A 109,376-nucleotide genomic window follows, 5' to 3' on the forward strand; every position below is an offset into this window, starting at 1 on the left:
ATCCTGGACTGAATGGTTCACAGATGAGTTTCCCACTTTGCAACCAATTAACATCCTTAAGCAGTTAATGAAAAGCAAGTTAAAGATCTTAACCTGCCACCACCCCAATTATCTGCATTTCTATGCATCGAGAAAAGTGACTGCCAGGATTACCTATCTTCCATGTTGGAAGGAGTTCCTCAATTCGACCCAATTTGAGGAAGAAATAGGGGCCAGTGGAATGGCCATTCAAAACCACTGCGCTGCTCTTGCCTAGAACTTCCCTGATCTTTCAACTTGCCTACCCTGTGAATACCTCTTCCTTGGGGAAAAAAACATGCACGAGTGAAGTCCTTCATGGCTGCACAGCCAGTGCCCCTGGCAATGCTCTTTAGCTCTCAGTGTGCCAGTCACTGATTGAGTGGTAATCTTAGGAAAGGGTGGGACCTCGGTGGCATGGAACCTAACTGGACAAGAATCTTTCAGGATAACGTTTAAGTATCTTCTTGATGCCTCATCTGGCAGGCTTTCTTACTGATGGGGTTGAAGAGTTAACCACTGAAGTCGTCTACTCCAGGCCTGAGTGTACAAAACGCTGAACTCCAGCCACAGAATGCATATATGCTCATAGAGTGACATCTTTTAATTGGAGAAAGTGACAGAAATTATCTGTGTAAGAAACCATAGACAATCATCCTCATCTTGGCCATCAAAATCAAACATCAAACATCAGACATGATAATCATTGAATTTTTTACTAGAGTATTTCTTTAATCCCATAATTGACATTACAAACAGAAGTACTATGTTACATTCAATGAAGTTGGTATTTTATCTAAAATTGGAAACTTGCTTGACTCCATATTGTACACACAATACTTTCATTTTCTGAGGACTAGGCATTTGCAGCTGTTTTTTTCTTATATACAAGCTCAACATAAAATGGCAATTGTTCATTAGTATTTATTTTGCCGGCAGTTGGTAAAGATAAAACAATTTGTTCATGTGACAGAAGCCTTGTGCACCCTTATAGGGTGATGAAGTTGTGCTCATTTATATTTGAACAATTGCCTTAAAGCTTTTTGCTTTCTAATTATCTCAGATGTAATGAGAAACAGATTTCAGTTGTTGCTGTATTAGCTTGAACTGGTCCTTGAACTTCTTATTTTCCAAAATGTCAAAGTTTCAGAATTATCTGCAGATACTGAAAGCCCACAAATGACCAGAATATATAGTAAGCTTCTAAATGAAATCACATCATAAAATCAGATGTCGACTGAAAATATCTCATGTACATGCCATCAAAGGTACTGGGCATGAATTTGAAATCATTTGTGTGCATGGGCAAGAATTTAATTTGTAATCTGTTTTCTCACAATGAGGATATTTGGACTACGCTTTTATGCTCGTGGTAGAAACAGTCAAGAATAACATTTGAAAAAAATATTGAAAAGCTAATGACAATGCTAGCTAATCTCGATGCATAATGATGATATCTGAGTTTCCTTTATGACAACAAGGTAACAATAGAGTGGAATCAATGAAAAAAGTGATATCAATAGAATTCAGAAATTTTCTTTGTTGAATATGAAATGCACGCCTCTTGGATCAGCAGATGAATGCTCAATACTCATCTTATTTAATGTTTTAGCCAGAGCCTCTGGTCCACAGAGGAAGACTCCCACATTAACACTGAAAAATAAAACATTTATTTCAATAATGACTCCTTACTTTTTAAAAAATATAGTCACACCTGTTTTTGACATGTGTTTACTATTTAGTTAGAAGGATAAAATTCAGGATTCTCTTAAGAGCATTATGAAATTGGCTAATAGAAAACAAAATGTGTCCGCAGAATATTTGTGGGCCCTGTTCTGCATTGGAAATGCAGGAAATGTAATAACCACTTTGTGCAGCAATGTTCCACAAACAAACACAACGTTGGATGACCATCGGTATTCCATAAGGGAAAATGTTGGACAGAACTCTCAGGGAAATGTCTCACCTCCATTCAAATCATTAGCAATGAATATAGGCAGATACCATTTCACTTCACTGTTTTATCTGAAAAATGGCATTTATTGTCCCTCATTTTGTATCAAAATTGTCAACTAAATTTGATCTTTACTATTGGGTTGGAACCAAAATATTCTGACCATGAGCCAATAGTTGATACTCAACAATACAATAATACATTTTTTTAAGATTCTTAAACTAGTAATCCTAGATGAAGCTAGTTAATAAAATTGAGGTTCATAGAATTAGAGGATCCTATATGATAGTTCAGAGGTTTTAAATTCCCAGGCTGAGAAATGGAAAAACAGAAGTAAATGTTCAAGAGTTAACTAATCACCTTGGACAATTTCCTGGTGAATTAAACATCTATTCAATAGATAGTGTGAAGTATATCTGTGAAATGCATTTTTGGTTGTGCTAAACGGAGCAAGGAAGTGTGTTGATTTGTGGCCTACGGTATAAGTTGTCCATAAAGAGGGTGCTTAGCCAATGATGCTCATCAGAATTTGCATCTTCCTGTCTTGTTTCAGATATCCAGGATCTGCAGTATTTTGCATTTATTTGAAAGAAAAGCGTTCCCATTTACTGATGGTACAAAGACTAAGAGACACAGATTTAAGTTCTTTGAGCAAGATATAGAGGATGAATGTAAATAACTGGGGACTCACCGCCAAGATGATGATGGAAAAGGAAGCCATGATTTTAAAAAAAATACCTGTGTGGTCACCCTAAGGAAGTAAGCCTGCTGCGCTTTGGGACAGCGCTGGGATGTAGAACCGACATGTTGGGGTAAATGGGAATCATTAGTTCTGTCAGTGACTATGTGACTAAAAGTAATTTATTTTTCATGAAGCAGAACTTCTTTATTTTGATCACATTTGTTTACATAAAGAACATGTCAGTGCGCATTACTGTAAATTAGTTTCAGATTGTGACTATAATTGAAGCAGTACAGTAAGGAAAATTTAGAATTTCTTTCAACGATCTGTGAATCTGAAATCATTTTGAAGCAGGTCCAAAAAAGGCTATTAAGAGTTTACATCATTTGTAAAGCGATTAATTGTTTTCTTTAGTAAGTATTAGTGATCTCTGTGACTTGCTGACACCTAACCCCGAAGCAGTATCATCAAGAAGGATGAAGACAAAGGGAGAAAGCAGGTCCACAGACAGAAGAGTTGGAAGGTGGATTTAAAGATATAGGCACAAAAATATTGTAGACACAGAAAGACGAACACAACATTCATCTGAGGAAGGGCCAATAAATCTCTCCCAATGAAAAATGTGTTTTTCAGTTTGGCAGTAAGAAAAAAATAGAATTCTGGAAGCTCTTGGGGAAGTAAAATATGATAACCTAAAAGAGGCTGTGTCTCAAAAGTTGGTGTAAAAAGTTAATCTGTGTGAAAGAGCTGCGGGTTTGTACCAGAGGACCGGACTGTGTACTGGGTAATGTTTGTTGATTAGTTAAAAAGTAATTTTTGAAAGCTACATCTTCAGAACTGCAAATCTTGAAGAAGAGAGATTTCATCCAAGTGCATCCTGCTATTCATAAACATACTCATGGGATTTGCGGGTGGGAGCTGTTGCTGGATAGGACTCCTGACCTAGCCTGCATGAATAAAGAACAGGTTGTAAAACTGTATGGCTGTGAATGCCACATAGGCCGAAGAGGGGAGGGCTGCTTGTTGTGGAACGAATACAGCTTTCATTTCAGCTCCTTTATGTGAAATTTACCTTTTTACTTGTATAATTTGCCTGTTAATTCTTGGTGTGTTTTTGTTGTGTTGCTGCAGCAATTGTAAACAGTGAAATCTTGTTGGTGCCTTCATCATTTAGCAGTTTGGTAAATTTAATTATTTGGTTACAGTTTGTAACAAGATTTACAGCTGTTTTGTGACCGCCTTTCATTTTCATTTGAACAGCAATGTGTTTATAAGTGAACAGTCTGCGTGAAATGTTATTTTCCAGACACTAGCTAAGAAAAATTATGTAGTTAAAGGAAAGTTCAGTTGGGAGTATTGCATTTTCTAATGTAGGTGGTTGGTTACCTCATTTGGTTAGACAGCTGGTTCACAAAGCAGACTAACCAATTCCTGCTACTGGCTAAGGCTACCATGAAAGATTTTCCTTCTCAACCTCTCCCTTCACCTAAGGCATGGTGACCCTTGGGCTAAACAACCACCAGTCAACTCCCTCTAATGAGAGAGCAGCTCTGAGACTGTGGTGACTTTACCTTGTACTTTGTAGTTTCTAATTTGTATAGAGGCTTCTCTATGGCCGCATCAGATTCTTTTGGCAGATGAATAGGTCTAGAAATTGATTAGGGCAACCTTTCTAATAGTTTTTGCACATACTATGAGGCAGCTCTGCACAGAAGAGACCCAGAGGGAGGGAAATGATTTAAATGGCGGAGTGGACTTGATAGGCCGAATGGCCTTACTTCCACTTCTATGTCTTATGTTCTTATGGAAACAACCACAGTTCCACAGGAGTGCAATGCTGCTGTTTTTATCATGGGTGCCTGGTGTCGAGAGATTCTCTTCACACCATATTGTTAGCATGCCCTGTGTTTATCAGGGTGTCTGTTAAACAACTGATGCAGTCCCTTAGGAAAAGTAAGGGGCTAGCACCTGATTCAGGGTTATTTGCAAAATCCATTTGTGACTGACTGGAGAATGCAGATTTGTTATTTTCTCTTTCATCCACAAGTTTCAGGCAATTTTAAGAAAAAAAAGACACTTTGAATAGTGGCAATATTCTGAATGTACAGCCATGCATGAACAGAATTTGAAATGAAGTCATTAAATATATAACAATCCTGATGTCTATCAGTCATTTCTTTAAACTTGTAAGCAAGTAGAAGTTATATTTACTTTAGTGGGAATGTTTTGTCTAAGACCCATTTTTGTCTATCTCATGCATTTTATTACTTTTAGCTGTTTTTTCAGTTTGTATTTCCCATGGAATGAAATGAAAATTATGACTGTTCTCCCTTTCTGCTACTCGTGAACTCCATCACAGAATGCAAGTCATTCTGAGATTGCTGTCTCACAATGAGAAAAAGTTTTAAAATATTTTAACTAGCATTTATACCAATGTAATGCCACAGACTGATAAACTCTAGAAACCATAGCAGCAATGAAAGTTATAAATGTGTCATTCATTGAATTTTCAGAATTCTGTTTTACTTTTAGCATTTTCAAGGTAGTTTTGTGCTGGAAAAGTGAAAAAAAAAGCCAACATTTCAGGTTCCACTGCTCTGTTCACAAGACCTACCTTGGATGATTGGTCGCAATGTTTCTAAATTCATTCTCCCAGTTGGGTCTCCCATATAAAGTCTTTTGTTTGAGTCCTGTGATGACATCTGTTTGGGCTTCATGGTGCATGGCGAAGTGAGTGGCCTAACAGGGGTGAAAATAAAATTTATTATCTGCATTAACATCTATCTCTGGCTTGAGGGGCGACACTATGTTCTAAAAATATATAAGCGACTAGAACTAATTTACCAAGGCAAGTAGGATAAAACAAATAGATAATACAACAAGGCAAAAGATGTATTGACATCATCATGCAAGAGCTAAACTAGTGAAACAATCCCCCTAATGTGATTAAAATAATAGACAAGTCCGACACAAAATGTTCACCATTCAAATATTAATTTTACCAACACTTATCCTGTTGTCTAATGGAAATTGACAATACTTCAAGGTGGACTCCTTTATATACAAGCCTGGATTAAGAGTAGGTACTTTTAATCAACCTGTTCAGGCACATCTCTGGAACAGGTAGGCCTTGAACCCAGGCCTTCTGTTTCAGAGGTACTGACATCATTACTGTGCCACATGACCCCTTGAAACAGTGTAGGCCATTCACTCCTCGTTTCTGCGGTGCCAATTATTAAGATCTGATTGTGTCCTCGACTTTCCTGCCTATATCCGATATCCAATGACTACTTTATCGGTCAAGAATCTATATCTCAGTCTCCCGGGAAGTGAATTTCACAGACTAACAACTCTTTTAGGGATACAAAAAAACTCCTCATTTCTTTCTTAAATGGAGATCACTTAATTTTAAACTACTCCCTATTTCTATACTCTCCCATAAGTGGAAACACTATTTCATCATTTAAACCTCACTGTGTGTTCTTCGATAAGAGCACAAAAATTCATTCTAGTAATGAAACACATGACTTTCAAGGAAAACTTTGCTTGATCGATATCTCTGACTACCTGACCTCTGCTGTCTATCGTCGAATAATTATTTACACACAAGAATAACAGGTTGAAAGTTTTCACAGTTTCTACAATTGCTACTTAAAGGGTTTGAATGACTGACATTTTAGTTGACCCATCTCAAGAGGAAATTGATCTGGATGAGAGAGCTGTATATATATTTAAAAGTAACGAGTTTAGAGTGCTATCAGGGTTGGGCTGGAGAATGGAACTAAGTGAGCTGCCCACTTGGGAGGCAGTACAGACACAATGGTCAAATAGCCGCCCTCTGTACTGTAAAATTCTATGATTCTATAATTTATCAGGATGTTTTAAGGGGTGAGGAAATTGCATAGGGAATTCAAGGGCACATTGAAATGATGTCTTGTTGGGAGGGTTATGGAGATAAAGGTATGGTAATGGAAATAAATCAGATGTGCCTTTTAAGGCATTAATGCACAAATAACTGGTCATTTGGCCACCTCCTGTGCTGTACGATTCTATGATTCAGTGTTTCATCGTGTAATGTGCCCAGTTATTTGCTATTTATATATTTGTCATGGTTAAAAATGTACTAGATATCATCAACAAAAAAAATCCTGGAAGGTGGCTGACTAGGTCAATAGAAACTTTCAATTTGAAATTGATAGTCAAATAGAGCTATTCTTAGTGAAAAACTGAATTTGTCCACATTGTCAGAATCACTAATCAATTTGCCACAGTTTTATATTCATCCTTAGACAAATACTAATGTTACATGGGAATATACAAGCAATTGTAGGCCATTCAACCCATCAAATATGCTCTACTGTTCAAACGTATCATGGCTGATCACCTACTCCATCATTTTGCTGCTAACCCCACATTTCTTGATATAAGTCACATCCAGAAACCTGTTAATTTCTGTCTTGAACATGCTCAATGATTGGGCTTCCACAATAATCTGGGATAGAGAATTCCAAAGGTTCGCAACCCTCTGAGTGAAGAGATTCCTCCTCAATTCATTCTTAAATGGTCTATCTAATTTTGAAGCTTTTAATCACCTAGTTTTCAGCTCACCAACCAGGGAAAACATTTTATCCACATTTGGCCTCTCTTGCATGATAAGAATTTTGTTAAGTTTCGATGAGATCGCTTCCCATTTTTTGAAATTCTAGAGAATACCAGCCTAACACCAGGAATATCATGTACAGTTTTGAGGTGTAGACACGCTCAATGAGCTGGTGGAGTTGGTTGCAAACGTATTGTCACCCTGCTAGGTAACATCTTCAGTGCACTTCCGGTGAAGCTTCGGTGTTCCGTCCTGCTTGTTATTTATATGCCTCAGTTTGCCGGGGTGATTGGCATTATTTCCGGCTTTGTTCTCAGTGGTTTGTACACAGGATCTAATTCAATGTGTTTGTTGATTGAGTTCTGTTTGGAATACCAGGTCTCCAGGAATACCAGGCCTCCAGGAATTCCCTGGCGAATCTCTGTTTGGCTTGCGTGATTATTGATGTGTTGCCACAGTTGAATTCGTGTCCCTCGTTATCCGTGTGTAGTGAGACATTCATCAAAAGCTGTTGGAGGGTGGTTGTCAGTTTGTGGGTTACTCTGATACCTAGGGGTCTGCGTAGTTTTGAGGTCATGTCTGACATGTCCTTGATGTATGGTAGGGTGATTAGTTAGTCTGGTTGCTCAATCCGCAGTTACCTCCAAGACTGACCACCACAGGAAGACGCAACACAACCAGACTCAATAATCACCCTACTGTACATCAAGGACATGTCAGACACGACCTCAAAACTACGCAGACCCCTAAATATCAGAGTAACCCACAAACTGACAACCACCTTCCAACAGCTTTTGATGAATGCCTCACTACACACAGATAACGAGGGACACGAATTCGACTGGGACATCACATCGACAATCACGCAAGCCAAACAGAGACTCACCAGGGAATTCCTGGAGACCTGCTATTCCAAACAGAACTCAATCAACAAACACATTGAATTAGATCCTGTGTACAAACCACTGAGAAACAAAGCCGGAAATAATGCCAATCACCCCGGCAAACCGAGGCACGTAAATAATAAGCAGGACGGAACACCGAAGCTTCACCGGAGGTGCACTGAAGATGTTACCTAGCAGGGTGACAATACGTTTGCAACCAACTCCACCAGCTCATTGAGCATGTCCACACCTCAAAACTGTACATGATATTCCAGGTGCTATCTCACCAAGGTTCTAAACAACTGCAGCAGGCCAAAAAGGTTGAACAATAAATAATGATTATAATGAATGGCAGAGCAGGCTTGCAGACCTGAATAGTCTACTTCTGCTCCTTTTTTTATGTCTATGTTTCTGATAGTTTGCAGAACATGCACCCTAATTTTTAGTAATTTAGGAACAACGATACCTTGATCCCTTTGGACATCAGTACTTTCCAACATTTTTCAATAAAAAAATACTCTGCCATTCTGATTTTTTCTTATAAAATGAATAACTTTACATTTATTAACTTTATATTCCATCTGCCATGTCCTTATCCATTCACAAATGAACAGTTACTCACTTTTACTTTTCAATACTCTTTCTGACTGTTATCTTTGTAATAATGAATTTACCAAAGTACATACAAGGTGTAAACAAATATACTTTTAGCACATACCTTAATTTTTTACACCAAATCTTCTGTGCACCCAAAAAGCTGGCAAATATTATGCTTTCACTTACTTCATACACTAATGCACTCGCCAAATTATTTCCCACAATTAAAATTCACTGACTAACTGAAAGAGAGATATGTGCTCATATGATGAATTGTCCAGAGATTTATTTAGTGGTGCTACAAGGGAGGCAATGTTATTTGATATACCGGTATGACAATTTATGCCTGGCTGGAGGTCATTAGCAGAAATCCTAGCTGTACTTGCTTCTGCAAAGATCCAGAATGCTCGGGCATATTGAAACCTGTCCTGCTGCCATGAAATGGGATAATTTATTTGTTCTGAGGAAGAGTCACTGGACCCGGAACATCAACTCTGTTTTTTACTTCACAGATACTGCCAGACCCGCTGAGCTTTTCCAGCAACTCTTTTTGTTCCTGATTTACAGCATTGGCAGTTCTTTTGGTTTTTATCCAGGATCTTCTCACTTTGTGCAGCTATCATTATGAAGCCCAATGAACCATTCAGGGTCTTCCTGGCATAGTTATGTATTCGAACTGCAGTTTGAGTATTAGAAGACTTAGGAAGAAATGAGCAAATGTCTAGATCTGTCCTTTTTATAAGCAGATCTCTATGAGAAAGATTTCTGGGTAAGTTTGGCTACAATAGTAATAAATCTTTACCTGATTTTCATCCCATCCAGTGAGATAAATGTTGTAGCTCAGGAAATCCGCATTACCTCTTTCAAGCATTTGTGATTCAAGCGACTGCAGGAGGTCAGCAAACCACTCAAAGGCACTGGTTTCACGGCATAGCCAATAGAAGTAGATCTACGGAGGAACATAGATCATTTCACTCCAACTCCTTTTACCATTTCAACTCCCTATTCACAAATCCCATTTCTAACCTGTCCTTCCATTTATCACTGGAGCACAAACTATCATTTTCAAATTATTGAGAAGACCCAGATGTAGGTTTCTACATCACTGAACTGTTGAATGCTTAAAAAAAACTTCTCATGCTTTAATGATCCCCTGCTCACTTGTAAAGTGTGACTGTCACTTGGAGAAAAGGCTAGCTCTTACTTTACCTGGAATGGACATTCTTTCCTAATTAGTATAATACACACTTACATTGACCAAACATTTCCTGTTACCACTGTACATTTATTTTGTGGTGGTTTTATGTACCTAAAACTGAACACGTACTCCAGGTTGTGAAATAAGTGTGTGCGCTGAAAAGAAAAACATACAGCTGAAGCTTTTTTGTCTTGTCCTTTGCAAGACTAGCTAAATTTCAAATGATCACAGCAATTTCTACTATTGGACACAAGGCTGCTGATAGATTGGCAATTTGATTGGTTGAAACATGACTATGAAGGATGCACTAGGGAGCAACAGAAGCCCTAGACTTGGGGCGGCGCGGTGGTTTAGTGGTTAGCACAGCTGCCTCACAATACCAGGAACCCGGGTTTGATTCCAGCCTTGGGCGACTGCCTGTGTGGAGTTTGCACTTTGTCTGCATGTGTTTCCTCCAGATGCTCTGGTTTCCTCCCACAGTCCAAAGATGTGCAGGTTAGCTGGGCTGGCCTTGCTAAATTGCCCCGTAGTGTGCAGCCTAGGTGGGTTCGCCATGGGAGGTGCAGCGTTACAGGAATAGGGTAGGGAGTTGGGTGATCTTTCAAGTGTCGGTGTTGATCGTATGGGTCAAATTGCCTGCTCCCACTCTGTATGTATTCTATTCTACCTGCCATACTTCCAGGTAATTGAGTAAAGGGACCAGGTATTAACATATTTTAGTTATTGCTAAGAATGGATCTTTGCAAATTAAAATATGTCACTTCTAGCAAAGCGTAAAGAAGCATGATATGGGATTGACTAATAATCTTAAATTTATTGTTAACGTTGCTATTAGCACACTCAAGACTGCTCAACAGCAAGTGTTACCCAAGTACAGAATTACAGCTAAGAATGAACATTTAGTTTTGGAATTTGCAAGCATGGAGCATTTGAGCATGATCTGTTCTTTGCTGTTACTGACAGCTTTATGCTTTTTCTGAATCACAGTAAGCTTAGGGAACTTGCAGTTTCCAATTGCCTTCTCCATGGCAATGAGACAGCCAATCAGTCATCTCAACCAGAATGTGTGCAGTCCTTTAGCAAAATGACAGAAAATGGTCTTAACAAGTATGCTTTCAATTATTTTTATAGGTCCCAGAGAAGCAGGAGTCGTTCCCTAAACTTTCCTTCCCTCCACGATAACAACCCTCGCCTCCCCCTACCCACCCGGCATAATTTGTTAGTGGGAATTCTGGGCTGATTCCTAGGCTTTAAGCTGGCAAAATGTATCAACCCACCAGCATTTTCTGTTTTTATACCTATTGGCACTCTAAAATTGGCATAGGATTAAAAATATCATTGACAGATCAGTTTTTAACCTATCCCAATCCATCAACTCAATTCAAGTATATAACCTGCTCAATTTCTGACCATCCATACTTCGAAATGTGTGGCCTGATTTTCCTTTCAATTCTGCTTGGATGGTAGTCAGGCAGTAGGCATCCTGAGATGATTTTTAACATGCCTATCTTTCTGGGTTATAATATTTTTCCCAGAGTCAGGGGTAGAGACTCTCCCCTTTTTCACTCAACGCTATGTTGGGGATTAAACACTTGAGGTGCTTACAAGCAGAACACTGGACATTACTGCTCTCACTGAAGAGACCTTCATCTGTGCTACCTTCATTCCAGCTAGACTTTCAGATCACAGGTTGATTACTGAGTCCATAGTCTATCTTTTTCACTAATGGCTTATCACTCTTCTTAGGAAATCAAGCGGCTGTGGCAGTGTTGTCCTACAATGAGGGCCATGCTGCTACCAAAAACATGATCAACAAACTCATGATCTAATGACTAATGAGGCGCTCAAATCTTGTGGACTTCTGGACTGTTCAGGAGGAGTTATAGAGTCAGGACTGAGTCATTGTCTGACTTCTTGTCATTTGCTTTTTGAAGTTTAATATCTGATAATGAAGTGCCAATCCTAACATACCTGGGCAAGAAGACATACAAGAGGAGCAGAATGAAGCGGAGAAAGATCAAGAGTAGAATCAACCCTAATTACCCAAATCACTTGGAGAAGTTTACTATTCCTCCTATTCTCACAAACAGTATACGCCATTTGTCCCACAAGCCATATAAAATAGTCCTTGCTATCACCATTCAACTTCCTTCCTTCCATCTAACCGTATGAGTCATGCCCTCACTCCACCATTAAAGATCAATGCCTACGCCAAATATAGATCAAGAAGCTTAGTCCAGAAACTCTAATGATTGTGGATTGAAATGTAAGAAGCAGTATGAAACAGCTTTGTACAGGTCCTTAGTCCCAGTCTGTACTGGTTTGTGTCTCCAAGTGCTCCTATTATTTCCTCAGTTACTCCAGAAGAACTGCTGAACCATTGAAAACACTTCAGGGAGCTGTTGTGGGTAATCAGGATGGTTGTCAGCCTTAAGGGTTTGGTTAAAAACTGTAGCATCCTGGCATGACCCCAAACACTCTGGCTCAACTGGCTGCATGGCACTAATGATAAAATGGGCAGAACAGGTGGCAGGGAATGAACATAATGCCAACCTGAAGGATGATAGGTATGAGCAGCATATCGCCTGTTTGCCTGTATTATACAATCACATTTCTAGGCCCAATAATTCTAGAGGATCTTTGCTGTACAATATTCCTTTATTTCTGTTGTTGTAATTTACTGTGTCTTGAGACACTTTTTAATTTTAATTTAAGTTATAAACCTTGGAATCAAAACCAAGTATCAGTTCCATCTCGCTAATCAATTCATGCAAACAAAGTGAATCTCTTTCACTAAATGTGTTTCTGGTGCCATTACCTTTTTCAGTTTCAGATTGGGATCCGAGTGAGTGTATTTGTACCAGACCGATTTGAGGATAGATGCAAAAGGAGTAACTCCAATCCCTGCCCCAACAAGGACAGCAGTTTCGTATAAAAACACATCCTCACTGGCTGTACCAAAAGGACCGTCAACTGTAATACTGAAACAAAAAGTTAACGTTAAAAAGTAATCGTGCGTGTAATTGTAATCTCTTTGATACTGAAGTATCCCAACTACTAACAGGGTCTCCCAAAGGAAGAAAGCATAGGTTAGTGCTGAGAACGTTTTGATTGATCAGCATCTTTGATAAAATGCAGGAAAGAGAGATTTCAGAGAATGCATTGGTCAATGCATCGAACAGAATAGGTTCAGGGTCATGAATGTTGCTGAAAAAAAAAACGTCTTGTCAAAGCATTTCATTTTACACTCATCGGGCAAATTTGTAATAAATACCAAAATAAACAGAAAACAACACACTTGATATTGACACAAAGAAATGAAAGAGCCATGGATGCGGGCAATCAGAAACGAAAACAGATTTTGCTGAAAAATCTCGGCAGGTCTGGAAGGATCAGTGTCGAGACATCAACGTTAACATTTCAGGTCCAGTGACCCGTCTTCAGAATGGGCTGCCAGTCTTGCTGAGTTTTTCCGAATTTGTATACTTTATGCTGAAATGGGGGATCAAAGCCATCCTGCAGGATAATGGCTTCCCTGAACAGGCCATTTCTTGGTATGAATTATGCAAGATCATGAAGGGGCCTAAACCCATTGCTTTTGGTCATGAAAAATACCCAGTCTGAAACACAAGGTAGCTCACATGTTTGTGTTAATAAAATGTGAGGCTGGATGAACACAGCAGGCCCAGCATGTTTGTGTAACTGCTAGCTACTTCATACTGTTACTTTGCAGAAACAATATAAGTGGTATTCACCATGAACAGGATACTGCTGTCAAAACAAAAAGGACATTTGTCTTTCATACAATTTGATGATATGGAATATGCATTTCAGTGCTGGTGTTATGCTAGGCATATAGGACATTCATTTCAAAATAGGTGGATTGAGGTATGAATCAAGTTAGGGCACTGACCATAACTTAGACACCCGCACTTGCAGAACCTGCAACACAGTGTCAAAAATGTGATTCCATGATCAAGACATTTGCTAATAAGCTAACAAAGTGTGGAGCTGGATGAACACAGCAGGCCAAGCAGCATCTCAGGAGCACAAAAGCTGACGTTTCGGGCCTAGACCCTTCATCAGAGACGGGGATGGGGAGAGGGAACTGGAATAAACAGGGAGGGGGGGGAGGCGGACCGAAGATGGAGAGAAAAGAAGATAAGTAGAGAGGAGAGTATAGGTGAGGAGGTAGGGAGGGGATAGGCCAGTCCAGGGAAGACGGACAGGTCAAGGAAGCGGGATGAGGTGGTAGGTAGGAAATGGAGGTGCGGCTTGAGATGGGAGGAAGGGATGGGTGAGAGGAAGAACAGGTTAGGGAAGCAGAGACAGGCTGGACTAGTTTTGGGATGCAGTGGGGAGAGGGGATGAGCTGGGCTGGTTTGGTGATGCAGTGGGGGGAGGGGAAGAACTGGGCTGGTTTTGGGATGCGGCGGGGGAAGAGGAGATTTTAAAGCTTGTGAAGTCCACATTGATACCATTGGGCTGCAGGGTTCCCAAGCGGAATATGAGTTGCTGTTCCTGCAACCTTTGGGTGGCATCATTGTGGCACTGCAGGAGGCCCATGATGGACATGTCATCTGAGGAATGGGAGGGGGAGTTGAAATGGTTCGCGACTGGGAGGTGCAGTTGTTTGTTGCGAACCGAGAGGAGGTGTTCTGCAAAGCGGTCCCCAAGCCTCCGCTTGGTTTCCCCAATGTAGAGCAATGTCTCTGCTTCCCTAACCTGTTCTTCCTCTCACCCATCCCTTCCTCCCACCTCAAGCCGCACCTCCATTTCCTACCTACCACCTCATCCTGCCTCCTTGACCTGTCCATCTTCCCTGGACTGACCTATCCCCTCCCTACCTCCTCACCTATACTCTCCTCTCCACCTATCTTCTTTTCTCTCCATCTTTGGTCCGCCTCCCCCCTCTCCCTATTTATTCCAGTTCCCTCTCCCCATCCCCCTCTCTGATGAAGGGCCTAGGCCCGAAATGTCAGCTTTTGTGCTCCTAAGATGCTGCTTGGCCTGCTGTGTTCATCCAGCTCCACACTTTGTTATCTTGAATTCTCCAGCATCTGCAGTTCCCATTATCACACTTGCTAATAATCCTGTGTCTGCAAAGAATTGCCACTTTAACATTGTCAGTTGAGCTTGTAGTGTTGAGTACTTTGGTTACTGGAACCTATAAGTCTTAATAAAGAGTCCTGTTCTTTGCAAACAAAAACAAATATGTAAGCACACTTTGTCTGTTTCAATCAACAGAGTAGATTGTCAGGACAATGCCTTGACCGTTCACAGTCAACCTGCCTGGTTTAGAGTTTAAACAAATTTTGATAGTTAATTGTCAGTCATTCTTAAGTGATGAATTATTCATGGAAATACTTCCACCAATCAGAATCTACTTGCCAACCAATAAGCACTCTTCTCTTACATAGTATAAATACTTCTCCCCTTTACTGTGGTAGCCCCATCCATCTGACATTTCTTGTGAATTGTCCTGATCGGGTAAGGACAGAGGTGTTTGGAGATTGTAAGGTGGATGGAGGATTGGTTGTGGATTTGATAATGGATGCAGGACAGAGGGAGGGGTTGTCCAGAAGACGAGAGGTCCTGCTTCCTTGCAGTGTTGAGAAGAAAAGGATTATATCATTTTGCTTACATTTTCTGGTCTTCTGCCAAACGTGAGGCTAGTAGTTCTAGTCAAACATGCTGCCAAGCCCAACAGACTCTTAACATTACTTCAGGGCATCTGTTAATAAACTACTGGCTTAATTCTGGTGAACACCTCAAATCCTAGTAGGAAAAAGGAGCCTGTAAATTTTAAATCCCTCTGCCTGGTTCCCACTGGGTGGAGTAAATTAAAATTCCTCCTTTTGTGTCAATAACACTGATGGACCTGGGTTCCAAAGGAATGATACTACGATCAGTGTTCTGATTAGGTAGCAACCTGTATGACAAATGAAACTTTGGAATTCACAGACATTTAGCCTGTGATTCCCAGAACCCTACTCTCTGTTAGCACAGCAGCTTCTTACTAAGAGTGACGGGTTGGGGATATCACAACTCAGGTAACTAATAGAATTTATACTGTAATTTATTTCTAAAAGGTCATAAAGACTGGTGAAAATACTATTAAATAGATGTATCCAAATTGCGAGTTCTCTCACCTGGGAAGTTTCCATGCTTCTCGGAATTCCTTTTGGTCTCCTCCACATACTTTGAACAAACTGTCTGTCCAGTCTCCCACGATTCTCACATGAATGCTGAAGTGGTCTTCCTCTGGAGAGGAGGTCAATGTGAAAGGGTGCCATTCCAACCTTGAAACCTTCGAGCATTGGACAAAAATGTATTGACCAACCTCCATCTTAAAACCTCGCTTCTTCATCTGCAGTTCCAGCACTTTAGAGGGATGGGTAACAACCTGTGAAAAGAAACGACTGTTTGAGCGAATGGCAAATGAGCATACAACTGATCACAACAGCAAGCAATTCCAGTCAGTTTTAATTCCTTTACATAAAATCCTGTAACAAAAATCTATCATTGGAGAATTTGCTTAGCCTTTCATAGGATCATCTTTATAGCTGCCTCTACCATGTCCATCCCTTCAACTGGCCCATAGGAAGCAAACCACATCTAAAACCTTCCCCTTTCCTGGCCCTGGATTCAGCCTTTTCTTTCATTTATTTCCTATGACCTCCATCCCCTCTGAGTGAATCTTGTCCAATTTCTGCACTCTTAATTCGATCTTCATTAAAATGCTGACAGCTCAGTTTCCCCTCTTTTTTTCTCATGCTGTCCAAAGTCATTAATGGTTTTCTCTCTCCTCGTGTGTCACATTCTCCCTAAATCTGCTGTTATCACTCCGCTCCTCAAAAAATCTTCAAAATGACACCATCTTTGAAAACCATCATCCAACTTCCAACCTCTTTTGCCTCCCTTCCCTGTCACTTCCAAAATTCATTTCCACCTGTCCCAGAACTCTGTTTGAATTCAATATCAATGTGAAACACTAAACAGCAAAGTCTCAAATTATATCCTGTGTGGCTGTAAGATGAGTAAGGTTTTGCTTATCCTTGAGCTCCATCTATAGTCTGCCACATAATGGACCATACTATCCTCCTCAACACTTCTCCACTGCAGTCCAGCTGAGTGGGACAGCTCTCACTTGGTTATTACTAAACCGCAGCTGGAGATTCATTTCCAAATGCTTCTCTCCTACTCTTACTGTGTTACCTCTGTTGTCCCCCATAGATCTATTCTTGGCCCCTACTGTTTCTCATCTGTGTGCTGTCCTCAGTAATATTGAAAGTACAGAGTCAGTTTTCATGTGTACAAGACTCTCGGCTCTATCTACACATCTTTTTTCTCTCCCACTGTTGCTAATTTATCAGGCTATTTATCCAATATCCAGTATTGGTTGAGAACTAATTTCCTATCATTAAATGTTGGGAAAGTTGAAGCCATTGATTTTAGTCTCAACTTAAAGTTCTGTTTTGTTAATAAAGGTAGAAATCTGAGATTGAGCCAGTCAGTTCAGACATTGTTGTCACATTTGATCCCAAGATCAGTTTCTTTCTTGATTTTTGAGGCAAATGCTCATTTCCACTTTCATAGTGTCACCAACTTTTCCACTGTTTTTGCTCATCTGCTACTGAATCTTTTGTTCATATCCTTGTTATATGTAGACTTTCTACTTGCCATGTACTCTTCCCTGTCCTCCCACTTTCTAATCTCCATCTCGCTCTCCGAGAAAGCTCTGCTACCTGTTCCTCCATCATTCCTGTGCTCATTGAGCTGCTTTGACTCCCAAACAATGCATTGATTTCAAAACTCTGATTCCTGTTTTCAAATTTTCCAGATCATCCTTCCCGATCTTTGTAATCTCTTTCAGCCCAGAGCCTTTCAAAATACCAGTGTTCCTCTAATTTTGGCCTCTTGATGGTCCCAATTTTAATTACTTCACCGATGGTAATCACACCTTCAAATGCTCAAACTCTAATATTTGCAATGCCCTTCCTGAACATGTTCATTTCTTTCATTACAGACGTCTGAGAGGTAAACTCCTTAAAACTACCTTTTTGAACAACATTTTGGTCATCTAACTCAATATGACACCAAGCCAAAAAAGAAGGTATTTTGATCTTAATGTTGCTGTGAAGCATTTTGTAACATTTTATATTAAATATAAATTGTAACCTCAGTATAAATGAGAAAGTACATTGTATATACATATCCCATACAGTCAAGTATTAGTTGCCTTTTCTTGTCCTTTTTTAAAAATATATTTTCCAGCCTTTCTCTTTCTCTAATGTCAAGTAGCTTAGTTTCCAAAATTGTGTTAGAGGTTGGGTAACTGCTTATGTTCTAAAGCTTACTGCAGAACAATGCAAGGGATACAGCAGAAGAAATCCTTCTGCCTTCCCCTTGTCAAATGCTTTGGGCAAATTCTATTTAACATCTTTTTAGAACATCAGCATTTAGCTCATATACTCAATGTGAAGACCATTGTGGATGATATTGCAGATCTGACAATTTTTTGACACAAAATTACTGAGACAGCAGGTTGCACACAATTTTCTGGGGGCATTTCACCAACTTTTAATCCATTTCTGGAGATTAAAAACAAAGATTCTATTTCAAAGGATTTTCATACTTCTCATCTTTTCACACATAGGCATTAATATACAGCAGAATGAATTTGTGGTAATGCTGGGCCTGGTCAAACAAACTTCAATAGAACATTTGCTTACCTTTGTGATTACAACTTTTTGATGGGATCGCCAAAATCGCACAAGTCTCTCGCAAACATACAAAACCATGGGGCCCACCACCCATTTCCATGTCTATAAAGAGGATCAGTTGGTTTAGTTAAAAAAGTGAAAATAATTTAATGTGATTGCATTCTCTCAACTAAATATTATCATTAAAAAGTGATCAAAAGACAGACGTACCATTGGAGGATTCCCTGCGAAAACAGGAACAGGACACTGTCTGATATTCCCCCATTCTGTATACCTATCCTTACAAAAGGTAGCATTATGCTCCTTTAGGCTGTTATTTGTTTGACCACGAACAATTCGTCTGATGGTTGAAGCACAAAATACGGCTTTTGTAAGAAAGTTTAAAGAGACTTTGTGCTTGTTTTTTTAAAATTAAATGTCAGCATATGAAATACTGTTGATGAAAAAAGTGCTGGAGAACCTCAGCAACTTTGGCAGCATCTGTAGAGAGAGAAATATTTAATTTTTCGAGTCCAATCACTCAGTTCTTTGGACTCAATATTAATTCTGTTTCTCTCTCCACAGTTGCTGCCCGAACCGTAGAGTTTATCCAGCACTTTCTATTTTTATTTCAGATCTCCAGTGTCTGCAGTATTTTACTTTTACTTAAAACAGTATCGAACCTTTTCTCCAGTCAAGAACACTTTGCTGCAAATCTGTCTGGTGTGTGACAGTAGAGGATGAATGAGGGAGCAGGCTAGTAGGTGTGTGCGCTTTGGGGTTATTTACAAAATCCCAAAAGACTGCAGCCACAATAAAGACACTTTACTGCTACTGTTTATTGCAGGCTGTTGTGAGTTATTTCATGGTAGTCAGATTTTGTTTCCCTTTTAAATGTAACAAATGTGTAAATTAAATTTCTCATTTAGGATCGGAGCATTTTGGATTGTGTTTTTGACATATCATACTGCCAGTAGTGATTTCCACTTTGCTGCCATTGGATACACAGCTGCTGACACTTCTTGCCACGATATTGTTTAGCACTTATTAGTATCTGAAGAGAACTTTTGTTGAAATTAGAAAGATGGCATGTCAGTTGGTGTGAATGGTAAACAATTTGTAAGTACAATACATACCCAACTCCATGGATCACAAGCCCGACAAAAAAGATCACAAAAAGATGATGCGTGTACCAGAAAACTTCAAAGTATGACCTCCTGATAATTTCTGTTGATGTTGTTATCATCAGTATCAGCGCAAGAGTGCTGGCAATGCCACTTAGTCCAGCCAAAGTTGTGAATGCTACTTCAGTGGGATTCTAGAAAAGAAAAATAACAAATGTATAAACAACATAGAAAAAAAAATCAACCAATTATTAAAATGAAAGAGAAACTTAGATGTTTCCTGGAACTTCTATATTATCAGCACAACAGCTGGATCAACACTAGATAGAATGCACCTTCTCCATCGGAATTACGGACGGACAATAAATGTGTGCCTAGCCAACAATGTCCACACATCAGGAATAAATAAAGGAGATGTGGATTGTAGGAAATTTGAAATTCTATCATACTTTTTAAAAAATTTGTGCACCTGTAACAAAGTCTGCAATTTGCCCCCAATGTATAGTGACTGCATTAGATACCAAAAAAAAGTTTCACGTTACCGTGTTTGGGTCTCGAATTGGATTCAAATAACTTCCATCGTTTTCAATTTTAGACAAAACATTATTAAGTGTTCCATTTTCATACCCTTGGCTCGTCATAAATCGCTCAAAGTTGAACAAATGTGCAATGATGTGAACGGCTGTGAAGGAAGTGATGGAGCATTCGTCATAAGCCTGTAGAAATGCTACAATATGTAGATGATAACCAAGACTACTTGAATTATTTTATCGTTCAAAGAGATTGTGTACTACTTAAATATGGCCTATGGAGTCGACTTAAATAATGGGTCTGCATCTATAAAAAAAGTTATGTCAGCTTTTCTTTTACTGTAGTCAGCATGACACAGTCTGATCCCTCAGGTTATAGGGTGCATTGTGCTAATTTCTTTTAGGTAAAATATACAGTTGTAAAATACCAAGTAATATTTAAATACAGCAAAGTCAATATCATTATTCATAATTTTCTTAATGTTATCCTTAAACTTGATACATTTGAGAAAATATTATTCTCTCTAATTTTTCCCTTTAGAATCTCCTAAAGGATCTGAAAAAATAGTGAAGAAACATAATTATCATGTCAAATAAAAGAGAAGTAGTGAAATTCTGGAAATCTGAAATAAAAACAGAACATGCAGAACATATTCATTAGTATCTTTGGAGAGGGAAACAGATGTATGGCCCTTCAATGAATGAGGATTTAGGAAATGGGCAGGAGAGATCAATATTAGCTGAAGCACCTTACAGAGCCACAGTCACTGAGGTTCTGATGAACCTAGTAATAGGCATCACTAAAATGCTTTAGTTTCCATTCCTGCCAGGCATGCAGTCAAATGAATGACCCGAAGGAGCATTCGGCGTAAATACCAGCTGTCTGGGATGTTAAGGAACAATCCCCAGACTTTGGAAAGTCATTGAAGCCTACCTTTAGCAGGAGGCAGTCATTATCAGTGGAAGAAGCTAAGAGGAAATCAGTAATTGGAAGAGGCAGCTGGGAGTAGAGGAAGAATGATGATTGGTACTGGAAGAAGCTGAAGGTATGCTTGACGATCCTGATGAGTAGTGTTGAAAGAAGCAATTATTGTGTCAAACAAGTCTGCCCTCCCTTTCCCTGCCAGGTTTCTCCAGTGTTGGGAACACTGTTCAGTTACAGTTAATTTTAAACTATGGGAGTCAAACTAAAATATTAATACATTATTGAAAAAAAAGACTGACTGTGCGCACTGTGGCAGGTTGCTTCCACTGCATTTAACTCTGTAACGTCCCACCCAACCACTTTCCCTGATCGGTCATGAGGTTATCAACACTGAGGCCAATTTTTCAGGTTGATAAGCTTTCAACAGAACTAAAGTCACAGCTTCATTTTTAACATTGCACTGATGTCTACCTGCCCACTTCTATTTATACCACTACGTTATTCAATTATTGACCTGAATAATAAGTCAATTCTTTATTTTAGACCACAGGGACATCTTCACATTTCACGATCAATTCTGATTACTGACCTCTCCAAAATTCACCAACATCAGGACAAAACCCTACGAACATGGAAATGTCATTGTTGCCACAATTTTGTATTCATATTTTGTTCGGAGGTTACTTTATTTATTGTACATAAAAACAGACCATATCCATACAGATATGGCTTTCTGGTAATAGCATTATTGAGTTTACTTCCATGGTGGGAAGTCCATGAAATACTTGTCGTATTATATTCTGTTCTAAAGCATTTGAACAGTTACAAAGTTGTTTGGTTACATCCAAAGTTTTCTAATGTTGAATATTTTTACTTTTAATCCACAAAAATGTCTTAACTTTTGTAGTTGATTTGATTTGAATTCTTGACTTGAATTCAGGAAGAAATGAAGCCTGAAAATTTGAAGACTTACATATAAAACAAATTAAAATAGAGTAAGAAAAATCTGTTTGTTACCTGTATGCAGGGCAATCATGTAAGCTACCAGCTTATGGAAGGAAATATTTTGGTCCAGTTGTCTTCTACAGCACTTTAAATTAAAACACATGTTACAAGGCACTGTGACAGGAGAGTGTATAAACAGATTGCATTACTCTACTGCCATCACCTCGGCCAATGTGCAAGCTCAAATAAGTAGCATCGAACATTGGGTCTCAGTTTTTCCCAGTGATTCTTGTTGAGTTTCCTGTTATACTGTTGATAAATGCTTATATCTCTCCTAATGTGAATGAGCTCTGACAAATTATCAACTAATGTCCATTTACTATTTTTGCTGTGTAACTTTATATCAATCTATATCAATAACAACATAAACCAAGCAGTACAGCAGGATCCTGTGCCTTTATTGTGTTTTTTAAATTCCACTAGCCTAAAAATGCCTTGAATTGACTTGGCAGTAGTAAATGATAAACATACGTCTTTAATAATGTTTTCACTTCTCCACAAACTGTAGGTTTTTGCTCTGGAATTTGTGTAACTAGAGGGCCATTTCAACAAAAAGCTTGTACAGGGAATCTGAGGTTTAATATGCCATTAATAACATATTTACCTTTGAATGGGCAAACCTGAACTTTTTCTGGTCAGTGTGGTGCATGTCTATCTTTTAGATAAAGCAATTTAATGTCATTTCCATGTATTTCAAAGCCAAATCTCTTGGTGAGATACTGGCATAGTGCTTGATTAGTTTTATCATATTTTAATTTTATTTCTTATTTTACATTTTACTTTTATTCAGGCAAGTGTAAGGATATTCAGTTTCCACATGCAGCAGGGGCTCTAGCCCAGGCCAGAGCAGACTACAGAAATGTCTTGTTAACCCCTTGATTCAACACCAGAGCTATGATTGGGGTTTAAAATGACAGTCAGGACTTGCCTTTCTTCAATGTTAGTGGCACCTACAAATTTAATCTTGGATCTTGGGTGGCATGGTTAGCACTGCTACCTCAGTGTCAGGGATCTGGATCCAATTCCAGCCTTGGCTGACCGTCTGTGTGAAGTTTGCATATTTTCTGCTTCCACTCAGTGCTCCAGTTTCCTCCCTTGGTCTAAAAATGTGCAGGTAAGGTGGTTTGGTGTTCTAAATTGCCCTATAGTGTGGATTTGATGGGCTGAATTGCCTTTTCTGCACTGTAGGGATTCAATGATTAAATAGTGATCTTCTGGCTACCATTTTAAAACAGGCTTTTTGATTTTTTAAAGCAAACTGGATTCCAACATACATAAACAGAAATTGCTGGAAACACTCTGCAGGTCTGGCAGCATCTGTGGAAAGAAATCAATCAGATTGGGTCAGTGGATCTGAAATGCTAACTCTGATTTCTTTCCGCAGATGTGACTAGATTTGCTGAGCTTTTCTGCCAATTTCTGTCTTTGTTTCTGATTTCCAGCATTTACAGGTGCACAGTTTGAAATGGTGCAAAGCACTAATGAGCCATCTCTGAAAGTCTGCAGATATTTTCTGATCAATCTGCTCAGTGATGTTATGACCCACCTCTGGAGCAGGTGGGACTTAAACTGAATCAGAGATAGGGATACCAACACTGTACCATAAGAGCCTTTCTCATAAGTCTACATTAGCGTTCTGCTCCATAGTCTAATGCCACTCATCCATTTACTTTCAATATCCCCTCAAATTCACCTCTTTCAAGCAGTTAGCTGCTCTCTTGTTGAAACAACATCAGCTTAAAACTTCAACTTCTAACTTCCCGTTTAATAGTTTACAACCTGCTCTTTAAAAAAGCTGTCACTTGCGTGGAGACATTCTTCAATATTAAATGGGTGAGAAAAGTAAAATCTAATGTATTTCTGTTCTGAGCTGTAGTAATTGGTGATTGAATTACAAATCATTAATGGGTCAAATAATAAAACCAAAGTACCCCCCAATAGCAGAAATAATTTTGTACAATGAATTGTGTCTTTCTTAGTGCTGCAGGTGTTAGGGTATAAAGAGTAAATAAGCATGCACATTTCATACAATGAGAGTTACTTGAATTCTTACCCCACATGATCCTCTCAGGAATGACAACAAATTTCGGCACACTGGAAGGAGGATCAGCATGCAGTTGAAATTCAAACATGCAGCAGGGGCTCTAGCCCAGGCCAGAGCAGACTACAGAAAAAAAATAAAATGCACATGAGCCACAGTGCATCTGCAGAAGACAAACTGTCATCTGAAATATTGGTATCTCAAGGCAAACTTACTCCAAGAAGCTCTCGTGTATAGAAAAACTTTTCCCCATCCTCATACACGTAAAAGAAATGCACAAAGAGAAATGCATTTATTCCAAGCCACACCAGCTGCAAATAAAGAGAAGTAAATACAATAATCAGGATATAAAAGTAATCTGGAATCTACTGATGACCGCAAAACCATTGCCAAAAATAGAAATTACTGGAAAACTTCAGCAGGTCTGGCAGCATCTGTGGAGAGAAATCAGAGTTAAGGTTTTGGGTCACGCAAGCCTTCCTCAGATCGAGTTCTGTATCTATGAGAAAAATCTCTCCACAGACGCTACCAGGCCTGCTGAGATCTTCCAGCATTTTCTGTTGTTGTCTTTGACTTACAGGATCTGCAGTCCTTTTGGTTTTTATAAAGCCATTACAATTTTTTAGAAGAACCCATCTGGGCCACTGTTGTCCTTTGGAGAAGCAAATCTGTTATCCTTACCTAGTCTGGCTAACACACGAGTCCAGATCCGCAGCAATGCAGTTGACTCTTGACTGCCCTCACAATTGGCCCAGCAAGCCGTTGAGTTCAAGAGCAGCAAAAGGCAGGCATTAAATGCTGGCCAGCCAGTGACTCCCATGAGTAAATTTAAAAAAAATCTTTATTTCTATTGCAGAGATAGTAGGAACTGCAAATGCTGGAGAATCTGAGATAATAATGTGTAGAGATGGATGAACACAGCAGGCCCAGCAGTAGGAGCAGGAAAGCTGAGGTTTTGGGCCTAGACCCTCCTTCATCCAGCTCTACACCTTGTTATCCTTATTTCTATTGCAGTGCGCTTCTCTCATTATGTTGTTGATATTGAGGACATTTCTCCTCTGGAAGCTTCTAATTCATCATTTGACATCAAATGTCCTGCTCCTTTCATTGTCACATGTACAGATCATAACTATACCAATTGTAGGTTAAACATTAAACATCATCTTGATGGAACAGAGAAGAGAAATTCAGGAAAGGGAGATCTTGTACCAATAACAGATCCTGTCGAGTTTTTGTTCTGTTTTAACTGGAGGATGAAGACTTAGTTGGGCTGTGCTACACTCTTGTGAAATCCCCTGAACTGAATTTTCCTGAAAGCACTTGTTCCGGGCGATAATCAATACTCGGACAATACAGAGAAAGATTTTACTCCATCATATAGACATTCAAACTTATTTGTCCTCCCCAGATCTAACTCATTGCTTCCTCAAACCTTGGAACAGAAACAGGGATGAAGTCAGTGAAAGTGAAGAAAAATAAATACAAGCACCATCTCAGTGTAATAATTGTTGAAACAAAAAAAAATTGTAAATCTGCCTGTTTCTTGTAGAAATGGTCCCTAGACCAAAATGGAAGCAATATTTCTTATCCACAGGTCAGTAAGGCCAGCTATGTTTTGGCATTCTAAGGGAAATTCTAGGAACATAAATGTGGATTTTTTATCCTTCAAGTCACTCTGCCATTCAATGAGATCATGCCTTCTCTGTATCTGAACATCATTCACTGATATTGGTTCCACACAGCTTTACGCCTCTGCCTACCTAAAAAATGTAAGGAAATAAGAAATGGGAAGAAGAATAAGATAAGCCTCTCAAGCCTGTCCTGCCATACTATAAAACAACGGCTGTTCTGTTGAGGCCTCAACTTCTCTTTGAAACCGGTTCCTCATAGATCTCATCTTTGGGACATTTCAAAAATCTATCGAGCTCCTCTTTAAGTACTTTCAGTGGTCTACCTCCACAACTCTCCAGATGACAGTATGGACTGCAAATGCCAGAGTCAATAAATATGGAGCTGGAAAAGCACAGCCGATCAGCCAGAATCTGAGGTGCAGGGAAGTCAATGTTTCTGGCTGAAACCCTTCATCTGGACTGGGAAATGGGAGGGGAGCCTAGAAATAAATAGAGAAGTAGTAGGACTGGGGGGAGGATAACAGGGATGGTGATAGGTGGATGAAGGTAGGTGATTATCGTGGTCGGTCAGTGGAAAGGGTGGAATGTATAGGCGAATTGGAATATGGACAGGTGGGGGTTGGAGAGATTTTGAAGCTGGTAAACTGAAATTGAGGCCATTGGGTTGTAAGCCCACAAGGTGAAATATCAGTTGCTGTTCCTCCAGTTCAGGCGTCACTCTGACAACAGTAGACTGAGGATGGACATGTCCTGAGGGGAATGGGAGGGGGAGTTAAAGTGGATGGCAACAGGAAGGTTGGGTGAGTTGATGCATGCAGTGCGCAGATGCTCTGTGACCTGGTCCCCGAGTCTGCGCTTGGTCTCTGCGATATAGAGGAGATCACATCGGGAGCAATGGATACAGTAGATGTGGTTACATGAAGTGCAGGTGAATCTCTGCTGGATTTGGGAGGATTGTTTTGGGTTCTTGGGTAGAGGCGAGGGAGGAGGTGTAGGGGCAGGTGTAGCACCTCCTGCAGTTGCCGGGAAAGGTACTATGTGTGGTGGAGGGGTTGGTGGGGAATGTGGAGCTGACAAGAGGGTTGCAGATTGAATGGTCCTGCAGAAAGCGGGCAGGGGTGGGGAGGTAAGGATCTTTTCTGGTGGTGGGGTCTGATTGTAGGTTCAGGAAATGTTGGAGGATGATGCATTGGATTTGGAGGTTGGTGGGGTGGAATGTGAGGGCTAAGGGAACTCTATCCTTCTTGTTGTGGGGGAGACGGTTTAAGGGCAGAAGTGTGGGATATGGAGTGATGCAGTTGAGGGCATCCTTAATAAAAGAGGAAGGGAAACTACAATCCTGAAAGTAGGAGGGCATCTGGGAAGTCTGAGAGTAGAATGCTTCATCCTGGGAGCAGATGCAGTGGAGGCAGAGGAATTGAGAGTATGGGACAGCATTTTTGCAGGAGGTGGGAGAGAGGAGGTGTAGTTGAGGTAATTTTGGGAGTCAGTGTGTTTGAAATGGATGGTAGTGGTGAAGCAGTTATTGGAATGGAAATGGAGAGATCCAAGAAGGGGAGGGAGGTGTCAGCATAGGTCCAAGTGAATTTGAGGGTATGGTGAAGGTGTTGGCAAAGTTGATGAACTCCCAAATCAAGGGAGCATGAGACAGACTGATACTGTCATCAATAAAACAAAGAAAGGAGGAGGGGGGGCCAATGTGGTTGTTGAAGAGGGTCTGCTCCACCAATCCTACAAACAGGCAGGCATAGCCCAGGTCCACGTGGTTGCCCATTGTTATCCCTTTGGTTTGTAGGAAATGGGAGGAATCACGGGAAAAATTGCTGAAGCTGAGGACCAGTTCTGCCAAGTGAACGAAAGTGTCCGTGGACGGGGACTGATTAGGCCTATGGGAGAGGAAGCAGAGGAGGGTATCTAGGCCTACCTCATGGTGGATACACGTATACAGGGACTGAACATCCATGGTGAAGACGAGGTATTGGGGCAAGGGAATTGAAAGTTTTGATATATGTGGAGGGCATGGGTTGTGTCCCGAATGTAGGTGGGGAGTTCCTGGACCAAAGGGGAAAGAATGGAATTGAGGTGGTTGGAGATTAGCTCAGTGGGCAGTGGGGTTTATGGATTTTAGGTAGGAGTTAGAAATGGGCGGTGTGGGGTTGGGGAATTATAAAGTTGGAGGCTGTGGACAGGAGATCTCCTGAGGTCATGAGGAAGCTGATAATCTGGGAGTTGATGACTTGGTGATCAGAGGTGATGTCGTGATTGAGATACGGCAGGAGGAGGCATCAGAGAGTTGATATCTGGCCTCAGCAATGTAGGGATGAGTTCACCAGAATACCACCGCGCACCCATCCCCTTGTCGACAGGTTTAATGGTGAGGTTAAGGTTGGAGCAAAGGGGGTAACATCAATCACCCACGTCTCGTTACCCTCTCCCCATCGGAATGTGCAGCCCTCCAATCCCTCAGTCCAACCCCAACCTCACCAACACCCTGTTCAGTTGTAATAATGCTCTTTATTTTTAAAGCCCAACCCCCTAAAATAAATTAATTTGCAAATTCCATCCTTCCCACGACAAAATATTTGCTGTTATCAATTCTGAAAGGCCGCGTTCTTATTTTAAGGTTAGGTCAAGAGAGGAAATAGTTTCCTTCACCTTGACCAAATTACCGTTCTATACTCAATGTAATACAAGATTAGTTGATGCAACTTGTCTTCATATTTAACATTTGCAGAACACATTCTATACTGTTCTCAGCTTTCATACACAAATTCATATTTCACTTGAACTAAAACTTAACCATATGCCCAAAGTAACAAGGACAGCAAGCCTGTAGATGAAGAGAATTTACTTTCAGTGCTGTGCTATTCACTGGAAGTAGGATGGATAGCATTATGCATTCCTGATCTCTCCAAAGGGATATCTTATTTTGATAAGTCATATAATTCAGGCTGATAATATGAATGAAACTATTTAGGAGTAAGATTAATATAAGCAAGAACAGAAGCAAGAGTTTCGGTTAAATTACCATACTTACTTTGTACATGGATGATGCACAATGTTAATTTGGACTGGTATTCATCAGTCAGAGCATTTTTAACAGACAGCAAGGCAGGAAAAGAGAATGATGAATCCGGATTGCTAGATTGGAATATATGTTACCTTTGACTTTTACTTCAAGTAAGTGTGTAGATTAGTAAAATATTTTCAGACATTCAATCCTAAAGTTTCGGTTAGCTATGGAAAAAAAGAGTAGCAATTGTGTTAAAATGCGTAATTGGAGGTGAGTCAATTTCTGTGGCGAGACCTGGACCAGATAATTTAGAATCAAAGGTTAGTAGTTTATACTAATTTCATGGCACTTTAACAAATGCCTTCTGGAAATTCATAAGGTCAACATCAATCAGATTGCCCTCATTAAATGTCCTCGTCAGAAAACTCGTATCCATTTTGTTAAACATAGTTGATACCACATACAGATTAAACTGCAATTGAATAATGGGCTACTTTAAAAGAAGATATGTCTTAGGTTCTGTTCAAGTTTATTTCTACAAGAGAGAAAGATTTTGCAAGCAAAACCAGAGCTCCATAGTGAAAGATGGCAAGATGAAGCAGAAAAAGAATGTGTATCTCAAGTTGATAATATAAGTAAGAACCAAACTTAGTTACTTAGTAAAAGGGGAAATGAAGAAAAAATAAGGCAGACTTTGAGAATAGAAGAAACGATTAACTAACATGAAAGAAATCCAAAAGTCTTCCAGAGTGAAATGAATAGTAAAACATTAGTAGGATGAGGGGTGACGCCCATTAGAGACCCAGGAGGGATTAACACATGGAGGAAAAGGACATGGTTGAGATAGTAAACGAGTACTTAGCAAGAAGTCGGGTGAAAGAGGAGACACTTAAGGTATTGGATGGGTTAAAAATTGATAAAGAGGGGGCATTCTAAGTATTGACTGTACTTAAAGTTGATAGGACAACAGGACCAAATAGGAAGCACTCAGAAATACTAAGGGAAGTAAAGGAGAGAATTGCCGAGTACTGGAGAATCACAAATATTGCATCTTTGCTTAAAAGTCATGGAAGGATCAATCCAGCAAGAAGGCGTCAGTTGGTAGGGAAATTTGTATAGATGAGGAATAAAAACAGTAAGCCCTGGAGTCACTCAGCAGATCTGGTAGCATCAATGGAGAGAGCAACAGAGTTAGAGTTTCAAATCTGATATAACTCTTCTGCAATATTCATTTAAAATCAATTTAAACTCAGATGCATCCAGTAGTGCTGAGTTTCTGACTTTATTCCGATTTCCAATAATCGCAGTATTTTGTTTTTAATTGTATCAACAAAAATTTGGAACAAAAATAACAGCTTTATAGATAAATGTGAGTAAGATTTGGTAATGATATTTGATAAAGTGTGACATAAAAAGCTTGAAGCCATTGAAATGAAAAGGAACAGTGGAAGTATGGATCCAGTGTCCATTGAGTGAAAGAAAACCCGAGAATAGTTGTGAGTAGTTATTTTTTGTACTGGAGGATGGAAGCTCAGATTTCCTAGGAGTTGGTATTAGAACTACATTTTCCCCGATATAATGTAATGACAATGAATTGGATGCACAAAGCACAATTTCAAAGTTTGCATTTGACGGAAAAGTTGGAAATAACTGCATGTAGGTGAGTAATGAATTTATGAAGTCATGGCCCGATAGAGAGTTTCTGGGGTGTGGGAAAGGGGAAATAGTGTTTTTGATGACCGAGAATTTGAGAAATTGGTTAAAAAATCACGAAGAATCCACAGACTCTTTTAATTTGAGGCACTGAGCATAAAACCAAAAAAGTTATGACGATGCTTAAGACCAAATTTATCTTGAGTATTTTGTACAATTCTAGCTGTTATATTTTAGGGGTGACAGAAAGGTTTCAGCATAGGTACAAAAAAGATTTATTTGATTTATTCCACAGCTGCGGGATTTCAATTATGCGGGTAAGTTGGTGATGTTGTTCTTAGAGAAGAGAAAGCTAAGTGAAGATATGACAATTATTCTAAATCACAAGGGCTCTAACCAGAGTAACTAATGAAATTGAGTCCTGTTTGTGGAAGGGTCAAGAAGGGTATAAGAGGAATGGTTAAAGAATCAATTGGAACATGAACATTCTTAGCACAAAAAATAGTTTGGATCAGGTGAAGTTGGTTATATGCCTTTACTTCATACCTAATGTTGGATACCATTCCTCATAGGAAGAAATTAAGTAGTTAAGCTGTACTGATGGGTTGTTCATGGTTTTGTTCCAAGGCATGAATGTACATATTGGGTTGGAAGTTATTTGATCTTTGCTTGGTGTGTTCTTGGAGTGTAGCAAGTTTTCAGTAAGTGACTTAATTTGCTACAATGAGTATATTGTTGGCAGAGGCCTTCACTCTCTGCACTAATGTAATGTTTTAGAATCACATCTGTGACAAGGTACTATAGCATTAGATTGCTTAGTATTTTAAGTTGATGTTGCCGCACTTAATTTCTTGGTCAAACGAGAGGTTTGTTGTCTTTGGTCAGATTGTGTTTTGTGCTTTAAGTTGGCAACATTGTCAATAGAATTTTCTGCATTAAACTTGGACTTGCTGTATACTGCTTCTTGAACAATTTTCTAGATTCTGATTCCATCTGTATTTGGGCTGGTCTTTCTAGTATTAGATCCACTTTCAGCTGAAGAAATTGATGACAATTCTGTCACAAACGAGCTCTTGTAAGTTTCCCAAGCTGCTTGGTTCTGATGGTTTCATTAATAACTTATATATACTATCTGCTGACTGTCCTGGAAGTTGATATCTGCAATCTCACTAGTGTCTTATTTGTTCTATTGCCAATCTAACACCTGAAGTAATGTTCTGTAGAGAATTAAACTGTCTTTAATTTGATTTGGTGCCCAAAACTGAAGTTATTTAGTTTGAGGAATTGTGCTTTCCACATTTGCCGATTTGCTAAACTATCAAAAGGATTCAATAGTTTGAATTTTTCTGTTGGAAAGATCTGTATAGGCATATTCTGACATATTGTTTGATCATTCATAGGCATTTGAAGTTGTTGACTATCTTCTTGATTTGCACAATGATTTTTACAATTTTTATCTTTTCATACTACACTAATTTGTGGCCTAGTATTCTTTGAACTTTAAAGCTGTTGTTGAATCATTATTGTTGTAAATGTTGTTGTACCAATAAAACTGAAAGCTGTCAAAGTTTCTGCTCTTCTAATTACTGTTTTCAAAGTAAAGTTTGGTTTTCCACTTCCAATATGCCATCTTCCTAAAGGCGAATAAAGATATCACTTTTCCAAAATGGCTGAATTTCCACACAGAATTTGGCAGTGTGTGATCAGATTCATGCATTTTCTTTATCCAGTTTATCACAATTTAATGAGTTAAATCAATAAAAATTTTTAGTTGCTCTATAAAATTTAATGTGTCATTCAAACAGTCAAAATAATTTTTAAAAAACTCATTGACTTCACTGTTAGTGCTTTGATACTTCGACTTGCAAGAACAATTCTATTTCTGATTTTATTCCTTTATCTAAATCCTGAGGAAGTGGTGGATGTGGGTACAATTACAACATTTCAAAGACATTTGGGTACACACAAGACTAGGAAAGGTTTGGGAAGATATGGGTTAGTACCAGGCAAGTGGGATTAATTTAGTTTGGGATTATGTCAGCATGGACTGGATGAACCAAAGTGTCTGTTTCTGTGCTGTATGACTGTATGATTTTATTTAAGCCTATAACTGAAGAATCACTTAATTTTCTGTTTTTGTCTTTTTCACCAATGAAATAGCTCAGAAGTTTGTTATGTATTCTTAGAAGTCATATCCACGTTGCTCAGCCTAGTTTTTCAGGTACTAATGAACCTGTTTAAATGAATAATCTCTCTTCTTTGTGTGTTCATGCCTATGTTGTCATCTGGTTTGGACCAGTCCTAGTATCTTCCTTCTTATGTGCTCTAACTTCTTCCACACTGCACCTATATATTCAGTGGTGTACAGATATCTTTGTAACTTTGTTCTAGGGCCTAATACCCTTAATTAACTGAATCCTTCTTGCCTGACTGAAAGCCAAGCTTGTAAATTAAGATACCACCTGGTACTGTGTGGTACAAGCTGCACACCATTCCAGGAGACCTGGGTTTTGTGTCTGAAACTCCATTCCCTTTACTAAATAAATCTGCCCAGATAACTACATTGTGATAGCGCAATTTTGAACCAAGCTGAATTTTTTTTTATCACCTTATTCAGAGATGTTCCTTATTCACCTCTGGAGCAGGTGAAACCTGAACACAAAACTGAATTGTAAGATTGTCACAAAGCATGTTGTTGGACATGTAGTGGACAAACTGGCACCAACACAGTTGATTTGGGTGGAAAATGATGCAAAGTGATAGCAAAATTCTGTGCATGCTGAAGGTCTGGAATTAAAACAGAGTATTGGAGAAACTCAGCAAGTCTGGTAACATCTTTCTGGAGAGAAAGAGAGTTAATATTTCTAGTCCAATGGAGAAGAATCATATCAGACTCGAAATGTTAATTTCCTTTCTCTCCTGACAGATACTACTAGACCTGCTGATTTCCTCCAGGACTTTCTGATGGTACTTCTAAATTATCAGTGCCATCTTGGCTTAGTGAGTAGCACTGCTGCCAGGCACCTGGGTTTGATTCGAGTCTCCGGTGACTGTATGGAGTTTGCACATTCACCCCATGTCTGTGTGGGTTTCCTTCCACAGTCAAAAGATGTGCAGGTTAGGTGGATTGGTCATGGTAAATTGTCCTGTAGTATCCAAGGATGTTCAGGTGAGGTGGATTAGCTATGGAAGATGCAGGGATAGGATAGGGGGTGGGTCTGAGTGGGATTGTTGATATGGACTTGATGGGCCAAATGGCCTGCTTCCACATTGTATGGATTTTCTAATTAATTGAAACCTAGCTAACAGCTTTTACCATAAACCATGGGTGAAATTGTCTTAAAGCCAGCATCATAGGCTGGGCCTTGAATCCAGTTCGAGTTATTAGAATATTACATCTGTTGTTAGAAATGTTTGCCCCCCCATGTCCTTTCCTGGCCTATTTGATCATTAGAAGAATTCATAAACTTTGCTTTTCAACAGACCATTCTTCAGATCGCCTGCTTGCACAAAAAGTATGGAGATGACACTGTAAAGAATGACCGCAGGATGAGGCAGAAATGTATGCAGAATATGAAGTGAACTAAGCTGTCATTTTTGGCAAGCATCCAGGATCACCTGTTATACAAAATCTAGGGTCAAATAGTAAAAATTACTGTTGTCAGATGATAATTGGCAAATATTAAAATTAACTATTGTCACAAAATGTCACAGTCTTGCTCTTACAAATAGAACAATGACAATGCAATCGTTGGGTTTCAACTACGGGAATAGGAGAAGGGAACTGGTGTGAACAGATTTTCTTTTTTAATTCAGTTCCAAAGAAGGATTATTGGACTTGAAACATGAATTCTGTCTGTGTCTTGACAGATGTTGGCAGGCCTGCTAAGTTTCTCCAGTATTGATTTCAGATTTCTAGCATCTGCAATATTTAATTTTAAACCAAAGAGGAAGTTGGTGTTCAAGTCTGAAGTAGAATGAGAACAAAGATAAGTAAAGATTTTTTCCTTTCTGTATTTCACTAACATTTGCATGTGTTTTGAATTTCCCTTTATTGAGCAAGTAGGGTTAAATAATCACAATTTGCCGTAAACTGTTTTGTGAAAGTTAACTTTGAAATTTTGATCAGAATAAAAATATTAAAACTCAGTTTAATACACTTCAAATCTATTGACCTCACATGATCATATTTTCAGTTTCCTAACAGACATCAGTCTTCATGAAATGTACACGCCTTACAAGCATGTAATATTAATAACAATCCATTTTGATATATTTCAATGATCATATTTACTGAATAAATTTCTCCAGAATCTTCAGCAAGTTGATAGAGATGTTTATAAAACTTATTCTGACTCTCAACTATTTAAAAAAAAATCATTTTGGGGTGTGGATGTCTCTGTCAAGGCTGCCCTATATTTCCACCCCAACTGACCTGACCAGTCAAACTAGGTTACCTTCCAAATAACAATTAACGCTTGAACTGGTTAATTCACACTTGCAGAGTTATTGTCCTCTTTGCTAATGTGAATATGTGCCTCATTACCTTCATTACTGAAGGTAATAACATTGTTAATTGTATATTTAATGCCTATAGCCATTATGTTACTGCACTAGAAATCTAACGATCTGAGTTGGTGAATACATAGAATGAGTGTTTAATCCTGCCATCGTGCTGTAATTTCGGAATTTTAATACAGTTAAATACTTGGAAATGAAGCATTTAAACATGATCTTGAAGTTTGTTCTAAGAATACTCTCTTAGTATCCTTCAACAGAAGGAAATCTACCATTCCACAGTCTCGTTTATATGAGACTTCAGTCCCACACCAATGCAGTTGACTCTTAGCAACGCTCTGAAGTCGTTTAAGAATGCATTTAGTTGTATCAAAACTACTGTCAGAAATAGAATGAGATGGACAGCAACAGTTGAAGAAGGTAGCCCAGTTTGACCTCTGAGTGATGAGGGGTTTTCAATAAACAGTAACCTTGAGAGTAACATCCGAGAATGATGTTTTTATAAGAGTTGAGAGACTATAATGGTAAAAAGTTAGAATAATTCTTTATAAGCACTGCTATTATCATACTGAGGAGTGGAGAAATTTGGTAAATGTAATCATGTGAAGTCAATAGATTTGAAGTATATTAAAATGAATTGTTCCATTTATTATTAATAGCACAAGCGTGTAAGGCATATACATTTTCATACTTGATCCTAAAACTTTAATGTTCATTTGTCAAAAGCAGTATCAGAAAAGAAATTGTGCTCCCAGCTTAGAACAATTCTATGCACAATTTTAATAAATTTCACTGTGACGGGTGTTTTAATTTAAAATTTATTTTCTGAAGATAAACAATTGAAAGCATAAACATTTCAAATCTCCAAAATGGCAAATGCAAAATAACAAGATATAAATATAACCACACTATAGCTTCAAAACATTCATCCGCAAGGTCGTCAGTTTCACATTTGCATTTTAATCAAAATACTTTGTTTACAAAGCCAACAAAAGGTTAAATTAGCCACTTAATATAACAAGAAAATTGAAGCCAGATATAAAAAGGTTGAAAATTTTCACATTGCTTTTTACTTTCAACGTACTTACAATCACAAAGATGGAAACTCCCTCGTTCACCAGCCAGTTTCCCATTCTTGGAGTAACAATGAATTTACTCGTTCACAGAAGCAAAGTTAAGCAAACTAATAAGGAAGTGAGAATTTTGTTTGATAGTTGCACAACCTATCGCTACTTGCAGAATAAATTCATTGTATAAAATGAATTACATGGATATCAATGTGTAATACAACAAAAATTAAACATTATTCTAATTTTTTTTGTTGTTCTTCCAAGGATGTGAGAACTTGGAGAGGTGATGGCCTAGTGTTATTATTGCTGGACTGTTAATCCGGACTCCCAGGGAATGTTCTGGGGACCCTGGTTCAACTCCTGCCACAGCAGATGGTGGAATTTGAATTCAATAAATACCTGGAATTAAGTGTCTAATGATGACTGTGAATCCATTGCTGATTGTTGGAAAAACCCATCTGGCTCACTAACGTCCTTCATGGAAGGAAACTGCCATCCTTTCCCAGTCTAGCCTACATGTGACTCCAGTCCCACTGCAATGTGGTTGATTCTTAACTGATCTCAGGGCAATTAAGGATGGGCAATAAATGCTGTCTTAACCAGTGACACCCTCATCCTGTGAATGAATAAAAAAACAATTTGTTAGGCCATTACTTATTGCTCATTCCCAATTGTCCTTGAGAAGGGAGCTGTCTTCTTGAATGATTGTAGCCCTTGGGATGTTGATATGCGTACGCTGCTGTTGGATTTTGACGGTGAATGAACAGCAATATAGTTCCAAGTCAGGATGATGCATGTCATAGAGGTTTACTAGCAGATGGTGTAGTTCCCAATAATATTTTGCCGTTGTCCTTCTAGGTAGCAGACGTCACGAATGTGGAAGTTGCTGTCAGAGGAAACTTGGCAAAGGACAACAAATGTAAATTTTTGTTAGGGATGTCAGTTGTGACATCAGAACATTTCCATGTAGGCTTATGACCAAAACTTGCCTTGTATTTCTTTTCATAGAGTCATAGAGAGTCATAGACAGTCATAGAGATATACAACACAGAAACACACCCATCAGTCCAATTCGTCCATGCCGACCAGATATCCTAAATTAGCCGAGTCCCATTTGCCAGCATTTGGCTCATTTCCCTCTAAACCTTTCCAATTCATATGCCCATCAAGATGTCTTTTAAATGTTATCATTGTACCAGCCTCCACTGCATCCTCTGGCAGCTACTTCTATGCACGCACCACTCTCCGCATGAAAATGTTGCCCCATAGGCCCCTTTTTAATCTTTCCCCTCTCACCTTAAATCAATGCAGTCTAGTTTTGGACTCTCCCACCCGAGGGCAAAAACCTTGTCTATTTACTCTATCCATGCTCCTCATGATTTTATAAACTTCTACAAAATCACCCCTCAGCTCCAGGGAAAATAGCCCCAGTCTATTCAGCCCCTCGCTATAGCTCAAACCCTCCAACCCTGGCAACATCCTTGTAAATAATTTCTGATTCCTTTCAAGTTTAACAACATCCTTCCTATAGCAGGGTGACCAGAACTGCATGCAATATTCCATTAGTAGCCAAACCAACATCCTGAAGAGCCTCAACATGACCTCCAACTCCTATACTCAGTGTACTGACCAATAAAGATAAGCACATCAAATACCATCTTTGCTATCCTGTCTACCTGGGACTCCACTTTCAAAGCATTATGAACTTGAACTCCAAAGTCTTTTAACACCTTACCATTAAGTAATTGCCTTTCCAAATTATTGCACCTCACATTCATCTAAATTCAACTTCGTCTGCCACCGCTTGGCCCATTGGCTCATCTGATCAAGGTTCCACTGTACAATGAGTTAACTTTCTTGCTGTCCAATCCAACATCCAATTTTGATATCATCTGCAAACTTACTAACCGTACCTCCTATGTTCATACCCAAACCATTTATATAAATGATGAGAAGCAGTGGACCCAGCAACACCCTCCATCACCACCCTCTGTCTTCTACCTTCACGCTGGTTCTGTTTCCATGTGGTTAGTTGTTCTTCTATTCCATGTGATCTAACCTTGCTATCCAATCTACCATGAGGAACCTTGTCGAATGCCTTACTGATGTCTATATTGATCAAGTCCACCATTCTGCCCTCATCAATCCTCTTTGTTACTTCTTCAAAAAACTCAATCAAGTTAATGAGACATGATATCCCCCACACAAAACCATGTTGACTATCCTTAGTCAGTCCCTGTCTTTTGAAATATATGTAAATCTGTCCCTCAGGATTTCCTCCAACAACTTGCCCATCATTGATGTCAGGATCACCAGTCCCTGGCTTTTTCTTACCACCTTTCTTAAATAGAGGCATCATGTTAGCCAACCTCCAGTCATCCAGCACCTTGCTTGTGGGTATCTATGGTACAAAAATCTCAGCCAGGGGCCCTGCAATCACTTCCCTGGCTTCCCACAGAATTCTAGGTTACACCTGATCAGGTTTTGGGGATTTATCCACCTTTATGATTTTAGGACATCCAACACCACCTCCTCTGTAATAGGGACATGTTTCAAGATATCACTATTTCCCAACGTTGTCTATCTTCCATATCCGTCTCCACAGTAAACACTGATGCAAAATACTTGTTTAGTGTCTCTTCCATCTTCTGCAGCTCCGCACACAGGTGGCCTTGCTGATCTATACGAGGCCCTATTCTCTCCCTAGTGGCCTATTTGTCTTTAATGTATTGTAGAATCCCTTTAAGTTCTCCTTAACCATATTTGCCAAAGTTATCTCATGTCCTGGTTTTGTGTCTCCACCCCCGATTTCCCACTTAAGTATACTCCTACTGCTTTTGTACTGTCCTGGGGATTTACTTGATTTCTGTGGTCTATATCTTACATATATATGCTTCCTTCTTATTCTTGACCAAAGTCTCCGTTTCTCTAGTCCCTACAACTACCAGCCTTGGCCTTCACCCTAACAGGAAGATGCCGTCTCTGGACTCTTGTTAACTAAGTTTTGAATGCTTTCCATTTTCCAGCCATCTCTTTACTTGTCCCCAATCAACTTTTGGAAGTTCTTGTCTAATACTGTCAAAATTGGTCTTCCTCCAATTTAGAACTTTAAATTTTAGATCGAGTCTACCTTTTTCCATCACTATTTTAAAACTTATAGAACTAGTCCCAAAGTACTTCTCCACTGACACATCAGTCACCTATCCTGCCTTATTTCTGAAGAGTTTTTCACCTTCTGTAGTAGGTACATCCACATTCTGGATAAGAAAAATTTCTTGTGCACTCCTAAAAGAATTCTCGCCATGCAAGTCCTTAACACAATGGCAGTCCCGTCTATGTTTGGAAAGTTGAAATGCCCTTCCATTACCATCCTATTATTCTCACAGATAACTGAGATCTCCTTACAAATTTGTTTCTCAATTTCCTGCTGACTACTGCGAAGTCTATAGTACAATCCCAATCAGGTCATCATCCCTTTCTTATTTCTCAGTTCTACCCAAATAACTTACCCGGATGTATTCCGAGGAATATCCTTCCTAAATAGGGACATATAAATAGGCCACCTGTGTGCGGAGCTGCAGAAGATGGAAGAGACACTAAACAAGTATTTTGCATCAGTGTTCCCTAAACAAATCCCTAAACAAATCGACCTCTCCCCCTCCCCTCTTGTATCCCTTTCGATCCTTCCTCTAGCATCTATACCCTGGAACATTAAGCTGCCAGTCCTGTCCATTCCTGAGCCATGTCTGTGTAATCGCTATGATATCCCATCCAATGTTCCTAACCATGCCTTAGTTCATCTGCCTGACCTGTTAGGCTTCTTACATTGAAATAAATGTAGTTTAATTCATCAGTCCTACCTGGTTCTCTACATTGTTCCTGCCTGCCCTGTTTGTTTGATTTACTCTATTTCCCAACTGTACCAGTCTCAGACTGATAGCCTTGCTCACCATCTCCCTGAGGCCCACTCCAACCCCTTAACATCCGCAACCCAACTCCTCACAAGTTTAAATCCTCCCAAGCAGCTCGAGCAAACCTCCCTGCCAATATATTAGTCCCCTTCAATTCAGATGCAATCCTTTCTTCTTATACAGGTCACTTCTACCCCAGAAGACAGTCCAGTGATCCAAAAATGTAAATCCTTCTCGAATGCACCAGTTCCTCAGCCATGCATTCATCTGCTCTATTATCCTATTCCAACCTTCACTAGCTTGTCCACCCATAAAAGGCTTGTGCGGGCCTCTTTACCAGGGAGAAATTCAAACTTTTGATCCAGCTTATTTATTTTCTTTTCAACTCTCATTAATTCTCAATGTTTTTAGGTCACATACGTTTGACCCATAAAATGGGTGTGATTTTCTGCTTTAAGTGGAGGCGAAATGATTGGTGGGCATGACAACTTAATTGAGTGAGAGTCCAAAAATAAGATTCTTGCTGTCGAGTGAAATGTCACCAATTAAGTTCTCCCTTCTCAAAGGCAAGTTGACCTTCCTTCAATCAAGTGTCAAGGACCTCAGCATCCTGCAGTTGTATCTCATAAATTATGCAGATTGCATTGTGGATGTGCTGGCTTAGCTCTAAAGGCAAGGCAGCAAATGTGGCTGAGGGGGTAGAAGGTTACGCATTAGCTTGTACCTAAAGGACATAGTTATACATCTACAATAAAGCTGGGGAGGCACATTTGGATGAAAGGCATGATGCTGGTGTCACCTTCAGAGCTGTTGCATGTGTTTGTGACAAGCACAAAACAGGAGGATAAAGGACATGGGGTGTGTGAGCAGGAGAAGGGAGGCATGGCTAATCAGGGATATCATACAAAGCCACGTAGGGGAATGCACCACAGCAATCAGATAGATTGTGTATTAGCTGGGAGGATGGGGAATACTAAAGGGTCTGTCCTTGGCATCGTCAAGGCTGCAGGCAGCTCAAATCTGGGACTTGTCTGGTTGTATTCATTACCTGAGGGTTTTACTACAGTCATAGGGGGTAATTGTTTGTAATGGGTGAGATGCAGTAGTCTAGGGTAGGGTATCCTCAAGGAAACACAGCGTGACTGTGACCTGGATGTGGCAAGTAGATCTTGAGCATTAGGACCTTAATTGTGAGGGGCTTTGAGGGATAGTAACATAAATGGCACAAATAAAATGGGGTGAGTGTGAAAGGTAATTAGGGAAAAAGGGCCAGTGAAACAGTAGGAGAAATGCAGAATGGGAGTTTATCATAGACCACTGGAGAGGCTGCAATTCACTGCAGTTAATGCCAATTGTGAAAATCAACACCTTGAACTGAACAAAAATGGCACAATGTACTTTTAGTTTCAAGAAAGCTACTCACAATGTGGGAAGATTATGCTTCTAAATAACATTGTCGAGTTACACTCCACAGTGTTAAGAAGTGAGTTTCTGGATTTTGACAGAGCAACAATGAAGGGATATCATACAAAGCCACGTAGGGGAATGCGCCACAGGAATAGTGGTATAATTCTGAGTCAGGATCTTGTGTGACTTGTTCCCCTCCCTTGCTTCATAACTCCCACTTTCTGTGTAATCTCCTTCATTCTCCTATCCTCCTCTCTGCTGTTCCTCTCCATTATCAGTCTCACATTTTCCACCTTGCCTCTCTCTTGCCCATTTACCCTGTCTTTCTCCTATGTTCTCCGTCCCTTTTCCCTGCATCTGTCTCCTGTAGAACACCCCTGTACTTCTCTCTTATCTCTCTCCCTTCTGTCTTGTCCCATTCTTCTCTCACTCTTACTGCTCAGACTCACTGCCATGAAAAGGTTGTGGTGTGCTGAGGACAATCATGGAATAGTTGGGTCAGATATGACAGAGCAACAGTTTGGTCTTTTCTTTTTGTCCTTCACAAAGGACAGCAGATATCATCAGGAAGTGGTCAGAAGTCCATGATTTGGAATTGGGGGTTGTTTCCACATATGAGAACAATAGACAAGGTTGGTGGGAAAGGAGGGAATGGTGAATCTGGTGCTTAGACTATTCATAGCTGATTGACTGCTTGACCAAACAATGCTGTTGATCTGGCAGTGAAACCCACAAAACAGCCCATTAGTAGGGGCAAAGGATGAGATCAAGCAGAAAGAGAAGATCAAGAATTGTGCTGGACTTCATGTATTGTGGTTCTCTAGCTCTTCACCCACCAGGCTCCTGCCTAGTTGCTATCCTAGCCCCTCACAATAGCTGTGCTGGCCCCAAGTATCGTGGCTGTCACCAAACATTGCTTGACTGTTTTGTGCAAGAGTTAAAAATTACTTTTTGGTTTCAAGTTGAAGACAGTCACCAAGTTAATTTTGTCTAAGTCAATTCAGAAGTCAAAAAAATGTAATTCAAGCCACATCTCAAGTCCAAATCACTGATTTGAGCCAATAACTCTAGACCATGCACAGAACTACAACCATAAACTAATATCCTAGACACCTGTATTACCATTCCTAGGGTACAGCACTTTGCAACTAAGTGTGAGTGGACCCAAGAGTACTCATTGTTAACCTTCCTATAGGCTCCAACCTACCTCTGAAATCCCCTCAGTTCCACACCCTCATCTTATGTTCATTTAATTCTGTCCTCTTGTGTATCGTCAATTTATCATGGCTCCACTATTGTTGGCTTTGCTTTCATCTGCGTAGATCCTACAGTCTGGAATGTCCTCCTGCTGCAATATCTCCTTACGTGGCTTGGGGTTAAAATTTGCTTTCTAAGGTTCTTTTAAATCACTTTGAAACATCTTGTTGCATTAATGGTACTACACTATTACACATTACTGTTGCTGTTATGAGCATTAGAGGCATAGGTATACCATAGAATGAGGAAGTCATTCATACTCAATTATTTGATGAGGGTCGAGCTGTGGATGTGGTGTATATGGACTTCAGTAAGGCATTTGATAAGGTTCCCCATGGTAGGTTCATTCAGAAGATCAGGAGGAATGGGACACAGGGGAACTTAGCTGTCTGGATACAGAATTGGCTGGCCAACAGAAGACAGCGAGTGGTAGTAGAAGGAAAATATTCTGCCTGGAAGTCAGTGGTGAGTGGGGTTCCACAGGGCTCTGTCCTTGGGCCTCTACTGTTTGTAATTTTTATTAATGACTTGGATGAGGGGATTGAAGGATGGGTCAGCAAGTTTGCAGACGACACAAAGGTCGGAGGTGTCGTTGACAGTATAGAGGGCTGTCGTAGGCTGCAGCGGGACATTGACAGGATGCAGAGATGGGCTGAGAGGTGGCAGATGGAGTTCAACCTGGATAAATGCGAGGTGATGCATTTTGGAAGGTCGAATTTGAAAGCTGAGTACAGGATTAAGGATAGGGTTCTTGGCAGTGTGGAGGGACAGAGGGATCTTGGTGTGCAGATACATAGATCCCTTAAAATGGCCACCCAAGTGGACAGGGTTGTTAAGAAAGCATATGGTGTTTTGGCTTTCATTAACAGGGGGATTGAGTTTAAGAGTCGTGAGATCTTGTTGCAGCTCTATAAAGCTTTGGTTAGGCCGCATTTGGAATACTGCGTCCAGTTCTGGTAGCTGTATTGTAGGAAAGATGTGGATGCTTTGGAGAGGGTTCAGAGGAGGTTTACCAGGATGCTGCCTTGACTGGAGGGCTTATCTTATGAAGAGAGGTTGACTGAGCTTGGTCTCTTTTCATTGGAGAAAAGGAGGAGGAGAGGGGACCTAATTGAGGTATACAAGATAATGAGAGGCATAGATAGAGTTGATAGCCAGAGACTATTTCCCAGGGCAGAAATGGCTAGCACGAGGGGTCATAGTTTTAAGCTGGTTGGTGGAAAGTATAGAGGGGATGTCAGAGGCGGGTTCTTTACACAGAGAGTTGTGAGAGCATGGAATGCGTTGCCAGCAGCAGTTGTGTAAGCAAGGTCATTGGGGTCATTGAAGAGACTGCTGGACATGCACTTGTTCACAGAAATTTGAGGGTGCACACATGAGGATCAATGGTCAGCACAACATTGTGGGCTGAAGGGCCTGTTCTGTGCTGTACTGTTCTATGTTCTATGTTCTATGTTCTATTTTTAAAGTAAAAATAAACTGCCAGACACTGATATTTAAAGACTATTTCGGTTTATTTCAGATTCTCAGGACAATCAGTAAATGATTATACCAATAAAAAGTGAATCATTTTATCCTACAGCTCAATATTCATTGTATGTGTGAACTGTAGCTAGCACAGTAAAGGAAAATAATAGTTTGATATCATAGTAAAGTGATTAACTTGATCCACTCTCAACAGACGCCTTAAACTTGTGTGCAGAAACAGCAGAACTGGAATAAAAGACTAAAAGTTGAGTAGTTTTCCCTGAAGACAAGACAGCTTTATGTGTATAGGTGTATTTACAGAAACTTGCTGTAACTGTAGTATCCATATCATTACACTACAGTGATAATTACCCAATCATGGTGAAGAATGAGATTAACATGACCAATTCACACACAGGAAATTCAATTAAAACTTTACTAGGATTGAACACTTCTGCTTATCAATGTACTTTTGTTTCACCCAGGTTAATTGTTCCGCTCTCAAATGGTTAGTACAATATATTTATGCGAAAAGCAAACTATGATGTTATGCCTTTGTATAAAGTGCCAGGAAGTTCACAATTCAAAATAATTTGTTATTTTCCATTTTGTACTTTGCTCAATGTCAGAATTACTCTCATCACCTTAAATTAATTCGGAATTTACAAGAGAAATATAAATGAAAAAGGATCATTCTACTCATTTTGCAGAGAGAAAGATAAAGGAAATGAACATAGGTAGTGATTCACACCTCACGTTTTGTATACAGTTTCTTTGTCTAATTTTGGGCAAAGGCTCTAATGCAGTTTTGAGGCAAATGGATCTGTTCGGACTCAAACTGAACATATGGAATCATTAAAAGTTCATGCTGCAGAAAGAAGCCGCTTGATTGGTTATGTCTGCTAGTTGAAAAATAAACCATTCAGCCTAATCCAACTTTCCATCATTTGACCCATACTCTTACAGGTTGCAGCACTTGAGATGCATTTCCAGTCATCTTTTAAATGAATTGAGAGTTTCTCCCTCTACTACATTTCTGGAAATGATTTCCAGATCACAACCCATCTTGGAATGACAGATATATTCACCAAGTTCCTCTTTAATCTTTTCACAAATCACTTTACATCTCTGCGCCAAAGTCACTGATTTCTCTGCGTGGGTAAATAGGCCCTTCCCATCTGTTTTATCCAGGCCTTTACAACCTCTCATACCTCACTTAAATCTCTCTTCAGCCCTCTCTCTAAGAAAACAATCTTAGGGTGTCCAATCTTTCCTCACAGCTGAACTTTCCCAGCTCTGGCAACATTATCCTAAATATCCTCTTTACCCTTTCTATGGACAATCACTCTAAGGAACCTGATAGCAAAAACAGATTGCAACAGCTAGGAAAAGGTGGTATTTACACTGAAGCCAAAGTTCAGGGAGTTGGAGGGGAGCAGGTAGTTTGGAGCTGGAAGGGGAGAGATAAGTGGATAGGTAGAGATGGAATCCCAAGAGAGAGAATTGAAAGGGGTAGGCAAACAAGGATATTATGAATAACAAGTCAGGGCAGAATAAAAGCTGAATAAGTGATAATGAAGAGCTAAGAATAGAAGAAAATGGGTTAGGTGTGCTGAATGTAACTCATATTAAGAGAATGGGCCTAGGAGTACATGTGAGTGGGTGACTGTATTAAAACCAACCCATGTCATAACGGGGTGTGGGGTGGATAAAAAAGATGGATAAATGGAAACGGGTTCTGAAGTTATTGACCACAATGTTGAGTCCCGGGGCTGCAGGGCACCCAGGTGAAAAATGAGATGTTGTTGTGTGAGCTTGTGCTGAGGCTCACTGGATCACTGCAGCAGGCCTGAGACAGAAACGTTGGTGTGGGAACACGGTGGTGTGTTGAAGTGACAGGCAACTGAAAGCTCGAGGTCATTTTGATGACAGAAGTAGATGTGCTGTAAAGCAGTCATCCAGTCTGCATTTTGCCTCACCAGTGTAGGGGAGGGCGCACTGTGAACAGCGAATACAGTGGACTAGATTGGTAATCTTCACTGGGAAGTGTGACTGGGGCCTCGGATGGTGAGAAGGGGAGAGGTAAACAGACCATGATTACACCTTATTTGATTGCAGGAGAAGGTGCCATGAGAGTGTGAAAAGTCATTGGAAGTGGAGGAGGATTGAACCAGGACGTCCCAGAGGAAATGGCCCCTGCAGAATGCTGACAAAGGGATGGGAGGGGGACATGTATCCAGTGGTGCTATCCCACTGGGGGTAATGGAAATGGTGACTTACAAACCTTTGGGTGTGGAAGCTGGTGGGGTGGTAAGTGAGAGGCAGGGGGTCTCTAAGACATTCCTAAGATACTGCTTGGATTGCTGTGTTCATCCAGCTGCACACTTTGTTATCTCGGATTCGCCAGCATCTGCAGTTCCCATTTTCTCAGACTCTATCACTGTTGTGGGACGGTGGAGAAGGAGTAAGGGCCAATGAGTAGGAGACAGCTGAGGGCCCTGTTAACTACAGTGGTGGGGATTTCTTGGCTGAGGAGAAGGGTGGACATTTCTGTGGCCTTCTTCTGGAAAGTGCATCATCAGAACTGATATGACAAAGATAGCAAATCTGGGAGAATGGTGTGGCATTCTCACATGAAGCAGAGTGTAGGAATGTACAGTCACAGTAATTTCAGTCATGGACAAACTTCAAAATGTAGGCATACATTTCATACTGGTTGCCAAAGTACAACCACTTGTGACTCCCAATGTTGTCAGTTTACAGCCAGCTGGGAGAGCTGGTTTGCCCTCTATCCTCCCCATAGAAGCCTTTACTTCTTTCACCTCTTCCTGATCATGCTGCTGCCCAGTGAAAGGTGAAAATTACGCAGTATGGGGTTCCTGATAATCTCAAGTACATACTTACAGTTAAAGATGTACTTACAGCAAGAACATGTGAGCCTATTATGGTATGATTGGATATCATATTCATGTGTATTAGTTTGAATATGATTGGATAATATAGTCATGTGTACTAAGCTGAAATGTGGACAGTGTGAACAGTTGAATAACGGTATGGATGAGTGAATGTGTAAATTTTTCATTGGGAATTGTTATCTGTTGAAATAGTTGATTGGAAGTTTGTAATTGTAAGTTGTAATTGTGAGCTGAACACCATCTCTTCATATATAGATCTCCCATACATGCGTGAATAAGTAAGCATTTAAACCAAGAAGCCAGAGTCCTGTCTGGTTTAAAAAGGGAATAAAGGGTTAAAATTCCCTTTTCACTCACGACCACCCTTTCTAACTGTACACGGGGACCAGCTGGAGTGAATGTATCTGCACTGGCGGAGATTGGTCTGGAATAAATGCTTCCCACTGGCGCACACACTGTTACTACTGCCTTCCATCCAATATGGCTGACTGCTGAGAAAATTGGGACCCATGACAGCTTCATCCCTTGAAGTACTGTCAGGAAATGGTACTACATCAGGGTACTGGAATTCCTGCCCTATAAAGGCTTCTAAAAAATTGCTATGAAGGAAATCCATGGAATATGAGAACACAACACCAGAAATACTAGAACGACTTTTAAAAGATTTTACAAACATAGAAGGAGGAGAGAAGTAGCTAAAGCCAATGCTGGTCCTTTAAAGGCCAAGACAGTAGACATTATCAACAGGAAAGAACAAACAACAGTGATATTGAAGCAATATATTTTGTTCTTTATGTTCTCCTGGTGACTTTTGGAGATGACATAGGCATACAGAAATAGAAGGTAATCAGACAGCTAATTAGAGTGAAGTACATAAAGTGATTAATAGTATCAGAGTAAAATTATTAAAGAAATTTAAAGAACCAAAAGCTCCAGGACATGATGATCTGTACCCTCCAGTTTGAAAGAAGTAGCTGCAGAGAAGTTGAATGTACTATCCACTTTAAAAAGATAAAGTGTTTGCAATTTTCCAAAATTGCCTAGATTCAGAACAACCTCAGAGGATTTGAGGTTAAAAAATGTCACACTGAGATGAAAAAAAAGGCAAAAGAGAGAATACTGGAAACTGCAGGCTTGATTTCCTGACATGAGTCATCAGGAAACTACTAGAATCTCTTATTCAGCAAGTCTTATCAGCATGGTTAGAAAAATATATGTGATTGAGCAAAGTTAAAATGGCTTTATAAAAAGAAAATTTTGGATGACAATATTTTTTAGAGTTTTGGGAATGTAAAATATGGGGTAAATTAATGGAAACCAATGGATGTAGCATACATGGATTTCCAGATGCATTTGATAAAACCACACAACAAGTTAATATATAAAATTAAGTCTCATAGAGTTGGCAGTAATATATTGTCATGCATCAAGGATAATAAGGGAGCTCGAGAGTATGCATAAATGGCATATTTGCAAGTTGACAAGTTGTAACTAGTGAAGTGCCACAAGGGCCAGTATTGGGTCTCAGTTATTTATGACCCATATCAATGACATAGAGGAAGAAAAAGAAAATAAAATATCTCTGCATAGCTAGGTGGGAATGCAAACTGTGAGGAAGGCAAAAAGATGCTGCCAAGAGACATGGACAGTTGACATTTTTTCTTTATTCACTTATGAGGCATGAGTTTATAAAATGTGGAGCTGGATGAAAACAGCAGGCCAAGCAGCATCTTAGGAGCACAAAAGCTGACGTTTCAGGCCCGAAGTGTCAGCTTTTGTGCTCCTAAGATGCTGCTTGGCCTGCTGTATTCATCCAGCTCCACACTTTGTTATCCCGGATTGGCCAGCATCTGCAGTTCCCATTATCTCTGAGGCATGAGGTTAGCTGGCTTGGCCAACATTTATTGTCCATCCCAAGTTGCCCTTGAGAAATTGATGGTGAGCTGTCTTCTTACGGTGTCATGATAGACAATAAGGTGCCAAGTAGGAAATATGCAGAAGTCTGAGGTGGTTCACTTTGAAATTAAGAGTAGGAAAGTAGATTTTTAGAAAATGTGTGAAAATTTTAAATGTTGCTGTTGAAAAACAATTGATTGTATTCATATAAAGTTAGCATGCAGGTATGGTGAGACATTAGGGAGACAAACATGATGCTGGCTTATATTACAAGAAGAAGGAAATCTTGTTACAATTTGCTACATTTGGAATACTGTGTATAGTTTTGTTCTTCATTTTGTCAGTGGTTAATAATTTTAGGAATTTTCTGCTCCTGAGGCTTATAGATAGTCCATTGTTGAATATATTTAACACTGACATAGACAGGTTATTTTTGACTATCTGTGAATTAAGGGATAGTGGGAATACAAAGGAAAGTGCAGTTGAGGCAAAAGACTAGACAAATTATATTGATTACTAGAAATGCTCAAGGAGTTGGATGGCCCACCTTTGTTCTTAGTTGTCATGGTCCATTCTTGGTGACAGACATTGAAGCCACTTCCCCAAAATAAATTATATGTCATGAGTGCCTCTCTCCTACATGAAATTCACGATATCAGGAGTGCTGATTCATTCACTGAGGGAGGCTACTAACTGGTAATGCACAGGAAATTTTTTTGCCGGTATTTTCCCCGACGTCATGTGAGGCCGTGTCACGGCCCCTAAAGTAAATGTCGAGAATTCCCAGAGACAATCCCACCTGACTGTATAGCACTGTACCTTTACCTCTAATATGTATATTCTGCTGGTGAGAAGTACTATGCCCTGGGATAGGGATGGAAGAATCTGAACTATTGGTTGTGTAGTATGATTCAGTGACTATCACTACATCAACTTTTCTCTTGACCAATCTGTGGAATATCTTTTCCTAACTTGACACAAGGTCCAGGATTTTATTGAGAAAGGCTCTGAAGAACTTACCTTTGTTATGTTCAAACTCAGTAACTCTAGGTTGTTTCCATGTTGTTTGTCTGGTTTTATTATGCTTTTATGTAGCAGTTTGACGCAACTGACTGACTTTCTTAGCTACTCCAAATTCATTTGCTGTGGTTTTGGAATCACCTATTGGACAAACTGAGTAAAGGCTGTAAATTTTCTCCCTTAAAGGCATTACAAACAATTGAGTCACTCCATACCATCATACTAGTGGTTGTTCTTTAATTCCAGAGTAAGTTAATTAACTGATTCCCTAAATGTCATATAGGATTTGGAAACCTGATTTGGATCATCAGTTGCTGCCTAACAAAACCACAATACTACCATGCAGAGCACCACCATCACCCAGAGTAATCAACACATGGAATGTAATTCTTGAAAAAATAATTTTGGCAAACACTCTAGATAATGAAATTAGTGGGAGGTTGTTCAGGATTGATATAATGTGATGGGCTGAATGTCCTTCCTATTAGATATCTTGTGCATTTCTGCATAGGTCTATCCTCTGTCTTGGTGATGGCAAGGTGGCTCAGTGGTTAGCACTGCTGCCTTACGCTGCCAGGGACCTGGATTCAATTCCAGCCTCAGCTGACTGTTTGCGTGAGGTTTGTACAATTCCTTGTGTCTGCTGTTTTCATCCCACAGTCCAAACATATGCAGGTTAGGTGGATTGTTCATGCTAAGTTGCCCTTAGTGTCCAGCGATGTGTAGACTAGGTTGACTAGATATGGGAAATGCAGGGTTATGTTTACAAAATGGTGGGTTTGGGTGGACTTGATGGGCCAAATGGCCTGCTTCACCATTATAGGCATTCTGATTCTATACGGTTTACCACATCTGTTTTCTGAAGAAGGGTCCAGGCCCAAAACATCAGCTTTCCAGCTCCTCTGATGCTGCTTGGCCTGCTGTGTTCATCCAACTCTACACCTTGTTATCTCTGAAACGTGAAAGGATGTTTTTAGCATATATAAGTGAGTGTGTAGTGCCACCATGTGAAAGAATAGTGCATTTCATCTGCTATTCTCCACTGGGTGATCTAATCTGTTCTGCTAGCAAAGTTTCTTTTCGCAGATCGTAAGAACTGCAGATGGGGCAGCACGGTAGCTCAGTGGTTAGCACTGTAGCCTCACAGCGCTAGGGGCCCAGGTTCGATTCCAGCCTCAGGTAACTGTCTGTGTGGAATTTGCACATTCTCCCCGTGTCTGCGTGGGTTTCGTCTGGGTGCTCTGGTTTCCTCCCACAGTCCAAAGATGTGTAGGCTAGGTGGATTGGCCATGTTAAATTGCCCGTTGTGTTCAGGGGTGTGTGGGTTATAGGGGGATGGGTTTGGGTGGGATGCTTCAAGGGGCAATGTGGTCTTGTTGGGCCGAAGGGCCTGTTCCCACACTTAAGGGAATCTAATGATGGAGTCAGAGGCAGTACAGTGTGGAGCTGTAGAGAAACAGCAGGCTGGAGAGACACAGCATCAAGAGAACAGGGAAGTTGGTGTTTCAGGTCAGGACCCTTCTTCAGAAACGGGGACTGGGAAGGGAGCTGGGAAATAGAGAGAGGAGGGGTGGGGCTGGGGGAGGGGATGTAGGATGGTGATTGGTGAGTGCAGTTGGGGAGTGGTGAGGATTGGTCAGTGAGATGGGTTGGGTGGTTAGATGGGGAAGAAGATGGACAGGTTTTGTCGGGTCAGGTAGGTGGGGATGAGGAGGAGGGTTGGACAAGAGATGAGACCGGGGGGTGGTGAGATTTTAAAACTGATGAATTCCATGTTCAGGACATCAGGCTGTAGGCTCCTGAGGCGGAATATGAGGTGCTGTTCCTCCAGTTTGCATGTGGCAATGGAGGACACTCAGGATGGACATGTTTCTTTTCATTCCTTTATGTGATTTGGGTGCAACTTACTGGGCCAACATTTGTTATTCAACTTTTGTTACCTTTTACAACTGAAAAGGTGGTATTGAGTTGCCTTCTTGAGCCACTACAGTTTATATGCTGTAGGTATGCCTACAATACTGTTAGGGAGGGAATTCCAGGATTTTGACTCAGCGGCATTTAAGGAACAATGATATAATCACAAGTCAGGATGGTGAATGGTTTGAGAGGAAACGGCAGGTAACTGTGTTTGTGGGAAGAGGAATAGAATTGATAGCATGGGTAACTGAATGTGATGCTTCTGAAACAGAAAGAAAATGCGAAGAATACTGGTCAGATTGCACAGTATCTGTGGGGAGGACATGTTAATGGTCAGGACTTTCCAGGCCTTTTGAGAATGAGGTCAAAGGCTGGAGGGCCGGCTGGAAGGTCATTGGGTGAAATGCCTGTTGCCTTCCTGCCAACCTGCCACTTGTGTCATTTTACCAGAGGCAGGAATGATGGCAGACTGCCCACCAGCTGAAAGCCCATTTGATCTACTTTAGAGGATAAATGAGACCTACTCTCCACCTCAGCTGGTTTATCACTCAAGGTATTTGAGTATCCTAGGGGAAAAGCACAGAGCATTCTGTTTTGAGCAGCTTTGCCTGTGCGGGCACCTCAGCAGCAATTGGAGCCATGTGCTGTAGTTGACACCTCTGCTTGTCTGTCTGCAGTAACCCCAGGCCCTGCTTACCTGTCACTGAGGATGCACACTTTGAAGTGTGCTCTTTCTTCAGCTGCAGCCCTATAGTGTCTATGGCTGTACTGTTGAGGCTGCTGTGTTTTCAGCCTCTGATTACACTCAGTGGTGTCTTCCATTCTGTTCCTTTTTTTGGCATTTTCTTCCTTCTCAGGCTTTGTTTATGCCCTGGATGGGATGACACTGGCAAAAGTAACTGTCTCTCTCCATCAGTAGTTACCCCAAGAAGATGCTGGTGATCCTTCTGCCTGAATTTCTACAGTCCAAATACTGATGCTGCTTGGTAGACAATTCAGAATTGTGATCTAGCATCCAGGAAAAAATGGGAATATATGTGTCAAAATGTTCTGTGACTCAGAGGGAAGATAAACAAATGGGTAGAGCCTGTAAAACCTGTTCTGTCACTCATTTAGATCTTAGCTGATTTGTGTAAAGGGAACAATATCTTTATTCTGCATCACAGTTGTGAGCTGAAATGATGTCTTTTTACCAGCGGCTGTGTTTGCATTAAATTCTTCTGTCTATATCTGAAACCCAAAATAAATCTTGACTCTATGACAAGCTACTTAATGTGTACTGAGTATGGAGAGTTATTTCAACTATCGCACTGTAAGGCTTGGTAGCTGTTCATTTTATACATTAATGGTTTGGACTTAAACATGGGGGACATGAGGGGAATTTGCAGATGGTGCAAAAATTGGCCATGTAATAGATAGAGTAGAGTGTAGCTGGAAGCTCTGAAATGATATGAATCAGTTGGTGGAGTGGGCAGAAAAGAGGCAGGGGAAGACCAACTTTGATAAGAATGTGTGGTGAGATCGAACAGTAAAAGGTAATATGCGATAAATGCGAATATATTGACAGGGTTAGATGAAGTAGCAGATCTAGACATGCAGCTCCCTAACAGTAGCAGTAAAGGGAGGTAAAGTTGAAAATAAGGCAGATGTAATGATCTCCTTCATTGGCAGAGGTATAGAATACAAAAGAAGGGATAGAATGATGAAACTGTACAAGACAGTGTGAGGCCACAATTGGGGGCAACTTGGGGGCATAAGACCATAAGGCATAGGAGTGGAAATAAGGCCATTCGGCCCATCGAGTCCACTCCGCCATTTAATCATGACTGATGGGCATTTCAACTCCACTTACCTGCACACTCCCCATAGCCCTTAATTACTTGCGAGATCAAGAATTTATCGATCTCTGCCTCAAAGACATTTAATGTCCCGGCCTCCACTGCACTCCACGGCAATGAATTCCACAGGCCACCACTCTCTGTCTAAATTTACCCCCTCTTATTCTAAGGCTGTGCCCACGGGTCCTAGTCTCCCCGCCTAACGGAAACAACCTCCCAGCGTCCACCCTTTCTAAGCCATGCATTATCTTGTAAGTTTCTATTAGACCTCCACTCAACGTTCTAAACTCTAATGAATACAATCCCAGGATCCTCAGCCGTTCATCGTATGTTAGGCCTACCACTCCAGGGATCATCCGTGTGAATCTCCGCTGGAAACACTCCAGTGCCAGTATGTCCTTCCTGAAGTGTGGGGCCCAAGATTGGACACAGTATTCTAAATGGTACCTAACTAGAGCTTTATAAAGTCTCAGAAGCACATCGCTGCTTTTACATTCAAACCCTCTTGTGATAAATGGCAACATTACATTCGCTTTCTTAATCACAGACTCAAACTGCAAGTTAACCTGTAGAGTACGCTGGACTAGCACTCCCAGATCCCCTTGTACTTTGGCTTTATGAATTTTCTCACCGTTTAGAAAATAGTCCATGCCTGTATTCTTTTTTCCAAAGTGCAAGACCTCGTATTTGCTCACTTTGAATTTCATTAGCCATTTCCTGGGCCACTCTCCTAAACTGTCTAAATCTTTCTGCAGCCTCCCCACCTCCTCAGTACTACCTGTCTGTCCACCTAACATCGTATCATCGGCAAACTTCACCAGAATGCCCCCAGTCCCTTCATCCAGATCTTTAATATATAAAGTGAACAGCTGTGGCCCCAACACTGAACCCTGTGGGACACCACTTATCACCAGTTGCCGTTCCAAAAAAGAGCCTTTTATCCAAACTCTCTGCCTTCTGTCAGACAGCCAATCCTCAATCCATGCCGGTAGCTCACCTCAAACACCATGGGCCCTCACCTTACCCAGCAGCCTCCTGTGAGGCACCTTATCAAAGGCTTTTTGGAAGGCCGTTTGGGCAGCACAGTGGCTCAGTGGTTAGCACTGTTGCCTCACAGTGCCAGGGACCTGGATTCAATCCTACCCTCGGGCAACTGTGTGGAGTTTGCACATTCTCCCCGTGTCTGCATGGGTTTCCTCTGGGTGCTCCAGTTTCCTCCCACAGTCCAAAGATGTGCAGGCTAGGTGGATTGGCCATGCTAAATCGTCCATAGTTTTCAGGGATATGTCGATTAGGTGTGTTATAGGGGAATGGGTCTGTGTGGGATGCTCTGAGTGTCAGTTGTTGGACCTCTTGGACCAAAAGGCCTGTTTCCACACTTTAGGGATTCTAAGATTTTATGGAGTGTGGGAAAATGATTGTAGCTACATGGAGAGTTTGGATTTTTTTTCCTTGGAACAGATAAGGCTGAGAGGTGACATGATTGAGGTATAAATAATTGTGAGGGCCAGAGAAAGAGTAGACAGGGGGAACTAGTTTCCCTTGGCAAAAAGTTAAAAAACCAGGATTCATTGGTTCAAATTAAGTGGTGGAAGGATTAGAAAGGAAGAATATTTTGATGCAGAGGGTGGTGGGTGAATGAAATTCACTGCTTGAATTGTGGGGGATGCAGACACCCTGAACTGTTTCTAAAAGTAGTTGGATGCAACATTAAATGCTGTAAGCTGCTGGGCTATGAGCCATACGCAGGAAGATGGGATTAGAAAGTCTGTCTGGGTGTCTTTGGGTCAGCACAGACAAGATGGGCAAAATGGCCCCCTTCTGTGCTGCATCATTTCTCTGATTTATGAACGAGAGGAGATATGACACAATGACATTGGATCATGAGAAACTGACCCCTGAGGTTTAAGGCTATATCAACCTATCCTCTCTTACAGAGCAATGTAATTGGTTACATTTAATAAAGGCTTTTAATATTCACTCATAACAGAATAGACATCATACCTCTACATAGTGACAAGACCCATTGAACTGGAGGCAAGCAGCAGTAAGAATCTGAAGTGAAACCCAGCAAAAGCAGCGTTAGAGTAAATTGCTCAACAACATGAACCAAGAAACCCTAGGAAATACCCGAAGAGAAGCTCAGTGGTGACAGGGACTAGTCGGTGATGGATATTATTGTCCACTTAGGCCCTAAACTGTGATGGGGCTATCCCATACAAAGGCTGAAAAAACGCAGCAGAAGGTACATAGCAGAGAAACAACAGCTAACAAGAATAAAAGATGGCCAAAATGAGTAATGAATTTCTCTAGATCAGAAAGTTTTGCAATATAAGAGAAACCTGTGCAAGAATGCAGAGAGAAAAGACCTGTGTAATATCTTAAAAGTAAAGGAAACAGGAGCCGCAGTTCAGTTACCATATCCCACATTGCAAATAGGCTGAGGATGGATCCTCTTAAGACTGTGAAGGATGACTAGGCTGTGTGTTCTGTACAACGGCATCAAGGATTTACAGGAGATTACTGCTTCATGCCTCAGTACAAAGCTGGTTTGCTGTACGTGATCAGCACTGACGCTATTCTTGTCAGGCAAGGTATAGCAACTGAAACTGCAACATATGAAGAAGTAATTAAAGCTTTTCACTCCTTTTTTAGTTCAAAGTGAAACCACACTATAGAGCTGGCAAAGTTTAATCAGCGCAGCCAGGAGCCGGGGAAACAACTTCTTTATATATAAATTTATACCATCTTATGGATAATTGCCAATATAGAAAATTGAATGAACAACTCATAAAAGATGATACAGTGAAGCTGTATCAGAACTTTTATAGTCTAAAGAAGACCTAGTGCTATTTCAAGCAGTAGCTTGTCCATCAGCTTGAACTTTTAACAAGGTTCCTCATGGTAGGCCTGTCTAAAAGATCAAATTAGATGTAATCCATAGTGAGTTGGTAAGTCAGATACAAAATTGCCTTGGCCACAGAAGACAGAGTATGGTTGTGGGTGCATGTTTTTCTGACCAGAAGTCTGTGACCAATAGTTTTCTAAAAGGATCAGTGCTGGGACTTTTGCTGTTTGTAATATATAAAAATGATTTTGATGAAAATGTCAGAGATAATGGGAACTGCAGATGCTGGAGAATCCAAGATAACAAAGTGTGGAGCTGGATGAACACAACAGGCCAAGCAGCATCTCAGGAGCACAAAAGCTGATGTTTTGGGCCTAGAAGTATCTAGTTGTCGGTTGTCTGATTAGTAAGTTTGTAGATGACACAAAAATTGTGGATAAGTTGTCCACAAAAAGTTGCGAATAGTAACAAAAGATATTAAAAGGATATAGATCAGCTCGAAAGTTGGGCAGTGAGGTGGCAAATGGAGTTTAATCCAGACAAGTGTGAGGTCTTGCATGTTGCGAGGTCAGAGGCAAGAGGAAAGAATTCTGTAAATGGATGGACCCTCAGGAGTATTGATATACAGAGGAATCTTGGGTCTAAGTCCATAGCTCCCTGAAAGTAGCAATATAAGTGGAGAGGTGGAAGCAAAAAAAGGCTTATGTTGTGCTTGCCTTCATTGACTGGGGCATTGAACACAAAAATTGGCAAGTCATATCGCAACTGTATGAGACTTTGGTCAGGCTGCATTTGGAGTACCGTCTACATTTCTGGTTGCCACACAAAGGGAAAGATGTGTAAGTTTTAGAGAGGGTGCAAAATGCTCGGATTGGAGTGTATTAGCTACAGGGAGAGGCTGGATAAACTTGGATTGTTTTTGCTAGACTGTCGGAGACTGAGGGGTGACCTAATAGAAGTATATAAAATTATAAGAAGAATGATTAGGGTATTCAGAGTATCTTTCTGAGGGTAAAAATATAAAAAACTACAGATCATAAGTTTAAGGCAAGAGCAGAAAAGTTTAAAGGAAATGTACAAAGAAGATTTTTTAAACAGAGGGTAGCAGGTGTCTGAAAAGCACTGCTGGGGGAGGTGGAAGAGGCACATACAAAGTTTAAGAGGCATTTAGACATTCGCATGAATAGATATATATAGATCATATGTAAGCAGATGGGATTAGTTTAGAATAACATAATGTTTGATACAGACATAGTGAGCCAAAGGGCCTGTTTTTGACTTGTACTGTTCTATGTTATATGTAAGTTTAGGCAAACAAAATAGATACCTTCTCAAGGGGACAGAGGAATTTCCAGGAGTCATCCCACTGACTCTGATGTAGTCCGCTCTGATGTGTCAGGAATTCAACAGTTTTGAGGCAAACAGCTGCCGTTGCTTTGTGTAGGTGTTGAGTCAGGAGACTCCTCGTCAGCATCAAACCTGCCTGGCCACCAGTACTGGTTGTCACGCATCCCATAAGGTGAGCCAATTTCAGGCAGTTTATCAAAGTAGCAACAGGAAATTTCAACTTGCAACAAGAGAGTTTCAAAACACACCAACTCAGCTTGCAGGTGCCCAAGAAGTAGATGCTTTCAAGGACCTAGAGACTTTCTTTTTGGGAGGAGTGGTGGTTCAACAAAGGCTATGGCAAAGATATTTAGGCCATAAGAGATGCTTATGGTCAAATAGAATCATGCCCACATTCAATGTTCAGAAGTTATTATTTTACAAAAAAAAGCAGCCTACAGCTGAAACTCGGCGACAATCCACGAGAAGCCCCCAAACATTCTCATATTGAAGGTAACAGGAATCAAACAGTTTGAGTGTATCTCTGTATCAGTGTGTTTGCTTTCAATTGGTTTTATTCTCATATTTTTCGATTTTGCTTTTAAATGGCTGTTCTTCAGTATTCTCCCATTCCCACCTCCTCGAGACACATCTTTTGTTTTCCTGCTAGTTTTCCTTCATGAAATGCACCATCAACATTTTGGTTATTCAATTTTTCCTGACTTCTACCCTGCCAGGGCCCTTCCCTTTAGTTCTGTTTCCACCCTAACGTGACCCATTTCCTCCACCCATTTGAAACTTATTGAATTTCTAACTTATCCCAGTTCAGCCGAATCTCACTTAAGCATTAACTCTATTTTGTCTTCACAGATGCTGGCTGACCTTTTGAATATCCCTTGCATTTTATATTTCTGAGATCCTGCATCTGCATTTTTTTCCTTTTAAAATAGTCATCATGATCCTTAAATATCCCAGTGGCCTGGCTCAAGTCTAGTTCTACAGACCTCCAAGAGATCTATGCTCTTCTAATTCCAATCACCTGAGCATCCCGAATTTCAATCACCACCATTGGTACTGTGTCTTCTGCCACATAGGGCCAAAGTTCTGGAATTCCCTGTCCCCCTCAGCACCGTCCCCAACCCCCCAGATCTCTCCTCTCTACCCACTTTTCTTCCTTTACAACACACTTTAACACCTATCTTGTTCATGAAGTTTTTGGCCACCTGCCCATAGATCACTTTATGCAGTTTGATGTTATATTTTGTTTTCTAATGCATCTGTGTGGCACTTTGTGATGTTTTGTTATATTAAACATGCTGTATAAGTGGAAGTATAGTCAATACAGTATCATGGACTTTATTAATAAAGCATACAGCAAAAGGGCAAGGAGGGGTATAAAGCAGAATAAGACACTTAGAGTCAAATAGTCATACAGCATGGAAGCAGACCCTTCAGTCCAACTTGTCCATGCTGATCAGGTTTCCCCAAACTAAACTAGCCCCATTTGCCGGGGTTTAGCCCGCATCCCTCCAAACCCTTACTACTCATGTACCTTTCCAAATGTCTTTTAAATATTGTAACTGTACCTCCATCTAGCACTTCTGGCAGTTCATTCCACATACAAACCACCCTCTGTGTGAAAACGTTGCTCCTCAGATCCCTCTTTTATCTCACTTTAAAAATATACCCCTTAGTTTTCAACTCCCCTACCCTAGGGAAAAGACCTTCGCTATTCACCTTATTTATGCCCCTCATGATCTTACAAGCCTCTTTGAGGTCATCCCTCAAACTCCTATGCTCTGGTGAAGAATGTGTCAGCCTGTTCAGCCTCTCCTTATAATTCAAACCCTCCAGTAGTGGCAACATCCTTACATATCTTTTGTCCACCCTCTCTAATTTAGTAATATCCTCACCTGAGGAGTTGGGAGCCATTTTGTCTGCCACACAATAGGCAGAATATGAATGCATTGGAAACAGTGCAGAAGAGATTTACGAGAATGGTTCCAGGGATGAGAAACTTCAATTATAAGGTTAGATTGGAGAGGTTGGGATTGATCTCCTTGGAGTGAAGCAAGCAAAGAAGTCCTCAAAACCATGAGAAGGCTGGATTGAGTAGATGGGGAGAAACTATTCCCCTTCATAACTGGATCGAGATCTAGCGGGTACAGATTTAAAGTGATTTGCATAAAACCCAAATATGATGTGAAAATAAAAAACACTTTCACATGAGTGGTTAGTGTATGGAATGCAAGGATTAGAAATGTAGTCAAGGCAGGTTCAATTGATTTATTCAAGAACACATTATATGATTATTTAAATAAAACAAATGCTGAAGACTGGGTGAAAGATAGGAGAATTCCAGCAAGTTATGATGCTCATTTGGAGAGCTGGTTCAGATATGATGAGCCAAATAGGTTCCTTCTGCACCACAGCACCTCTGTAATTCTGTTACTGTTGTTGTTCGAGAATGATTACAGACACAGTTTCTGAATACATATGAAGAACAAGGATTGGATTTTTAAATATGTAACAAATGCATTGTGCAACAGGTGGTGAATTTCACTACTCCAGACTCACGATATTTTTATTCTCGAACAATGTGAAGTCAGGTGGTGAAAACTCTACTACAATTCCCACAGTTAGCAGCACTTACATAACGCAGATGAATTCCAGATAATAGTAACACTTTAGAATGGAAGTTTCCTGGTTATGGTGGAATAAAAAGGCTGCAGTAGGGAAGAGTAGGACACTTGTGTGTTGCACAATTTATATCATATGTACTCTATTTATTCTTAAAAAAGGTGTGTGCAAATAATGCATCATAAAATACACAATTGTCATTTCTTGGTATTCATTTATTTTACATTACAGCTATAGTCATCAAACATCTGTAAAATGAAGCAACTGCGTTCAGTTCTATTGGAAACATAAGACAATATATTAAATAAAACTATCATTATATACAAACTTTGTTTAATGTTTGTGACTGGTCTGTCCATTGTCAATATTTACAAGATTCTGCGTTTCTCTTTGAAATTATTTATTTTTTAATGTCTTTTAAGAATATGTTCATAACTGCATCTTATCAACACACTGTTAAAGTGATTTTATTTTCAAGTAATTATTACATTTGCACACATTCCATAGTCCCTCAAATTCATAAATAATTTTCACTGATAATTGCAATACTATTGTTATTGATGTGCCAAATTTTTAAACACTTTTCCGCTGAAAATTGTTTCCTGTGATTTATACCAACTCACTAGGCCAATCCTAGACTCAGCTGAAGTACTATTTGTGTCAGTTTTTCCTTATACTAGAGGTAGGGTAGGAAAGGAGCATTTTATCCAGCTATCAGAGTTATAAAACCTGATTCAAGTGACACAATCTGACAAGTGAATTGAACCCAAGAAAATGTGATGACCTGTCAAGACTGTCAACTATCGGGGCGGTCAGATTTTTAGTGTTGTTCTTGATGTCTACACTAGATATTTTTCATTGGCATTTCTCTCAAACACAGAAAGCATATACATTGGTTGTGATACCAAATAATTTACTGAGGAAATTCCCAAGTAGAGCAAAGAATCTTAAGTTTTGATGCAGTTTTTTTTTCTGTAAAGTGTCCCAAAGGAAATATATACATTTAATTTACAAGTCCACTAATTATATTTTTTGTCATCCTGACCAGCATGCACCAAAATTACAAAGCTTTCATTACTTTTTAGACATTCCTTGCATGGGCATTGATGAACTTAATCATGTTTAGCACTTAAATGCTATAATGGGGCTTTCATGATTTAATGAGTATGTTAAACAGGTTACAGTGCATTATGTGATTCCAAAATCTTACTTCTACTTTGCTATCAAGTAGCCATAAAGCAGTGATTAACTTTGCCAAACAGGTATACAAATTCATTATCTTTAACAATAAATATCTATTGACTGAGATGTATTACTTTCAAAGTTGCAGTGAATAATTTAGCAAGTTCTACATTTCCTACTAATTCATATATGACAAGCTTAGCATGTGATTCATCAACAAAGTATTAAAGTATGAAAAGATCATTCAGCCCATTAAATAACTTCCTTTCAATTGACTATGTAGACCCTGAACTGTCATGGATTTTCCTTAAACAACCGTGTTATGATAATAATGAGTGAGTCTACACCCATCCCTGAAAGGATTTTGATCGGGCAGGGTTAGGGGGAAAAATTGGGAGATTCTTTGATGCTTAGTCAGTTCCTGAAGGAGGGCACTAGTATGAAGGGAAGTGAGGTATACTTGTAACCTGAATTTTCAAAGATGGTAAGGAACCTTTTTCTCAAATGGACAGCACATTCATTATCTGGAACCATGATTCACTGCTTTTTTTCCCCTGGAATTATGCACGTGTTAATGTGAAATGAAAGTAGAACTAGGCTTAGTTTCCATACTGAAAACTCTACTTGCTCTCATTATTAAGACTTACAAGTGAATAATTATCATTTTATATTAAAATATTAGAAGGTGACACCTGCCCATAGAACCACGATACAGAAAGGGATTCAATTCCCTTAAAAAGGGGAGAATGGAAAAAATAGAGAGAAAAACAATGGTTTTAAAAGGTATGCAGCACAGTAGACTTAACCATATAAAAGAAGTCCAATATTCCAAAATCAGCCTTGGTTCAATTGATAAGATCTAAGGGTACTTAAATAGGTACTTAACTGCTTTGAAGTTGATTTTGAGCAAATCAGAGGCTTTCAAGATTATATCACAGGTTATTTTCAAATTATGGATTTGTGAGTAAGATGTGTTACTTTTACTGTTTGAATTCTGATGTTAAAATTTTAAAACATGACATTGAATAATGATCACTGAATAATTTAAAAAATCACACTGGATTTTTTTTGCACCAAAACTTATGTAGCAACTTTTGCAGGAAATTTAACTAGAGATCGACATTCTAAGAATTATTTACGGTATTATATTTGTACAGTTTCTCAATGCTGAGTATTTAACCACCAGATTACAAAGGATAAGGCTTATTTTCAGACAGTAGAAAGAGAATATTCCTGCGAATATACAACACTGCTATTATCGTGAATAGTTTCAAGGTGAATGAGTCTTCCATTCAAAGAAATCATGAAACTTCATTGTACAAACTGAAGATCAATACAAATTGGCAAAAAAATTTCAACTGCTCTCACTTATTCAAATTGCAGAGTGTGCAAGAAGGGAGGATACTTCAGTTCTGTTCTTCTCCTATTTTACTTCAGTAATGCACACCTCAAGGATCTCCACAATACAAAGCTAATGAGTTAAAAGTACCAATTAGAAATGGCACTTCATTCAGCACAGCATTGTTAATAGGACAAGCTTCACCCACCGGAAGTACATATTGGAAAATTAATTTCCAGTCACTAATCCGAATGGAATAAAAATCACATGAAGTCAGACTATAGTTTGCAAGGTAAGGCCTCATGCTGGAAACCTATTTGATGTTAAGGTTACTGTCATGTCTCACTGAAATTAATAGCAGATTGATCCTTAAACATTGCAACTCAATCACCTATCAGTGGAATTTGAAGCTGCAGAGCTCATCTGGAAATTAACATGAGGATTGTATCCAAACAAACTGGATGGGTAAAAAATGAAAACACTGTGCACTTACTACTACACTTTGAAGCTTCTTCTAATCTTGAGATTTAGGGCTAAGTTGAGCACCCTGTTCATGGTCATTGGCATTATTGGGTTCTAAGACAGCTCTTTCCACAGGTTCAGCAGCTTTGTGACAATGGCAGTGAAAAACAAAATGGATGCAAGCTAATAATCCTTCAGAAATACTGGAAGTGAAAAGCTTTTTACATGGGTGGCAGAACTGATAAAAGACAAGCATAAAAAATATTGCAATGCAATATCCAATTAACAATTGCATGACCAACAAAGGAGCACATATATAGGTATAAACATCAGTTTTGTAGATGTACCATAAGAGAATAAGAACAGCATTTTCAATGAATCTTAACATATAGTACACTGCTAGTCTGTACCAGTTCTGGGATTTATTAATTAAATCAGGATCATTTAGCTTGAGTTGAACTGCTGACCAACAGAACATATTAACACCGGCATAGAGGAATGTAAGGCAACATAATACCATTGTTGTACCTACTCTTGTAAACGTTTTCTCGATGTTCTCAGGGAAAGGTGATTTACTGTTCCAGAATAATACCCATGGATAGAAAAAGAATGTAAAAAAGTTCAAGAGAACTACGGGGAGGATCCATATCTGCAACACAGAGCTAAAAAGAACCAAAACAACCACTCTGGTGGCAATCTCAAAGCTTCTCCATAGAAATATACAGATGTAGGCTGCAGGCTTCACATGTACCTCATATTCATCATACTTGATTTTGATAGCGAGGATATTGCACCGCAAAGCTCCATATACAATGGTAAGTAGAGAAATAACCATTAGTACTCCTGAAAAATGAAGCAGAACTTAAGAGTTTTTTGGATTAAAAAATCCAAAAACAATCATACTAATCAATGTTTATAGAAATGTACTAAAATATAACCCAGTCGCAGAAATTGGTCGCCAAGGTAACAGTAAATTAGAATATTACATGAATAGAAATGGGCGGAAATGCACTTAGGTTGTTTTTCTGATTTCCTTTGTGGTCAATGAGGAGAATTGCCATGGATAGTGACCCCCAGTTACTAAAAACTGCATTGCAGACTGGACTGAAAATGGATTAAATGTAAACAGAAATGAACGGGGAATGGGTATTTTTAGAGGAATATGTAAACAATCGTAACCTTCGGAGATTGGCTCTTATTTTTTGCCAAATTTATCCTGGACTTGAAAACACAATAACAACATTTACATGCAGCACAAAAGTAAGGAATGCAGTAATCTGTGAAGTGAGCTGCATGCAGCCTCAGAAGGACACAGGCCAACTAAGAGAAACAGTGCATTTATATCAGCTACAGGGTAATGCAAAAATTGTGCATGAAAAATAAAGTTAGTAAATTATTCACTAAATAGAAATATCTTAAAAGTAAAGTAAAAGAAAGACTTAAGGGTTCAGATACATCTTTAAAACATGAGCAATACGTTGATCAAAGCTGCAAGATAAACGCAAACAGGATCCTAAATTCTTTATTTAGATATAGAAAGTACGTGAAATATACATCAACGCATTACTGACTTCAAAATAACTGGTTGTTGTTACCAGAGGGTAGTAGTTGAAGTGTTAGCCTTAAAAAAATCATTTTAAATGACAGTCACCTGCTTGATCAGGTGTTGTTTCTGGCTTCAACTACTTCAACAGGACATCTTGTGCTGGAGTAGACACTAGTACTAGTGTAATGCCACAACTTGGTTATCTTGGTGGATCAACCTCAGCTAACTCAGTTTCTCTCTCTACAGATGCTGTCAGACTAGCTGAACATTTCAGCTTTCTCTGCTTTATTTCCAATATCCAGCATTGACAGTATTTTGCCATTGTAATATTTATTTGCAGTTATTATTCATTATCCCAGGGCAGTTCTTGGTATTTTGTAAATGAAGTACATTATATTTTTGTAATTTATTGTTGTATTTGTAATAATCACATATAAAGTTTTTGAAATTTCACCCTAATTATATCTTTTATTTCAAATTGTTCGCTTGCAGATGGACTACATTCCAACAATAGTATGTTAGGTTGACAAATTCATTCGCAGTGCCAGTTTCTCAGTTCAGTTTATCTACTTGAAGGATACTTGCCATTTCATGTTTATTGTGGCTGGAAATTAATGTGGATCTCTGAAACTCAACACGAGACTTTTGGCTGTACCTTGTCAAGGTTTCATCAATATTCAAGCAACAATTTTTCTGGAAATTCTCATCGAAAAGAGTGAGTGCTCTGTCAGGCCACCTTATTGGGCTCTTTATGGGCATTTGTCTGTTCCTTGTCAGAGCAGGACCTCTGATGTTACACAGAACCTGTGCACCATCCCGCTTGGCCCCTGAGCTATCCTGCAAAGTACTGCTATGTGCTTTGCAAAACATGCCACACCTTCAGTGCAAGGCATCCACACACTCTGCTCTTTAAAAATGTCAAATGATCACTAACATGGAAATCCTGCTAGCTTGGGTTTAGCACTTCCAGGCAAATTCAAATCATGGTAATCAGCAATTCAGAACAAAATTGTGGGCTAAATCCAGACTTTCAAATAGGTTTGTGTTATGAGCAGTGCATTAATTTGTGTTCATTTTCACTGTTTTGAATAAATAATTCCCTTCTATTCTACGATGATTCTTCCAGTCACAAATTGTAAAAGAGCTATATGGTTTCTTTTGAATAGATTCATGATGTTGCTATCCCTGCTGACCAGAATAATCATTTAATGAAAATAGATAATAGTTTTCTAATAGAATTAGTAGAAAATTTTAGCAGCCGATTACAGCCAAAGGAACAGGAGGAGGCTATTCTTCGAGCCTGTTTGCCATTCAGTGAGATCAAGGTTAATCTGTGGCCTAACTCCATGTACCTGTCTTTGGCCCATATCCCTTAATACCTTTGCTTGACAAGACTTCATCCATCTCAGATTTAAAATTGACAACTGATCCAGCATTCACGGCCATTTGTGGAACAGACTTCCAAACATCTACCACCCTTTGTGTATAAAAGTGCTTCCTAACATCTCTCCTGAATGGTCTGGCCCTAATTCTCAGATTATGACCCCTTGTCCTAGAATCCCCAACCAGTGGAAAGAGTTTACTTTTTTTCTACCGTGTCTTTTACTGTTAATATATTGAAACTTCATCAGATCACCCCTTAACCTTCTGAATTTTAGAGAAAGCAGGCCTAATTTGTACAACCTCTCTTGATAACGTAACCCTTGAAATCCAGGTTTCATTGTTCTAAACCTACATTATACTCCCTCCAAAGCCAATATATTCCTTCCTCTGGTGTGGTGCCCACATCTGCTCACAGTACTCCAAGTGGACTATAACCAGGGTTTTGTAAAACTGTAGCATAACTTCTGCATCCTTATACTCCAGTAATCCAGATATAAAGGCCAGCATTCCATTAGTTTTCTTGATTATTTTCTGTACCTGTAATGACATTTTAAAGATTTATGTACCTGAGCCCACAGGTATCTTTGGACATCCATTGCATTTAATGCCATACTATCTAGAATGTAACCTGATTTATCCTTTCTCAGTCCAAAATGGATAACCTCACATTGGCTTACATGGAACACCATCTGCCCATTTGCTTCATTTATCAATACCATTTTGTAATTTTATGCTATCATCTACAATGTCAATAATGTTGCCTAACTTTGTGTCATCAGCAAATCTGAATACGATTTTCTATGCTATTATCTAAGTCACTAATAAATAATGTGATTAATTCAGGCCCCAACACAGATCCTTGTGAGACTCCACCCGGTCACATCCTGCCTATTTGCATACCTACCTATTATCCCTACTTCTGTTGCCTACCTTTCGACCAATTTTTGAGCCATGACAGTGATTTGCCATCAATTCCTTGGACTTCTACTTTAGCTAACAGTGTCTTTTATGGGACATTTTCAAATGTCTTCTCATAGCCCATATAAACAACATCCATAGACATTTCACTGTCCACTACTTTAGTCATCTCTTCAAAAAATGCAATGAGGTTTATCAAGCATAACCAACCTTTCAAGAATCCATGCTGGCCCTCCCCGATTAACAAAACATTTTCAAGGCGTTCAGTTACTCCATTATTGATTATGGACTCTAACAGTTTCCCCACTACAGATATTAAGGTAAATGGTCTGTGAATCCTTGGTTTCCTTCTTCTGCCCTTCTTAAAAGTGGAGTGACTCTGTATCTAGGAAGCTTTGAAAGATTATATTTATGACATCTACAATGTGGTTCACTATTTCCTTTAATACCCTCAGACGGAAACTGTCAGGTCCCAAGGATGTGTCACTCTTTAATTCCATTAATTTCCTTGTAACGAATAAGGTCCTCAGATATAGGAGCAGAATTAAGCCATTTGGCTCATTGAGTCTGCTCTGCCATTCGATCATGGCTGATATGTTTCTCAACCCCATTCCCCTGCCTTCTGCCCACTGCCCTTGATCTCCTTACTATTCAAGAACCTATCTATCTCTGCCTGAAAGATACTCAATGATTCAGGCCTCCCAGCCTTCTACGACAATGAGTTCCAAGATTCACCACCTCTGACTGAAACAATTCGTCCTCATCTCAGTTCTAAAGGGTCATCACTTCACTCTGAGACTGTGACCTTTAGTCCTACTCTCTCCAACTAGTGGAAATATCTTCTCCATGTCCACTCTATCCAGACCTCTCAGTATTTTTGAAGTTTCAATCGGTTCTCCCCTCATTGAGTACAGACCTAGAATTCTCAACTGCTACTCATATGATAAGTCCTTCTTTTCCAGTGAATCTCCTCTGAACCCCCTCTAAGGCAATGTTTCAACAGAAGTGATGTTGATGTCTGAATGTAATGATAACCTGATGATAGACCTTCATCCAATTTGTCTAGATTGAATGATGCAAATCCAAATGATGTTTCACTTGGTGAAGTAACTTTAGACAAATGTGCAATTTCAGCATGATGAAAACACGTACCTCTACCAGGTGTAACAAACTGTTCCTTTACACTGACATAGAGCTGGAGGGTAAGTTGGGGTGCAGAGCCTATGAAAGCCTGAATCACTGAAGTCCGGTTAAAAGCAGCTCTGTGTGTGAACATTTTGCCTTCTGCTTGACCCACTTCCTTCTCAATTTCTTCAGAGTAGCCATTTTTTCTCATCTGCTTCTTTTTGGTAATACTGACATAAGGTTCTTCAACTCTACCAACATTTAGGTAAATACATAGTGCTTCAAGGCACCTAAAAATATTAAATAGAAAGGAGCATGAAAGAAGTATTGTAAAATGTTCTTAAATTAATGTATCACTTTATGCTGCAATATCTTCTCTAATTTATAAGCAAAAATATTGGAAAAACTCAGGTTGTCTTGGAGCAACTGATTGAGATGACCTTTCATTAGAATAGTTTTTGATGAAAGGTAATCTCGATCTCAAACATTAATCCTGTTTCTCTCTCCATAGATGGTGCATGATTATTTTCAGCATTTATGCTTTTTCTTTCAAGTGTCCAGCATCCACAGTATTTTGCTTGTTATATTATTGTTCTATTTAATATAGTGGCTGGCAGCAAGTAACCATTCCAAACCCCAGCTGCAAAATAATCACTGTGCTGCTGAGTCGTGATGTTAAATCCACTTGCTTGCTGAATAAATTACTATGTTTATAAAAAAAGGCAGTTTCTCCAGTAGGTTGTGACAAGCTCTTTCATTCCTGTTACTCTGCCAGTGATGCATCAGTTTCAGGACCACTGTTGAGTGTCTTACCTTTCTATTGTATGTGCTACCAATGAAGGCTGTCCCATATAATCCATAAACATATTTTTAACTAACAACTGGAAAAGAACATGACATCTGTCCTAAGAGCATGACAGTAGCCTCCCTGTACATTCCTGTTCCATTATAATTGCTTTTGCACCATCTTACTTGAAATCTCCTAGTTGTCTACGTACCAGCTGTAGAAATCCTGCTAGGTGGCTCAGTGGTTAGCACTGCTGCTTTACAGTGCCACGGACCTGAGTTTGATTTCACCCTTGGGCGACTGTGTGGAGTTTGCACATTCTTCCAATGTATGTGTGGTGGTCTGGTTTCCTCCCACAATCTGAAGGTGTGCAGGTTAGGTAGATACGCCATGCCAAATTGCCCATAGTGTTCAGGGATGTGCAGGCTAGGTGGATTAGCCATGGGTAATGCAGGGGTACGTGGATGGGATGAGTTTGGAGGGATGCTCTTTGGAGCGTCAGTGTGGGCCAAATGGCCTGTTTCCACATTGCAGGGATTCTAAATGTGTGAGTATAACATATTAATAAAATTCACGTGAGCATTATGGAAGTTAAAGGGTTAAGTCTAAAATCTCATGTTCAAGGATCAATCTATATGATTCCAGCCCCACTTTCTCTGAGCAAGCCTCTTTCAGTGAACCTCCCTAATGGAACAGTATGAAATAAATGGTTACATGGGATCATAGAATCTGAACCCTGCAATTACTAATCATTTCAGTTCTTTCAATCTTTCATTATAAAAAATCTTAACACAATTTCAAAACAGAAACATAACTAAAAGCTAACTTAAACATACTGTCATAGAGATAGTAGGAACTGCTGATGCTGGAGAATCTGAGACAACACGGTGTGAAGCTGGATGAACACAGCAGGCCAAGCGGCATCAGAGGAGCAGGAAAGCTTGACATTTTGGGTCGGGACCCTTCTTCAGAAATGGGGGAGGGGAAGGGGTTTCTGAAATAAATAGGGAGACAGGGGGAGGTGGATAGAAGATGGATAAAGGAGAAGATAGGGTGAGAGGAGGCAGACAGGTCAAAGAGGCAGGGTAGAGGTGGTGAAGGTGAATGTAGGTGAGGAGTTGGGGGGGATAGGTCAGTCCAGGGAGGACAGACAGGTCAAGGGGGCGGGATGAGGGGATGAGGTTAGTGGGTAGGGGATGGGAGTGGGGCTTGAGGAGGGAGGAATGGTTAGGGAGGCGGGGACTGGCTGGGTTGGTTTTGGCATGTGGTTGGGGGAGGGGAGCTGTTGAAGCTTGTGAAATCCACATTGATACCCTTAGGCTGTAGAGTTCCCAAGCGAAATATGAGATGCTATTCCTGCATCTTTTGGGTGGCGTCATTGTGGCAATGCAGGAGGCCGAGGATGGACTTGTTGTCTGAGGAGCTTGGGGGGGTGGGGTGGAATTGAAATGGTTCATGACTGGGAGGTGTAGTTATTTGTTGTGAACTGAGCATAGGTGTTCTGCAAAGCGGTCCCCAAGCCTCCGTTTGGTTTCCCCGATGTAGAGGAGGCCACAATGGGAACAGTGGATACAGTATATAACATTGACAGATGTGCAGGTGAACATTTGTTTAATGTGAAAAGTCTTCCTAGGGCCTGGGATCGGGGTGAGGGGGGAGGCGTAGCTCTTGCTTTGGTTGCAGGGAGAAGTGCCAAGGGTGGGTAGGCTGGAGGGAGTGTGGAGCGGACAATCAGTAATTAAAACTTAATGCTATTTCTCATGTGACTATATTTAGCTTTAAGTAATATCCTAGTTCAATATTATTTAATGTGATACTGTCTTACAACATCATCCACACAAACCGATCAATTCAGAATGGCTCTACCACTGCTGCCTGATTGCAAGTATGCTAACTCACTAAAATTTAGTTCTCATACATTTCCCAACAATTATCAAGGTTTTACTTAAATCAACATGAATTCTTCAAATAATCTAATTACATGGTCACTGTCTGCAGAAAAAAGAAGTTTGCAAGTTCTCTCATACATTCACTAGGATGTAAACCTGATTAGAACATATATGTTAGAACTTTTTGAGGGGATCTGGATGTTGCTTAAAAGGCCAATATTTGTCTCCCTCCCTAAATGCCTTTAAACCGAGTGGCTGGCTGGACCATTTCAGCAAACAGTTCAGACTGGTCCAGCTGATAGATTTCCTTCATTAAATAACTCTGGGAACCAGATGGGTTGTCATAAACAAAAAATAGCTTCCATGATAATCGCGACTGACAGTAGCTTTATACTCCAGATTTATTGATAGAGTATAAATTCAATCAGCTGCCACAATGAAAACTAAACCCATGCCACGGTAACATGAGACCACTAGCCTGACTTCTGAATGTTCAGCCCAGTGACATTATCACAACACCAATTCCTCAAATGGAATGTCACAAACAATACTGGGAAGGACGGGTGCCTTGGATCAGGTCACGATAAGGAGAAGCCTCTAGCCAGAGTAATTTGACTAGCAAGAGCATCAAAAATCTCCAATGTAAAACACTTCCCTTTGTGTAGTAATACCTGCACACAAAGGACAAAACGTGATGTAAAGGAGGATCAGAGGACCCAAAGCTTGAGAAAACGGGTACATTTTATACACTTCAATCTTATAATTGGACAATGAGATAATTAATGTTAGTCAATAACTGATCTGATAAAACTCTGGCTTTGAATTATCGAACCTAGAATAAGAAAAGGTCTGAATAGACTGGAGATGAAGAAAACTTCATAGAGAAATCAGAGAATTTGAGAGACACTTAATAGAATGCGTCAGGTTCAAGACAGAACGGCATTTGTTGCCATACCTTCCACCCAAAGCATAAACTGTGTAATAATGATTCTCAGCTTCATGTTGCAGACTATTATGCAGTTACTGTAATAGCTCAAGTCTTGATGGTGCTGAATAAAGTTTAATTCGCGTACCAACACAGGTCAAGGTTGAATTATTGGTTATCGAGTTTAATCAAAATAAGATATGATCATGCACTACTTGAACATAACATTCTTTCATTTGCGAGTTATATTTCCAGCATTAATTGCTCACTGAGTGCTCAATTGTCCCTGGTTTTCCATAAAAGCATTTCCTCAATTTCCACAAGAAATAATTCTTGGTTGATACATTGGCATTATCCTCATATTGAAATCTAGTACACTTACAACTGATTGCAGTGAATTCCTCTTCCCAATGGATTGAAGTGGATGTGGAGGTGTCAGTGTTGGACTGGGATGGACGAGGTCAAAAATCACGCAACACCAGGTCATCGGCCCGACAGGTTTATTTGAAAACGCAAGCTTTCTAGGCTCAGCTCCTTCCTCAGACGTCGTGAAATGACTGTACCTGCTTTATTCTGTGCCGTCCTTTCCTCACGTTTTGATGACAATGAATCTTTCGGGAATTCGACGCGTCACCACACCCCCTTTTTGTATTTCTCTTGGTGAATTCCAGGGCGTATTAGTTTATAGCAAAAGAACAATTAGCAATAAAGTGTGATTTTGGTTGCATTACATGAAATGGTTGACGAATGCTTAATTAATTAAAATAGGTTTAGACCGGGGGTGGGGTGGGGGTGAAAGAGTTGTACATAGTCAGCAAAGCTATCCTTTCCTGCTATGATTAAACACACTTCACCCTATCTGCCTACTGTTCTCTACAGCCACGGCCTGTTTGCCGCTTCAATGAACATTGTAAAAGTTAAATCGCGTGCATCAGCAGTCATTACAAAACGGGCAGCTGGGTGAAAAAAAGACATCTTTAGATATGCCTGGATAAGCACACAGCGATGTTAGCCGGCACAACACACAGAGCTTAGAGCCGTTAACATAACATTGCTTATTTCAGAGACATTTGTATGGCCACTACATAAAATATCCTGATTTTGCACTGCTAATGCCACCCCACGCCTTTCTGTGGCCTTTTTGGTATGTTTTATTTTACCCCAAACTGGTTCAGGTCCGCGCGAAGCTGCTTTCAGTGTTATAACGTGGGTACTTTATCACGTTTAGTTGCCGATTCCGTTATAAGGGAATTGTTGGGAAGCAGGAGGTACCTCCTTTGGAAAGGGAAGGTCAGACTGACTGTAGAGCTCGATGATTGCACAAAGAAAGCCGGTTTTCTGTGTCAACCTCTCGATTTCAGCCTGCAACCTGATCACGGAGCAGGGTCCACATGATGTGGAGATATTTAGGTTTCAGTTTCAGGCTCTCGTTACAGTGATGGAGGGTGAAGAGCGACAAATTATTTCATCAAAACGTAGTTTGCGATGTGGCTGTTAAAATAATTTAACCCGGAGGCTGGTTTCTTCCTCAAAGATTTAACGCGAGTTTGAATACACACTCAAGTGTGATTGCACACTGAAAGCTAGGTTCTTACCACTAATCCCTCTCGCTGGGTTGTGTTTGAGAATCAAAAGAATTGAATGCAGCGTTGATTTATGGTCCTGCAGGCTGGAACACAAGAGTTCCCCTGTGCGCATGTATCTCTTTCACCCTCGCCTGTTTTCAACCTTCGTCTCACGTCCCGCTCTCAGGATAATATTAATTCACCAAATGTCTGTCACGCCCCTCATTCTGGGCAGAAACTGGGCCAAGGCGATTCCCCCCATTTTCACAGTTTCTCGATTATAAACAAACTGCATGGGGCTGGTGTTTGCATATTTGCACCGCGGCTTCAATCCATGATGCTACTCCACACATGAAAGCAAATGAATTCGGAGACGAGAATGCTGCGTTATTTGGATAATAACTCGTTTATTAATAAACCATTTTCGTCTTTTATTCCTCGAGCATCGAGGAGGTACGAAGCTTAATCTATTTTCATATGTACAGCCAATCCCACCCTAACATTGTTAGAAAGAATAACCCAACATCACCATCTTATTATTCATCACCCAAATACAGAGTACGTTTGTTTCCCAGTGAATTCAATTGAAGCCAATATTGTTCCTTATTTATCTCTGCATGCAGTTATATCACTGAACCCTCGCGGCAACAATTATCTGGACTGAAAGTTGCCTACCTGACGAATGGTCCAAGCTGTAACAGATGTAGGAACAGCACCAGGGGTCTGTCCCTGCTCACATCCCGGTGCACGAAGGTTAGAGTGAACTGAACCAGGATTGATGGCACTAGCACGAAGACCAGTGTGAGCCCTTGCCAGATCCTGTCCCCAGCAGATCTGTAGGTACTGCTTAGATACAGTGCTGCGACCAACTCTGCAGCAAAAAGAAAAACAGACACGAAGATGCCGCCCGGGGGTTTCATCCTCAATGTTGGCACGAAGGCGACAGTTCAATAACCACGAAACAAGCTGATTGCATCCATTGCTGCCGGTGCTGTTTGTCAGTGAACTGCTGCAGACAGAGGGGCTGCTCCCACAACCACAGTGAGAAATATTCCAGCAGGGGGAGTGTTAGAGACTGGCGTCTCTGTACAGGATACACAATCTCAGGCTTGACCATCCCCACCTCCATCTCATCCATCACTGACAGCAGGGGACTGCGCCATGCGAAAGCTAGGATTTTACATTTTTACGGAAGTCAATTATTCGATTAAACAAAAACAGCGGCAATAACAAAGAGCGAAGTAGCAGCACGTATTACACAACACGACAAAGAGAAGCCGGTCGATTAACTAACAGTAGGTTTCAATACTCCGCCCAACAACAGCGCATGTCTGGAATACTAAAATGTGAGGCTGGATGAACCCAGCAGCCAAGCAGCATCTCAGGAACACAAAAGCTGACGTTTCGGGCCTAGACCCTTCATCAGAGAGGGGGATGGGGAGAGGGAACTGGAGTAAAAAGGGAGAGAGGGGGAGGCGGACCGAAGATGGAGAGTAAAGAAGATAGGTGGAGAGAGTGTAGGTGGGGAGGTAGGGAGGGGATAGGTCAGTCCAGGGAAGACGGACAGGTCAAGGGGGTGGGATGAGGTTAGTAGGTAGGAGATGGGGTTGCGGCTTGGGGTGGGAGGAAGGGATGGGTGAGAGGAAGAACAGGTTAGGGAGGCAGAGACAGGTTGGACTGGTTTTGGGATGCAGTGGGTGGGGGAGAAGAGCTGGGCTGGTTGTGTGGTGCAGTGTGGGGAGGGGACGAACTGGGCTGGTTTAGGGATGCTCCCACGATAAGACATTCCACTCCCGCACATCCCAGATGTCCAAGTTCTTTAAGGACCGCAACTTTCCCCCCACAGTGATCGAGAACGCCCTTGACCACGTCTCCCGTATTTCCCGCAACACATCGCGTAAGTAGCTCTGTGTTGCATTGTCACCAAATTGAAATCTCATTTTTGGTATGCATGTTGCTGAACCTGTCATGCACTCCTTTGTTCTTCATTGAACCAGCATTAATCCTCTGATTTGATGGTGATGTTATATTGGCAGAAATGCAGGCCATGAGGCTTCAGATTATATTAGACTTCAATTCAGGCCCTCAGTGCCACATAAATTCCCAATCTTGAGTTGCTAGCACCATGGTAATGCCAAACAGCACAATACGGTGTAGCCTCGATGTGACAACAAAGTTGGCTCCACAATGACTGGTGCGCAGGTCGACTGCTGAGACTGGCTCTAGTCTCAATGGTTAGCTTCCAGAGGCCTTTAAAGATTGCTCTCTTTAATAAAATACTGTCTCACTTACATCATCCTTGGATGCAGGGTCAATTACCAGAGACTTATTGGTGATGCCCACTTACATTGTCAGCCACTTCCTTCAAAGGCTAGCCACCACTGTAAATTACCATAGATTTTTTAAAAAAAATTACTCAGTGGTTATGGGCATTGTTAGCTGACCAGCATTTATTGTTCACCCCTAATTGCCCTTGAAAAGGTAGTGGTGAGCTGCCTTCTTGAAGCACATCCATTCAATCAGTTGCAGGTAGACCTGCAGTACTGTGACAGGAAGGGAGCTCCAGCATTTTAACCATGTGACACTGAAAGAGTGGATATATTTACAGACAGGATGAGTGACATGGAGAGGCAGTCCCCATGAATTCCTATGTATCTTCCATTCTCGTCCTTCTAGATGCTGGGGCCTATTGGCTTGCAAGGTACTGTCTAAGGAGCCTTGGTGAATTTCTGCAGTCCATCTTGTAGATGGTATATATTGCCACTACTTGTGCATCAGTGATGGGGAGACTTCTGGCTGAAGATCATAAAACCACAAGATGTAGCAGCAGCAGCTAGCCATTAGGCCAATCGAGTTTTGCTCTGTTATTCAATCATATCATGGCTGGTCCAATTCTCCTGAACTTCACTTTCCTGCCTTTTCCCCATGACCCCTGATAAAACCATAAGACCATTTGTTACAATTTCTTCAGCCTTCCCTTTTGCACTGATGTGTTGTAATTCTCCATCTTTGAGGATGGGGATATTTGTGTTGCCTCACAACAGTGAGCTGTCTAATTGTCCATACCATGTACGTCACAATATGGCAAGACTACAGAGCTGAGATCTGATCTGTTGGTTGTGAAATTGCTTAGCTCTGTCTAACATTTGCTGCTTATGCTTTTAGGAAGCTATTTAGTTCTGTCCTGCATCTTCATTAGGTGGACGTTTTATTTTTAGGTATGCCTGGTGCAGCTACTGACACGCCCTCCTGTACCTGTTAGTGAACTGCATTGACCCCTGGCTACATGGTAATTGTAGGGTGAGATATGTATGAGGTCATGAGGTTGCATAATGTGTTTAAGTACAGTTCTGCAGCTGCTAATGGGGAGTACAGCACCTCATGGATGCCCATTTTTGAATTGCTAGATCTGCTAAAAAATTTCCCATTTGTGATAGTGTTTGTATCATACACACAAAAAGGGTGTCATCAATGTGAAGGCAGGGCAAGGACTACTGAATACCCACAAAATCCTTCAAATGAACTTTGGGCAGATTAAAGCTAGCTCTTTTTTCTGAAGTGTCGTTTTCTTGCTGTTAGTTTAGGCTAAAACAGACTGTGTGAATCCCAGCATTATGCTCAACTCAGGACTCAAGCTAATATTCTACTCATTACCAAAATTAAATGTCATTAAAAAAGCATTGCCTTCCTCCACTCTTATCCCATTTCTCCTGTGGTAACTTATGTAGCTTGATGAGTAGAAATTAATTCTTGTCTCATCTGTTTTATGGATCAAAATTGGGAGCAAAAATGACCCATTAATTGGAACTATGCTGGTTACTCTATTGACATTTGAACAATGTACAACACAATGATTTCAGGAGTCTGAGCACCTACCTTAAATCAGGGTTAGGATTCTTGAATAAACAACAGCATGGCGCGACCAACATTTTAGATCGCCCATGGGCTTTCCTGATTGAAGCATAAGCAAAGGACTTGTTCAGCTCCCTTATTTTCTGAGTGTGGATGTGTCTTCGCAAGTGACTGTCATCAGAAAGTGATGCAGCATTTAAAAAGAACCACCACTGATCCACCATAATCCAATTCAATTTTCCTTGCCCTGTGCTAATTTGATTTGATCCGATTGATTTGTTTATTGTCACATGTACCTAAGTACCATGAAAAACTTAGCGAGCAGTACAGGCTGATGATAGTAAGGAAGGACACACAGGACCTGCGTGAGTCAAGATCAGTGTTAACAAGATCAACACTCTTTCAAGTTAGAGAGTCCATTCATCAGTCTAATAATGGCAGGGAGAAACTGTTACTGAACCTGCTGCTACATATGTTCAAGACTCCATATCTTCTGCCTGATGGAAGAGTTTGTAGGAGAACATTACCAGGGTGCAATGGGACTGTAATGACGTTGGCAGCCTTTTTGCGGCAACAAGCCATGTAAATGGAGTCCATGGATGTAAGGTTGCCTTCGTGATGGTCTGGGCTGTGTACACCACCTTCTGTAGTTTCTTATGGCCCTGGGCACAGGAGTTGCCATACCAGACCATTATGCACCCCGACAGTATGCTTTCTATGGTGCATCTGTAGAAATTGGTGAGGGATCTTATGCCAGATTTCCTGAGTTACCTGAGGGAGAAGAGGCGTTGTGCCTTCTTAATTGTTGCATCTGTGTGGGAAGCCCAGGACAGGTCATCAGCTATCGTCACCGCTAGGAACTTGATGCTCTCAACCCTCTTAATCTCAGTTCCTTTGATGGAAATGAGGGTGTGTCCTCCTCCTTTCTTTCTGAAGTCAATGATCAGTTCTTTTCTTTTGCCGACATTGAGAGAGAGGTTGTTATCATTGCACCACATCACCAAGCTGTCTATCTACCTTCTGCATTCTATCTCATTGTTGTTTGATATCCGTCCTGCTACAGTGGTGTCACCAACAAACTTGTAGGTGCTGTTCATTCGGAAATGGGCTACACGGTTGTGGGTGTACAGGAAGTATAATAGGGGGCTGACAGTGCATCCTTGGGTGGGCCTCAGTGTAGAATGTTAACATGGAGGAAGTTAGTTGTCTGTCTTCGCTGATTGCAGCCTATGGGTCTGGAAGCTGAGGATCCAGTTGCAGGGGGTGAAGCCAAAGCCAATGTCTTGGAGTTTTGAGATCAGTCTGGAGGGGATAATAGTGATGAAGACGGAGCTGTAGTCGATGAGCAGGAGTCTGACATAGGTGTCCTTGTTGTCCAGACGTTCCAGGGATGAGCACGGGGAAATGGCATCTGCTGTGGACCTGTTAGGCCCCTCTCCCAGTTACTACAATGCTGCAATTAATGAGGCAGGCAGCCCAGCATTCTTCTGCCTGAAATAGGTGAGCTTTCTCTCGAGTTGCATCAAGCATCTTAAATTATTGAAATGTAACATGAGATTCAATTTCTGATGCTTCATGGACCCAGTCTTGTACTAATTTTCAACATGGTTTCTGCTGCAACCTTCCAAACAGCCGCACTTTCCGGATTCTACGCACACCAATACATACACAATTGCACTGCTAACTTCCTACACCCTGATCGCTGGCTGTCTTGTCCTTTATAACTTACATTAGTTCCTGTTTTCCAGCACATTGAATTTATCCTTATCTTCAAATCTACCCTGTCTGTGCAATTGTGACTTTGGCTGGGTGTTCCCAGTGCCTCCATAAGCTGTAATTTATAAGATACCACACTGACTGTGACTACAAATTGTGTGTTTTTGTTTTAGAATGGAATGTATCTACAAATAGACAAATATCTTTGGATGAAATTATTTCAGATTTCAGAATATAACCAGCCTGATTCCAGGTTAAAACTTTGAGAAAGATTCTGCACAAAGCCTCACACCTACAATTCAGTGTCTGACCTGAGATGCCACCTTTCGTATATTCCAATGACTTTGCCTGATTGTCAATAACAGCATAGCACTGACATTGACTTTATAAACACTTCACACTCAATCTAGCACTCTTGCTCACCTGCAGAGACTTATCATCTGACACTCCACTCACACCAGTTGTATGATCTTTTGATCTCTGTGTCCTTGATCTCTCTGCCTATAAATTTTGTGTGTGTGTGCTCTCCTCTCTCACTGCACCTGATGAAGGGGCAACACTCTGAAAGCTTGTGTGATTCCAAATAAACCTGTTGGACTATTGCCTGGTGTTGCATGACTTCTGAATTTGTACATACACTCAGTCATGGGGTTTGCATGCAGCCTCTTGTATAGTTATGTAGGCCCAGCCATCATGTTCCCCAATGGGCTAAATTTGCTATTTAATGCTGAGGAATGTGAAATATTTTAGTAAGAGGAAGGAAGAAAGGCAATATAAAATAAAGGATATGGTTTTAAAGAGGAGGGCCATCAAATAATAATAGCTGATTGAGATTATGATCAATAAAGTGTAGGGGATCCTAGGCGTTATCATAAAATAAGAGGAGAAAAGCAAGGAAGCTATGGTGAAGCTTTATAAAGGTTCAGCCTCCTTGGGAAGTAAGGGGGCGCAGAAAGGATAAATTAACATGGCTTCAGGAATCTGAATTATACTTACATGAAGCTGGAGCTGTAGTCGATGAGCAGGAGTCTGACATAGGTGTCCTTGTTGTCCAGATGATCCAGGGATGAGCGCAGGGAAATGGCATCTGGTGTGGACCTGTTAGATCCCTCTCCCAGTTACTACAATGCTGCAATTAATGAAGCAGGCAGCCCAGCATTCTTCTGCCTGAAATAGGTGAGCTTTCTCTCGAGTTGCACCAAGCATCTTAAGTTATTGAAATGTAACATGAGATTCAATTTCCGATGCTTCGTGGACCCAAACATGTACTATAACCAATTTTCAACATGGTTTCTGTTGGAAATTGGAAAAGCTAGGACTGATCTCTTTAAGGTTAAGGGGATACATGTTCAAAATCATGAGGAGCCTGTACAGAATTTTTGGAGAGAAATTGTTTCCAAAGTAGTTGAGAAACGCAAGCAGCAATTTAAGTTGATTTACAGAAAACCCAGAAAAATAGATTTATGCTGTTGGTATTTACAGCCTGAGCTACACAGATTTAATTGTCGCTTTCTAAAGAAAATTGATAATGATATGGAAAGGAAAGGTTTTCAGGGCTATTTGGACAAGGTGAAGATGAAGGGACTAGCTGACTTGTTTGCATGAAAAGCTGGCAGGGATACACTGGATCAACTCAGCAGGTCTGGCAGCATCTGTGCAGGAGAAAACGGAGTTAACGTTTCGGGTCTGGTGACCCTTCCTCAGAACCCGAAACGTTAACTCTGTTTTCTCTTCCACAGATGCTGCCTGACCTGCCGAGCTTTTCCAGCAACTTTGTTTTTGTTCCTGATTTACAGCATCTGCAGTTCTTTTGGTTTTTATACAATGGATCAAATGCCTTCCTGAAATTCTGTACCAATCGAAGATTCTTTCATTCTTCTTTGGGATTCTGACTGCAAGTTATCCACCAAGTGAAGTTGTCAGGAGGTCAGCAAGCTAACTTTTACAAAAACAACTTTCTCACACTGAAAGGAGCTGGAATACTCCAAGGACCCTGCAAGAAAGTTTCCAAATTTTTCTTTCACAGGCTTCTCCACCACCTTATTGGATGAAAGGCCCTCACAACATAACTCTCCAATATCGCCTAGTTCCGAGTTGTCTACTTCTGATGCTGGTAGGAGGCTGATTATTGGTTTTCTCAAATGGTCAACTATGTTTTTCACCAGACTGGATGAGCAGCTGACCAGATGCATTCAGTAATTAGTATCTTCCAGGTCTCTGACTGCCCTCCAGGGCAGAATGGTCACTGTTCTCCAGTTTCCAGTTCAAATCAGCCCCAGTGTCTTCCATTTGTGATGGCTTGAAAAGTGATAGGAGAATGAAAGGTTGATCCCTATTTACATTTAGCTGTATTAAGATGATTTCAATAATACATTTAAATGAAATGAAAGGCTTCTGTGATCACAAGTGTTAAAAGCAATTGAAAAAACAACTAATTTGAAAGAAAAAAAAGAATTGGGCCAAGTGCAGAGACCATTTATGATAATGGTCATAGGGATGACAAACTTCACTTATGAGGATAAAATAGAGAACTTGGGATTGTTTTCCTTGGAGAAGAGAAGGCTGAGGGAGGTGATAGCCCCAATGGCAAAGTGTTGAAGATACAGTTTATATACTCCATGTCCTCATCTTATTGAGGCAAAAGGTTTTGTGTTCACACTAAACAAATATAATAATACATACTGTATTATAAGCTTCACAGTAAGACAATCTTTCACTTGCAATTTTCTAGACTGCAGCTTCCAAAACTAGAGAACTGTTTAAATTTTTTTATATGTTCTCTGTTTCAAATGGATAATAAAGAATGTCCACATTGTAACAAAAGTAAAATATATCAGATGCTGGAGGCCTGAAATAAAAACAGAAAATGTTGCAAACATCTTGTTACAATCCTGAAACCTCTGGGGAAATGAAGTCAGTGGTTCAGCTTGATGATTTTTCATCAGAATAGTTCAGAAAAAGGCCCACATACCTGTAATGTTGCCCATGTTGTTATAATATTATTGAATTTATGTTCAGTTTGAGGGAGAGAAAAGTGGGTCCAAGACTAGTATTTTAAAAGAAAGGTGATGGCCCAGTGGTATTATCGCTAGACTATTAATCCAGAGACCCAGATAATGCGTTGGGGGACTCAGTTTTGAATCCCGCCATGGCAGATGGTAGAATTTGAATCCAATAAAAAATGGAATTATGAATCTATTAATGACCATGAAATTACTGTTGAATGTTGGAAAAACCCATCCGGCTCACAAATGACCTTCATGGAAGGAAATCTGCCGTCCTCACCTAGTCTGGTGTACATGTGACTCCAGACCCACAGCAATGTGATTGACTCTCAATTGCCCTCTGAAATGGCCTAACAAGCCATTCCGTTGTACTGATCACTGCAAAGTCTCAAGGAATGAAACTGTACACATCACCTGACATTGAAATTGGCACTGGAAAAAACAATGGCAGAAACAGCCCTGTTGGCCCTGCAAAGTCCTCTCCACTAACATTTGGGCCGAGTGTTAAATTTGGGAGAGCTGTCTCACAGACCAGTTAAGCAACAGCCTGACATAATGATACTCACGGAATCTTACCTTACAGACAATGTCCCAGACTCCACCATCATCATCCCTGGATATGTCCTTTTCCACTGGCAGGACAGACCCAGCAGAGAGGACAGCACAGTGGCATACAGTTGGGAGAGTGTTGCTCTGGGAGCCCTCAACATTGACTCCAGATACAATGAAGTCTTATGGCTTCAGGGTAAATGCCAGCAAGGAAATCTCCTGCTGATTACACGTACTAGCCTGCCTCAGCTGACGAATCAGTACTCCTCAATGTTGAACAACACTTAAAGGAAGCACCGAGGATGACATGGGCAGGAAATATGCTCTGGGTGGGGGATTTCAATGTCCACCACCTAGAGTGGCTCAGCAGCAGCATTACTGATCGAGCTGGTCGGGTCCTAAAGGTCATAGCTGTTAGATTGGATCTGCAGCAGGTGGTGAGGGAACCAACAACAGGGAAAAACATACTTGACCTCATCTTCACCAATCTGCCTGCTGCAGTTGCATCTGTCCATAACAGTATTGGTAAGAGTGACCACCACACAGTCTGTATGGAGACAAAGTCCCCCCTTCATATTGAGAATAACCTCCATTGTGTTGTGTGGCACTATCACTGTGATAAATGGGACTTTGAACAGATCTAGCAACTCAAGACTAGGCATCCGTGAGGTGCTGTGAGCCACCGACAACAGCAGAATTGTACGCCAGCACAATCTGTAACCTTGTGACCTTGTATATCCCCCACTCAACCATTACCATCAAGCTAGGGGATCAACCCTGGTTCAATGGAGAGTGCAGGAGGGTATGCTGGAAGCAGCACCAGGCATACCTGAAGTTGAGGTGTCAATCTGGTTAAGCCACTAAATAGGACTACTTGCATGCCAAACAGCATACAGCGGATGATAGACAGAGCTAAGTGATTCCACAACCAGTGGATCAAAGCTAAGCTCTGCAGTTCTGCCACATCCAGTCATGAACAGTGGTGGATGATTAAACAACTGAATGAAGGAGGAGGCTCCACAAATATCTCCATCCTCAATGACGGAAGACCCCAGCACATCAGTGCAAGAGATAAAGCTGAAAATATTGCAGCAATGTTCAGCCAGAAGTGCTGAGTGGGTGATCCATTTGGCCTCCTCCAGTGGTCCCCAGCATTACAGATACCAGTCTTCAGCCAATTTGAACAACTCCACATGATATGAGAAAACAATTGGACTCACTGGATTCTGCAAAGGCTGTGGGCCCTGACAATATTCCGGCAAGAGTACTGAAGACTTGTGCTGCAGAACTTGCTGCTCCTACAGTCAACCTCATCCAGTACAGTAACAACACTGGCATGTACTCGAAAAGGAGGAAAATTGCCTAAGTATGTTCTATGTATAAAAAAAAGCAAGACAAATCCAACTTGGCCAATTACTGCCCCATCAGCCTATTGTCAGTCATCAGCAAAGTGATGGAAGGTGTGATCAACAGTGCTATCAAGTACCTGCTCAGCAACAACCTTCTCAGTGACACCCAGCACTCAGCTCCTGACCCCATTATAGCCTTGGTTAAAGCATAAACAAAAGCTGAATTCAAGATGTGAGGTGAGAGTGACAGCCCTTGACATCAAGGCTGCATTCAAATGAGTGTGGCATTAAGCAGCCCTAGCAATACTGGAATCAATGGGTATCATGGGGCAAACTCTCCAATGGTTAGAGTCATACCTGAAACATTGGTCTTGGTTGTTGGAGGTCAATCATCTCAGCTCCAGGACATCTCTGCAGGAGTTCCTCAGGATAGTGTGCTACGCCCAACCATCTTCAGTTGCATCATCAATGACCTTCTATCCATCATAAGATCAGAAGAGGGGATTTTTGCCGATGATTGCACAAGGTTCAGCACTATTTGCGACTCCTCAGACACTGAAGCAGTCTGTGTCCAAATGCAACAAGATCCGGACAATATCCAAGCTTGGGCTGACGATTGGCAAGCGACATTAGTGCCACACGAATGTCAAGCTATGGCCATTACCAATAAGAGACAATCTAACCACCACCCATTGATATTCAATGATGCTACCATCACTGAATACTCACTATCAACATCCTGGGAGTTATCATTGATCAGAAACTCACCTGGACTCAACACATAAACACAGTGGCTACAAGAGTAGGTCAGAGGGTAGGTATACTGCGCTGAGTAACTCACCTCCTGACTTCTCAAAGCCTGTTCACCATCTACAAGGCACAAGTCAGGAGTGTGATGGAATACTGTCTACTTGCCTAGATGAGTGCAGCTCCAACAACACTCAAGAAACTTGACACCATCCAAGACAAAGCAACCTGCTTGATTGGCACTACATCCACAAGCATCCCCTTCCTCCACGACTGACAGTTAGTAGCAGCAGCGTGTACTATCTACAAGATGCACTGCAGAAATTCGCCAAAGATCCTCAGACAGCATCTTCCAAACCCAAAACTACTTCCGTCCAGAAAGACAACACCACATCCAGGTTGCCCTCCACGCCACTCGCCATCCTGACTTGGAAATGTTTCAGCATTCCTTCACTGTGACTGGAATCCTGGAATTCCCTCCTTAATGGCATTGTGTGTCAACCTACGGCAGGTGGACATGTTGCAGTTCAAGAAGTCAGCTCACCACCACTTTCTCAAGGGCAACTTGGGGCAGGCAATAAATGCTGGCCAACCAGCGACACCCACATCTCACAGAATGAATAAATATATTAAAAAAAATTAAGTCAGGGCACATATAAGATATGAAGGTAGAGTTAGCTAAAGTGAAATGGCAAATTAGGCTAAGAGATACCTCAATATGGATGCAATGATAGATACTTAAGCAGATATTTCAGAATGTACAGAATAGATGCATTTCAATGAGAAATAAAAATTTGAATGAAAGGACCAACCATCCATGTTCAAAGAAACAAAAATCAAATTTAAAGAGAAAACATATAATTGCACAAAGATGGCAGGTCAGAAGATTAGATAGAATATAGAAAAACAGCAATGATTGACTAAAAGATTAATTGAGAGATAAAAATTAGAGTATTAGAGAAAGCTGGCTGGAAATATAAAAATAGATGTTAAAATTTTCCATTGGTATTTAAAATAAAACTAATTTACTAAGTGATTGATAGTGCTGTAGAAATTGGTTCTAGTAATTAATAGTGGAAAATTTTGAGATGGTCGATGAATTGGGTGGGTATTTTACACTGGTCTATACTGTAGACGATATAAGTAATCTCCGAGAAATAGTTATAAATCAGGAAATGGAAGGGAGGCAAGAAAATTACAACCACCAAGCAAGTAGTACTGAGCCAGTGGTTGGAGCTGTGAATAGAGAGCCATGTGCCCTAATGGACTCCATTCTAGGATCTTAAAAGAAGTGATTAGAGACATAATTGAAGCATTGGTTTTAATGTTCCAAAACACTTTGGCTTCAGGGAAGGTTCCATAGAATTGGAAAATAGCACGTGTAGCTCCTTTGCTCAAAAATAGAAGGAAACATGGAAAGTACTGGCCAGTTAGCTTAACATCTTTCATCGGAAAATGTTTGAACCTATTATTAAAATCATTATAGCAGGGCACCGAGAAAAAAAAGGTAAAGGTGATTAGGAAGAGCGAACATAGTTTTCTAAAGGAGAACTCATGTTTAATCAATTCATTGGAATTCTTTGAAAAAGCGTTGTGGATAGGGGAAACAAGTGGATGTACTATACTCAGTTTATGCCTCAGGAGGTGTTGAAGAGATGCCACATCACAGGTCATTGCTGAAAATAAAAGCTCATAGACTAGGCAGTAAACAGAGTGGCATGTATAGATGATTGGCTAGCAGACCGACAACAGGAAGCATAAATGGTCTTCTGCTTGGCAGGATATAATGAGCAAAGTGGTACTGTCATCAGTATTGGGATCTCAACTTTTTGCAATTTTTACAATTGGATGAATATACTGAAGATATGGTGCTAATGATGCCGCAAATTAGATAGGAAAGTAAGTTGTGAAGATGACACAAAGAGGCTAGAAAGAGATATATATAAAGGAATAGACAAAGAGGGGCCAATAGAGTATAATGGAGTCATAGAGCTGTATAGCACAGAAATAGATTCTTGGATCCAACTCATCCATGCTGACCGGATATTCTCAATAACTCTAATTCCATTTGCCAACATTTGATCTATGTCTCTCTAAACCTTTCCTATTCATATACCCTTCAAGATGCCTTTTAAATGTTGTAATTGTACCAGCTTCCACCACTTCCTCTGCAGCTCATCCCGTACACGCACCATCCTCTGTGTGAGAAAGTTGCCCCTTAGATCCCTTTAAACCTTTCCCCTGTCACCCTAAACCTTTGTTCACTAGTTTTGGTATCCTTAATTCCAGGGAAAACATCTTGTCTATTTATCCTATCCATTCCCTTCATGATTTTATAAACCTCTATAAGGTCCATCTCGGCTTCCAATGCTCCAGGTAAAATAGCCCAAGTCTATTCAGCCTCTGTCTATAGCTCAAACCCTCCAACTCTGGTAACATCCTTGTAAATCTTTTCTGAACCTTTCCAAGCTTCACAACACCCTTCCTATAGCAGGGAGACCGAATCACAAGCAGTATTCCAATAGTTGCCTAACCAATGTCAAATACAGCTGCAAAATGACCTCCCAACTCCTTTACTCAAAGTACTGACCAATAAAGGCAAGCATACCAAATATCTTCTCTAACCTATTTACTTGCGATTCCACTTTTAAGAAACTATGAACCTGAACTCCAAGGTGTCTTTGTTTAGCAACACTCCCTAGGAACTTAGCATGAGGTGTATGAGTCTTGCCCTGATTCATCTACAAAATGAAGCATCTCATCTCAGCCTATTGGCTCCATTGTACTCTGAGGTAACCTTCTTCGCTGTTCACTACACCTCCAATTTTGGTGTCATCTGAAAACTTACTAACCATACCTCTGATGTTCACATCTAAATCATTTATATAAATGACAAAAAGCAGTGGGTCCAGCACCGATCCCTGTAGCACACTGCTAGTCATAGGCCTCCTGTCTGAAAAGCAACCCTCCACTACCACCCTCTGTCTTCTACCTTTGACCCAGTTTTATGTCCAAACAGCTAGTTCTCCCTCTATTCCATGTGATCAAGCGTTTCTAACCAATCTGCCATGAGGAACCTTGTTGAATGCCTTACTGAAGCCCATGTAGATCACGAACAAAAACAAAGTTGTTGGAAAAGCTCGGCAGGTCTGGCAGCATTTGTGAAGGATAAAACAGAGTTAACATTTCGGGTCTGGTGACCCTTCCTCAGTACACATGTAGACCACGTCCAGCCCTCTGCCCTCATCAATCCTCTTTGTTACTTCTTCTTCAAAAAAACTAAATCAAGTTCATGAGACACGATTTCCCATGCTTAAAGTCATGTTGACTACCCTTAGTCAGCCCTTGCCTTTCCAAATGCATGTAAATCCTGTCCCTCAGGATTCCCTCGAATAACGTGCCCACCACCGATGTCAGACTAAGATAATAAAATGTGAGGCTGGATGAACACAGCAGCCGATGTCAGACTCACTGGTTTACAGTTCCCTGGCTTTTCTTTAACGTCTTGCTTAAGTAGTGGCATCATGTTGGCCAACCTTCACTGTCCTAGAACCTCACCTGCTATTGATGATACAAATATCTCAGCAAGGGGCCCAGCAATCATTTCCCGAGCTTCCCACAAAGTTCTAGGATACACCTGATTAGGTTCCGGGGATTTATATCCCTTATGTGTTTAAGACGTCCAGTGCCTCCTCCTCTGTAATATTTTTCAAGAGGTCCCTATTTATTTCCTCACATTCTCTATCTTCTATATGCTTCTGCACAGTAAACTCTGATGCAAAATACACATTTAGTATCTCCCCGTCTCCTGCAGTTCCAGAAGTGGCCTTGCTGATCTTTAAGGACGCCTTTTCTCTCCCTGGTTACCCTTTCGTTGGAAAATCTGAAATTGTTCATCCTGGTAGGAGATGAAGCCTGTAAATGATGAAGGATTGTATAGCTCTGAGGTGCAGTGACCTGGGCATCTTAGTGCCTTATTCACAAATGTTATTATCTAGGTACAGAAAGTAAGGAGGAAAGCAAGTAGAATGTTTTTATTTATTGCAAGGGGAATTGAAGGTAACTGTAACAAAGCTAATTTTCAGTGACTTAGGGCATTGACGAGAGCACATATAGAGCTCTGTGGACAACTTTGGTTTTAAAGATGGTTGTAAATTCATTGCAAGTAGGTCAGAGAGGGTTTACTAGATGAATGCCTGAAATGGGCATTCTTTTCTTATTAGGAAGAGTTGGAAGTTCTAGACTTGTATTTGTGGGAGTTTAGAGAAGCAAGACACTATTTGATTGAAACATAAGATCATAGGGACCTTGACAGAGTAGATGTAGAAATGATGTTTCCTATTTTGCAAGAATCTAGAACCGGGGGGTATTTTTAAAGACATCTATTATTAAAGACAATTAGGGGATTAAAAACTAAGATATCATACATTTAAAACAGAGTTGAGGCAATTTCATTTCTCTCAAAAGGTCATGAGACTTTGGAACTCTCTTGCTGAAACAGTGACGGAGGCAGAGTCCTTGAATAATTTCAAGGGAAAGGTGGATAGGCTCTTGATAAACAAAGGGGTGATCAGTTACCATGGGCAGGTGGAAATTATGATAAGGCAAATCAGCTATGATCTTATTGATTGGCAGAGCAGGCTTGAGTGGCCTACTCCTGCTGATAATTTCTGTGTATATTCTCATATATGTTCTTCCATAATTAGCGCCAGCATGTAGTTTATATAACATGTTATACACATGCTGTGCTGTATTACATAGTATTCCTGGGAGTGAGGGAACAGAATTTACTCCCTGACTTAAGAGACAATAAATGTCTTTAAAAGGCATTTGGTATGCTGACTTTATGATGTGAATTGTGGTTTCTTTTATGATATGTGGCTGACAATAGGTTCATATTTGAATATACTTTGCAAATACAAAGAATTCTAATCTCAGTAAATCAGAAATGCCAAATACTATACTTACACACAGACCACAATTGAATAACAGTACTTACATCAGTTTTGAGCATCTTTACTAATTGCTCCATCCTATCGGAAGTACAGATGACAGATTTCATTTCAACCAAATTTCTCATTAGTTATATGCATCGGAACTAAACTGTATCTTTAAACAAATACTTCATATCCCAGTATAATTGCAAACTTACACTTCTGTTCAAATCCACAACATCAAATTCTTTTTTTCTAACTGAAGCTGTGCATACAATGGACAATGCAGGAACTGCAAGTATGGGAGGAGGATGGAAGCAATTCTCCTTCCGGGAGATATTTTGCAACTCTCACTCTCAATGAAAAATCTCACTGGAGATAATTACTGATCAAAGGATTAGTTGTGAAGTTCAATAAACCCAATGCATGTCCTTAAAACAGAACTAGTAAAGACAGCATTAGATAAGATAATAATATGATTTATTCATACGTGTGCATTTGATCTGTATTTGCAACCTATTGCTATCCTTATTTAATTTCCAAATGTGCACTTGCATCAGAGATTGAGCTCCCCTTTGCTAACCTATGGCAACTGAGACCAAATGAAGCATCTAAGTGAGATTAATTCAATGGCCTAGTGGTATTATCGCTGGGCTGTTAATCCAGAGATCTAGATAATGCTCTAGGGACCCTGGTTTGAATCGTACCACAGCAGATGGGTGGAATTTGAATTCAATAAATAACTGGAAGTAAGAATCTACTGATGACAGGGAGTCCATTGTCGATTGTTGGAAAAACCCATCTGGTTCACTAATGTCCTTTAGGGAAAGAAACTGTCATCCTTACCTGGTCTGGCCTACATGTGACTCCAGGCCCACAGCAATGTGGTTGACTCTTAACTGCCCTCTGGGAAATTAGGGATGGGTAATAAATGCTGACCAGTGATGTCCACATCCCATGAATGAATAAAGGAAAGAAAAATTCAGACTGGGCATCAAAAGAAGAACCATCCTGGTACCATTCAGCAACTTGAGGAATCAGACGTTTCATTAACTTTCATTTTTCTTTTAAGTTTCTTCCTGCACTTTTTAAAAAAAAGTTTGGCATATTTCTGCTGCATGATGCTGGAACAGCTGATCTGCAAACTCAAAATTGCCATGTATCTGCAGCTCCAGCCGGGTACATGTTGAATGTTACACCAGATTGTTATTGTGAACATTACAATAATGCTGAATGATTCATGTACTTTCGTTTTGCTGTTCACAAATATCTGCATGACTGAAGTACTATTTATTAATGTTTGCTTGTATAAATTATGTTCACATTTGTATTTAATAAATTATGTCTCCAGTTTCAAATTATAACTGTGAAATTCTTTAACATACAGTCCTGAGACCCAGAATTTCTCTGCTTCTCCTGATTTGTATCTAAAACCCTCCCCCATCACTGCTTACCAGAAAAAAAATATCCACAGAACTTCTTCTTCTGTCAAGATTCAATGATTTTTCAGTGGTGGCAATATGTTTTATGCAATTGCCTCATGCAAGAGAATACACGCAGTTAGAAGTATGTCATGTGTTGGACATATTTACTAGTGAAAGTTAATTACAAATAAAATAGATTGGGAATTTGGTGTGCTCTAGTTGAAGGAGATTGATCAAGAAGCATATAGTCCCAGAGAGAGATCCTCAAATACCTGCACAGAATGTCTGGGGCTCATCGTCCAGCATCAACCTCTTTTGAGAACAGGAATTCTGAGACAAGATTTAGACATACCTTAAACTATAGTTTCTAGAAACCTACGGTCACACTGCAGCATTTTATAATGAAATGCCAAGTTTTGTTTTGAATCAGCTCAATGGTAGTTCAAATAATCATAAGATCATTCCACTCATTGGTGGCCATCTTGGTTTACATCTAAAATGACTTTACAGTTTTCTAATTGGTTCATCAATTGTTCTAGAGAGAAAGAGATCACACCCGAGAGTGGACCCACCCTCTGTAGAATATTTTAAAACGTTTTCGCTGTTAGGAAGACCATCACTGCCTCTCATCCTTTCACCCAATAAGAGGCCTTTGTAGCAGTTGGTTTATATTGAGTGCCCTCAATAGTCCATTTTAGGACATCCTCTGCTCACAGTTTGGCAGATGGAGCAAGACCGAGGGGAATTGAAACACAAAGGAATGTTAATTTTAAGTATGAGCCCTTGGAATCTTATGGATCAGTGCAAGATAGGATGTGAGTGGCAGAATTTGGATCAGCTGGAATTTTTGATGATAGAAGATGGGGGGAGACTGATAAAGATGGACTTAAAGGGTGAAGTCTGGAGGCAGTAAATGAACAGAAGATACTTTAGAATTATTCTGTGCTTAGACAGGCGTTGGAGATCATAAGCAAAGAGTCTAATACTCACCAAATTATTCTGAAATGTAGTGTGAACACGCGAAGAGAATATTACTGTTTCTTCTTTATCAACTACTTGCTTACAAATTACATAAACCTGCAAACTGACCAATGTCTATGCAAAATATGTAATTTGTTTAACAACGTGGCAGCCTGATAAAGCTGCATTACCTCCTAGGAATGGTTAAAATGTGATCAGTGGAGGGGGTTCTGCAGTATAAATAAAATGCGGAAGATTCCCAAATCTCCGCAAAGTAATAAATGGAAAGTGAAAACGTCAAAAATTTCAAACCTTGCCTGAAACCTGACTGTTTCTGCTTGTAGTGAAGATGCTATTCACAGGAGGCAGGTTATTCATTAATACGTTTTAAGGAGACAGTGTGTTTTGATTTTTACATTGTTTATTTTTACTGCTGTTGTTCAGGTTTCACAATTCTTGGGAACCCTAAGGCAGCTAAAAGGAAGTGAGGACAAAATATATATTCGAAGAGCTTTTAAACGTTTACTTCCTAGACCCCTGTCCAATTATCCTCCATGATCATGCCCAATGTCTCTGCAATCACCCAAACTTCTCATAATCATACCTGACCTCCCCAAAGTATGCTCTATTTATGTGGCCCCACTCACCACAACTTGTTGCCTAACTCACACCACCGCTTTTAAACCTTCTTGCAGACTTTTCCCAAGCTTTCCTTGCCACACAGACAGTCAGATCTGTCATCCACATTAATTTCAAGATAGGAAACATGGGGAATGGAATATCGCATGCAGCATTGAATGAAAATCTATACTTTTTGGTTCTCCAACTACTGTCGCAACAACCTTCCCATCCCCCCATATTGAAACCCTGCGCTCTGAAATAATCACAGAATCTAACAGTGCCTTCCTAAACTTAACACGATTTGCACATCTGAAGTACTAAAAATCTGAGTCTGGCTGTAATCATTCATTGCAGAATTGCATTGTAGAACCACTTCCACTGCTATTGCTTTGCCAGCATAATTTGATTCTGATGCTGCCAAATCTGATCAGTTTACAGTATAGGTCAGTAGATAGCTGTTTATGTGAGACCAATATTTGCACAATTAGTCCATATTAATAGATTCAAATTAAACCAACAATGCATTTGTTTGATAGCTTCACACTGGGCTGGCTGGGATTTTCTCTAGTGTTCGGGAAAGATGGCCAAAGACCCACAATGGGAGGAAATTGTCGATTTTAGTCTTCCAACTGTCAGACCTAATAGAATTGAAGTCATACAACTTAAGCTATAGCAGTGATAACTGTTTAATTTTGTTGTTGCCAGCACCCAGAGGCACTTCAGAATCTTTATTGAATGCAAATCTTCTTACTTTCAGTGTCACAACGGTCTGATTTCCAACTTCCAAGTATTCCATTTGACAGTTTGCTCAGGCTGGAAGCAATCCTGTAATTGGAGTGCCAGTCTAATATGGAACCAGTTTGCATTAGTCAATTAAACAATGAGATAGAGGCTTTCAATTCCGCTAATACTAATCTGTATTCCAACATTTTTAACAGGGGTCAGTCATTCTACCAAGGTTTCAAAATTGGCCTTTACACTTAAAAAGTAATTGTAAGTAACTAATTGGTAGAAGAATTTAAATTAAAGGGGAATTTATAGAGTGGATAGGAGTTTCTTTCCCAGAGTGGAAATACTGTGCAGCATTGAAACAGACCATTCAATCCAACCAGTCCATGCCAACCATAATCCCAAATAAAACTAGTCCCACCTGCCTGCACTTGGTCCATATCTTTTCAAACATTTCTTATTCATGTACTTAGCTAAAAGTCTTTTAAGCATTGCAACTGTACCTGTATCCACCACTTCCTCTGGAAGTTCATGCCACATATGAACCACTCTCTGTATAAAAAAAACTGTCCCTTGTCTTTTTAAAATCTTTCTTACACCTTAAAAGTATGCCCTCTAATCTTGAAAACCCCTACCCTAGGGAAAATACACCTGTCATTCACTTATCTTATACCCTTTATGATTTTATATACCTCTATATAGGTTTAAAGTAAGGGGGAATTTTTTTTACATAGAAGATAGTAGGTGCCCTAAATACACTGCCAGGGGAGGTAGTATAAACAGGTATGATAGGAAAGTTTATGAGGCATTTAGACAGCTACACGAACAGGCAGAGAATAGAGGAATTGCACCTAAATAATTATGACATTTAATCTTTACATCAAAAATATACAACTGTTTTAAATAACATTTTATGTTATGCAGCTTGTATAATTTTTTAAAAGCATTTTTGTAACACTCCTGAACTGTTTTCAGTTCAAACATATAAAGCTTGAATTGCTCCTTGAACTGTTGATTTGACAAATCAGGAGTGAACCACTTTGCACTCAAAAGCAAATGGACTGGAGCTATATACCTCTATTGTGTAGAACAATTACACTGCCGTTAAAGAACTTACAGACAGTCAAACCAATTTATCATGTAACTAGCCTCAAGCATAATACCTTAGGAATTACAAGCAATGTGCACTATATAGTGTCTGCTATTGGTATCAGAGATCAAGCATTTATACTGTACCACTGGTGGAGGCTAGAAATTAAGGAATGTCTGCCAGATAGCACAAGCTGGAAGGTTTATTAAAGCAGAGTGTTCTATATACAAGCTTATGGCAGAGTGTCACATGGGAGTTTATTATGAAAACGGGACCCTGCAGAATTAAAAGAGACAGTACCTGTACCTGATTTCTACAACTAAGTGTCTTTCTAGGCCACGTCAGAGGGCAGTGTAAAATCAAATATATTCAGTGAATCTACAGTCGCATGTAGACCAGACTGATGAAGTAGGCAGATTTCCTTCCCTAAAAGATGTTAGATGAGCTTTTTGACAATAGTAGTTTCTGTACTTCAGGGGCAGCACAGTGGCCCAGTGGTTAGCACTGCAGCCTCACAGTGCCAGGGACCCAGGTTCGATTCCAGCCTCAGGCAACTGTCTGTGTGGAGTTTGCACATTCTCCCCGTGTCTGCGTGGGTTTCCTCTGGGTGCTCCAGTTTTCTCCCACAGTCCAAAGATGTGCAGGCTAGGTGGATCAGACATGCTAAATTGCCCATAGTGTTCAGGGGTATGTGGTTTACAGGGGGATGGGTCTGGGTGGGATGCTTCAAGGAGCGGTGTGGACTTGTTGGGCCAAAGGGCCTGTTTCCACACTGTAGGGAATCTAATCTAATCCGTACCACCAGATACTGCAGAGGGATTTGAAGCCCCATGCCCAGAACATTTGACTATGTCTCCAGTGCCATTATTGCCCCTACATCCCTGTCATATCAACTGGAAGCATGAAACCACATGTAAATTATTTCTGGGCTGGGTCAGCATTTATTGGTCATCCCTAGGTGGTAGTGAGCTGCCTTCTTAAATTGTTGCAAACTATGGTTGTAGGTGGACACAAAATATCCTTAGGAAGGCGATTCCAAGTTCTGACCCAATGACACTGAGGGATTGGTGATATGTTTCCAAGTCACAATAATTGCAGGTGTTGGTGTTTCCATGCATCTGCTGCCCTTGTCCTTCTAGATGGTAGTGGTTGTGAGTTGAGGAGATTCTGTCTAAGGATTCTAGGTGAATTTCCGCAGTGCATTTTATCAATGGGTGCATAGTGCTACAATTGAAAGTCGGGGTGGAAGAAGTAGATATCGTGGATGCAGTTCCAATCAGGTGGGCTGCTTTGTCCTGGACGCTAACAAGCTTCCATCATTTGACTGATGATGAAGAATAGACTGATGGGTGTTAAATTGCTGGGTTGGATTTGCCTTGCGTTTTGTGTCGAGGAGACAGCTGGGCAATGTTCCATGTTGTCCAGTTGTAACCATACTGTTCTGTCATGGCTAGGGGTACAGAGAGTCTGAAACACAAGTCTTCGATGCTGTTGCCAGCATGTTCCCAGAGCCTGTGGCCTTTGCACTGTCCAGTGCTTCCAACTGTTTCCTGAGATCGTGTGATCATGTGGAGCGAATTAAATTGGCTAGAGTCAGGTATCTGTAATGCTGGGGACCTTTGGAGAAGGCTGAGGTGAATTATCCGCTTAGCACTTCTGGCTGAAGGTATTGCGAATGTTTCAGCTTTATCTTTTGCACCGTTGAGCTCTTCCATCATTGAGGATGGGATATTTGTGGATCCTGCTGCATCGGTGAGTTTTTTAATTGTCCACTACCGTTCATGACTGGATATGGCAGGGCTGCAGTGTTCCAATCTGATCCGTTGGTATGGGATTGCTTTGCTCATTATATCATCTGCTTCTTATGCTGTTTGGCATGCATGTAGATTCACCAGATTGACACCTCATCTTTAGATATACCTGGTGCTGCTCCTGACATGCTCTCCTGCACTTTTCCGTTGAGCCAAAGTTGATGGTTGTGGTTGAGTGGGGGATATGCCTGGCCATGAGGGTACAGACTGAGTCGGAGTACAATTCTGCTGCTACCGAAGCCACAGCACCTCATGGATGCCCAGTCTTGAGTTGCTGGATCTGTTTGCAGTCTGTTTCATTTAGCACAGTGATAGCCTCACACAACATGAGAGGGTATCTTCTATGTTAAGGTGGGACTTCATCTCCAGAAGACAATATGATGGCTAGTCCCACCGATACCATTATGGACAGATGCATGTGTGGCAGACAGACTGTTGGGGATGAGGTCAAGTATGTTTTTCCCTCGTGTTGGTTCCCTCAGACCCAGTCTAGCAGCTATGTCCTTTAGATTGTGATCAGCTCGAACAGTAGTGCTGCTGCCAAACCACTCTTGATGGTGAACTTGAAGTCCCCCACACAGAGTACACATTGCACCTTCGGTACGCCTCAAGTGTTGTTCAACATGAAAGTATACTGATTCATCAGCTGAGGGAGGACAGTACATGGTAATGGGCAAGAAATTTCCTTGACCATGTTGAACCCGAAGCCATGAGACTTCACGGAGTCCAGAGTCAATGATGAAGACTCCAAGGACAGCTCCCTCTTGACTGTATACCACTCTGCTGCCACTCCTGCTGGTCTGTCCTGTTGGTGCGACACAAAATGTCCTGGGATGGTGATGGTGATGTCTGGAACATTGCCTGTAAGGCATGATTCTGGGATATGATTATGTCAGGCTGTTGCTTGAATAGTCCATGAGACAGCTTCCCAGGAAGAAGTCTGGAATTTAAATAAAAATAAGCCGAACATAGCCACTTGACCTTGGAGCTGTAAGACTAAAACATTTGTCTATTGTCTCAACTGTGTTCAGAATCTTACAGTGCATTTCTTTGTCAAGTGAAGCTAAGCAGAGTCACATGTTATTAAAGGACTAATGTCTACATCGGTTACAGATAAGCAGAATCATCAAATCAATTAATATATTTTGATTGTGTGAATATTAACGAAACCAGGTCAACCACGAAATGTTAGTTTGCATAATAATGCTACAGGGTATATTGCTTATCATCTGGCATCCACCCTTGTACCATCTGAAGTTCTTTGAAAGAGGCTGGCATCTGTAAGTACAGCAGCTTATGGCAGTTGTAAGTTTTGCTCTCTCATCGGTTTTTGATGGCAGCTTACTTCAAGCTGCAGAACACAAGAATGAAGATAAGGTTGATCTGTGCCCTGGTCCTTACAAAAGATCTCTGAAAATGGTAACATCGAGCACAGAGTCCTATTGCAGGGATACTTTTCACCTGGCATCCTCTCCCATGGAGCTCCAGGGTGTGTTTTCATAGAGGGTGGTTTCACTCCTGGCCATGTCCACAACCAGCATGCCCTCTGTGTGATTGCTGCCTGGCTTGAGAGGACAGCACCTGCCACCAACATTACATCATGCCTGAAGGTATCTATGACAGCTGGATTTCCCAATCTAGCCTGGCAACACCCCTTCCCATACACCTCAGTCATCCTGGCTTCAGTGTCCAAATAAATGCCAATGTGACCTTAGCATGAAGTAGTTGCCAGAAGTTGCCTGACCAATCTTACCACACAAGGCAACTGCACACACCTTTTGTCATGTGTGAGGATATAGCAAGTGCAACCTCATAGCTCACGGTCCCAGTGCCAGTCTGCCAGCACCAATGGGGAAGATGGGACATTGGGTGGAAGTGCTTTACACTTGCTGAACTGAGAGTTCTTAAGATGTCAATCAGGCCGGTGCTTCATGAAATCAGATCACATTGAATGGTGTATTTTTAAATGACCTGTCAAGACCATAAAACATAGGAGCAGATGTATTCCATTCTTTTCATCAAGTCTGCTCTGCCATTCATTATGATCATATACTTTTGGATACTATAAGCAACGTTGATGTTCTGTTTAAGTGGAGTAGTACCTTAGCTGGCCACTCATTCCAGCCATTCCCTATTCCTCTATCAGAAACAATGTTACCTAGTTCACTTTTGGCGCTGCCTTTCTGTTACTGAATGTACATTGTGGGTGATTGTGGCTCAACATGGTGAGCTTTAGAAATTGCATATACTGCAGTAATTTTTAGGCTCCTCTGTGACCCATGGTATGCTTCAATCTTTTCCCTCAATCTCTGTTTCTTGATGACCTTCATGCCTCACTTTATTTCTGCTTTATCCCGTTATGTTACGATCAGTGATAATGGGAACTGCAGATGCTGGAGAATTCCAAGATAATAAAATGTGAGGCTGGATGAACACAGCAGGCCAAGCAGCATCTCAGGAGCACAAAAGCTGACTTTTTGGGCCTAAACCCTTCATCAGAGAGGGGGATGGGGAGAGGGAACTGGAATAAATAGGGAGAGAGGGGGAGGCGGACCGAAGATGGAGAGTAAAGAAGATAGGTGGAGAGAGTGTAGGTGGGGAGGTAGGGAGGGGATAGGTCAGTCCAGGGAAGACGGACAGGTCAAGGAGGTGGGATGAGGTTAGTAGGTAGCTGGGGGTGCGGCTTGGGGTGGGAGGAAGGGATGGGTGAGAGGAAGAAACGGTTAGGGAGGCAGAGACAGGTTGGACTGGTTTTGGGATGCAGTGAGTGGAGGGGAAGAGCTGGGCTGGTTGTGTGGTGCAGTGGGGGGAGGGGACGAACTGGGCTGGTTTAGGGATGCAGTAGGGGAAGGGGAGATTTTGAAACTGGTGAAGTCCACATTGATACCATATGACTGCAGGGTTCCCAGGCGGAATATGAGTTGCTGTTCCTGCAACCTTCGGGTGGCATCATTGTGGCACTGCAGGAGGCCCATGATGGACATGTCATCTAGAGAATGGGAGGGGGGGGTGGAAATGGTTTGCGACTGGGAGGTGCAGTAGTTTGTTGCGAACTGAGCGGAGGTGTTCTGCAAAGCGGTCCCCAAGCCTCCGCTTGGTTTCCCCAATGTAGAGGAAGCCGCACCAGGTACAGTGGATGCAGTATACCACATTGGCAGATGTGCAGGTGAACCTCTGCTTAATGTGGAATGTCATCTTGGGGCCTGGGATGGGGGTGAGGGAGGAGGTGTGGGGACAAGTGTAGCATTTTCTGCGGTTGCAGGGGAAGGTGCCGGGTGTGGTGGGGTTGGAGGGCAGTGTGGAGCGAACAAGGGAGTCACGGAGAGAGTGGTCTCTCCGGAAAGCTGACAGGGGAGGGGATGGAAAAATGTCTTGGGTGGTGGGGTCGGATTGTAAATGGCGGAAGTGACGGAGGATAATGCGTTGTATCCGGAGGTTGGTAGGGTGGTGTGTGAGAACGAGGGGGATCCTCTTGGGGCGGTTGTGGCGGGGGCGGGGTGTGAGGGATGTGTTGCGGGAAATACGGGAGACGCGGTCAAGGGCGTTGTCGATCACTGTGGGGGGATAGTTGCGGTCCTTAAAGAACTTGGACATCTGGGATGTGCAGGAGTGGAATGTCTTATCGTGGGAGCAGATGCGGCGGAGGCGGAGGAATTGGGAATAGGGGATGGAATTTTTGCAGGAGGGTGGGTGGGAGGAGGTGTATTCTAGGTAGCTGTGGGAGTCGGTGGGCTTGAAATGGACATCAGTTACAAGCTGGTTGCCTGAGATGGAGACTGAGAGGCCCAGGAAGGTGAGGGATGTGCTGGAGATGGCCCAGGTGAACTGAAGGTTGGGATGGAAGGTGTTGGTGAAGTGGATGAACTGTTCCACATTTTGAACCTGGAGCCCCTCACTATTCAGATGTTTCTGTCCTTGCCTTCACACTCCCTAGATTGAAAAAGCTTAACTTGTCTTGAGCCCCTTTGAGAACTCTCCAAGCCAATCAAATGCCGTTCTACTGCGTTCAATTCCCCCCTATGCCAGTAACTGTTCCTTCAGCTAGTCAATACAATCAGATTAATTCCCAGTTGTGAGTTGCCTATGACCCCAATGACACTAGGGACAGACCAGAAAGCCCCCTGTTATTGTACAACACATGGGTTTGAATGATCATGGCACATATAGCCTGTCCCCATCTGATTGTGTCCCATCCCCCTGGACTGAATTTACAAGATGTACTCAATTGACTGGCCAGCAGGGTCAAGAGGACTGATTTTGTTTGACCACGTTTAGGACTGATTATGGCCCAATACGTAGACTGAAATAGCAGCACCTATCCCTGGGGTTGAATTGGTCCATCCTGAATGACCACAATCAACTCCCCAGGGTAGAAAGTGTAGTCTTTGGTCTGACTCTGGTAGTACCCTTTGACTGGCAGGTGCCTATCCATGTCTGAGCAGGCATGCCTCCCTTTTTTGTTCAAATATCACCTTGCTGTTCCTGCACATACAGATTGTTTTCCATTTATACTGCAGGCACATACCCCTCACATACTGATGCTGAACTGTGCCCTTCAGTGATATAGACCATTGTTTCCCCATTAACACTGCATTGTTCTCTAGAGACATTGTTCCTGCTTTGACGTCTGCACTAAAGTATTGATTTGATCCAACTGCAACATTTACAGCACCTAATATTTGTGTCAAGTCATTCTGGAAAGTTTTCTTCAATAATGACGCTGACATTTAGGTTCATTATCATGTGTCTATTTTGGTCAAATTGTGATTGGACTTTTCCTAGCACAGTAATAATGACATGGCCTGCTTTGGTCATCCAAAGCAACCACTCTGAGCAGCGGCAACATTTTGGTTATTGCAGAATTTATTCCCCAGTATCCCTTAATTTCAGGTCAAGCTAGAGCTTCTACCCAGAATGAAAGCTATTTAATTTGAAAACATTCAGAATTTTATACATCATTTTATACATCACCATACATTGCAACACTGATGTCAGCACCTCAATAAGCAACTCCTTCCCAGCTGCCTATTTCTTTATTTTCTCTCTCCAGTAATGCACCCAGTAGTCCATCAACATATTTTGCTGTCTATTTCAAATGCTTTGCCTATTTGGTTAATCTATAATTCTTCACTCAATATCTATCAATTCTGTAATCTATATTCTCGAGACGAAACCATTTTTTGTGATCTCACTTACATTTGTGAGATAAAATGCCAGGCTTGAAGACTGCACATTTTACAAGTGGAGAAGTTTGATATTTTTCTCATTCAGGTCACAGTGCTGCGTGATGTCAATTCCGTGTGGTTCAAAACATTCAGAGAACGTTGATACATTGAATATGAAAGTGAGCCATTCAGTTTAATTTCAAGTACGAAGGGTCTGTACAATAGCTCCTTCTGTTGATGCGAGATGCAACGTCCAACTGTTTAAAACTTTCTCAGAGACGGTAAGAACTGCCGATGCTGGAGTCAGAGATAACACTATGTGGAGCTGGATGATCACAGCAGGCCGGGCAGCATCAGAGGAGCAGGAAAGTTGACGTTTTGGTTTGGGACCCTTTCTGAAGATCAGCATCGGCAGTTCTTACTATCTCTGTTTAAAACTTTATTTGCCTAAGAACAGTTTTGTAAAGTTTGCCTCTAAATTCAAATTGCTGGAGAATTTGAATTTTTACTGTAATAATTCAGGAGTGTGTGGGAATCAAACCCACCTGCCTGGATGAATCCAGACCAGCTTCAACAAACTAAAGAAGCTTGACACTTTCAGAATAGCTTGATTGACATCCCACCTGGTGACTTCAGCCTTCACTCCTTCCACAACTGACACACAGTGATAGTAGTGTGTGCAATCTACAAGATGTACTGCAACAACTCAAAAAGGTTCCTATAGCAATATCTTCCAAAACTGTGACCACTATCTCTTGGAGGGACAAGGGATGCATATATCTGGGACATACACACCCTGACTTGGAACTACATAGCCACTCATTTAGGATGTTACAGGATCAAAATGCTGGAATTCCCTCCCTGGCAGCATCGTAGCTGTATGTAGATGTGACAGATTGCAGCAGTTCAAGAAGACTGCTCACCATAACCTTCTCAAGGGCAAGTAGTGAAGGTCAGTGCTGGTGTAGCCAGGCACTTTCATATACGTATTAATCAATTAAAGCCTTTTAACTGATTAAAGACTTAACAGTATCTAGCTTTGTTTAGTACGTCCTCATCAATGGTGTGAACCTTTGATGTTTTACTTATAAATTCTGTGTCTGATACCACCTCACTAACACCTGAAGAAGGAGTGAGACTTCAAAACCTTGTGTTTTCAAAATAAACCTGTTGGACTATAACCTGGTGTCGTGTGATTTCTGACCTTGTCAACCCCTGTCCAACAGCGGCACCTCCACACCATAGATTACTTCCAAGGAAACAAGGTGTAGAGCTGGATGAACACAGCAGGCCAAGCAGCATCAGAGGAACAGGAAAGCTGATGTTTCAGGTCTAGACCCTTCTTCAGAAATGGGGGAGGGGAAGGGGATTCTGAAATAAATAGGAAGGGGGAGGGAGGCGCATAGAAGATGGAGAAAAGAGAAGATAGGTGGAGAGGAGACAGACAGGTCAAGGAGGCAGTGAGACAATGTTAGAGGTAAGCAATGGTATTAAATTATTGGAATTACATTGCCAGTGTAATATGTTAAAATCAAATGATGTTAATGAGGCAATTTAAACCAAGAAATTGGTGTTCTTAAAAAGGTAAATCTAAATACAGTTTTGGTGCAAAGAGAGCTAAGAATAAAACATAAGCCTAAGTCACTATATCAGTGATTTGTGTGTCAGGCTATGGTTAAAAGAGATTCTAAGTATCATGACAAATGACTGCACCTCCCAGTAATGAATCATTTCAACACCCCCTCCCACTCCTTGGATGACATGTCCACCCTGGGCCTCCTACAGTGCCACAATGATGCCACCCGAAGATTGCAGGAACAGCAACTCATACTTTGCTTGGGAACCCTGCAGCCCAATGGTATCAATGTGGATTTCACAAGCTTCGAAATCCCTCTCCTCCCACTGCATCCCAAAACCAGCCCAGCTCGTCCCCACCTCCCCCACCTGTCCTTCCTCCCACCTATCCCCTCCTCCCACCTCAAGCCCCATCCCAATCTCCAACCTACCAGCCTCATCCCACCCCCTTGACCTGATGGTCCTCCCTGGACTGACCTATCCCCTGCCCAGCTCCCCCCTACACTCACCTTTACTGGCTCCATTCCTGCTTCTTTGACCAGTCTGTCCTCTCTCCACCTATCTTCTCCTTTCTCCATCTTCTATGCGCCTCCCCCCTCTTCCTATTTATTTCGGAATCCCCTTCCCCTCCCCCATTTCTGAGGATGGGTCTAACCCGAAACGTCAGCCTTCCTGCTCCTCTGATGCTGCTGGGCCTGCTGTGTTCATCCAGCTCCACACCTTGTTATCTCAGATTCTCCAGCATTGGCAATTCCTACTATCTCTGTAACAATAGATTACTTCTGGCACTTTTTGTTCTATTGTCTATGTTATTGTGGTGTTTGGTTAACTTAGGCTTATATAGAACTGTAAACACATGTCTCTTGACACTACACACATGCGCACTATGCACTACTTCAATATGCACACGCACATTTAATCTGTTTCACCAGTAAATTTGGTGTGGCCATGAGTGGAGATGTGGGTTTGGATTTAACCTCCCAACTAAGGACATTATCTCTGCCAGTGTGATACTCCTGCAGTCCTGCACTAGATGATAAATTGAAATCCTAATCTTGGGATCCAGTTTCAAAAGTAATTTGAAGTGAGTCAGTGATCCTTGACTAGTAATTGTCAAGAGCTCTCACATAGAACAGTGACAGCTGCGTACTATGTTTTTCTCTTCTATCTTCCGGAATGCACTGACTTTGTTTTGAAATCAGATGCCCTCCATTGGTCATTCAAGTGACCTTTCTGCATACGTAACCTTACCAAATACAGCCCTGAAATTCATCTGTCAGAGGACCATGAATGTCATCCTGTCTGAAATATGAATTTGGTGCTCAACCTAGTTCCCTCATTAGTTGGCTTTTTATATAAGCTGCCAAATTCTGCTTTAGGGGATGGCTATAAGGACATTGCTGGATGAAGTACAACTGCTTCATTCGAATTTTCACCAGTTGTCTTAAGTTGGCACAAACATTAATATGTATGCATGTAACATCTATACGTGGAAGATGTCACCGTTTCCTGCGTGGATCTGCAGTCAGTGAGCGGACTCTTGAGCATCTGCGACCAGTTTGAACTGGCCTCGGGTGCCAACATTAATGGGGCAAGAGTGAGGCCATGTTCTTTGGGAACTGGGCCAACAGATTCTTCATTCCTTTCACCATCACGACAGACTACCTGAAGGTGCTGGGTATTTGGTTCAGAGGGGCTAGGGTGTGTGCCAAAACTTGGGAGAAGCATGTCACCAAAGTGAGGCAGAAACTAGGCATGGGAGGATGGGTACCTCTCCATTGCAGGTAAAAACCTAGTCATCAGGAGTGAGGTACTCTCAGTGTTGCTGTATGTGGCACAGGTCTGGCCTATTCCCCAAACCTGTGCCGTTGCAGTCACCTGGGTCATCTTTCAATTAATTTGATGTTGAAGGTGGACTGAGTTTGAAGGGACATGATGTATAAAGAACTGGACAAAAGGGAGAAAATCATTCCTAATGCTACCCTTACCCTGATGGCTACCTTTGTGTGTGACTGCATCAAGCTGTGCAAAGATCCTCAGTGCCAAACACCAAGTGTCACTACTTACTGAGGTTCTACCTGTCCCTGTGTTGTAAGTGATAGGCCTGGCCTTGTTACCATTGAACGCTCCAAGTAGTTGGACTGTCTCGTACCACCTGTACTTCGTGGAGAAATTTGTGAAAAAAAAACCTTTGACCACAAGTCCATCAGGCAGTGGTCAGCATGTAATATCCTTAGGACCTGCCAGGAAAAGGAGAGGGTGGACCTTGTTGAGTGGTTCCTTGTACAGACAGCCAAAGCTATTTGGCGGAATGCCTCATCACCAGAGTTTTCCAACAAGCACCAGGACATTGCTTGGCTGGTAGTGAGAAGGGCTCTGCCTGTGAGATCCTTAATGCATGCCCGGACTCCCTGTGCCAACGCACGCTGCCCTCGAAGTGGCTGCCATGGGGACGAGACTGTCACACCTCCTTCTGGAATGCGCCTATGCAAAGGATGTCTGGGGGGAAAATGCAGTGGTTTTGATTAGGTCTGTCCTGAAGAACTCCATGATGTGGGACTCTGTTCTCTCCAGTCTGTTTCCCAGAATGCACACCAGACCAACATCACCTGTGCCTGCAGGACCATCAATGCGGTGAAAGATGTGCTTTGGTCTGCCAGAAACTTGTCGGTCTTTCAGTTGAAAGATTTGACCCTGACCGAGTACTGCAGACTGGCACATTCCAAGGTCCAGGACTATGTGCTGGGGGTGCAATAAAGCTTGGGGAAGCTGCTGCCAAGGTGCAGTGGGGAAATAAACCACTGTGTAAGGTCCTTCTGCCAAAGCAAAACAGGGGGTCCCTTCAATAACCAGACCATGCTAATGCCTCAGCTAAATGTCAACAGATTATTTCTAAATGTAGAGAAAGATGAACACCAATGTTTATTTCATTCTTGATGACAGCATGGATCGGAATGGCTACATTAGCTGTGTATGTACATGAAGATTTCCTTCAATGAATAAAGTATATTTTTGCAACTAAAAAAAATCTGTACAGCTGTGGAAGGTCTTGATTCTAGGTTACATGAAGCTTAAGGTTAATTAAGAGGACAAAAGTGGTGCCATTGTTGCTTCTCATGCTAACTTATACCTTGCTGAAACTGAGAACCAATTATTCGACTCTTCCTCCTATCTCCCCAGGACCACGATGGAATATCATGCTGTTGTTTCCAGAACTATTACTGGCCTCATCTACTTTTTAGATCTCCTCTCCACATCTTTCCACCTCACAGTTCTCCAACCCCACATAGCCTACTTTTGTCATCTTCCCAAAATCCACATCCTTGGCAGACACATCATTTCAGCCTGTTCCTGTTCCATTTCACTTCTTTTTTTACTATCATGACTGTTTTCTCTTCCCCAAACTAATTTCTTCCCACATACATTCATGATTCTTCTGATGCTTTATGTCTTTTCCAGTTTCCTGGTGCCTAACATCTCCTGTTCACTATGAACATGCAGCTGTTCTACAGCTGCATCCCCCATCAGAATAGTCTAAAGGATCTCTACTTCTTCTCAGAATTAAGTCTGAACAATCACTATTTCCACCCTCCTTCAGTTAGCTGACTTTGTTCTCACTTTCAACAATTTCTCCTTTAACTTGTCCCATTTTCTCCAAGTGAAATTGTAGCTATGGGTACCCACACGGGTCCCAGTTATGTCATTATGCCTGTCTCTGTGCGTGGTGAAAGTGTTTTACTTGTACTTCTATCAATGTAGTCTACTGTGCTCACTGCTCACCACCTGTCCCACTTATCCTTCCTCTCCCTTTGTCAACAGCATAAAAGGCATCATTTTACAGCTCCCTTCAGTTTTGCAAAGGATGTCATATTGGACTCAAAACATAAATTTTGATACCCTGTCCACACATACGACCAGACCTCCAGAGTTTCTCCATTACTTTCTCTCAGTTCAGACCTCTAATATCCTCAATACTTTGCTTTTATTTAAAAAGTAATATTTTTCCTATAATTCCTCAACCAGCTCATCCAGGCACATCACACCTATAAACCAAATAGAAGTTCAGATTTGCCTCCAGGAGGCCAAAGTAAAAGTTACAGAACTTCAGTATCAGTGCCTATTTCAGTATTCATTGCATCCCTGCAGTGCTAATTCTGTCTCAACTGTCATCCAAATGTGCACTTCCAACAAACATGACTAAATAGCAATCACCATCACCCTGATAGCGGTTAGGTTGTGAGTTCAATCTGACCTAGATCATTGAATCCCTAAAGTGTGGAAACAGGCCCTTCAGCCCACCAAGTCCACACTGACTCTCAGAGCATCCTACCCAGACCCATCCCCCTCATCTACACATCCATGAACACTACGGATAATTTAGCATGGCCAATCCACCTCGTCTGCACATTTTTGGACTTTGGGAGAAAACTGGAGCACCTGGAGGAAACCCATGCAGACACAGGGAGAATGTGCAAACTCCACACAGACAGTCACCCAAGGGTGGAGTCAAATCCAGGTTCCTGGCGCTGTGAGGCAGCAGTGCTAACCGCTGAGCCAAGGTGCTGCCCTTATCACATTGTTATTTGCCAGGTCTGCTTACAGTAGGACAACAACTACACATAAAGGAATTAAATGCTATGTTGGTTCAAAAGTACTCCTAGACATTCATTCTTTCCTTCCATCTCTCTCTTGGCACCTGCTTTTGTCTTATCCCTGACCATTTCCTTCCCCCCCTTCACTCTCTTGGTGCCCTCATTTCCTTCCTCTCCCCTTCCTCATTCTTTTTTCCCTTCCTTCCTTTTGAAATTCATAAATTTATTTTCAAATCATGACATTGAAATGTTACTCGACAAAGATGATTCTGGAATTAATTAAAATTATTTATCACTGTCATAGCAATGACTTAAAGATTCATATTAGTATTTTAAAGCAAAGACTGATTCCCAAAATGACTTTGTTGTGATGTAGTGAACAATGTCAGAACAGGAAATGAATAGACTACTAGTAGAGAATTGGAATATTGCTGAGAAGGAAAGGTATTGCTGAAAGAGGGGTGCTACTGATGCTTTTTGTTTTACACTCATCAGGACAAACACAAGAATGCCAAATGTCAGACAATCACAATATTTTGTAATACAGGAAAAATGGATGATAATTAGCAGGCAGGTTGACTTTAATTGGCCAAAACATTGTCATGGAAAAAACAAAAGGGATCTCTAGCGATTCTGACAAGTGAAAGGAAAGGCGCAGGTATTAAATGTATTCTGTTTGTTTGCAGAAAATGGGTTCCTGCACAAGAATGTGTGTCATTCCTAGCAAATGTAAATTCACCATGTTAGCTGCTTGATGGATTAATATACTTTCTTGTTCGTATAGCTAATAGTACACTCAGGATTGTTTGGCATCTAATATCCAATCATAGAGTGCATCTAACAGTAAGTGTTTTGAAAACAACGAATGCTGGAGATGACAGCGGGTCAGACAGAGTCCATGGAGAGAGAGCTAGCTAACATTTCAAGTCGAGATTACTGTTTCGGGTTTTCATTGTACCGCACATACTGTTCTGCTGAGATAGAAGGACAGGTGCTTGCTAAATATTCTGAATGGATATTGTCTCCTGGGAGGAACTGTGCTCCTCCTTCGTCTCTCCCCTCTTCCTGAAGCTTGTTTTACTCAGTGTTTCCTCTGCTCATTCACCGTGCGTCAGGTCAGGGTGGAATAGAAACTGCAGCAACCACAACAAATGGTCCAAGCAGATCTCCTGAATCCCTTCACAACTTGTCATTTCATGTAGACTTCAGCAACTTCAGCGGGAGTACAAGTATTCAAACACTTCTACTGTCTTAAAGTTAAACTGAAGTCAGTCAACAAGTATCTTGAATTATATCAAGTTTTTTATCCTGAGGAAGGCGTGTTTATCTGTGTTAAGTAAAGAGAAGACATTTACTGGTGTGTTCAGGTCAAAATCACACAAACAGAGCCAAATTTCATGATTTGTCCACTCTGCAGATGTCCACCCCTTACTCCGAACGCTGCATTATCAACCTACTCAAGATGGTATCCAGCGCAGTCGGCACTAAAATAATGCACTTGTAGAACTATAGGCTTAAAACAGCTGAACATACAAGCCATACCTAA

General features: G+C 40.9%; 2 protein-coding genes across 3 annotated transcripts; both read right to left on the reverse strand.

Moving 5' to 3' along the window:
* Positions 1–745: 745 nt before the first annotated feature.
* Positions 746–36,230, reverse strand: LOC125456739 (cytochrome b-245 heavy chain). Its single transcript, XM_048540112.2, has 13 exons — positions 36,167–36,230; positions 24,479–24,574; positions 24,276–24,386; positions 22,235–22,307; positions 20,305–20,444; positions 19,775–19,956; positions 18,870–18,999; positions 18,669–18,761; positions 16,086–16,339; positions 12,752–12,914; positions 9,538–9,684; positions 5,269–5,393; positions 746–1,671 (listed from the first exon to the last, which is right to left on the reverse strand). Exons 1-13 carry the CDS (start codon positions 36,209–36,211, stop codon positions 1,545–1,547), a joined length of 1,686 nt encoding a protein of 561 aa, XP_048396069.1. The 5' UTR covers positions 36,212–36,230; the 3' UTR covers positions 746–1,544.
* Positions 36,231–60,373: 24,143 nt separating this feature from the next.
* Positions 60,374–75,143, reverse strand: xk (X-linked Kx blood group (McLeod syndrome)). Of its 2 annotated transcripts, none has more exons than XM_048541383.2 (3): positions 74,387–75,143; positions 68,573–68,835; positions 60,374–64,374 (listed from the first exon to the last, which is right to left on the reverse strand). In XM_048541383.2, exons 1-3 carry the CDS (start codon positions 74,629–74,631, stop codon positions 63,626–63,628), a joined length of 1,257 nt encoding a protein of 418 aa, XP_048397340.1. In that variant the 5' UTR covers positions 74,632–75,143; the 3' UTR covers positions 60,374–63,625. The 2 variants fall into 2 exon arrangements, with proteins under 2 accessions (XP_048397340.1, XP_048397339.1); XM_048541382.2 differs by having other exon boundaries at positions 60,374–64,416.
* Between the last annotated feature and the right edge of the window lie 34,233 nt (positions 75,144–109,376).

Source organism: Stegostoma tigrinum, chromosome 12, assembly GCF_030684315.1.
Source record: "Stegostoma tigrinum isolate sSteTig4 chromosome 12, sSteTig4.hap1, whole genome shotgun sequence".
Taxonomy (NCBI): domain Eukaryota; kingdom Metazoa; phylum Chordata; class Chondrichthyes; order Orectolobiformes; family Stegostomatidae; genus Stegostoma; species Stegostoma tigrinum.

Coding starts and splice junctions, on each gene's coding strand:
- LOC125456739 (XM_048540112.2), bottom strand. CDS start 36,211: ATGGGAAACTGGCTGGTGAACGAGGGAGTTTCCATCTTTGTGATT. Junction 24,575..36,166: donor GAGTTTCCATCTTTGTGATT/GTAAGTACGTTG, acceptor CTTTATTTGCAG/CTGGTGTGGCTTGGAATAAA. Junction 9,685..12,751: donor CCAATCTGAAACTGAAAAAG/GTAATGGCACCA, acceptor GTTCCTCCGTAG/ATCTACTTCTATTGGCTATG.
- xk (XM_048541382.2), bottom strand. CDS start 74,631: ATGAAACCCCCGGGCGGCATCTTCGTGTCTGTTTTTCTTTTTGCTGCA. Junction 68,836..74,386: donor CAGCTTGGACCATTCGTCAG/GTAGGCAACTTT, acceptor TAATATTTTTAG/GTGCCTTGAAGCACTATGTA. Junction 64,417..68,572: donor GTTTGTTACACCTGGTAGAG/GTACGTGTTTTC, acceptor TTCATTTTTCAG/GAGTACTAATGGTTATTTCT.